General features: G+C 56.5%; 3 protein-coding genes across 14 annotated transcripts; 2 read left to right on the plus strand and 1 right to left on the minus strand.

Annotated features, from left to right (window-relative positions):
* Positions 1 to 7,148: 7,148 nt before the first annotated feature.
* Positions 7,149 to 21,914, plus strand: BGN (biglycan). Its single transcript, XM_019755164.2, has 8 exons — positions 7,149 to 7,282; positions 16,779 to 17,027; positions 17,380 to 17,492; positions 18,047 to 18,260; positions 18,749 to 18,859; positions 19,027 to 19,120; positions 19,209 to 19,347; positions 20,710 to 21,914. The coding sequence occupies exons 2-8, from the start codon at positions 16,781 to 16,783 to the stop codon at positions 20,905 to 20,907; spliced, it is 1,116 nt and encodes a 371-aa protein (XP_019610723.1). The 5' UTR covers positions 7,149 to 7,282; positions 16,779 to 16,780; the 3' UTR covers positions 20,908 to 21,914.
* A 7,185-nt stretch (positions 21,915 to 29,099) lies between these two features.
* Positions 29,100 to 98,172, plus strand: ATP2B3 (ATPase plasma membrane Ca2+ transporting 3). Of its 11 annotated transcripts, none has more exons than XM_074323931.1 (23): positions 29,116 to 29,364; positions 48,031 to 48,236; positions 48,548 to 48,900; positions 53,311 to 53,508; positions 53,717 to 53,974; positions 54,389 to 54,514; positions 55,186 to 55,311; positions 58,596 to 58,637; positions 60,314 to 60,478; positions 60,818 to 61,032; positions 61,751 to 61,993; positions 62,361 to 62,602; positions 65,147 to 65,381; positions 70,033 to 70,212; positions 70,356 to 70,443; positions 71,101 to 71,207; positions 72,261 to 72,452; positions 74,059 to 74,272; positions 75,629 to 75,840; positions 76,856 to 76,963; positions 78,628 to 78,810; positions 84,260 to 84,346; positions 95,126 to 98,172. In XM_074323931.1, the coding sequence occupies exons 3-23, from the start codon at positions 48,693 to 48,695 to the stop codon at positions 95,444 to 95,446; spliced, it is 3,750 nt and encodes a 1,249-aa protein (XP_074180032.1). In that variant the 5' UTR covers positions 29,116 to 29,364; positions 48,031 to 48,236; positions 48,548 to 48,692; the 3' UTR covers positions 95,447 to 98,172. The 11 variants fall into 11 exon arrangements, with proteins under 11 accessions (XP_074180040.1, XP_074180041.1, XP_074180032.1 ...); XM_074323937.1 differs by having other exon boundaries at positions 48,031 to 48,223; positions 84,260 to 84,413; XM_074323930.1 differs by having other exon boundaries at positions 48,031 to 48,223.
* A 4,399-nt stretch (positions 98,173 to 102,571) lies between these two features.
* Positions 102,572 to 114,165, minus strand: CCNQ (cyclin Q). 2 transcript variants are annotated; one of them, XM_019755169.2, is made up of 5 exons: positions 113,913 to 114,165; positions 111,125 to 111,308; positions 109,256 to 109,388; positions 107,031 to 107,258; positions 102,572 to 103,099 (listed from the first exon to the last, which is right to left on the minus strand). In XM_019755169.2, exons 1-5 carry the CDS (start codon positions 114,028 to 114,030, stop codon positions 103,010 to 103,012), a joined length of 753 nt encoding a protein of 250 aa, XP_019610728.1. In that variant the 5' UTR covers positions 114,031 to 114,165; the 3' UTR covers positions 102,572 to 103,009. The 2 variants fall into 2 exon arrangements, with proteins under 2 accessions (XP_019610728.1, XP_019610729.1); XM_019755170.2 differs by having other exon boundaries at positions 102,572 to 103,039; positions 113,913 to 114,164.
* Between the last annotated feature and the right edge of the window lie 3,879 nt (positions 114,166 to 118,044).

Consider the following 118,044-nt stretch of genomic DNA (forward strand, 5'->3'; position numbering starts at 1 on the left):
GAATTTCTGTCTAGGCGAATCCCCTCCTTCCCCGCTGTTCTTACCTCTACTTAGCAGATGAGGCCAGAGAGCCTAGAGAAGGGCAGGGTAACATGGCTGCCTGGTGGGGGTACAAAGTACAGGAGGGCAGGGGACAGAGGAGCAGCCAGCCGGGTGAATTCCCCTTCTGAGACAGGAAGTCGTCACACCCTTGGGGCTGCTGTCAGGTGGGCTGAGCCCAGGCCCAGAGGCCAATCCTTTTGTGACTGCCCAGAGGGGAGCTGGGCCCCAGGCAGCACACATATGCAGAGCCCCTAGTGGGTGCCTGCCACTGGAGTCCTGAGGAGCCAGCAGGTGAGGTGAGGATTAGTACGTAGAAATTTTACTGGGAGGTTCTTGGGGTCACCACCTGGGGGAGGGAAGGACAGGAGGAGCAGGAATGGATCCAGGGAGAAGCTGGGCCTGCAACCAATGAGGCAGGCCCAGCCAAGCTCCCTACATGCTCTGGAGCTGAGCTGGTCCTGAGTTGGGGCAAGGGAAGCGGTCCCTTATATATCCACCTACCATCGTTAGGTGGGGCTGCCAAGCAAAGAGGACGTGGCTGGGGTGAGAGCTCTCTCTTCAGCCCAGACAGTTCCCCAAGAGGGCCAGGAGGTCAGGGCTGGGGAGGCCAACAGCTGGAGGCTTCAGTCGTAGCAGGGAAGTGGTCATGGCAGCACGGTGTGCCCCCAGTGAGAGGGGCTGGTCAGCCCCCCAAGCCAGGGACGTCCCAGACAGAGCCCCAGCCAGGAGAGCAAGTACAGGGCAGCAGATATCGGGTGGCAGTACCGAGCCTGCCCGTCACCTTGTGCGTGCCTCCTCTTCACCCCGTATCCTCCACTCACTCATGCCTGCACGATGCTGGGTACTGTGCTTCCCTTCAGGGCAGGTGCTGGCTCCATCGGAGGGCATCTGGGGCACACTGTAGCAGTCATTGTGATGGTGGTGACAACAAAGCAGCGATGACTGGGGTCAGGTGGCAAGAAAGGAGGCACTCTTTGGTCCCCAGATTGAGACAGGAATAGGAGGTGCTAGGGGTGGGACTCAGGGTAAGGACAGCGGGACAGTGCGGACAGAGAGTGGGACACATAAGCTAGCAAGTGTGAGGGGCAGAGAATGGGGGCAGGGGGCAGTAGTGCATTCCCGGGGCTGGACTGTCTCCTCTTGGGGACCTTGGTGAAATCTTGCACTTCTGACCCCACACCTCCAGCCACAGACCCGGAGCCCTACCCATCAGCCTCCAAATTCTTCTCTAACCTGCCTACTCCTCTCTGTCCCCAGCGCCCCAACTTGAGAGTCAGCCACCTGCTCCTTCACCAGCCTCTCTGCCTAGCCTCCTGCACATGCAGCCCCATGTCTTCCTCCTGCCTCATACCCCACATCCTGGCAAGCTTGGTTCCAGCCCCCCAATCCAAGAGAAACAGGCCCAGGAGGGAGCATGGGAGCAGAGGAAGGCAAAGGATGTGTCTAGCCTGGTATGCCCTGTGTCATGCCTCCACCACCATGGTGGCCACCCAGGGCCAGGCCAGGAGGCACTAGCTGCCCGGCCCCCCTCTACCCACCCTCACCCACTGCCCCTACCAGAGCCTCCTGACCCTGCAGGCAGCTGGCAGATTGGAGCTTTGCTCCTGGGGCCTGGCCTCCCCCCAGTGGAAGACCATGGGGGCCCTGGGGTACCTCACGGCCTCTCTCTGTCTCACAGGTTTTGCAGGCGGCCCGTAGATGCCTCACCATGGCACAGCCCCCTGTCCACCTTCCCTCGTCTGGCCACACCCCAGACCGTGCCTCTCTAAAGATAGCTAGTCACAGGCCGGCCTCCACAGAGCCCCCTTCGGACCCTGAAATTACAGCCCTGGCAGCCCAGGGCGGAGAGCTGCTGTGTGATTATGTCCTCAGGGGAAGGTCAAAAAAAGCTCTGGCATAGAGAGTGCCAGCTTTCACCAGCCACACCTCGGCCATCGGCACTGGGAAGCTTCCAGATAATGGAGTCTCAGCCCACTCAGCAACAGCTTGGCTCCCTCTGGGGCCTATTAGCATGAGCCTCGTGGGAAATGGTCCCTGGCCCCCTGCACCCAGAGGGTCCTCCTGAGCACAAGTTATGCGTGCCACCTTGGGGTTCCAGGATGTCCCAACTCTGGCCTCTAGAGGCTTGGGAGGGGGGCAGGACTGCCCCTGGTGACTGTGGGCCTGGTTCTCACCCTCCCCTGCCCAGCCCCCGAGGGTGAGGAGATTGGGGATGGATGAGGCCCACACAAGGCTGTGGACTTGGGGGCACCAGCTTGGGTTCAGGCGCTGCAGTGCCCAGGAGCCTTGAGCGCCCTCTCAGAGATCTGAGCTGAGTTCCAGGCAAGGTCACTTGCTCAAGAAATGACCTCGATGTATGTGTAAGGTGTCCCTGCTTTGGGATTTGTCCTGGAGGCTGGAGTATAGGGGGCAACATTCCTTTCACGGGGCTGGCTTTGCCCCAGGTTGGGACTAGAAGGCAGCCCCTGTGCACTGCTGGAGAACCACCTCCTCCTAGAAGCCCTCCCTGTGCCCCCATCCCACACCAGCACATAGGCCTTCGCTATTTCCTTCTGAGCACTCATCACATTTGGTCACCATCATGATTCTGCACACATGTCCTTGTTTGGTCCAGCAGCACACACACTCCCGGGGGTGGGGAACAGTGGAAGTCAAGGCTGACTGACTCAGTGCCCAGGGATGGCACAGAGAGGCAGAGGAGAGACCCGAAAAAGCAGTGGGAAGCCAGAAAGCACAGACAGAGGGAGCAATGTGAGGAAGCAGGAGCGACCAGGGAGCTAGCAGGCACAGCAGGGCAGGGAGGCCAGGAAGGCCCCAGAAGGAGGCTGGCACAAGTCCCCTGAAACTCAGGGCTGGCTGCTCTTTCTAGGCCCCAGAGGCTCATGGGGCCAGCAGCTGGGTGGGCTGGAGCTCAGGGGGAACTCTCATTGCTGTGCCCTCTGTAAGGGCCCCCCTTTGAGCCCCTTTGAGCCCCTGGGAGCCCTGCCCATTAGGCCACCTCCCAGGCTTCCAGGCTCTTCCCTCCAGGGCCTCCCACCAAAGGTGGGCTTTTGTGCCTAAAGGGGGCCAGCAGCTTGAAGCCTGCCCTCTGTATGCCCCGCTTCTCTCCCGGGTCTCCCCCTCTAGCTTTGAAGCCAGGTCATGAACAGCTGTAAGCCAGCTGTGGAGGGACGGCCAGGCTGCAGCTGACTCCAGGCCCTTTTCCACACACAGGCCTACAGGCTTAGATTGCCCTGCCAGGGATACCCCCACAGCTGCTCACCAGCCCTGCCTCCCCCTGAATCTCAGCTCCCTGCCTTTACTCCCCAATACCCCACCCCACCCACTACCTTCAAGCACCTGTCCTGCTCTCTGGGGCCCCAGGCTGGGGCAGCAGTGACCCAATGAGGGCTAGGTGAAGGGGGGCTGCCCTGAGCCAGCAGCCAGCCAGCAGTGTGGCCTGGGGGTTTTCCCCGGAAGCCTGACCCAGCCTCGGGGCTCCTTCTCAGGTCAAGTTCTTGGCTCCATCTGGCAGGAGAAGGGTTTTCTGCAGAGGGGCCTGTGGGACATGCTAGGCTGAGGGACAGGCCGGTGCCAGCAGTATCACTCAGGTCTCTGCAGCCCTTTGGGGAAAGTGTTCAGGCTGGGACTTTGGGGGCCTGTTCGGTGGTGTTCCAGAAGTGCAGGGCATGCTGGGAGAGGGCTCTTGTCACCCTCGGGCTCATGCTGATGGGAGTGGGTTCTTTCTCCCATAACCCCCACACCCCCCATGAGTCGGCCATGGCTGTCCTGCCACTCATTCTTGTGGAGCTCAGACAGCTGTGTACCGGCCTCCTCCTCCTCTGGAGCCTGGGGCCTCAGGAAATGCCTTCTCTTCCTTCCTGCCTTGCCCCCCATGCCTGCCCTCCCCTGCCTCCCGCTGCCTCCTCCCAGCCCTGGGAGGCCAGAGGGCAGGAGGCCGCTGCCTCCTGCTAGCCGGCAAGGACGTGCTGTTCCCAGCGCACTTCAGCTGGGGTCCAGGTTCTTCCTGTGCTGCAGAGATTGCCGAAGCCTGGGGAGAGGAAGAGGGAGGGGCGGGGGAGCAGAAGCCCAGGACTGAGGTGCTGCCTGGCTGGGCTGGGAGTGGCCCCCAAATTAGAGGGCCAGGCCAAGTGACTCAGTGGGCCTTGGGCCGGGCGTGCAGTTATGGCTTATTGCAGACTACAAACCACAGACACAAGAGCCTTCCAGGCACAAGAACCGTATTTACAGAAATATTGCCCCAGACGCATCCCCCGAATACGGGGAAGAGCTCCAAGGTGCGTATGTGCCTCATGCAGGGTGTTGCTTCATGGCCACCCCCAAGATCCTTCCATGAACATGCCAGGCTAACAGCCAAGGGTGAGCACCATGCAGAGAAGACAGGCTGGCCCAGCGCTGGGACTCCCCACCTAATTGCAGTGCCCCTCTCCTCGCTGCTCCCCACACCCTCCACACCTTGCTGTGTGCCCTTCCTTCTACCGCCAACGTCCTTCTTCCCTACTCCTCTGCTCCAAGTCACCTCCTCCAGGAAGCCTTCCCGAGCCTCTGGCACTGTGTGGGGCCCTGGAGAGGCAAGAAACAAGAGTGCCCCAGTTCCCTCCCCACAGAGCTCAGAGCCCATCCCAGGGAGCCCCCAGAGTAGGCTTTCCCCAGCAAAGCCCTGACCACTGTATCAGTGCTCTTTTCACCCCCACTGGGAGTCCTGAAGGTCAAGGCCCTGAGTGATGGCTCCTGGGGTCCCAGCCATCAGAGCATTTCAGGGTGCAGTGGAGGGCTGGGTGGTGGCACAAGGCCAGGTGGGGCTCCTTGGGCAAGGGGCATACCTTTTGTATGTGTGTTTTGTTTTGTTTTCATTTCTTAAACAGCTTTATTGAAACATGATTCATATACCATACAATTCACCTATTTAAAACATACAACTCAATGGTTTTTAGTTAGTGTATTCACAGAATATGCAACTCCACCACAGTCCATTTTAGAACATTTTCATCACCTCAAAAAAACAAAACAAAACAAAACAAAAAAACCTCCTATCTTTAGCTGTCACCCCTCCATTCCCCCATTCCCCTCTCCCTAAGAGACCACTCATGCACTTTCTGTTCCTATGGCTATGGCTGTTCCGGATGTTTCACGGGGAATCATGCAATCGGTGGTCTTTTGTGACAGGCTTCTTTCATGGAACACAACGTTTTCTACATCTGTTGGACCCTCTTTCTCCTCCTACTGGCTGTGACTGGGGATGGTGAGGCTACGTGGGCCTCGTGATATTAGTCTTTCTACGATCAGAGACGTTGAAATGTCTCCAATAAACAGGAAAAAAACACAAGCAAACAAGCAGACACACTGACTCCCCTTGTCTGGAAGGGCATGCGTTCTCTCCAGTCTCCTGGTCCCAACCATTTGCAACATCCTTGCCCACAAAAAACAAGAGAGCCAGAGCTCTGAAACTGGCCCTTGCTTTTCCCATGTCTCCCTTATCCGTGGCCTAGCCTGGAAGCTTCTTGCAGGCAGGCACCACAACTCGGTCAGGCTACCATGTGTTCCCACTCCTGCCTGAGAGCCTTGAACTGATGCTGTTGCACAGTAAGGGGGCCCGGGTCCAGGCAGAACTTTCTAGACCCCACCTGCCTGCCGGCCCTGGGGGGAACACTGAATGACTGAACGACAGCTGGCTGGATAGGCAGGACACTCAGACCTCACCCCTGTTCTCCACCCATTGGACCCACCTCTCCCTGGCCTCCCCTGGGCCTCGGCCTGCTGAGCTTTCCCTCTCTCTATGTAGTTTTCTCTTTTGGTCTTAGCGGAGTTCTGTTCTGTCTTAAGTCACCTGCTTTAGTGTCTTCACTCTCAGTCTCCTGTTCTCTTGTGCAGACCTCAGACCTCAGGTTCTTGCTCCCTCTAAATCCTCACCTTTGTCTCCCTGAAGCTCCTCTTGCGGGAAACTCCTTCAGCTCATGATCAAGGATGGCTCCGTTCTGGCCCCAATGCACAATGGATACACGGACCAGGGGAGGAGTGGGACCCCACTGGACAGGGAGGCCCTGGGCTATGTATGTGGAGTTGGGCTTGCCTGGGCCCTCAGAAAGTGGCCAAGCTTCCAGTGATCACATGGGTGTCATGGGTGCTATGGTTGATGACCGTCTCTTCCTGGGATGCTTGGCAGCCTGGCCCAGTTAGTAAGTTGCCAGCACAGAGCTCAGCCCTGAGGAGGGGCCCACCCACAGTGCAGTTATAGCATCCTAGGGGACCTGCACAGATTGAGCAAGGAGGATGACTCGCTAGGTTCCTCATCTCTGAATCAGCTTTCCCACTCAGCTGCTCTGAGCTCCAGGGCAGGCAAGCTGGGGAGGTCCACCAGAATTGGGGCTGCCCTCCTGCCATCCCCCAACTGAGTCCCATCCTGAGATCACACAGACAGGATGTGTGTGATCTGAAAAAGGAACCAGGGGAGGTTCCTTTTTCAGGGGATAAAGAAAGTCTGGGAGGTGGGGGGGGGGACTTCCAGAATGCCTAGGAGCCTAGATCAAGCCCTTCCAGAAATCCACAACCGTTGCCTCCCTGATCCTAGAGAACTACCTCCTTGTTCAGGCCTAGGTTGCCACAGGCTCTGGGCGGGTTCAGGACAGTCTTTCAGGGGCCACTCACTGGACTAGCAACCAGAGGCCACCTCTCCCTCCTCTCCCTTCCGTTTCTGCCCTCTTGCCTTCCTCTGACCAGGCTCGGTGCCAGAAAGCCCGTTCCTGCCTGTCCCTGAGCCTCAGTGTCCCTATCTGGGCAGCGGAAAGTTTGACTGTCTGAGGCTGTGCCTGCGCACAGACGCCAAGGGTCCCTGTGTGAGTGAGAGCGTGTGTCCCTTTGCTATGTGCCCAGCGCAGGGGGAGGGGGTGCTGGGGGCGTGAGGAGGAGCGGGTGCAGCTAGCCCAGCCGTCTACAAGAAAATTGCTCCCTTTGAAGCTGCCAGGGGGGCCGGGAAGCCTGCCCCCTCCTTCCCTTCCTCCCTCCCTCCTTCCCTCCCTCTCCGCCCCACCAGCCCCCTCCCTCTTTTCCTCCCTCCCCGCCCCCTCCCCGTCGGACCGCCCGCCCAGCCTTTAGCCTCCCTCCCACCGCCTCTGTCTCCCTCTCTCCACGAACTGCCCAGGAGTGAGCAGCTGCTCTGGACGCCCGACAGACAGACTCACGGACTGCCCGACACCCAAGCCTGCCAACTAGCCAGCCTGCACCCAGCGATTCCCCTTCCCAGGTAGGGCCCCCATGCCAACCACTTGCTGTCCCTGCTGTCCCCATGCCGGCCTTGAGCTGCCTCCACATCTCATCCCTGACTTCGTTGCCCCCTCACTGTTCTCAAGACATCCCCGATCCTGACCTTGCTGCCCTTGTGCCACCCCTCCATGTCCCTATTCTAGTCCCCACTGCCCCCTTCCCGCCCTGTCCTGCTCCCAGGCTGCCTGCGGATTCCCATGGCACTGCTGCAGGCTCCTGGTCCATGCCCCTTAGTCGCCACCCTGTGGTCCCCTTGGTTCTTGTACTGTTTCTGCCTCTATTCCCCTCCCTCTTCCAGGCGCCTTCTCTGCCCTCCTTCCCTCTCCCCTCTGACCTCGCTCAGCTCAGCTCCAAGTCTACCCTCTCTGCCTCCCCCTTGGGGTTCTTCCCCTTGGCTGCCACCCCACAACATCACCAAAGCATGACTGGGTGGCTGGCACCCCAGCTCTGCCAATGGCCCTCTCTCTTCGCTGGAAGGCCCCAGGCGTGCCCTGCACTCCCACCGGCCTCTCTCTGCATTCTGCTTCGGCACCTCCTCACTTGGGGGGGGGGTTTGCCTGGCCCAGGTCAGGAGGACCTCTGGGCACCCCCGAGCCCAGGCTAGGGAGCAGTCCCCACTTCCCGGGCCGATCCTTGGCGGGGGCTCAGAGACTTGGTTTTCTAGGCACACCCCAGGCATCCTGCCCAGATATTCCTCGCTTACCCACAGGCTAATGCCCTGCCTCTACATCCTTCTAGGCGAGGTGTGGGTCCATGGAGCCCTGGTTGTCAGGGTCCTGGGTGGGGCTGCCTGGGTGGCTCAACCCCAGCTCTCCAGAACCCCGTTAGATTGGGACTCAGAATTGGGGGGCGGGAGCAGAGAGAAACTCAGGTAACTGTGCCATATCACCCTGGGCAGGCCTGGCTTGGGACCCCGTAGGGCTTCTGGGGACCGTGGGCAAATGTGAGGCCACAGGTCCACTTACAAGCTGGGACACCATCACCCCAGGAGGAACGTCTTTAGGGATGGGTGAGCTTCAAGAACTCCCTGACTAGATGCCGTGTCCCTCAAAGGCAGCCTGGCCACTGGCGCATGGAGCATCTTTGGAATGGAGAGAGAACCAGGTCTGAAGCAAAGTGTAGCTGCGAAGTTGCCTCCAGGGCCCTTCGGGAGGGGAAGAGTGGCTCCTGCTGGTTCAACCCCCACCCCAGCTGTTGTACAGAGGGGCAGGAAGTGGGGTCAGGACCCAGAGCTTCTGACTAACAAAGTCTGGCTATGGACCCCATACCACCCAGGGAACCCTCAAAGTCACTTGAGTGTTGATGATGATGGCCTGTGGTCAACTGCACTGTGTGACATTCAGAGTGGGAGGTGGCAGGGCGCCTGGCCTCCCAAGATGGCTGGCATGTGGAGGGGCCTGTCAAGGGACCCAGGAGAGGATCAAGGCAGAATGGAGCTCTCTGGGTGTGCCCCTGAGCGCTCTGGAAGGTTGGGGGTTGGGAGCACACCCCTGGCTGCACCATGGGTGGGTTTGGGGGCTGGGCACAGGTTAGTGAGGGCTGCTGAGCGGAGCAGGAGGCCCAGGATCCTCCAGGACACGGTGGTGGGTGGCGTCCGGTGGGGCAGACCTCACTCAGGCCAGGGCGATTGCTCTCGAACAGTCTTCAGAAAGGCTGCTCAGGTTGCAGATGCGGCCAGTCCCATCTGTCCTCAGGGGGCTTCTGCCTCTGTGCTCTCAACCCTCCCTGGCCTGCCAGCTCTCTGCCCTGCAGGGCCTGATTGGGATGGAGACGAGCTGGGGATGCTCGGGCCTCCCTCCATGCCAGAAAGGGAGGTTTCTGGGAATCTGTATCCAGGTGTGCGGACTCATTGAGTGAGTGTATGCATGTGCAGGCGAGCGCCTCCTGGTGACATGTCTCTGCCTGTGCCACACACACCGTGGGAGAGCTGGTGCTGGTGCAGACACTTTCACGTGGAGCCTGCCCATGACTGGCTACCGTGGGCCAGCGTGGAGGAGCCTGTGAGGGCAGGATTGTGTGGGTGCCTCTGAAAGGAAGGCACGGGGCCGCCTCCACACCCTGGGGCCAGAGAGCAGGAACAGGCTGAGAGCCAGGGAGCAGAGAGAGCTCCTGTAGTGAGCCAGCTATTGAGTGGCTGCCCTGGCCCCGCCTCCCCCCCCCCCCCCCCGCCCACTGGCCCACCTTCAAGCCCCAAGGACCCAGGTGCCAGTGGGCATTAACCATCCCACTGCTTTTTTGCTCTGCCTGCCCTGGAGCAGGGACTGGGCTTCCTGTTGTGTAGGTGGGGAGTCTGAGGTCCAGCCCCTTTACCAAAGGTCTGGTGGCAGTTCTGTGTTCACCCATTTTAGGGGGCCCAGCAAGTAGGGGTGCCGACCCTCTGACCGTGGCGTGGAATGACTTCCAAGCATCGGCCTGAATTTCTCCCCAGTCCCACTGGCAGCCCTGGGCCGTTGGAGGAGGTTGAACAGAGGATAAGAGGAAAGGGGGTGTTGTAAGACAAGAAAGTTTCCTTTCCTCAGCAACATTCTGCAGTCACTCAAACAAGACCATAGAGTGTCCCATCCAGCACCATCGGCAAGTCCCCAGAGGAGGCTGTCGTGAGCCCATATGTGAGGGTCTGCATGCTGAGCCTTCCAAGGGATCTTCCCTTTCCTCCCATCACCACCCGGCCTCTGAAGTCCTACCTGTTGGGCCAGTGGGCACACGCCCTGCGGGTGGATGTCTGGGGCTCCTCAGCGTCCTTGCTCATCTGCCATTATCCCTGGTTATTAAAGAGGTCTTTCCAGGCCCATGAGACTTCCTTTCTCCTCCTATCCAGTACCCCAGAGTAGGAGGGCTTGGTCCCTGCCCCGAGCTGCCCCACCCCACACCTGACACACCAACCCAAGGGCTTTCCTCAAATTGAGGCATGGGGGGATGACAGTGGCTTTCTGGGGGACCCTCCTGTGAGCTGTGTCGTGGGGATTGAGCACAGGCTCCCTCTGAAGACAGGCAGACCCAGGTCCTGCCCGCTCCGCCCCCTCCCCTCCGTCCTGTCCTCTTCTGCTCACATACTGGTCCACCCACAGACCCCTTCCTGTAAATCCCATCTTCGAGCCAATGGGGAATGAGCAGAGGGAGGTGTGCTGGGGGGTGCGGTGGGGAGGATGTCTGCTCAGTCCTGTCCCAGGCCTAAGGTCCGCTGAGGGAACTGGCTCGCCCCACGGCCAGGCCCTTCTCCTGTCTTCCACATCAGCTTCCCAGATCTCCCTGGGGCTGTGGTCCATCTCTCCACCTTCCAAACGGGAAGTCCTGGGGTGAAAGCCCTTCACCCACCTGGAGCCCACAGCCTGAGGATCCCCAGGTCCCCCACCACACACCTGGGACTCCAGGCTCTTGGGAGCCACCCCAGCCCTACCCGCTTTAGCCTCTCCCTCCACCCTCTTTGCTTTAGGTCGGGATTAGCTCCTGGGGTGCGTGCGGAGGGTGCCTTCTTGCGCAGAGCCCACCAGCCTCAGCTCTTTCCGATGCTGCTCAGCTCCCATCACAGCCCCCAGCCCACAGAGCAGCACCAGCCGTCACTGACATTCCTGAGCCCAGGGAAGGTGCTGGGACGCACATGACTCACATGACTCACTTCTTCCCTCTCCCTGTGGTGACAAATCTCTCCAGTTTCGGGTATGGTGGGCTAGGAGAGGTCCCAGACTCTGTGATTCTCAACTCACCCTTGCTTCTCTCCTCTGGCGGGTAGGAGGGCCAGCGGGGACACAGCAATCAGAATGCCGAGGGGCCGCAGGATTGGAGATTGGGGTACTAGGAGTTGAACTTGAAGGAGAGGGGCAGAGGGCAGAGAGATGCTGGCTCTGGCAGCCTTGTCCCCGGAGACAGGGGAGACAAGGGAAGTCTAGGAGGTCAAGGCAGTGGGACTTTGATCCTCTCGGCAGTCAGGAGTCCCAGCGGGGCCTTCATTATGGTCTGCTGGGTCTTAGAGACCGCCTAGCTGCAAAGAGGCTGGCAGTGCAGGAGTCCCGCGAGGGGCTGAAGATGCACAGGTCCCAGAGCCTCGGCTGGCTGCAGAGGACTGGGTCCCACCCCAGCCAGAGCCCCTGGCAGAGAGCTGGGACCCCATGCAGGGAAGGGACTGTAGGAAATCCTGGGCCCAGGAAAGGAATGGGCTACGGGCCTCCCTTTGGGGTGCCTGGCAGCCCGTTCTCCTGCCCTGGGAGCCAGGCCAAACTCCCTTGCCTTGCGCTGGCTCAGTGAGAGAACTAGGCAGGCAGGGCTCTGGGAGCCAGGCTGAGAACATCGTCCTGGGGGGTCTGGCGCCTGCTGGGACCTAAAATGCTCAGGGGAACCTCTCTTGCTTGCCAGAGTGATGGCTTTTCCAGGCAACTTCCTTGCAGAGGCAGAGCTGGACTAGTGGGTGTGCTGGGGCCAAACTGCTGCCATCAGATCCATCAACAAAGGGGATGGGCCCCTCCGTCGGTGGGGAGCTATTGATAGTTGCAGCCAGAGAGAGGTGCCATGTTTCCAAAGGATTCATGATGCAAGCGAAGGGACACAGGACCTACAGCGCAAGGCCCTGCTTTCCAACAACCTCACTTCCCAGGCGGGATGAGAGAGCTGCCAGAGTCTTCTCCAGGGACCCGGGGCTGGTCCGGCCCCTGCAAAGCCCAGGGAGCGTGGGATCTGTGGCTTTGGAGCCTGCAACAAAGTCTGTGATTGTTGGCAGAGGGTGGAGTCATACACATGGGCAAGTAGACAGAGAGGGTCCCAGATCTACCATTTCCTCGTTGTGTAGCCTTGGGCAAGGGTTTTGGGCAAACTCTGAACGTCCGTTTACCCATTCATCAAGCGGTAAAAAATGGTGCTTTCTTCTTATGGTCATTGGGAAATCACTTGATTCCCCTGCCCCAACGCAGGAGATGCTAGCAACCTCCCTCTTCAAAGATTCTGGACCGAGGTGAGGGGGAGCTCAGGACTCCTAGAGTGAGTGGGAGGAGAAGGGAGGGCGCACAGCTCAGGAGGGGAAGGACCGGGAAACTGAGGACCCCCATCTGACTTGGGTCATCTGCGGCCTGACTCTTGGCACGGGAAAAGGCCAGCCGTTTGACCCTCCTGCTTTCCAGAGCTTTCCTGACAGGGTGGGAGCAGGCATGGATGGCTCTTCTCAACATTGTGGGGGGGGTCTGCCCCTGAAGACCCAGCTCTGTGCAGTCACCAAGGCCACAGCACGGAAGAGCTGAGGAAATGGTGGTGGGTTCGGGGCGGTTGGGGTGCAGACGCAGACAGGGTGGGGCTCAGGGTGCAGCCCCTCCCCCCTCCAGCCACCAGCCTCTCAAGCAGTCACCCCCATATGCACACACACATGTGGGCTTCAGCAGATCCATGCATGGCACACGTCCCCTCTTTCTGGGTGATAGCCAAGTGCAGATTACAGCTGACGAGAGGCTGGTGGGCTGGGGCCTGGGAAAGCGATAGGGGGCAGCCGGGTATCAGCCTGGGCAGCACCCTTGCCTCTGGCCTGCTGGTTGAAGCTGGGCCCTGAGACTTTGGTGAAGAAAGTGGGGTGGGGGGAGTAAGGGCACCCTGAATTGCTTGTTTCAGTTTCACCCCTCCCCACCTGCACAGTCCCAGGGATCTGGCAGGGCTGAGTGGAAGGTGGCACGCGTGTCAGAGTCCAGGTCGGGTGGCTCAATGGGGCCAGACACCTAGGGCTGAGGCCATGGGACAGGGCCCGGCGTCTACGACTTGGCAGCTGTGGGCCACACATCTGCCGGCGAGCTCCCAGGGCATGCCAGACCTCAAGTCCTGCTCCCGCCGCCCTTGGCCTGGTCTGAATGCCTGGCACGACCCATCCATGTTCTCAGAGGCTGCCAATGCATCTTGTTTGGCTGTGACCTGGAGCACTCCTGCTCAGAGGCCTGCGCTGACTTTCAGAGGGCCAGACAAAGCCGGGCCCTATTGGGTAGGAGGCACAGGCTCCAGGAAACCCAGCCTCTTCCCTCGTTCACACCTGTGGGCGCCAGGCCTGAAGCCTCACTGCCATTACAACGTTTTTCCTTTGCTCTGAGGAGGTGGGGTCCAGCGAGCTCAGAGCACACTTTGATGGAGCTCCAGGCCCTCCCTGAAGTCCTTGGGGACATTACCTGGGAGGCCAATAAAGGGAAACTGAGGCTCAGAGGCCCTGGGTAGTGGAGGGAGGTGGGGTCGGGGGGACTTGTCGTGGATCTCACAGTAGCTGTCCATGGGGACCTCCCACTTCCTGGGCTGCAGCCCTCCTGCCTCCTGCCTTCTTGCACGTGTGCACACGTAAGGGGTGAGGGGGGAGTGTGAGGTGGTAGGAAGGTAGGGCCAAGCTTAAAGTGGGGCGGCTGGGCCTGTCTACAGCCTTACAGCCCTCCACCCTGACCACTACCAGCCTTGAATTCTGCCCCCAGGCTCTCTGAACTGCCCATGCTGAGCCAGCCACCCAGAAACCCCCATCACCCCACGCTGTAATGAGGGGTGCCCCTGAGGCCTGAACAGTCAAGGCCTAGAGTTGCCCGAGCTGGACTCCAAGCCTCAGGCTGAGTGACTTGGGGAAAGTCTGTTCCTCTCTCTAGGCCTCAGTTTTCTCTTCCATAAAATGGAGATACTAATTGTGCTAGATGCTGGAGAGCCTTCCTTCTGGGCATCCCTTTGAGGGCCCTTCCTGGCTCCTTCGGGCTCTGTGGGGGTCTCTCGCCGCCTCCTGCAGGCTCTGTGTCCGGCAGGCCCCCTCGCTTCTACATAGTTCTGGCTGAGTCTTGTGCCAGTTCCTCGAGGGGAAATGAGGGCTGTACCGGGAAGCCCGCCTGGGCCCCACCCCGACAGCCTGCCCACTGCCTGGACCCAGCCAGGAACTGGGGAGAACCAGCCAAACCTTGTCCTCTGCCTCTGTCACGGGGCCCTGGTGTAGGGCCTCCAAGCCCTCAGCTTCCCTTCCCTTCGGAGTGAGCCTGCGCTGGAGCCAAGCTGGCCTCCAGAGGCAGTGACATCGGGCACGGCTGCTTTGCTCTGGTTCAACTCCTCTAGAGCCCCCGTCCTCCCAGGGCAGGTCCCGTGAGACCACTTGTTTGGCCTTCCTAGCACCTCTCCATCCTCTCCCCTGGTAGAGGGGCCAGACACCAGGGCAGAGGTTCCCTGTGGAGACCCCCAGCCCTTTCCAGCCCCAGCAGGCTGGACAGCGCCTGTCTGTACCTGCCTCTCCCCACAGTCTCCCCTGGGCCTGGCTAGACCACTCCACCCCACCCCCACCTGTCCAGGTGGACTGTGGATCCCAAAGCTTTCCAAGGCTCCCACTGCTGGGCATTCTAGCCCTGACTCATCCCCCTCTGTGAGGTAGCAGCTTTGGCAGGGGTGCCAGACAACGGGGGAGCAGTCTCCTCCCTCTCTCCCATTCCATCTTGCTCTCCTGCCTTCATCCTCCCCTTCCTGTTCTCTTTCACTGATCGTCCTCCTCCCAGCCCTGGGCATCCAGTAGCACCTGAGCAAGGGCCCCTTGAGGTGGCAACAAGCACGAGAGGCCTAGGCCCGCCCTGCTCTGCCCTGGGAGTTGAAAGCTCAGGGGAAGAAGGAGGGACACGCTGTCCAGGTAGGCAAGCCTGGGGCCTTCTCCTTACTCTGTGGCAAGGCCTTCTGGGGGTCCCCTGGATCCTGCCTGGCCAGCCTGGGGCTGGTGGGACCTGGGGTGTGACCAAAGGAGCCAGGGAGGCTGGGTACTCCCCCAGCGTGGGGGACACTCCCTTTGCTGTGTGACCTGGGGTAGGCAGGGAGCTTCTCTGAACCTGTCACTGGGGGCCATGCACTCAGGAGGGCTGGCGGGACCTGCTGGGGCCGTTCCGGAGCTGACTGTACAGCGTAGTCTACTGAACCATGTCCTGGGCCCTCGGAGCCGCCTGCCCTGGCTGCCAGAAGGGTTCCTCCATTCCCTCCCACCTCTGTGTCCTCAGGGATGGTCAGAGCCTGAGCAGGGGGGCAGGCCATGTGACCTGCTCAGGGGGTTCAGGAGGAGTGCAGGAGGGGGTGGGATGGATGGGAATCTGAGAGGCAGAGCAGTGTGTCCAGCCCCGGACATGGCCCTAAGCCCCAGTAGCCAGCCCAGCCCCACATTGACTGGGCCTGCCCAGGAAAGCAGCAGGCAGGGCCACGCTGCTCCGAAGGCGCTGGTCTAGAGTGGGCAGAGCCCTCCACCCCCAGGGCCTCTGATGCCCTAAACAACCCCTCCCCTGGCCAAGATGGGACCCAAGTGAGGGCCTTCCTGGGATGGGCCAATTCAGACCTGCAGGAGGCCCTGGCGACCAATTGGCTGGGCTCCCTGCCCATAGATGCACCCAGAGAAGCCCCATCCAACCCCTCAGCCTGGGAGGCAAGCGAGGCAGGTACTCATACTCCTGTTTAACAGATAAGGGAAATGATGCTGGGATTTTCTCAGGAAATCCTTGTAGGTGGGGGGGGGGGTGGAAGAGGCAGGGGCTCCAGCTTTTTCCTGTACAGAGCCTTCTGGCAGAGGGGCCTCTGGCTGGGGGACAGCCTCTGCTGGAGGAGGAAGGAGGCAGGCAAATGTGGGTGCCAGGGGCAGGCACGGGCAGGGAAACTCCCCCTCACCCCCACCTCGCTGCCCGGCCTGGGGGGCCTCCCGACAAGTCTGACCCTGCCTGCCACCCTGGCAACAATCTGCTCCCCTGGGGGGCCTCTCCCGGGAGCTGGGCCATGGGCAGAAGGAAGGGAAGGGTGGGGGCAGATGTGGGAGCCCCGGGGCTCTGTGGGCTAAGCCAGGAGAAGGCTTCTGGGCCAGGGTAAGAAGTCAAAGCCCTGGGCAGCAGTGGGGTAGTAGGTGGGGGCCATGTCCCCTCCACCTTGGCAATTTCGTTCATGCCCTGGGAGGACGCCCCTTTCTTGGTGTCTTCGCCTCTTGACTTTCTGAGGAAAATGTACTTTGCAAGGTGGGGGGCTCAGGCAGAAAAGGAAGCGACTCATAATCCCCAAACCCAACCCTGGCTGCACCCACATTACCCTGAGCATGTGGGATTGGCCTGGGCCACAGGAGATGCTTCAAAGCGTGGGGGTAGGCAAATGGTTGGGTTTCTCTCCCCTCCTGCTCCGCTCGCCTCACTGATCCTCAGGCAGCTGCCAGTTGACTCAATGGTGTGTGTGTGTCGGGGGAGGGGGGCGGTTGGCTGCAGACTCTGTAATTGGGGAGACACTGCATTGCCCACTGAAACCAAGTCCTACCTGGGAGCAGAGGGGAGCAGAAAGAGGTGCCGTCATCTTTCCAGGTGCTACCCATGGCCCATCCCTCTGCTGCTCGGGGCCCCAGGGTCTGACTATCACAAGTGATGGATGGGGGACATGGTACCAACACATGCAGAACCGCAGGCCCTGGTATTGGGAGGGTGGCCAGGAAAGGGCCCAGAGTATGGGCGTGGGTACAGTCTGGGCCCTCCTGACGGCCCCTCCTCACCCTGGCCTCCTAGGCATGCCCACCATGTGGCCCCTCTGGCTCCTCACGTCCCTGCTGGCCCTGAGCCAGGCCCTGCCCTTTGAACAGAAGGGCTTCTGGGACTTCACCCTGGATGATGGGCTGCCCATGCTGAACGACGAGGAGGCTTCGGGTGCTGACACCTCAGGCGTCCCAGACCTGGACTCCCTCACGCCCACCTTCAGCGCCATGTGTCCTTTCGGCTGCCACTGCCACCTGCGAGTTGTTCAGTGCTCTGACCTGGGTCAGTCCTGGGGCTGGGTCGGGAGGGGTGCGTGGTGGCACAGGCCCAGCCTGAGTACTCCTGACAAGGGGACACATGTCTGTCCTGTGGTATGCATGTGGATGGATGGGAGCAGAGATAGGTGACCCCGAGCAGGATTGGGGATGCTCATTTCAGCGTGGGAGGGGGTCCAGTTTTCTGGGTGCGAGTGAGTGGAGAGTGAGAAGAGGCTCTGTCTGCCAGCTCTGGAGCTTCTGCCTGTTTGTGGCGGAGTACCCAGGTGTGTGTCTGTGTGTATGTGTGTCCCTGTGCTCTGAGCCACTCTGGGGCCATGGCCGGGGCTCATACTGGTGACGGTGGCGCCCGCCCCCAGGTCTGAAGGCTGTACCCAAGGAGATCTCGCCTGACACCACACTGCTGGATCTGCAGAACAACGACATCACTGAGCTCCGGAAGGACGATTTCAAAGGCCTCCAGCACCTCTACGTAAGCCTGCCCGGGGCATTTTCCAGGGGCTGCGAGGAGGTGGGCAATCTGCAGCTGCGGGGTTGCGCCTAGATGAGTGTGTGCATATACCTGTGGAGTGCAAGAGGGGACCAGGGACCCATGGAGTCCTGAGAGAAGTCTGGAGGTGGGGCCTGGTGAGAGCGCCTGGGGTCAGCGTCACCTGTGTGTCACACTTATGGGTGTCAGCAACCATAAGGGCAGGACAGGATCATTCAGCCCAACTCTCTTCTCGGCTCAAAACTTGTTCATCGTATTGGTTCTTCCCAGGAACACAGGAACAACAGATTTCATTGTAGCCAGGGTGCAAGTGGGGAAACTGAGGCTTGGAGAAGTAGTGGCATTGCCAGGCCTAAGTGCTGACTCCCCGCTCTGCACTCCGCCCGTGAGCACAGATGGATATCCTTGAGACTGGGACTCAGACATCTGTGAGGTCCCAATAATCGTCAGCTCAGGTGGCAGGGGAGGGAGGGAGAGGAGAGGCCAGGGTGCGCTGGAGAGTTGGTGCCTTCACCTCCAACGTCCACCCGCCTCAGGCCCTCGTCCTGGTGAACAACAAGATCTCCAAGATTCACGAGAAGGCCTTCAGTCCCCTGAGGAAGCTGCAGAAGCTCTACATTTCCAAGAACCACCTGGTGGAGATCCCTCCCAACCTGCCCAGCTCCCTGGTGGAGCTCCGCATCCATGACAACCGAATCCGCAAGGTGCCGAAGGGCGTGTTCAATGGGCTGCGCAACATGAACTGCATTGGTGAGTGTGGCACTGGCCCAGGACAGTCCTCACCCCGGTGGATGGCAGGAAGGGTCAAGGAGAGGGGCCTCTTCCAGCCAGAATGGGTCTCATAGAACATTCTGGAGGCTCGCCTAGGGCCATACTCCAGAGCTGCCAAAGCCAGGTGATGAGAAACCAGGGGACTGTAGAGAGAGGGAAGGGAAAGGGCCAGTGGCACCAGCCAGCTGACGGAGGCCTGCCAGGGGCCCTCCCTTTCCTCCTGCTCCCCCTGGACCCTGAGGCCAATGCCAGATCCAGTGCCCTTGGGGGCTAGTGATCTTGAACAGCTAGGAATGTGCAACTTTCCTGGTAAATTAGTGGAACTGCTTTTGGGGGTGGGGGGTGATAGGGGCGTGGGTTATTAGCGGGGCCCATCAGGCCAGCCCCAGCCAGGAAGCTGACAGGCCCCAAGGTGTGAGGGCAGTTGCTCAGTACTGGCTCCAGGACTGAGGGGGCCTCTCTCCTAGAGATGGGCGGGAATCCTCTGGAGAACAGTGGCTTTGAACCTGGAGCCTTCGATGGCCTGAAGCTCAACTACCTGCGTATCTCCGAGGCCAAGCTCACCGGCATCCCCAAAGGTAGGAAGTCAGCCTTTCCTTCCCATGCTGGGCAGAGCCCGGGTCCTGGCGCCTTCTAGAGCCACCAGGGTCTCCTCAGGGAGGGCTTTGGCTGCCCTCCCCCATACACACAGCACCAGTGCACACCTGCCTGCATTCATCTCAGAGCATCCATTTTTCCCCGGCAGACCTCCCCGAGACCCTGAACGAACTCCACCTAGACCACAACAAAATCCAGGCTATCGAGCTGGAAGATCTGCTCCGCTATTCCAAGCTATACAGGTGGGCTGGGGGGCGCCGAGGGGGCTGCCCTGCCCCATACTCTTCTTCTCCTCTGGCCTCTCAATACATCTCCTCTACCCCTTCACAGGCTGGGCCTGGGCCACAACCAGATCCGTATGATTGAGAATGGGAGCCTGAGTTTTCTGCCCACCCTGAGGGAGCTGCACTTGGATAACAACAAGCTGTCCAGGGTGCCCACTGGCCTTCCGGATCTCAAGCTCCTCCAGGTGAGAGCTGGAGTGGGGGGGGCAACCCCCAGTGCCAAGTTCTCTAAGACTGGGGGAAGGGAGCAGCCCATGCCCCCAGGGTGGTTCTTCGGCCCCCTGCCCCTCCTCTCACAGGCCCAGCACGTGTGGGGCCCAGGTACTGAGCAGAACGGGACCTCGCTATGCAAGTGGCACTTACTCCTGCTCTCTCCACCTCCTCCTCCTCATCTGGAAAGGAGCAGTCACAGGGACCCCTCCCTCAGCACCAATGGTCTGTGCTGAGGAAGAGGAGGAGAGCTGGACAGCAATGGGGAGGGCGCAGATGGCCTTTGTGAGGGATGAGCAGGAGGTGGCCTAGTAGATATTGGAGCTGGTCCCCCAAGTGGGTGGGACACAAGAAAGGTGTGGCAGGGCCTGGGAGGTCAGGGAACAGTGAGAGCATGGGGGTGCAGATAGGTGCCACGACTGGGACAGCCCAGGACAGGAAGTGGGCTGATAGGGGGCAGTACTTAGCCTTGTCTCAGGTTCTCTCAGGGGCTTCACTCATCCCTGGCTTGGTTTCCAGTCACACGGGTGAACTTGGCCTTGCTCAGCCCTGTTCTGGCCCTCGGTCTCTTCCTAAGCGCCATTCACTGCCATTCCTTGAGGCTGTCCAGCCAGAGCCGAGACCTGCTGAACCCTGCCTGGGTCGGAGGCAGCTCTGCTGCAACCGCAGCAGCAGCAGTAGTGCCGGGCTGAGCGCGCCCTCTAGCGGCCGGTTGCTCTCCACCTCCAGAGGGCGCTGCTGCAGACGGAGCACCTCCTACCATCACTGGGCTCCTTACTCACCCCACCTCCTGTCCCCTCTGCCCCTCCCCTAGACAAGGGCTACAGGGAGTTGAAGGAGGCTGGTAGAGGGCTAGTGGCCCTGAGAACCAAGAGAAAAAGGAGGTCACTCTGCAGGCTCTTTCTCCTCTCGTGGCCCCTGGTCCCTAGCGTGAGAAGCTGCTCCCCTGGGTGCCGGCCAGGAGCCCAGAGAACCCAGATGGAAGGGCAGGGGCCCTCTGTGAGCCCAAGGTGTCTGTCATCTTTCCTGCATGGACACCCCCACCCGATCCCTTGCCCCCCATGTTCCCCTCACCTGCCACCCAACACCCAACACCCACCACACAGCCCACCTGAGCCTCTCATCATGGCCCCTGGTCACACACACACCTGACCACAATACTTAAGCCTCGGTGTGGTCCTTCCTACGGTGGGAGAACCACATCCAGGCCCGCAAAGGGCTATGCAGATGCAATGCAACGAAATGATGGCTGCGTGGTGGCCCGGCCAGACTCGGGGGAGGTGGTTGGGGTGCCTGGGCCACTGGCACTGAGACTAGGCCACTCCCCTCTGTCCCAGGTGGTCTACCTTCATACCAACAACATCACCAAGGTGGGCGTCAACGATTTCTGCCCTGTGGGCTTCGGGGTGAAACGGGCCTACTACAACGGCATCAGCCTCTTCAACAACCCAGTGCCCTACTGGGAGGTACAGCCAGCCACCTTCCGCTGCGTCACCGACCGCCTGGCCATCCAATTTGGCAACTACAAAAAGTAGAGGCAGCGGCGGCCTTGCGGTGGCCTGGGCGGGGTCTCTGGGGAGCACAGCGGATGTCCCGAAGGGGGAGGCAGAGCAAGGGAGCAAGGCCAGTGCCCAGCTGTATCCAACCCAGCCCAACCCCTGATCCCCAACCCCCACTCGCCACCCCCTGACACCCTCATCCTGGCTCCCAAGTGTGCAGGTGGGGCACAAGGCCCAGACCCCATTACATGTTCCCTTGGCTTCAGAGCTGCCCCTGCCCCGCTCCCTTCATAGCCACTCAGAGGTGCCCCACCAAGTTTTCTTCCATTTCACCCTGAAACCAAATTGTCAGGCTCCAATTCAGGGAAATGTCCCTGGGTCTGTGGGGCAGGAGGGGACGAGCACGGATGGAGACAGCAAACCCCAGCGAACCCACCACGCCTGCCTGGTGCACATCCCTCCTCCTCATGAACTTCCAGCTCTCCTTGGCCCAGTCTGTTACTCTTGGCCTCCCATAGCCCCCCACCTTTATGCAAGTTCATAGTCCATCCGTCCAAGCCTCCTTGCTCTACCGACCCCTGGACCGGTCCTCTCCCTCTGTCTGTCTCTCCCTTCCTCCCTCTCCTCTTTCACATCCTTGGACACGTTTGGTCTCTGTCACATTAGGCCTCTGCCTAGCTCCTACCCAGGCAAGCTGGGAGTGGAGGGCAGCTGCCTCCCACCTGCCCTGCCCAGGCCTTGCACCCAAGCCTAGATGGTCCTGGAAGCAGTGGAGATGCTGCACCCCGCACATGCTCCAGTCAAGAGAGGAAGCACTGGGCTCAGTCAGTCCAGGGGAGTCTGGCCTCCCCTGGGAGGGGCCCAGCATCCCACTGGAGTCCCAAGCACGCTTTTCATTGTCCCCCTTCCCACATGATGGCTAGGTCTCCCATCTCCTCGCTTCCGGCCCTTGGTGTGGGGTTTTGAGAAATCACACCCAGCTTGACGAGGGGCTGCTTCTGAGGTTGATTGTTGTCTTTCAATTAAAGAAACACTGTGCAATATGTCTCTACGTGTCGCTACTCTCGGGGTGGCACTGGCAACCAAGCAGAAAGGGGAACCATGAGCGGCTGCCTCTGGCCAGCTCCCAGGCTCTGCCTCTCTGTGACCCCCTCCAAGCTTGAGATTTCGTCCTTGCTGCTTTCCCTCCCTCAGGCGAAGGTCCTCGGTACCCCCAAGTCTGGGGCTGGACATGGAGGCTCAGGTGACCAGGCAGAAGGCCCTGGCCTGGCCCCTTCCCCTCCCTTTTAGGCACTTCTGTTGCCCCAGTTGTCGTAAGACTGGGCTCCTGAAGCAGGCCCACTGAGGTAGCATCTGCCCTCCCAGAGTGAAGCGTTTGCTGAGCGCCTGCAGTCTGCAGAGCACCGAGCTCTGCAGGGGAGCTGGGAAATCCGAGGAGGCCCTGAATGCCCCTCTTGATAGATTCCTGTGTCAGCACCAGGGGGTGTACCCCCAGGCAGGGAGTCTGCTGTGTGTGTCCGCCTGTGCTGGCCTGGCCTGGATTCCCCGCACAGCCTCCACCCCGTAGGGTACATGGTGGGCCAGCAGAGCCAAGCCCAGGTTGCAGAGCGCTGGCACCAGCTTCTAAGAGAGGATCCAGAGCTGCACACTGGACAGCTTGCTCACCGGGGACACAGGTCTGCCCCAGAAAGGGCAGCGAGGGGGACAGTCCCCAGAGCAATGACCCCTTGGATGGCGTGCCAAGGGGGCTGAGATGGCGGTGGGATGTAGTCTGACTGCTCCTCCTTCATCCCACACGAGAACCCTCTGCCTCAGGGGGTAGGAGCCAGAACTCCCCTGGGCAGCCACAGGCCACCCACAAAAATAGAGCAGGAAAGAAGAAGCCCAAAGGCGCAGCACACTGGCTCCCCGCACATAGCTGTATGCCCTTCCGCCTGGCCTGGCACAGGGCGCCCGGCATTCCTGAGTTTCTCCTTTTGGGGCTGGGAGGTGCCACTCACTGTGGTGGCCCAGTGATAGAATGTCACTCGTCGGCATCATAGCACTATTCTGGGCCATGTGCTCCACGGCCCGGCAATCTCTGCTGAGCTGGGCAGGCTCAGGGCAAGGGCACTGGCCAGGGGCCAGGAGTCAGGGCCTGGGTCAAGTCCCCTCACTGGCCGGGAGGAGGGGCAGTCAGTACCCGGGTCTGGCAGAAACGGAAACATGGAGCCTTCAGGCCCTTTCTCTGTGGGCGGGTCTGGGGCACCTGACCAGTTGTGCAGTTCCAACGTAGCCCCCACCACCACCACCACCACCATCGTGGGTCTCTGTCTTTTCTCCCTGCCTCCCTTCTGGCCTTTTTGCCATTTCTTTCCTCTCTGCCTCCTTCTCATTAGGGACACAGGTGGCACGGCAAGCTAGTGGGATAGATATAATAATACTGGTAGGCGAAGAGGAGACCCCCCATGGCTGGGCCCCAGGAAAGGTGTCCCGTGGGCCTGGTGGGTAACCCCTCACCGTAGGGGACAGTGCCCTGAAGGCAGAGCCTGCACTCTGCCCAGATCAGTCGCACCCAGGAGACTGCTTGGGCCCCAAGGCAGGAGTACAGCGAGCTGAACAGGGCACACCCCGAAAGGGCTTAGGGGTCATGGGGAAGAGAGGGCTCCACACCCAGAGCAGTTGGTCAAAGATGAATTACTTATCCTCACTCTGCTGTTAAGTGTGTTGCAAACTATTAGATGATTAATAATAATAGGAAGAAGGAGAAGGGAAATATGAATACAAAAGTTGAGACTGATTGGTCTTTTAAAATACCCCATGGCAACATCAAGGTTACCCCTGCCAGCTGACAGCTCCCATGTAGTTTCACGTACTCTTCATGCCATGCAAGCTCAGGGTCCAGCTGCGGTCACAGTAAGCTCCAGGGTGGCAAAGCTGCAGAGGGCTGGGACGGCCACGCTGAGCTGTGGGGTTGATGGGGGCGTTGCAGAGGACCAGTTGGAAAGTGCAAGAACGGTGGAGGAGGGGCCAGGTTCCAGGCGGATTGTGGGAGCCCCTGGACTTAGGGACAGATTGTTTGTGGTGTGAGAGGAAGGGAGAGGGCAGGGTGGGAGTGTGGTGCCCCCACCGTCTGAGGCCCCTGGAGGAATGCCATCTGAGGGCTGGGAGCACCCCAGGAGTTGTGGGCCTGCACGTGCAGCTCAGAGGAGCGGTCTGAGCCAGAGGGCGAGTTAGGGCCAGAACATATGCGCGCACGTACACACACACACACACACACACACACACACACGGCAATGAAAGTCATGGGAACAGCTTGCTTGGGGAGGGCAGTCCCGTGAAAGGAAAGGCCGCCAAGGAGTGGACTCTGAGTGACATGGGGCTGGGGTGGGGGACATTTCCGAGTACTTATTGCTGGTCAGGTGCCTTCTGGATGTGGCAGAGCCCAGCTGGAGCCTGAGCTGAGTCCACTGCTTAGGTTTAGACAAGCTGGGGCTTGTCGGAGGGGGCAGCTAGCCAGGTGTCCGTAGGCCATGACCACGGATGGGGGCAGGGCACCTCAAAGCGACAACCCCTTCTTGAGGGGCCTGAAGAGCCAGTGGGGGGGGGCTGCTCTGAGAAATTGGGGAACGGTGTCCATCCACTGCTGGTCCCCCTGTGGTCTCCAGGCCCCACCCCTGTGGGCTCTGGGCTCCAGTCTTAGGCTCGACTCTGCCATGTGAGGCGGGACCCCATCACCAGGGGTGGCACAGAGCCACTGAAGGGCCCCAGTGCCCACTGCACACAGACTGCCAGGGCGGGACAGGAGTGCCTGGAAGCTGGAGCTGGTGTGGCAAGAGGAGTTGTACTGTAAGGACCACCTCCCTGTAGCCAGCCACGAGCTGCTGTCTTCCCAGACCTCTGGGGTAGAGCGTATTGAAACCCAGCATGTGGGATGCCCGAGGAGAGGTGTGCCATGGGTGAGGCTCTGTGGGCAGGGCCTTCTCCAGAGCCAGAGCTAGGCTGGTATGAGTTCCCCATAATAAAGGACCACAAGTGAGTGTCTTCAAACAGAGATTGATTCTTTCATAGTTCTGGAGGCCACAAGTCCAAAATCAAGGTGTTATCAGGGCCGTGCTCCCTCTGAAGGCTCTAGGGGAGGGCCCTTCCTGCCTCTCCCAACTTCTGGTGGCTCCAGGTGGCCCTTGGCTCATAGCTGCATCACTCCAGTCTCGGCCTCCATCTTCACATGACCTCCTGCTCTGTGTCTGTGTTTGTCCAACTTCTTTCTGCCTCCCTCTTGCAACGACACTTGTCACTCTACTTAGGGCCTTTTCGAATAATTCAGGATGATCACCTCATCTGAAGATCCTTAAGTTCATCACATGTGCAAAGTCATTATTTCCAAATAAGGTCCCAGTCAGGTTCCAGGGATCGGGATGTGCACATCTCACTGAGAACATTTCAGCCTGTGATCGCTGACCCAGGAGGCTCCAGCTCGCTGACGGCCCCCAAGGCGGGACGCTCTGTGATCTCAGCCAGGGAAAGAGTGTGCAGACAAAGAGAGGGGGCCCAGGGCCCAGCCAGAGTTTCCCTCGCTTCAGGGCTCTGCTGAGGAATTGCCTTCCCTAGAGGAGGCTGTGATGGCCACACCAGAAGTGGCAGGAGGGAAACCAGGCAAGGGAGGAGGGGTGGCAGCTGTGGACCCACAGAGAGGAGAGGCCTGGTGACAGGTGGTGGCTGAGGACCTGGGAAAGAAAGCATTCTGAGAGTGGAGGAGAAGAGTGAGGGCTGAAGAGGGCTGGAGGCAGGAGATAAGAGTGGGATGATGAGTCAATAGGAAAAGGGAGAATGGGGTCCTTTTGCAGAGTGTGGGGAGCAAAGGCTGAGGCTGGGCCTCTTTTTCTTGGTTTTGTTTCTTAGGCTGAGAGTGCCTGGGTGGGGGGGAGACAGTAGACAGGCAGCCACTAACAATGTAAGAGGGAGGTGCAGGAGGGGTCAATGGCACGCTGGGGACCCGGATGAGACAGGAGGAAAGGGACAGGGAAGGGCACAGGGAAGCAGGGCGGTCTGGGCCACTGGCCAAGCACCTTCTCCTGCACCACCCCCAGCCCAGCCATGGGCCTCCCTGAAGCTGCTCCCTAAGCATTTCCAGCGCAGAAGGTGGGGCTTGATGTAAGGAAGAACTTCCTAGAGAAGCTCTCCCCACCCATCTCTGTGCGGACGTAGAAGCCAAGAGTGGCTGGCTAATGAGCAAGGGCCACCAGTGACATACCAGAGGCTCCCTCACTCCCAAGCCTGGGGATGACTGACTCCAAGCACGGAAAGGGGGCCATCCTCTCTCCTGGCCCATTAGCTGCTTGGGGATTGTTGTTTGCTAGGGACTGAGGACTTGATGGCATCCTAAAGGGCTGTGACTGTCCCTTCAGCCCTCCTGAAGCCACAGACCCTGTTCCTTAGCCAGCTGACCGTGGCCTCGGTGGCCAACTCTGTCTTGGGCTAGCCCTGGGCAGTGCCCCTGGTCCAGGGGGAAGAGTCACAGGGACATCAGTGGATGATCCCTGCCTCAAACTTTCTCCCCCTCCCATCAAGAGAGGGCCTGTGTGCTGAACACAGGGAGAGGAGGCTGCACGTAACCGCCCAACACAGTAGCTGGCTCCAAGCTCTGGGAGCAGGATGGACTTCACATGCTGGTGCCAATGTTGCCATGTGGACAGCAGCCATCAGTAAAATGAACATGCTCCCAGGGTCAGTGGAGGATGGGGCTCTCACCTCTCCTAGCTCATTAGCTGCTTGGGTCTCCGAGGGAAGGCAGTGACACAGTCCCAAGGGGGTCTTCTCTCTTTTCTTCAGCCACTTCCAGACCTACATGTGTGGGTCTCTCCCCTCCCCTCTCAGCACCCATTTCTTCCCCGTGCCTGTCCTTCCAGAGCTGTCCACATATGCCTGCTAGGAGGCTGACTGATACCTGAGGTGTTGGCTATCAGCCAGGGCGCACCTCTTGCCCAAGAAAGCAGCCTGCCCATACCTCCTCTGGCTCTAGAGCCAGGGGCCTCAGGCCTGGGATGGAAGGGCATGCCCAAGAAGCCTGCCATACTGTGGGAGGCCAGAAAGGGGACCCGGCCGAATATGGCAGGGTGAAAGCCTAGCTTCAAAACTGGCTCCAGGTGAGGTCTGGTGACCCTCCAAGTGTGGGTGGCAAGAAGAGCAACTCAAAGGTGGCTGGCTCTCGCACAATGACATGAGACTCCACGGGCAGCACCGAGCACGTGAGAGGTGTTCAGGAAATCAGGGGCTGGCCGCAGCTTTTACCTTTCCTGTCTGGGCACAGTGGATCAGGCAGGCCCGGCCACTGTGGGGCCAAGAGGTGCCAAGGCCATGACAGCCGGACCGCTCCACTGGGGCACTCCCTCCTTGGCCCGCAGGACAGACAGCTGGCTTTCAAAGAGTGAACACCCAGGAAAAGTGGCTGGGGTTAGAGTGGAAGGGGAACAGGTGCATGAGTGAACGTGTGTGAGTGTGCATGAGAAAGAGAGAGTGTGAACTACCGTGTGAGTCTGTATGAGACTTATAAATGAGTGTGTGACAGAGTGGGACTGTGGGTGCATCACTGAGTAGGTGTGAGTGTGAACATATGTGAATAACTGTGTGTAAGTGTGAATGTGGGTGACGAGGTATGTGTGTGAATAACTGAGTGTGTCCAAGTGTGTGTATGTGAGAGCACGTGACTATGTGTGAATAATTGGGTGTGAGTGTGTCATAGTGTATGAATAACTCGTCATTATGAGTGTGCGTGAGTATGTGAATGTGCGTGAGTGAGCTATGTGAGTGTGTCTCAGCACGCATGCATGCGCGTGCGTGCGTGCGTGTGCATGTGACCTCTGCTTGCACTGACAATTGCCAGGTCTCAAAGGCTGTCCATGGAACCAGCTGTTTCCTGCAGGAGGGACTCCCTGGAAGCGGGACCCACAGTCCCACTCTGTCACGCACTCATTTATAAGTCTCATACAGACTCACACGGTAGTTCACACTACAGGGAGGTGTGACAGTCCCTTGGCCCAGGGAAGAGACCTCCTGCAGTGCCTTGTGTCCTTTTAGGTTTCTGTCTCCTCCAAGAAGCCTTCCCTGAGCTCTCAGCACCATCCTTCCTCTCCCCCAGTTGATGGTCTCCCTGGGCTCTTACCCCCCCATCCCCATGTCAGCTCCCTGTTTCGTGGTCCCTGCTGCATCCCCAGCACCCGGCCCGGGCCTGGCACACAGGTGGCCTTGGGGCCCTGTTTGTCCAAGGCGAGAAAGAATTTGTGGTTGTGTCCAGGCCTCTTCTATTTGCTACTGTCAGGCTCTGAGCCCTGCCTGCCCCAGGGTGGTGATGCTCACTGTGGAACTGTCTCTTCTCTTTCCTGCACACTCAGCCCCATTCCTGTGCCACCCCCACCCTTTGACCTTCTGCTCTCTGCTCACAGATGATGGCAAAGGCCTGATGTGGGTTTGGAGACACCTACTGTCTTTGGATCTGGGGATCTGGAGACTCTAAAAAGGAGTGGCATGAGCCGACCACGTCCCACCTGGCAGCTGGGCGTCCATGGGCACACACTTGGGTCTCTGTCCACAGATGTGCCTCTACATTTGTGAGTCTGGTCTTCTCTGCATTGGGGTTTGTCAGTGTGTCTGTCTCCACGTGTCCACGAATGTCTATGTCCCGGTCTGTGGTGTCTACCTGTGTGCAATGTCTCTGTGCCCTCTATAATGGGGTTTGTGTGATAACCTTTTGGGGTTACCTACTTTGAGAATCTGTCAGAAGTTCCAGCTTCCCTTCCAAAGACGCATGTAGATGTCGCACTCCCAACAGTTAGCAGGCAGTTTCAGGACGGTCACCAACCCCCACCCAAGGCAGGGGCCCATGGACCACATGCTACAAATCAGTAACCCAGCTCCACACTCCATTTGATTGTCAGAGAGACGGACCCAGAGGGCAGGGGTCTCCAGAGGGAGCAACAGCCTGGTAGCCCAGTCGCATGCTCCTAGCTCTTTCTCTGCACTCTCAGGTACCAGGGCCCCCAGTTTCCAGCCGCACCCACCCCACCTCGGGCCAGCGCCCTCCCGGGGCACGGCCAGACCGGGAAGGGCGGGCACCCCGCGCGTCCTGGGGGTCAGAAGGCGCGCACCGGGCTCATGGCTCTGGAGCCCCGCGGCCCCCAGCGCCGCGCGCCGCCCCCCGCGCCGGCTCCCTCCTCCCTCTTCCTCCTCCCCCCGCTCCCTCCCTCCTCCCCTCCCTCCTTCCCTCCCTCCCTCCGCGCTCAGAGCTGCGGCTGGAGCTGAGCGCGCCGCGTCGCCCGCTGCCGCCGGTGCGGAGCGTGGGGAGCACTCGGCCGCAACCCTCGCCCGCTGCGGAGGGTCGCGCCCGCGCCACCGGCCAGGCTGCCCTGTGCCGGGGCCTTTCCGTCCTTGGAGCGGATCGTTGCCCGCCGGGCGCCCGCCCGCAGTGACAGCGCCCGCCGGAGCCGAGGCCGCGATAGCGGCCGTGCCCATGACCGGGTAAGTGGTGCCCCGGGGCGCGCGGGCGCCGCCGGGGTGGGCGCGGGCGGGCGCGGGCGGGGCGAGAAGCCGGGCAAGTGGCAAGGCTGGCAGGTGGGGGAACGCGAGTCCCCGCCTGCGGCACCTGCACCCCGCGCCGGGCCTGCGTGTCCTTGCGGCGCCGCGGCCGCGCGTCACCCCGGGGCCCCAGCCGGCGGGCAGCGCCCCGCACCCAGATCCCTGCGCCCCGCATCCCGCGTGCACGCGCATCTGCGTCTAGGGAAAAATGCCTCCGGGGGCTGCGGGCGGGGTCCCGGGAGGGCACAACCGGGACGCGGGGCCTGGGCCAAGCTGACCGAGCGCACGCACCTCCAGAGCCTCGCTGTCCCCCCTCTCCCGTGCCCTCCCACTGTCATTCTCCCCAACACACGGTCTGAGAAACCCTCACACGTTCCCACACGTTCCCACTGTCCCCGCACGCCCACACAGACGTCTGCCCAGACGACCCTGCGCTGGTATGGGCAGTGCCCATGGCAAGCCGTCCCTGCCACACTTGGGTAACTCCTTCTGCATCCCTCCGTGCACAGCTGTCCTCCCCCTCCTCACCTGTGTGACCTTGGCCAGAAGGCTTTTCCTGTCCGGGCCTCAGTTTTCTCCAGGGCTTAGGATTCTGGCATTTGGAAGGCTGGGACAGCATCTCCCAGAGGAGGGAGCCCTGGATCTGCCCCTTGGGCAGCCATCCGGTTCTCTCTCTAGGACCTGGTCTCCTTCTTAATGCTGGCCTTGCAGGGCTTAGTGGCCAGGCCAGCTGAGGGTGGGTGGCAGGCAAGGTGGGGGCCTGGAGGGGATGTTGGGGAGCCCTGGGTGAGGGCCAGTTGAAGGGTTGGGAGAGAGTGGGGAAAGGCTTCCTCAAGGGTCAGGACAGGGCCAGCGTCCCTCAATTAGTCACTTGACACTCCCGGGGCCAGGTAGTGGGGCCACTCGGTTTTTCAAAGATGAGGCCACGGGGACTCAATCAAAAGTGGGTCCCTGATAGCTGCAAGGTTGACTCCAGCCTGACCCTGGCCATCCCAATCTCCCCTGGCTCCTTGCAAGGACTTGGGGGCCAGCCTGGCAGACATCACACTCATTTGCCCACTAGCTCTGTGCCCTCACCCCTGCTGTGCCCTCACCCACTGGTCTGTGAGCATCTTGAGTCAAGGACTGGTTCCTAATCTGTGCCAGCAGCTCAAGTGCCCACCATAGGCATGGCTCAGAGTGAGCACAGGTTTCCGTGTGGCACATTCATGACCTTGACTTCACTGAATCTGCAGAATCACCCGATGAGGGAGGCAAGGCCTGGATTTTCCCCCCATTTTTCAGATGAGAAAATTGAGGCCCCGAGAGGGGACGCTTGGCCCTGCATTGACTGAATGGGTGGATGACTGGGGCCATTCCCATGGGCCTGGCAGGGAGAGTGTCTCCCAGGTCCAGGTTCTAAGCTGGTTCCTGGACCCCTCAGCTGCGTCTCATCATCAACGCCAAGTGCGAGCCACTGGTTTCATCTCCCCCTTTCACAGCTGAGGAGACCAAGGCCACAAGGCTCATGAGAGAGGAGATGGGATGCAGACCTGGGCAGGGGGAACCCCAGCCTGAACTAGCCCACAGAGGGGAGATCTGGGGCCTGCCTGGGTCCCTGCCATGCTTCAGCTGAAACCTGGCAGAGGGTCCAAGGGTGTTGGAAGAGGCTGGGCAGCTGCTTTCCCAGGGTATTGATTGTCCCTGATGCTAGCCTCGGGAAGGAGGGCCAAGGACACAGCTAGTCTAGATCAGATCAACCCGGTCTATGCCCAGTGCTGCCAGGTGGTTTGAGCAAAGGGGCAGGCGGCTTTGGCACAGACATGTGGGGGGGGTGACGCAGGCAGATGGCACTAGGGTGGCGTGGGAGGGGGCTTTGTGTGGAGCCAGAAGGAGAGCCAGTCCTATGGGGAAGGAAGCCCCAAGCTATGAGCGCTGGGGCTGGGGAGAGAGCTATGACCATAGGCACAGAGGTGCTGCAACAGGCCCCTAAGGGGCAAAGAAGGCTTGGGGGAGCTCCTGGGTTTGCTGCCACCTCTGGGACTGATGGTTTTGTGACCTTGGCCAAGTCCCTTCCCTGCTCCAGGCCTGGAGAAGGTGGGGGGTGGACATCCGTGGACTCCGCTGACATTTCAGGATTCCCAGCTGGGGCTTTGGTGGTTGAATCATTTGCGAGCAAGCGGGGAGAGGCCCAGGCAGTGAGTCAGTGAACTCTCTCCATCCCAGAACGTGTTCTCCCAGGCTAGGAAGGCTGCTGAAGGGTTCTGGGGTCAGCTTAAGCCCCTCCCCCACACCTCTCTTGCCTTCCTGGTGGACAAGATGAGAGTGCCCTGGGCCCCTGGGGGCTTTGAGAGCTGACCTTCAGCTGGGACTCTTGAAGCCAGCGAAGTCAGGCCCAGCTTCCTTCCTCCCACCTTACAAAGTGAGTTGTCAGCACATTTGTGGGCTATGCCCATTGCACTCCCTTCCGATTTTAAACTGAGGGTTGTGTGTCTTTAACTGATGGCTGCTGTCTCTGTCAGAGGTTATCAGCACATCAAATAATGTCGGTCATGACAGTGATAATAATAATGCCAGTCATCTTGGGACAGACATGGTTCTCGGTGCTTCAGACATCCCTTCACTTCAGTGAAACAACAACCAAGTGTAGCAAGGGCTGTTACTATCCCCATTTTGCGTATGAGGAGACTGAGGCCCAGAGAGGTTAGGCAACTTGCCCAAGGTCACACAGCCAGTGGATGATAAAACCAGGATTGGCAGGCAAGCCATCAGGCTCCTGAGTCTGGTGTGTGCATGTAGCCACTAGCTCCATAGTCTCTAGAAGTCTGTGCTGAACTCAGCGGAATGGAGTGTTGTACATGTGAGCCGATTGTCAAGGACGCTTCCAGGCCTGAGAAGACCTTGCAGCTCAGAAGCTGAGCCACCTGTGCCCTCTATCTACCCACTGAGAAAAATGGACAAACCAAGGATTTATATCAATCTGAAGCAAGTTGGGGAACAATTTGCAGTTCAGTAAGTCTTCTGCATGGCCCCTCCAGTGCACCTCTACGAAGGGGCAGTCTCAGTGTGTGTAAACGGGACCTGGGCTGTGGCACCAAAGGCAGATGCTTCCATCTAACTGAGGGCTCACTGCTCCAGAACCTCGCCAGTGCCATCTCTGAGATGGGCCCAGGTGCTGGGCCCTGGCTGTGACTTTGCTGGGCATGGCAGGCAGAGACCTGGAATGTGCAGATGTCTTCACGCTGCCCCCCATCATTTCCTAGCCCTGGCTGAGCTGGCAGAAGCCAGGCCAAGTGGTGCCCGGCTGGAAAGCCCTCCCCTGCCTGTGCACCTTCTGTTGGGTGGGAGGTGCTGGAAGTGGGCCTGGGAGTGCCGCCTGGAGAGCAGAATCTGAGCCCACACGTCACCAGAACAGAGGGAAAGAGGCTCTTAGATGCAGGAGCGAAGGCCAGGCATCTTAGACTGCCCAAGGTTGGGAAGGGGACGAGGCCAAGGTCATATGGCTGAGTAGATGACAGAACCCAAACCAGAGCCACAGGCTGAGGTGGGAGGAAAGGACTAGACGTCTGTCCTGAGTCCCACCTCAAGAACTGGCAGGGGACTCAGGGCACAAGAGATTTCTAGAGATTTGGGTCCAAACCAGAGCTATGCAAAGGGGATGCTATGGTCAGTGTCTTTGGGGAGCGCTTTATTTAAAGGGGTTCTGAGCCTGATTCAGTGTTCTGTACATGGGTCCCTCAGTAAAAGGGAACCTTTTTATTCAAATGAGAAATTCTTTCCTACAGCCACAGTCTCGAGGCACTTTCTAAAGCTGCACAGTCCGATGCAGTAGCCAGTAACCACAAGTGGTAATTGAAGTACAATTTAAAATTCAGTGCCTCAGCCAAACTAGCCACATTTCAAGGTGGCTGCTGTATCAGACAGGGCAGCTAGAGAACACTTCCATCACAGCCAATGCAGACCCAATTCCTCACACAGACCCTGAGGCCACTCTCATGCCTACTCCCCCATGGCCCCTTGAAAGGGAGTGGGTCAAGCAGATGTGGGCGCCTCAGGGCAGCTGATCTGCCCCCTGGAGAATCTGGGGGCCTTTGCCACACTCGCCAAGGCTGGCCCAGGTGCCTCCACACGCATGGGGGAGGGAGGCACAAGCAGCCCACCACAAGGTGGAGATACCCAGCCTGGTCCAGCAGCGCACTGATTCCAGTGGCCTGGCATGCCAGCTTGGGGCAAACCCGGATCTGGCCCTGTTCCACGCTGATGAGGCCCCTTCCTTGTGCTCAGGCTGGCTCACAGGGGCATCCTGGTGGCAACTGGGCAGCTCTGGGTTTTTTTAAAAAAATAACACATTTCTTTCCATTTACAAATAATGCTGTTAACATGTATGCTCTTTATAGAAAATCCATGAAACACAAAGAAGTAGAAGGCATAGGAAGCCCCCTCCATCCTATTATCAAAATGCAAGCCAGTGCTTCCATTTTATTGGACGCGTTTCCACTCCGTTTTCTTTGCATAGACTATTTATTTTCACATTACTGTAATTATACCATGGGCATAATTGTGTAATCTATTTTTTACTTCACATAAGCATTTTCTTTATTAATATAATCCCTTCCTAAATGAATTTTTTTCAAAATGGATATAGTTTAATTTTTTTAAGATTATGAAAGCAGTAAGTGCTTATTGCAAAAATAAAGGACGAACTTGAATGATGCAAAGAAGGAACTACAAATGCTCATTCACTCATTCGACAGCTACTTATCAAGCACCCAGGACTGTATCAGGGCCGTCCTCAGGGCTGTAATTACAATTTTTAATGGATGAATAATATTCTCTCAAGAGAGTGTCATTCGCTTAATTATTTGGCTATTTGTGGAAATCCATGCAGTCGGATTTGTGTCGCTCTCATATGTGGGGCTCTGGCTGAGCACCTTCATGGGATAATGCTCACCCTGTCCGAAGGAAAGTGCGCAGACAGAAGCTCATTCTGCTAAATTGTTCTCCAGAAGGGCTTTGCAGCGTGCCCCAAGGCTTTTCCACCACAGCTTTGCCAGTGTATCGTCATCAAACAACATGGCATAAATACCTTGGTCCAAAATATCTGCTTTAGTTTCTGTTTCTTTAATTGCTCGTGAAGGTGAGCATTTCCCCACATGTTTATTAATTGTATGTCTTTTTTTTTTTAGTGATTTGTCTTTTCCCCACCTTTATTTATTGAATTCGTAGTGTTTCTCTTGTGTGTTTAAATAAACTTTATACATGAAAGGTAGTGACAATTTTGCATGCTCGTTGCAAATAATTTTTAAAACTTATTTTTTCTTTGCCTTTTCATTTTTTCATGCAAAAGGTAAGCACTTTCTGTCTCACAATTTTTTGTAATTGTTTTCCATCGCTTCTAAGTTACAAAATGCCTAACAGAAATCTGAGAATTATTCACATGTGAGTGTGTGTGTGTGTGTGTGTGTGTGTGTGTATTTTTAACATGTTTAACTCTTTAATCCGGGGGCAGGTAAACTTTTTCTGCGAAAGGTCCATTAATAAATATTTTCCACTTTGCGGGCCACACGGTCTCTGTCCCGACTGCTCAACACTGCGTGGAAGCACAAATGCAGACAGGACAGAAAAGAATGGGCGTGGCTGCGTGCCAATAAAACTTTATTCACAAGAACACTTGGCTGCCAGATTTGGCCCTCAGGCCTTGTTCACCAAACCCTGTTTAATCCAAAGGGAATTTGTCTGGAGGAATAATATGAGGTGAGGCTCAAAGGTACATCGTTTTCCATAGTTACATCCTCCCCATTTCTTCTATCAGAGCCTTTGTCCCTTGGCTAGTGTGTGACGACTCCTTCAGCACCGTCTCTGATGTGCAGTGGGGAAGACCTATTTCTGGGCTGTCTGCCCCGTCCCGTGGACCCATCTGTGTGCTCCAACGCCGGTAATGAGTGTTTACTTCTCACACCTTGTATCTTTTAATACCTGACCTGCAGGTCTCAGCTCAGTAATCTTAAAGCAAAACAAAACTCCTTTGCCCATTGTCCATTGAACTTTAGAACCATTTGGCAAGTTCCTTTCCTCTCTCCCCCTAAATCAAGCATCAGGACACACAGTCTCTGGACGTCTTTCGAGTTCTGAGCAGTGGGTGCTTCCCTACGGACTCGGTGGCGTCTGTTTCTCCGCAGACTGCGGGTTTTTCTTCTGGAGATACGCAGGGAGGCGGGTGTGGGCAGGAGATTGCGATCAGAAGCAAAGGCCCACAGCTGAGGATGGCCAGACGGCCCAGGATCACCAGACCCTCCTGATTAGGAAACAGGAAAACAAAGCTGGCAACCGAGGAAAGGACAGGGAGACACGGACTCACCGCTGGCCGGCTCCATTCCGGCTGCTGAGGACTCAGAAGACAGGGCTTTGCTCGTCGGCTTCCCTTTGGAAGTCATGGCTCTGGCTTGGCCCGAATGAAGGCACATTCAAAAGAGCCACCGTGGTCACCTTTCTTTGCCTGGCCCGGGAATGTCATCAGTCCCTGGACTTTGCCAATACTGGGCATCCTGCACGCCCATGTTTTGATGCAAAGCCTGAACCGGGGTGGAGGCCCATATGGCAGCTAGCTCTCTGCTGAACCACTGTCCACATGATCGCTGGCACAGCCCAGGATGGTGGCATGGGGAGTAACCTCGCAGGGAGGGCCCTTCTCCACACTGGACCAGCCTGGCTGAAAGTGCTCGGCGCTCCTGTGCCCCGTGTGGACAATGGTGCCTGCTTCTGGGGCCACATTTGGGCCTCTACCTGCCACACCAGGTCCCGGAGACCTTCCCTGACGCCCCCAACCACAGACCTCAGCTCTGTTCCTCCTGGGAGAACCTGGGTGAAAGGTCCTATCTTGGTTTGGAGCCGCAAGCCTGGGAGGGTGCACGGGGCCCAGGGCCTGGTGGTCTGGGCTCCTCGGGCTGCTGGGGTCCCTGAGCACTGCCCTGGGAGGGGGTGGCCCCTGCGGTCAGATGGAGGGTCCCACTATGCTGTGTCCCAGCACCTACAGCAGGACAGACAGGAGGAAGGGGCGCAAGGCACAGGCCCATCCTGGACACCCCCCACCCCACCTGCTCTCTCCTGTGGCCCTTGGCTCGATGGCCTTGATGTCCCCCAGAGAAGCCCGTGGGGTGGCAGGAGGCAGCCCGCTCATGAAAGGGGGTGCCAGCCCCCCCAGGATCTACCATCAGGCTCGCCCCCAAGGGAGGAGCACAGGGGTGGGCTTGCAGGGCAGGACTCCCTGGCTTCACCAGCCCGGTCCAGCCCCGCTCCCCTCATCTCTTCCTCAGCCATCCCCCACCCCCTTCCTGGCCCCCGGCCTGGCCTCCATGATATTTGGCCGTGGACAGAGGGGTCAGGGGCTTCTGTGGTTACACGCTGAGGGGTGAACTGAGACCCCATGTTGTTGCCATTGAGGTGTCCTGACATGCACGCACCCCCCCACACACACACTCCCTCTTGGGACCCCTGGCCCTGCAGGAGCTCTGTGGTGTCCTCGTAGGAGCTTTGCTGGAAATGCTTCTGGGTTTTCATACTGTTGTCCTCTGTTAGAACCAGCCTTTCAGGCCCCAGCAGGGCTCCGTCTCTGTGATTCAGATGGCAGCCAGGGCCTTGGTGACTTTCAGGTTGTGACGTCGCTGCCTGTTGGGGTTAGTAAGGATCCTGGAGTCGGAGCTGGAAGCCTTGCAGTTGCCCCCCATGGGCGGTAGCTTCTGAGGTGTCTTCTGGGATGGCACTGTTGGCCACTCTCTCCTCTGTCAGTGCATTTGGCAGTAGGTGTCCCTCCGGGGTCAGCCTGGAAAGGTGGCATGAGTGCTTTGGTGTGCTAGTTCTTTTTGTCTGGGTCACAGAAGGCCAGCTAGACTCAACTCCCGTCTTTAGTCTGTATACATCTTCTCTGCTCCTACCAGCATCCTTGCCCAAGGCCAAGGTCTTTACTAAGTGCTCAGAGTGGCCTGTGCCCAGGGTCTCTGCATGGTGACAATCCTCATCAGCTCTTTCTCCACACTGAGTTGGCTCTAACCTCCAGCCAAGCCGTGTCCTACGAGGCCCAAGGAGGCCTACTTTGCCAACAATCAGAGACCCCTGGGTGGAGCCCAAGTTAGCCCACCACATATCTCCCATCCCCCATTTGGGGCCTGACCTTCCAGACTCTTTTATTGGCCACAGAGAAGTGGGTCTCCTTCCCTGACAGTCCTCCTGGCCCCCGACCTTGACCCAATGAGTCCCCTTACGCTATCTTCTCAAAGACTTCAGCCTGTTTCCAGAAACCAGATCCTCTCCCCACCAAGACCCACCATGGAGCCCCCATGGAGTCTGTCCCCAGGAGGATATATGTGTGCCCTGGCAGTCTCCTTATCTAGTCACCCCTGGTCTTGCAGTGTCCTGGGGCCACCAGCTGTCATTTCCTTAATTACCTGTTTAGGCCTTGGCTGCCTCCGGTGGCTTGGAGCGGGCTTTGGGGATCAGAAGCTGGCAGGGCAAGCAGCCTGGTACCATGGACAGAGCTGGGGAGACCTGGGGGAGGATTGGGACCGGGCACCCTTATTCTGTCCATGTGTTTGTTCTCTGGCTATGAAGGCCTGAGTACAGGGACCCACTATCTCCCAGCCCCCAGATGTGTGTTCTCTGCCCTTTGCAGGCTGGAGGCATGCCCCAGAGGCCAGGCACGGCATTTCTGGGTCCCCCCACCCCGCCACTCCAGAGACCACAAGCCAGGCCATGTTCTGCTGGGTGGGCCTGGGACCTCACTGCCCACCAACTGCTCACAGACTAAAGCAGGAGGGGCGTGGGCCAGAGTGGGCCAGACTGTGAGTGTGGGAAGGGGACGGCTGGCTCCAGCTCCCTGCTGCAATGCAGCTCTCTCGGCCACAGCTGCTGTAATTGGATAATTAGTGTCATTATGCTTCCTGCCCATCGCTTCTCGCTCTCCTGCTCTCTCCAGCTCTCCTTTTCTAGCTCTCTTCCCTTCGCTGGCAGGAAATAAATGACTGCCCCACCCCAGGGTAGAGTCATGAGCCCCTTAATGACACTTCAAGGCTCTAGCCAGAAAGGGGTTTCCAACTTCCCTCTGGGACCCAGGGGCACCGGCTGCCGTGAGGGCCACCATATGAGAGTGTGGGCTTCCAGAAGCATTCTGGGGAGCCAGTTATCCTCGAAGTGCCCAGAGCTCTGCAGGAGGGATTCAGTGCCAGGCCAGGTCGAGGACGACCCCAGCAACAGGGAAGCGTGCGAGAGGCGTATGGGGTCAGCCCCTGGCCAAGCGGAATGTTCTGGCCTCACTAGTGGAGCCTGGTACTGACCTATGAATTCTGGGGTCCAGATGGGCTCAGAGAGAGCTCAGGGCTTCAGGGAAGACCGAGGGTGGGCGGGTGTGGCAGCCAGACTGACTCAATAAGAAGCATTTCCATCTCTCATCTTCCTGGAGAAGAAATCTTCCAGGGAAATGGGCTCCCTGGGGACACTTCTATGTATGTGTGTGTGGTGGCACCCCTGTCCTAGGAGCTCACACCAACCCCAGCAGGAGGAACCAGGACCCATTTCCCAGATTCAAAAGTGGAGATCCAGAGAGGTTGAGTAACTTATGCCAGCTCACACAGCCATTCCTGACTCCAGCACCTGCATTCCCAAGCCCTGAGCTTTACAGGGACAGAATTCCTGTCTTGTCACTTTGTTGAACTCTTCATTGGTTGTAATCGTGTTCGTTGCTTTCCTGGGGTTTTCTGGGCAGTCACTTGGCAGAGGAACAATGTCGAATTCTCTGGAACCAGACCACCTCAGTTCATGTTGGCCTCTGCTCCTTGCTGGCTGTATGACCTTGAGTGAGCTTCATTTTTTTTTCATGTATGCAAAGTGCAGTTTTTAAAAACAAAGCAACAAAAACAGAGAAGAGGCCATCGCCTCTTGAGTGAGCTGTTTAACCTCTCTGTGCCTCAGCAGCTTCAGCTGTAAAGTGGGGATAATCCGTCTTCTGCTTTAAAGGCTTAGCACAGAGGGAATGTATCGTTCCACCAAAGCATGGAGAAGAGCATTGGCAGTGCCTATGACCAGATTGGTATTCTGTCTCTCTCTTCAGTACTCTCATGGCTGTCTCCTCCTGCTTTGGCTAGAACTTCTAGGACAATGTCAAATGGCACAGGTGAGAGCTCCGGATCGTCACACGTCCCAGGGAGTCCATGGAAGGATGAGGGTTTGGTAGGTCATGGAGACTTCAGGGTGACCTCCTGGCTCTCCTAGAACCAGGGCTGGCTTTGGGCGCTGAGGGAAGGTAGGCATGGTACCTGGTGATGGAGGCTGGGTTCCTCCCCACACACCTGAATTGCCTAGGAGATGGGCTTGACCTCTTTAATGGAGACCCAGCTTAATGGAGGCATAGACGAGATAGGAATTCATTTCTTTCACACGTAAAAGTCTAGGTAGGCAACCTAGGGCTGGTCTGAGCATTGGAGACCCGGGCTGGTTTGATGGTGTTGCTCTCCCAAACACACAGTGAGCCAGGTAGAGTAAGATAGCTGCTTCTGCTCCGGTCTTCACATCAGCATTCCAGCTGGCAGGGAAGATCACATTCCTTTCCTTTAAGGACACAACTCTGAAGTTGGCCTTATCCCTCTTTTTACCCATGCACTAAGAACCCTTAGTGCTGTCCATGAGTAAGGTGTGTCACTGTCCTTTTTGCTGAAATCTCATTGGCCAGGACATAGTCACATGATCATACATAGCTACACCAGAGTAGGGGGATATAGTCATTAGCTGGATGACAAGACACCTGGCTAAAAATTAAAATACAACATAGGAAGAGGGAAATAGAAATCGGGGAATGTCTAGCAAGTCTCTGCCACAATCTCCTGGGGGTTTGTTAGCATCTCCTAAAGCCATATTGTATCAACAGAACCTGCAATCTGGAGGCCAGGACTACCCCTTCTGGTCCCTTCTGAAGACAGGTTGGTCAGCGCCTCTGAGGAAATTCATATCAGCAGCAATGAGAGAGAGAGAGAGAGAGAGAGAGAGAGAGAGAGAGAGAGAGAGAGAGAGGCCACACTTCTACCAGGGAGGAGGGAAGACTGCTGGCAATGGCCACCAGCAAGCCTCGCCTCTCTGCTCATCTGCTTCTCTGCCACCTAATAGGCAACCAGACAGCTGAGGCAGGATGTGGATGGTGCCAAAGTTCACTGTGATTGAAGGGTGGTGTAGGACACATACGGAAGGGTCTTCTTAGGTTCCCATTTCAGGTAGGGGGTGCTCCTGAAAGTTCAAATCCACATGGGCAGAATCATCTGTTGATCGGTGCTTGAGGCAGTGGGACTCCTGCCATCACTGTGCGGCCCAGGGCATCATGGGAGGTTACTTCTGGACTGGTGGCACCTGTTTGGTTTTTGAATTGCAGTAACATACACATAGCATGGAATTTACCGTCTTAACTATTTTTAAGTGTACAGTTCCGTGGCATTAAGTGCGTTCACAGTGTTGTGCAACAATTGTCACCATCCATCTTCAGAATTTTCCATCATCCCAAGCTGAAACTCTGTCCACATTAAACACTAACTCTCCATCCCCCTCCCCCAGTCCCTGGTAAACAGCTTTCTGCTTTCTGTTCCTATGAATTTGCATACTCTAAGGACCTCGTACAAGTGGTATCATACACTATTTACCCTTTTGTGACTGGCTTCTTTCACTTAGCATAATGTCCCCAAGCTTCATCCGTATTGTAGCGTGTGTCAGAATTTCCTTCCTTTTTGAGGCTGAATAATATTCTACTGCATGGAGAGACCACGTTTTGTTCATTCCTCTGTCCATGGACACTTGGGTTGCTTCCACCTTTTGGCTTTTGTGAGTACTGCTGCTCTGAACATGAGTGTATAAATCTCTCAAAGACATTGCTTCCATTCTTGGGGTAGATATCCATATGTAAGATTGCTGGACCCTATTGTAATTCTATGTTTAATTTTTTGAGAAACTGCCATACTGTTTTATATAGTGGCTGCACCATTTTACATTCTCTGTTGGTGCTTGTCTTAACTGGATAATTCTGGTCGCTTCCTGGAGCCTCTGGAAGCAGGTAAATATGTGGTGTCAACCTTTGCTGGGCCTCAGGATCCCCTGAGGGAGGCTTCACAGAGTCTCGGTGCCACCTCCCTTCCGACTGTTAAAGTCCGGCTGGGACAGAGCATTTTTAAAGTCCCCCTCCAGGTCTGGCGTCTGCCGCTCTAGATTAGACTAAAGCATCGGGCCACCAGTTCTCGACGGGTGCTGTAGAGGTTCACCAACCCAGGTCCCTGCCACCCCCAGGAATCTAGACTTGGGAGCTTTCTCTGGGTTCCAGAATCCTCCCTGGCTGGACTCTGTGCATATCTGTCTTTCTGTTGGCCTGAGACAGTCCTTCGAGTCTGGACTGGGCTCTGGGTGGGAAGCCACCTTTGGCCTTGCTGGCAGCCCCCAGTGTGTTCCTGAGGTGGTCCTGGTGCCCTGGTCACAATGTAACAGGCCCTCCCCTAGGGGCAGTCTTGCAGGGACAGAAGCAGGAGGGTATGTACGTGAGTTTGGGGAGAGGGTGCCTTGATGGTGATTGACCCTTTTCTGCTGTTATTGTTTTTGCCCAAAGCTGCTCCCTGGGAGAGCCATTTGATGTGTGCACATATTGTACCAGGAACAAGGAGGAGGAAGGAACGGAGGGGGGGCTGTCCCTTTAAATCTGTTTTCTCTGTTTTATTTCCTTCTCTTTTCCCATCCTCCTCCCTCCACTAGCACAAGTGGTGGGGCTGTGAGGGCCTAGGAGCTGCAGTGACGGTGCCTCTGAAATATTAATGAGGCTGTTCTCTGCCTCAGCTCCTTCCCCCGCTCCCTCCCTCCCTCCCTGACTGAATGCAGGCCTCGTCCTTGGAGCCCTCCTTTCCCTTACTGGGTGGTCACCAAGGTGCATCAAGCAGAGGGGCTGGTCCAGGGGGCCTGGCAGGAGGGCTAGTGGCCAGGCTGGGGAGTGGGGTTCATGGGAAGTCAAGGGTTAAAGGGGCACCTTGGGCCACTGTCTTCACCTTCCTGGATCAAACCAGTCCCAGAAGAGGGCAGGGCAAGTAGGGTCCCCCTAGGGCTTCTGCCTGCTCCCCACCTGCTGCCAGCAGGCTTGACCAAGCCCCACCAGTACAGTAGTTGTGCAGGAGGCCCTGGCTGGCCTTTGGGGCCTCCTGCTCTTGGTTCTATGGGGTCTGGCCTGGGTTCCAGGGACCTGGCCCAGGTTCCACATGCCTGGAGGTAAAGAGAGGAGGGGACTGTTATTTCAAGGAATCCCCACAATGAGTCACATTGCTGAGCCATGGGTCATTCTGGAAAGTGAGGCCCTGCTCAGTGGATCTGTGGGGAGATGCTAAAGGGCAGTGTGCCTCAAGGAGGGCAGCAGTGGAAGGCACATGGGGGGTGGGGGGCCGGCTTCGCCTCAGGCCTGCATCTCTTGCCCTCTGACCCTGCCTCAGATGACCTTGGACTTGGCTGTGCTGGGTTATGCTCCTTTCTTGCCCCGAGGCATGGCATCTCCTGTGGAAGCCCCCAGGTGGCAGGACCCAGCCCTTTCCCTCAGGCATCAGTCCATTGGACTCACTTAGTGACTTGGGAATGACACCAGGAACTGAGACAGCCTGGCTTCTAGCTTGTACTGCCAGCTGGGCTCCATCCACCCTGGGAAGGCAGCAAATGCCACACCATCAACATGGGGACAGACGCCCACTCTGACCCCAGCAACTGCAGACTGCTGGAGGACAGGGGCTGCAATGGGACTGTGTTTCCACAATTGAGAATGGGGTGCATTCTAATGCATTGCAACCTCTGACTTGGAGGACAGCAGTGGGATTCCGTCCTCCATTCCTTGCCCCCTCCGTAAAGGTGAGGCTGGGCAGCCCCACACAGAGCTGAGGAAGCAGAAGGCTCCAGGGGCTGAGCTCCAGGCATCGTGACGTGGCCAGGATGTCTGATCATTGAACCTCCCTCAGCCCTCACTGGGTGTTTGTGAGGCTGCAATGACAGAAGCACCTGGCGCAGGGGTCCCAAGAGAGGGGACCCTGAGAACACAGGTGCCCCCATGTCGTTCAGGAAGCTCCAGGGCCAGGGGGAAGGGTTTCAAGGAGGCGAAGTGGGGGATCCAGGCAAATTAAGTCAGAGGGGCTGGGAGAGCCCCAAAAACCTGAACAGACCTAGCCAAAAAGGGCCAGGGAGGAAGAGAGGATTCCTGGGTTTCTAGTCCGGTGGACATGAGTCACTGGGCTTAGGGGCAGGAGATGTCAGGATGTCCAGGCCCTGCTGGAGAGAAATGTCCAGAAGGCAGCTGGGGGGCTGGGGGCAGGCATGAACTTAGGTGATCTCTTGCAGTGCTCTGGCAACCCCCTGAGGTAGCGGCCTGTTGAAAGTGACAGAGCGCGGATGAGGCGGGCCAGGGAACCACCACAGGTCTCTGCTCTTGCCACCCCACCATGCTGGCCAATTTATGCCAGAATGGAGCAAATGCCAGAAGGTCCCAGTCCCCCTCTGTGGAGTTTCTCAATTCAATTAAGCCAATTAAGGTCTGAAAGATGAAAGGGTACAGAAACGGTACATTCCCTGCCCTTTGGGTTTCTACAAGCCGTTCTAGGCAGCCAGCCCATGGCCAGAACGTCTCTGTCAGGCCTGTAGAACGGATAGGACTGGTCACTTCTGTTCTTGGCCGTTTTCGTGGTAGCTGCTGTCCTTATTCGGACTGAGGAAGGCCATTGCCCAGACTTACAGAGAACCCAGGAAAAAACAGTATGTGCTGTTTGGTCTCCATCGTGGCCAACAGTCACTCAAGACAGACGGTTTACCTGACGGCCCCTGTCTGCCTTAGGGCCTGTGGAGTTAATGAAGGTGAGGAAGGTTAGCACAAGCACAGTTTTCAACTTGAGGAAACCCCAGAACTGAAGCAGGGCCTCTGAGCACTCAGAGAGTCACCTGCTGGGGTTCCTGGGCTTCTCTGCTGCCCTTCATCCCTGTACCCCACCCTTGTGTTCTCCACGATGGTGATTCCCCCCTCCCAAGGCTCCCAGCTCCTCCTTGGCTGGCCAGGCCCCTGCTCACTCACTTCCCCAGGTTTCCGTCCTCACCCAGGCTTGACCACGCAATGGACTTCACGCCAAGTCAATAACTACATGTCTCAAAGAGCTTTCGACCCCCAGGCGGGAAAGACATGCTCACAGGTAGTTGCGATGCCAAGCAGAGCGAAATAGGAACAGTCATGGGAATCTAGACTCAGCAGCAATCAATTTTGGCAGATACTTTCTGTAGAACGTTCCACTTCAATTACTGCTCGAATTCATTGGATGTCATCAGGTGGAGAGGGGACAGAAGGTGTGCAGGGCAGGGCACATGGAGTGCTCAGCACTGGCAAGGCCGTGCGCTGGAGCAGGGTGAGCGGTGCAGTGAGCAGACCAGTGTGGGGCACGACTGAACAGGCTGGAGCAGGAGAGGAACCGGAAGGTCCTTTGAAGGAAGCAAAGGTGCTTGATGGGTGGGGAGTGGGGGAATTGAAACAGAGGGTGTGGCTTTCTGGAGGCCTGTGCAGCTTAGAGGCAGAGTGACAGTACCTGAAGCAGGGAAGGTGGTGTCCCAGAGCAGGGTGGTGACGAGCCGCTCCACTGAAGGGAGACCTGTTAGGTGGTAGACTGCACGTGGGGCCTGCTTGGTGGGGAATGAGGGAGAAGGATGGGGCCACAGCTGCAGGCAGGGTGCCAAGGAATACTGCAGTGAGGAGGGCCGCGGGGCCATCCAAGAGGCCGTAGTAAGGGGTAAAATTGCTTTGTACCCCACCCAGTCTCCTTATCATGAATCACTTTGGGTCCAGTTGGCCACAGCAATGACAGCTCACCAGTTAGGAGCAGCTCAAGGACCCATCGTGACTCTGTCTGGGCTGCTGTTGCTTAACCCAAGGAAGGGCCACCCTGGGGGGCAGGGGCAGGAGTGTGAGGAGAAGGAGAGAGCTGGCCTGGGTGAGTCCTGGTGGAGGTGGGTAGGGACGCTGTGCTGCCAGCCTGAAATGGGCATTTCTGTCAAGCCACTGGGATCAGCCCATCCAACTATGCACCATGCACTCTGTCACACCCTGGAGCCCACCAGTGCCCTGGGGCAGAAGCCAGGCACCTTCCAACCAAGTCTTCTCCAAGTGGGTATGGAGGCCAACAAGATAAAAGGTTCCAAAGGAACAAAAGCATCCATCTACTTCCCTTTTAGAAAGAGCCCCTATGGAGTCCCTAGGTGGCTCAGTGGGGACCACAGGCACACAGCTGGCCTCATGCAGAAGGTCTCAGAATGCAGGCCAATGTCCTGCCTGCCAAGGCCTGCCAAGGCCTGCCAAGGGCATCAGAGTCTGGGGCGAGTGCCCACCACTCCCGTCCGTCTGGGAGGGAAGCCTACTGCGAGAGCTGCTGTGTCCTGGGGACTCACGTTTATGCTGGATGTCCCCACCCCCTGGCCTCTACACTCATAGCACCCCTTGGTTGGTCCTCTCCTAGTAGCCCTGCCTGCCTGGGGCCTGGAAGACAGCTGAGCCCAGGAAATTGATTCGGGGGGGGGGGTTGTGGGCCCAATGCTGGCTGAAGCCGGTGTCTACATAGGTGACCCAGACCCTGACCGTGTCCCTCCCCTCCAGCAGCCAACAGGCTAAACAAAGGTCCAGAGAGGGGAAGGAAACTTGGTGGGGGGGAAGGCATGGGTGGAGGCACCCAGCAGGGCTGTCTGGAGAGGACCGAGGAGTGCAGGTGACAGGTGAAATCTGCCATTGCTGTCTCCAGCGGTTCTTGAAATGGCCCATGGAGGCCTGTGGTCAGTAGCAGGAGACCTGGGTGTCCTCATAGCTCTGCCACTTCACCTGGCTAAGTCTTGGTTTTTTGCACAGGCAAATAGGAGAGTAATTCCTGCCGCACCCACCTGGGTGGGTGGGGTGCATTCACATAGCACCCCAGAAGGAGCCTACCCTGCCTCTCACACCACGAAAGCTTTGCTTCCTTCAAGTCCCGGCGCTCTGCTGCCCCACACATCCCTGAGTTCAGGGCTCACCCCTATTGCCCCAGCCCTCACCCAGTCAGGCAGAATGACTGGACTGCAGCCCCTGCCCTCATCTCCTGGCTTCTGTCCTCACCCAGTAGCCCTCCGCTTGGTGGTGGCCCATGTCACTTGTGGCCCCATGGAAACTGGCCCCATGGAATCCGTACCTGCCTTCCCCCACCGACCTGTCCTATTACCTGCCTTCTTCCCAATGTCAGAACATTCTTCCCTCCAGAAGAAAGGCTCACTCCTCTACCTTGTTCTGGTCTTTTCTCAAATGTGCCCCTTCAGAGAGGCCTTGCCTGCCCCTGCCCCGCACTGAAACCACGCTCCCACTGGTCTGATGTTGGTTTCTCACCAGCAGGCCCTGCTTGATACCCATCTCCCAGCCAGACAGAAAGCGCAGGAATCCATTCAGTCCTGTGCGCCCGTCTGGCTGCAGTGCGGGCAAGTGGTAGACACTCAGTAAAGATTTGTCAGGTGGTGAACTGGAAGGGTGGGCAGTGGGGAGGTGCGTGCGTGGGGGAGAAAACAGCACCTTTGTGGGTCTGCCACTCGGTTCCCTCATCTTCTGGCAATGAAAGCAGCTCTGTGTGGAAGGTGTCTAGGGAGGTAACACTGGTGGCCATTTTCTGAGGCACCTCTCTGCCTCCCAGACTTCACGGGCAAGGACTGCTCTAGGTACACATGCTTTTTCTTGACAGTGTGGGGCCAGTGTCCATCCAGAGGAACTGAGGTCCCCACCACGTTCTGAGCCCACTGAGGGCTGTGGTGTACCCCTACTCCCGGCATTCAGCATTCACTGGGCTCTGAGTGACAGGCAGGGGGGCTCTCCTGAGAGTAGCAGGCCACTGGGCTCTGGCTTATTGTTTCCATGGGCAGTTCTACGTAGATCAGAAGTCTGGATTGGTGGCTGAATTTGCCTCCAAGAAGATCCTTCTAAGCCAGGAGCCTCCCCAGAGGCGGGGGATCAGGGCCAACTAAGCCATGTTGCCAGGAGCCCTCTTTGCTGGTGTGAAGGCCAAGGCCATGTGCACTGAGCATAGTTCAGTCCTAGGAGCTTAGCGCATAGCCTTGGGGGATGCTTCCACTCATGCACAGGCCACAGGCCTGCAAAGAGAGGTGGGGAAAGAACAGCAGGAGAAGCTAGGAGCCTGGGACCGGTGCACCAAGCAGGCCCCCCGTGGTCTGCACCGCCTGACCCTGTTGGACGCTGGGGGCAGGGCAGCCCAGGTCGCAGAGGTATCTTGGGCAGGTATGGACAGTGGTGGTGGGGTGTGGGGACAGTGAAAGGGATGACAGCTTCATTGCTCTGCAGAGGAGTGAAGGTGGTGTGGCTCAGGAGTCAGCTGACTGCTCTCAGTGTGGGGGTGGCAGCAGCACAGTGGGGCAGGGCAACAGAGAAGTCAAGTCGCCAGTGACCTGTGGCTGCTTTCCCATTTCTCCTGTGTGCCCCCTCCTCCACCCGTCCCCTTACACTCCCTTTATCCCCGTCCTTCCCTCTCTCCCTCCTTCCCTCCCTCTCCCTCCCCCCTTTCTCTGGGCCTCCTCCCATTTTTGCCCCCACCCCAGGTACCCTCAGGGCAGCAGAGACACTCTGACCTGGCGCCCAGCTGGCCCTGTCCATGGCTTGGCCCGCTCCCTGGACCCCTGCGCAGCACCGGGCCTGAAACTGTGAGCTCTGAGCAGCAGAGGCCGAGCCAGAAGACCGCCTAGCCGCCCAGGATTTATAGCATGCCGGCCTCACAGGGCGAGTCTTAATCAGGCAAGAGGCTGAGGTGATGAAGCTGGAGGAGGGGCACGGCCAGGGGAGCACAGGGGCACAGCTAAGCCACCCATACCAGGGCAAGACCTTCACTAATCAATTCCCGCCCTACAGGCTTGGGCGCTCACGGTGGGCAGGACTAGGGGGTGGCCTGGCAGGTGGGCCTGGCAGGACACAAGGGCCACTGGCACAGCCTGGGAGGTGAATTTTGCATTCAGTGAGTCATGACTTGGACTAAGTGCACATTTGTAGACAATGTGCTAGAAGAGTGGACCTCGGTTTTGCCTCAGCTGTGCCCCTGGCTTCTTCTCATCTTCTCCCCAGGTGTCTGCACTTGGCCACTTCCCTGCTGTCACCACCTCCGCTACCCCTCCCCCAGGCACTAGGACCTCAGGTGGCCACCTGCTCCCAGCTGAGGCTGCGCCTGTGAGAAGGCCCAGCACCCTCTCCTCCCAGAGCAACAGGAAAGATGGGTGACATGGCCAACAGTTCCATCGAGTTCCACCCCAAGCCCCAGCAGCAGCGGGAAGCCCCCCATGCAGGCGGCTTTGGGTGCACACTGGCTGAGCTGCGCTCCCTCATGGAGCTCCGAGGGGCCGAGGCACTGCAGAAGGTCCAGGAAGCCTATGGGGATGTCAGCGGGCTCTGCAGAAGGCTGAAGACCTCACCCACAGAAGGTAAGTCTGCCAGCGGAGTCCCAGCATGGCCACATGTGCACAGGGGCCTCAGGGTCATGTGCCATCTGACTCTCCTCCTGGCCATCGAGGGACATCCTGAAGATGTTCCCTACCCCCAGGGCAGACCCGGTCAAGGGCTGTGTGGCGCCACTGTAGCAGCTTCCTCGAGGCACACTTGACCCTGACCGTGCCCTCTCTGGGCGGCCACTTCCCTCTGAGCAGGAGATGGTCTGCATGGGGTGAGGAGGTCACTCTTTGGGAAACCTGCAGTCCTCAAGGAGCTGTGGCCTGACCACTGCACCCAGGCCTCCATAATCAGCAGCTCCATGCTCACCTCTCTTCTTTGGGGTCAATAGAAATCAAGCCACAGAGAAGAGGAAGCGTGTGCAGGCAGCATGGCCCATCTGAGTGTTCTGGGTACCCTGTGTGCTCAGCCCTGTGTCAAGAGGGATGGGAAGAGGAGGAAGGGGGGCAGCGTGTGGTCCCTCCAAGGGCTTGGGTTGCAGGAGGCTTCTCCCTGGCAAGGGGGGTGGGGTGGTGCCCAGAGTGCCGAGTGAAGGTGGCACTGGTGGCAGGCTGTCCCAAAGAGGCGCAAGCCTGAGGCACTGTAGATATGCGCAGACCTGCTTCAGGGAGCCTCTAAGGGGCCTGGGGAGCGTCCTCTAGAAAATTCTAGGAGTGTAAGCCAAACTACCATCTTGGGTCTCTGCCTCTGCCCTGTGGCCCTTTCCCGCTGATCCGAAGGCAAACCTCTGCCCTGCCCTACACCAACCTTCCCAGTCCTGCCTGCCAGGTCTGCTGGGAGGCTGGGACCACCACGAGCCAGGCTGGGCCCCAGATTCCAGAAGCTGGAGTGTTTTCTGGTCCAGCTGGCACCTCCCTGGCAGGGCTGCTGGGGCTGTCCCAGTCTGGTGCCAGGCCTGTCCTGGGCCAGGGCTTGTTGATCTCATAGCTCCGGTCTGAGCTATCACACCTTCACCCACCCAGGGCCCTGGCCATCATCCTTGTCTCTTGCTCCCTGGCCCTGTCTGTTTGCGGGTGACTCATGGGTTGCAGCAGGGAATAGAGATGGCCCACTCAGGAGGAGCTGGGCCTGAGGGCCAGGTGAGAGGGTCCCCACCTAGCCACATCAGGAACTCCGAAGTGCGTGGCCTGCCCTGCGCTTCCTGGGTCTCTCTTGCTTTGCACTCTAAAGGGACCCAGCCTGATAAGGTGTGTCATGGGGGCAGATGGTTTGGCTTGGGGCCAAAGGATCTCTCCCCTTCCCTCTCCCTTGCCCTCCCCCATAATTTGGGGCCATTTAGCCACAAGAGCTCTGGCCTCCCCCAGATAAAAGGAAGCAGATGGGCTTCAGCTGGCAGCTCTTTCCTCTGCCTGTCAGGCCTTGTTAAATATTTAAAATGTCAAGGCCCCTGGGAACCTGCCCGATTCTGCCACAGCAGCTCTGGAGTGTGCCCGGTGCCTGTGGAGGGCCAGGCATGGAGAAGGGCAGGTTCCCAGGTGGGTGGCCCGGCCCCAACAGAGGGAGCCAGCCAGGCCTGGTCTGCATCCCGAAGAATGAACAGTGCGAGGTCCACCCCTCCCCTCTCCGACTCCGGGAGACCTCTCGGTCTGGACACCAGAAGTGGGTTACTGTGGCCTCCCCAGAAAATGTGGGATCCTCGCACACCTGCTGACTTGGTTCCAGAGTTCTCACTCAGACACTCACACACACACACACACACACACACACACACTCACTCCTGCTCAGACACAGTGGCCTGAGCTCATGGGAGGAGCCAGTTTAGCTGTGTCCCAGGCCCTACATCAAGCCCCTGGCAAGGTAGGTAGACTGGGGGTGCCTTGGGAAGGGTGGAGAGCTGCGTGGTATATTGGGGGAGGGGACTTTGTACCAATCCAAGAGGATTCCAGAAGCCAGGGAACCTGAGTCTTATGCCAAGCTCAGTGGTAGGCCCGCTTGGGGGACCTGGGCCCCTGTCTGGCCTTCAGCAGCAGTCATGGAAAGGAGGGGGCGGATTAGCCAGGAGCCACACAATGTGGTCCTAATTCAATTCCAATGGCATCTGGCCTCTGCTCTGGGCAGGGCGCCCATCTGTGTCCATGCCAACCGATGGCCCCTGCCCCCACACCCTGGACCTAGGCTGCCCTTTGGTAGCCTGCTGGGCCAGTGCATGCATGCTCAGAACCAGAGGGGCTGCAGCTGCTTCTTCCCCCCACAAGTGAGTGCTTCAGTGGCGGCAGCTGTCAGGACTCCTGAGTCCACAGGAAGGCCAAGGCCTGGAGCTGGTCTAGGGCAAGGGAGAGAGAAGCATTGCTGCAGCATCAAGGGCAAACCAAGGCCAAGGGACAGGCTGATGGAGGGAGGGAGGAGGAAGGGAGGGAAGGAAGGAGGGAGGGAGGGAGCAAACTCCTGGTGAGGAGGCCCCCTGAGGGCCCAGCTTCCCTTGAGAACAAGCTGGGTATTCCCAGGCTGGGCAGCAGGCAGGATGCAGATTCACGTGAGCTCTGGGGGTGAGGGGGGAGCAGGGCTGTCCCCCTTGCGGGCTCAAGATCAGTGCCTTTTCCCAGGGCAGAGGGAGGGGAGACTCTGGGTGTCTGGGAGACCCGGGTTCAGTTCAAGTGCCTCCCTAATCCTGATCACACCTTCCCTATGTCCTGTAGCTCAAGGACACAGGCCCCAGTCAGGAGTAGGACACAAGCCCCCAGCCCTTAGAAGCTGAGGTCCTGAACTTCTCCCAGACACCAAACTAGAAAGCTGCAGACTCCAGAAATTTGAGCCCCAGTCGGCTGGCACGATAAGGCCAGGGGGAGAAGGGCAGGGACAGCTGCTGCTCTGCTGGGTGGGGAGGAGAGCGTATGGTCATCGCCTAGCTCGGGGGACGCGCCAAGGCTGTGCTGTCTGTGGGCTTTTACTCTTGTCAGTCCCTCCACCTCGGACGGCCCCACCCTGCCCCTCCCCAGAAGCCATCTTTCCCTGTCCATTGCACACCCGCCCTCCTTCCTCCTGACTCCTGCACCACACTTAGCACTTTCTTGTTCTGGCGTCCTCTGAGGCCAGGTCTTGTGTGCCTTCCCAAGCTGGCTGAGAGCACCCAATAGGCTGTAACCTGGGCCCTTTTGGTGGCCGCCTGTCCTGGAAGGAGGCTGTGGGAGTGGCAGCTACTCAGGCCTGGGAACTGCAAGTTGCCATCGGTCCACCAGGTGTCAGTGTGGGGCTGGGCACTTGGGGGCAAAGAAGCAAGAAAGGCTGGGGGACAATGGCAGCACCAACTAGCGTGGTGGACAGATGTACCTGGAAGGAAGCAGAATCCTGAGAGCTGAGGGTGGGACCAGGGGACTGCATTGTCCCATCTGCCTGCCTCCGGGGAAGGTGGCCAAGTGGGTGTTGGGCCTGGGAGGCACTGGCTGGGATGCTGCGCCCACATGGAAGGAAACCTTCAGTACTTTCAAGCATGAGCCTCAGGAGACTCATGCTCTAGAGGCAAAGACCCGGAGGCTTTGGCACAGGCCTGGGTGGGAAGTGGGCTGTTCCCAGAAGAGAAGTAAGGGCCCTGCTTCCAAGTCCCCCTTTGTGGCTATTGATTCTCAGCCCCTATGTGGACCAGACCCGCCCTTCCTCCCAGCCCACACACAGCAGCTTGCCTGGGATATGGAGGGGCCTCCCGGGGCTCTATAGCCATTGGGTCAGGCCCCTCTCAGCCCCTCAGCCCCACATCACAGTGCCTCATCTGCTGAGGCCACAGGGGCTTCCCCACTGGGACTGGTTTCCCCAGGCGTCATCCTCCTTGTCCTCTGCTTGGTGGCCTGAGGACACCGTGGCGTGAACATGAACCATTGACAATCCCATTAGCCTTACAGACAATTGCCTCTTGTGCAGTGGCTGGGGGGGGGCCTGTGGGCAGGGTGAGGAGCCCATGTCCCGTCGCACCCTTCGCCATGACCCCCAGCTCAGGGATGGAGGTTGGGGTCTGGGGAACGCATTAGGAAGGAGGAAGCTGTCTCCTCTCCGGAGGGTTGGCCATGAAAGCACGGGGCTGAGGGCGTCATGAGTTTCCAAGCCCTTGCTCGATGGAGTTAGAAGACTGACAACATCCCTTCAGAGGGACCCACTGTAGTCCCTAGGCCTCCCTGGGAGCATCAGGGGGATGGTCCAGCCCTTCCTCATGCGAGGGGCTCCGAGTTCTCTTGTGATTATGTACCTGCGCTATCCAGGAAGCTGGAGGGGCCACATAGACACTCCCACATACATGCCCCCAGCGTTGGCCAGGCCAGTGCAGTTCCCACCTTCTGGATACTTTCAGTCCACAAGGACAGACAGACATGCTCGGGAGAAGGGGAGGAAGGAGCAGAGTTGTGGGCTGCCTTTCTCATCATCTCTATGCCTCTGCTCCTCATCCGGGCGCCCTGCAGGCCTGGCCGACAATGCCAATGACTTGGAGAAGCGCAGGCAGATCTATGGGCAGAACTTCATCCCTCCCAAGCAGCCCAAGACCTTCCTGCAGCTGGTTTGGGAAGCCCTGCAGGACGTAACCCTCATCATCCTGGAAGTGGCCGCCATCGTCTCCCTGGGCCTCTCATTCTATGCGCCGCCTGGAGAGGAGAGCGAAGGTGAGGGGCAGGGCCCAGAGGGCTCGTGAGGGAGGACCTGGCAGGAAGGGGCAGAACAAGGGCAGCAGCACAGTTGGGCTGCCAGGAGGGGAGGAATGGAACCCGCAGTGAGGGAGGGTCACAGGATGTCCCTACCCCAGTGGCAGGAAGGAGCCAGCTGGAGTGACTCCTCTACCACTTCTGTACTTCCTTTTGTCGTCGGGTGCAGCGTGCGGGAATGTGTCAGCTGGGGCAGAAGATGAAGGGGAAGCCGAGGCTGGCTGGATCGAGGGGGCAGCCATCCTGCTATCTGTCATCTGCGTGGTGCTGGTCACAGCCTTCAATGACTGGAGCAAGGAGAAGCAGTTCCGAGGCCTGCAGAGCCGAATTGAGCAGGAGCAGAAGTTCACAGTCATACGGAATGGGCAGCTCCTCCAGGTCCCAGTGGCGGCTCTGGTAGTGGGGGACATCGCCCAGGTCAAGTATGGTGAGTGTGCCTGTCACCACCCCCTCTGTGAAGGAAGCTCAGCTCCCATTCTGGGGAGAGTGTGCGCTGGTGGAGACGCCACCCCCACCCCCAGGGCAGGCCTTCTCCCTAGGATCATGCGTGCCCTCACCTGTGGGAGGCTGGAGGTTGGGAGCGTGGGCAGAAGGCCCCAGGAAACGGACTGTCCCCACGGCCTGTCCAGGGCTTTCCCAGCACTGCAGGATGCTTCTGCTGTCCCCACTCTGTGGCAGCTGGACCACAAGTCTAGGGGTGGGTGGATCTCTCCAGAAAGGAGGAGACCGAAGGAAGAGGGCCCTACATCCGATGGGACCTCCCCTGGGTGAGGCAGGAGGCAGCGGGGAGGAAGGTGCCTGGACCCATATCTTGTGGTTCTGGCTGCCTGGCCGGCCTTAGGAGACCTGCTGCCTGCGGACGGCGTGCTCATCCAGGGCAATGACCTCAAGATTGATGAGAGCTCCCTGACAGGAGAGTCGGACCATGTGCGCAAGTCTGCCGACAAAGACCCCATGCTGCTCTCAGGTGAGGCCTCAGGGCACTGGCCCATCCCGTGGGGAGGCCAGGATGCGGCTGGCTACATCCTCTGGACCAGCCCAGCACCCTTGGAAGCCATTTGGCCCAGCAACCCCCTCCACCAGAGCCATCCCAAGTAGTCCTTCAGGTTAGGGAGTCTGAAGACTTTACCCTCTACAAGGCCAGAGCAGCCTGTGGGAGGCATGGTGGTGGCCGCTCCAGTCTCAGGGCAGGACCTGGGCCCTCCCACCCCTGGAGGGCCCCTGGTTTCCTGAGTAAAGCCCTTAAAAATGGGGGCTGGCTCTGAATCAGCATAGTGCCATGCTCCTCCGCAGTCCAGACCCTCGAGAAAAGCCAATGAGAACAGTGTTTCCTTTCCGGAAGGTTCTGGCGTAGCCCAGTGTTTATCCCAATGACAAATGCAGTGTAAAACAGGACAGAGAGGCTGGAGGCCCCAGGTGTGCCCTGGGAACTGCTCACCCCATGCTTCTGGGCAAGTAGCTGCTCCAGGCCAAGGATGAGGCTTCGGCCTAGACTTGGGGTCAACACAGCCTCCAGGGGCCTCCAGACGCTGAGTCCCTGCTTCTGGGATTCCTGGGACAGAACCTGTAGATGCTGAGCATGTCTCCTACCTGGCGGTGTGAATCTCTGTCTCGGTCTCTCTGTATTGGCTGTGCCAGGCACTCATGTCATGGAAGGTTCTGGAAGAATGGTGGTGACAGCCGTTGGTGTGAACTCCCAGACAGGCATTATCTTTACCTTGCTTGGAGCTGGTGGAGAGGAAGAGGAGAAGAAGGATAAGAAAGGTAAGGCCACTCTGACCTCCAGTTCCCGGCGCCCATGAGGGGTGGCCCCCCTTCTACGCAGCTCACTCCTTCTTCTTTGCCTACCTGCTGGCAGTCCCCTGCTGGCCCACGCCCTGGTCCCGCTCTGGCTCTGGCTCTGGCTCTGGCTCTGGAAAAGCCAGTCCTCGGGGGCTGGGAGGACATACCTTTTTTCTGATTCCTTTCAGGGATCCCTGTTCTGGGGTCTTTGCCCCAGGCAGCAGGTCAGTGGTCCCCCAGTTCTGTGTAAGGATAGCTTCCGTCAGATGGCTGTTTCCCAAAGGCTTTGGGACATTTTTACCAGGATGGGGGGAGTGCCCTGCCTCGCTCAGTAGGAATGGGATCAGATGGCCTGGGGCCAGCTACCCTAGCTTAGGAGAATGCTGCTGGGGGCGGGGGTTGTGCCCACCCTAAGGGGTGCTCAACTGCCACGCTGAAGGGCTGAGGGTTCCAGGCCAACATAGCAGCCAGAGAATGCAGGTCATACAGCCAGAGGTAGAGGGATCTCAAGCAGAAGGGACCCCAAAGGACGTCCAGGGCCAGAGGAAGCTGGGATGGGCAGGGTCCCTCACTCCAAGGAAAAGCAGTATTGAGGGAAAAATGTATTCTGAGAACCCAGCTCTGTAGCCACCCTGGCCTCCTCCTGCCTCTGCTCTGAGCCCCAGCCATAGCCATGTCTCCTCCAGTCCTCAGAAGTGCCCTCAGCATACACACCCCCGTCCCGGTCCCTCAGGTCAGGACCCCATTCTCTTCTGTGACGCAAGCCTGCACCTGCTCACGACTCACCTTGCTCTGACCCGGGTCTCCCCTCAGGCTGCTCCTGTCGTCAAACTAGGTGGGGAGCAGAGTCTGCTAGATGTGTGCCTCACCTCTGAGAGCATCCACCAGGGTGCACTAGAAGTACAAAGGAACTGCATACATGTACAGAGAACATGTGCCGGACCTGCAGCCAGGGCCCCTAGAATCAGCGAGATGCCGGGGCTGGTGAGCTGGACAGGGGACAGAGGAGTGCCTGTCACCGGCCCCACCTCAGTCAGTCAAGGTCACTGGGCCTGAAGAGCAGGAGGCATCAGTCTGCCCAGCCCCAGCAACACGGGGACAGGTCAGCATGAGGAAGGACATACTAGTTTTCCCAGCCCTGGACCACCCTGCTCCTGGAGGTGTTAAGGGAGGAGATAGATGAGCTGCTGTTGCCTAGAAGCTTCTGTGCGTACCTTCCAGCTCCTAGCTGGCCAGGCCCACCCCTTACAGCCAACCGGCATGTGGATGAACCCTCATCTACCTTTGCCACACCCAGCCCCCGCTCCCTGCAGGACTTGGCCCAGTGTCTCTCCACAGTAAGCACCCTGGGGTCCACAGGTGGGTGAGTGGGTGGGTAGACATGCCCTGGGCCTCATCTGGGCTGGGTTGGAGTCCCCATGCCTCTCTCTGGGGAAGCCTAGCTGACTGCCTGCTGGTCCTCCATCGACACCCTCATGGCTAGTTGGCAGGGCACCCCTTCCACACTCCTTCCTAGGCCCCTCCTCTTCGACCTTGATAAAACCCCTGCAGCCCGCACCCAGGTCCTTCCCTGCCTCAGATCCTCTCCCCACTCATCCTTCTCCAGCGCCCCAGGCTGGGCTACTTAGGAGTCAGCTTCCTGGAGGAGGGAAACCCTAAGCGGGCCTTGGAGAGGGAGCAGAGCTGGCTAGACTCAAGGGAGGGGGCAGCAGCACCCATGAGCCCTTGCTGAGGTCTCAGCCCAAGGCCCTGGACCACTGTGGAGACAGGAATATGGTGACAATCAGTGCCTTGCCCTCACTGCCTCCTGACCCCATCTATTGGCACACAATCCCTGTCCACCTGCTTCCCGCTCATGTGTTTATTGCCTTATGACCTTGATTCCCAGTCACCCTTCTCCTTGGGGTATCCTGCTTCCCCTCCCGTGGCTCCTGTCCCTCTCCAGGGGGGCGCCGTCCTCCTCTTCCTGTAGTGTTCATCCCAAACCTCCCTCCCTCCTCTGCAGGCCTCCCGCAGCCCTGTCTACAGCCTAGGTCCTCTGGATGTGTCCTTCTTCTGGGCCTCCGCAGCCCCAGGGCTTCTAGCAACAACCCTTCATTTTGCTGTACTGTCACCATGTGTCTACAGGTGTCTCCTCTCCCCCCAGAATTCTCCTTCACCTCTGAACCTCCCTGCAACACCCCCCAGGGGTCCTGGGCAAAGAGGACCTAACCCACACCCCTCAGAGGGCCCCTCCCTCTTCCCTGGGGCCCTCAGACCAAGACCAGACCCCACAGCCCGGAAGCCACCTGGCATCCTGTCTGTGTTCGTGGATCCCCAGTAACGTGAGCTATTGAGTGGTAGCTGACAGGTCAGCCCACAAGCCCCTCCTGCCCCCAGGTTGGTCATCTCTGGATTCAGCTGCCTCACATGTGGCCCCCAGGAGGAACTGGGGTACAGAGCCGGGCCCCAAACATAGCTCCCAGCTCCCTGCCTCAGTCACCTCACCGGTCAGGTCTCCTGGGCCCTTCCAGAGTTGTAGTCCTTCCTGCCCTTGGAAACCAGGGGCTTGACCAACAGTTTACGTTGGCCTTGGGAAGTTTGAGTAACACTTGTTGGCTGCAGGAGCAATGGAGGAGGCAGGCTAGGTCCTTGCCCTCAGATGCACCCACCCTTGAGCCCCCAACCCATCCCATATTCCTGCTTCTCCCTCCAGCTCTCGGTGCTCAGCATCCTGCCAGGCATCCAGAGCCTGACAAATTCCTAGAGTCTCTCGCCTTTGTCCCTTTAAAATATACATAGATCTAACTGCAGGCCATGCTATAGAGAAAGCTGATCTCTAGACCAGAAGAGAACCATCTAGGTAAACTCTTCGTGCTGGTTTGGGGGTGCGGTTGGGGGCACTGCTCAAGGTGGTAGAGCTGGGATGACACCTGGCAGCTCTCACTCCCTGTGGTGATGGCCCTTCCAGAAATCTCCCACTGACAGTCACATGCAACCCAGGGTCCATCCAGGGCTGGCTTTGGGAGTTCACTGGAGGGCTGGGGTCAAGGCCCAATGGGGAGCCCTGGCTAGGGGTCTCGCTCAGGAAACCCAAGTGCTCGTGGCGCCCATGAGCCGGTGAGAGGGCATCAGCATGAGCCTGGGACAGGGCCATCCTCCCCTCTCTCCCACCTATCCCCTGTGCTCACTGCTGCGCTGTCTGTGACCTGCTGTCCCGTGTGCATGTGTCAAGGCCATGTGGATGTTCTCAAGTCTCCGTGTCTGTCGTTCCTTTTCCATTGTAGGCAAGCAGCAGGATGGGGCGATGGAGAGTAGCCAGACCAAAGGTAATGCAAGCCCCGTACTCGGGGTGGGGTGGGAGGGGGGTGGTGGCAGACGGAGGGTGAGGCATGGGGTGGGGGTCCGCCTGCCTCATTTGTAGGAGCAGCACTAGAGACCAGGTGAGTGGGGCAGGGTGACCTCTCTGCAGACCCCGCCAGGAGTGTGTAAAGATCACCCTTCAATAGGCATCCTGGGGAGGAAACTGAGGCTCAGAGAGGATGACTTGCCCAAAGACTAACCAAGTCTTTGGGTTTCCAAGTTCAGCTGCCTTTCTGTGGGGCAGCCATCCAAGGGGCCAAGGCCTGCTGTCCTCTCAGCCCCAGTGCCTGCTGGGAGCCAAGCCTCTGTGGCTGGAATGAAGGCTCGTCAGTCGTAGGCACTGGGAATGCAAAGGTAGCTAAAGCACTGTCCCATCCCTCAGGAAGATTACAGTCCAGAGAGACGGACCTGGGGGCAGTACTCAAGTACAGCGTGGGACCCAGGGACCAAAGAAAGGGTCAGACAAGAAAACCGGAATTCAGAGCATAGCTGGGTTTGGGAAGGCATTTAGGGCAGGGTGACAGTCTGATGGCTGGGGCCCTGGGCTGGGACAAGGAGTGACAGTCAGTGGGACACAAGGCTAAAGTGACCCAGCTGAGCGGACCCTTGAGTGTCTCTGAGGCTATGGGCTGTGGCCTGAGGCCCTTGTAGTATCAGGCAGCCAAGGGGAGAAGGGATGGGTGGGAAGACTGGCAGCAAGAGGGCGCAGACAACACAGCAAGGGGGCAGAAAGCATGCAGAGATAGTGTCAGGGGCACCAAGAGCCCCATTGGGTAAGGACAAGAGCAGTGAGGCAGAAAGATGAGTGGCAGGGTCGGGTGTCCCCCATCCTGGTGGGAGAGGGACAGGATCACACGGGGCAGTGCAATTGGACACCCACAGGCCACAGTGTGTGTGAGGTGACAGAGGTGATGGAGGCAGGGTGGGAGACACACCACCACCACCACCTTATCAGGAGCACAGGGCAACTGGGGAAGCCATGAGGGGGCTGCCTGTTCCAGAGAGGAGGCAGGGAGGTGGCTGGAAGTGAGTATGGAAGGAGTAGTTCCAAGAGGAGAGAGCGGTACAAAGCTTGCCCGGGACAGCTCGCTCAGTTAATAGCCTCCAGCGACCAAAGAGCAGGCTGAGGAGACCACTGGTGGTGAGGTGGGGCCCTGATGGAAGTCAAGAGACTGGCAGGAAATAGCCTGAGCAGGAAGCAGGAGAGGAGTGTGCAGGGAGCCTCTCGGAGGGAAGCAAGGAGGTGGCTTGGCCACCAGTGGGCCAATATGTCAGTCAGCTCAGAGTTCTGGAATGTTCCTTGGGCTCCAGGCCTCTGCTCTCAGGTATTGAAATTTGGGGCATTCCAGGACTGGCCACCCTGTCTGTGTGCCTAAGTTACTCGTGCTTGTGTTTGTCTTCCCTTCCCCTGTGCGGCCCCGAGAGAACCATTTCCATCCCTCCCAGGAGGGTCTGGGCCACCAAGGAGAGAGGAGGGAGAGGAGGTAGCCCCTGTGCTGTGTGGCACTCAGAAATCAGAGACACCCCCTGAACCCTATGTCCTCTCGTATGGTGAGGCATGTCTTTCCCTATGAAAGCCCCATGTAGCTGTCACCCCAGCTACTGGGCCCTAAACTTGGCTGTGGCGTTCCTCTGTGTGCAGCTAAGAAGCAAGATGGGGCAGTTGCCATGGAAATGCAGCCCCTGAAGAGTGCGGAGGGTGGGGAGATGGAAGAGCGGGAGAAGAAGAAAGCCAATGTGCCCAAGAAGGAGAAGTCGGTCCTGCAGGGCAAGCTCACCAAACTGGCTGTGCAGATCGGGAAAGCAGGTGAGAGCTGCAGAGGGGCAGACCAGCGCCCCCGGTCAGGAGAGGACACTGGGTCTCCTGGACATGAGGCTGGGCCATGGAGAACAAGTGGGAAATGGATGTGCCAGGTGGTGTGGGCCAGGCAGCAAGGGGACAGGCCAGGGGTGGGCAATGGCCATCAGGGTGGGCATGGATTCTAAACCCTCCATAAGGCCTGGGACAGGGAGCGTCTCCCTGGACTCAGCTCAAGCTGGTGCCAGCTGCAGCGTCCCTTACTTCACCCTCTTGCTTTCTCCCTTTCTTGCCCCTGCCGACCCCCCTTCCTCCCCCACCCGCTGTGGCCTCTGTTGTGGTTGGCAGGGCTGGTGATGTCAGCCATCACGGTCATCATCCTGGTCCTGTACTTTGTGATTGAGACCTTCGTCATCGAGGGCCGGGTGTGGCTGGCAGAGTGCACGCCGGTCTACGTGCAGTACTTTGTGAAGTTCTTCATCATCGGTGTCACTGTGCTGGTTGTGGCTGTCCCAGAGGGCCTGCCTCTGGCTGTCACCATCTCCTTAGCTTACTCTGTGAAGGTAATAATCCGACATACAGTAGTACTGAGAATCCGTGACACCAGGATACAGACCCCAAAACTGGGGTGTGAAGGCAGTAGGCACCTTGGAAGCAGTGAGGACCGGAGGAAGTTTGGAGTCCAGTGCTCCGGGGAAGAGCAGGGAGGCTGAGCTGGGACCCAAAGCTGAACTTGGCCAATCCTTCCCCACCCGGCTTCCTGGGCACAGTGAGATGAGCCAGGAAGCCGGCGGGCAGTGGAATATATCTGGCATCTATAGGATGAGGGCAAGGGGCACAGGGGGGCCAGCCAGGGAATTGAGGGAGTGGGTGACGCTTACAGAGGTGGGGGCAGCAGGGAGGGTGATCAGCAGAGATCCCACTGGGAGACAGTGGGCAGAGCATGGTAGAGATTGGGGCACCGCAGGGCCAGCAGGTGACCTGAGAGGGCACCATGGGTAGGGGAGTGTTTCTGGGCAGCAGGGAGGCCCAGGGTGAGCTCTGAGGAGCGTGGCCTCCCAGAGTTGGCCACTCGGCCTGTCTGATGAGAGTCTTTATGCCTTACAGGCCTGCTGCCTAGGTTTGACCACCACCCTGCAGCCACTCCAAGCTGTGGCTTTGGGCACCGCTGTCAGCCCGGTGCTGAGGGTGCCTGCTGCCGGAGGCCCCCCAGACTATTAGTGCCACATGGAAAGCTGGTTGGGCACAGCAGATCATACATGCCCCCTGTGCCCTTTACAGAAAATGATGAGGGACAACAACCTGGTCCGCCACCTGGACGCCTGTGAGACAATGGGCAATGCCACAGCCATCTGCTCAGACAAGACGGGCACGCTCACAACCAACCGTATGACCGTGGTGCAGTCCTACCTCGGGGACACCCACTACAAAGAGATTCCGGCCCCCAGTGCCCTAACCCCCAAGATCCTTGACCTCCTGGTCCACGCCATCTCCATCAACAGTGCCTACACCACCAAAATTCTAGTGAGCCAAGAGTGGGGCTGGGGCGAGGGAAGGGGCCCGGCCGGGGGTGCAGCGGGAGCTGTCGCCAGGGGCTCACTAGGCTCTCTTAAGAACTTCTGACCAGAGCTATAATGGTCCCTGGGGTGCTGGTCACCCTCCCCTCGTTCCTGGCCCTAGTACCCCCACCCTGGCTGCTGGTTCTGGAAGCCCCTTCCAAGCCCAGTGAATGGTGGGAAACCTGCCTGTCTAGTCCACACTGGAGGCCCTCCTCAGCTCTCTGCCACCACCCCCTAGGGATGTGGTGATCGTGGTGAGGCTGGGGCCTCAGGGGTAGCAAGGAGGGTGGATTTGGGCCCCCAGCTCCATGCTGGTCCGCCTCACCTCACAGCCTCCAGAGAAGGAAGGTGCTCTCCGGCGCCAAGTGGGCAATAAGACGGAGTGCGCTCTGCTGGGCTTCGTCCTGGACCTGAAGCAGGACTTCCAGCCTGTGCGGGAGCAGATTCCAGAAGATAAGCTTTACAAAGTGTACACCTTCAACTCGGTCCGCAAGTCCATGAGCACGGTTATCCGCATGCCTGACGGCGGCTTCCGCCTCTTCAGCAAGGGTGCCTCGGAGATCCTGCTAAAAAAGTGAGTGAGTAGGTCACAGGAGACAGCCCAGGGCTGGGGACGCCAGGGGCTAGCGGCTAGCTGAAGGACTCAGGCCTTCTGGTATCACTATTGTGCTAAAATAGACACAACGTAAAATTGGCCTTTTTCATTACTTGCAAGTGTGTAGTTCAGTGGCATTAAGTGCATTCACACTTGTGTACCATTATTACCATCCATCTACAGAACGCTATCCTCGCCCCCAAAAGAAACCCTGTACCCAAGTTTTTTTGTGTCTGGCTTCTTTCACTCAGCATAACGTTTTCAAGGTTCATCCATGTCGTAACGTGAATCAGTGCTTTATTCCTTTTCCTGGCCAAATAATATTCCACTGCATGGCTAAACCACAGTTGTCTACTGACAGACACTTGGGTTGTTTCCACCTTTTGGCTACTATGAATCATGCTGCTAGGAACATTCCTATGCACATTTTTGTTTGAACACTTGTTTTCAGTTCTCTTGGACATACAGAGAGTGCCAAAACAATGTATACACATTTTAAGAAAGAAAAAAAACTATCAAAATTGTAATACTCAATATATGCTGATAACAGCAGATGAAAACAAGGGGCCGGCCCGGTGGCTCAGGCGGTTGGAGCTCCATGCTCCTAACTCCGAAAGCTGCCGGTTCGATTCCCACATGGGCCAGTGGGCTCTCAACCACAAGGTTGCCAGTTCGACTCCTGCAAGGGATGGTGGGCTGTGCCCCCTGCAACTAGAAAACGGCAACTAGACCTGGAGCTGAGCTGCGCCTTCCACAACTAAGACTGAAAGGACAAAAACTTGACTTGGGGGGGAAAAAAAAAGTCCTGGAGGTACACACTGTTCCCCAATAAAGTCCTGTTCCCCTTCCCCAATAAAATCTTTAAAAAGAAAAAAAAAAAGAGATGAATACAAGTCACGTTTGATTTCTGCAATGACAAGAGGTGCTCAAAGTGGTTACCGTTAGTGTCCAGACACTTCTGATTATGGCAAACTACTGCTTGAGCAACGCTGACCAAAGTGTCCACTTGTATACATTTTTTTGGCACCCCCGGCATTCCTAGGAGTGGAATTGCTGGGTCATGTGGTAATTCTGTGAATAGCTTATTGAGGAGCCGCCATAGTGTTTTCCACAGCAGCTGCACCCACCAGCAATGCATGATGGTTCCAGCTTCTCCTCATGCTCCTTTGCCCATATTTCATTTGATCTGAAAATGCTGTAAAGTTGACTGTGGTGATTCACGGTTGCACAACTCTGTGACTACACTAAAAGCCACTGAATTGTACATTTTTAAAGGCTGAATTGTGTGGTGTGGGAATTACATGTCAACAAAACTGTCAGAAAAATGGAGGGGAAAGCGTGCAGCTCTGCCTCTAAGCAGGATCAGCCTCCATACCTCCCCTTGGCTCTGGCCTCTCTTCCCCAGTATTGCAGCAGCTCCAGCCATCCGCCCCTCCCCACCTGGCCAATCACTTACTATAGAGCCATTGTCTAAGACCTGACCTGATTGTGCCTCCACATTCATAGCCAACCTTCTGGGCCCTCCAGGATGGAGTCCTAAGGAGGATATATACAAGGCTCCCGGCATCCCCAGGACCACGGCGTATGCTCCCCACTGGCCATGTCCTGGTCCCCGCCCAGAATGCTCTCCGTGAAACTTTGCCCATGGACAGCCTCCTGACCATGGTGCAAAGGCCACCTCTTCCCTGAAGCCATCCCTAATGGGTCCCAGTGGGTGTGGCAGCTGGACTTGGAGAAGCACGGAACAGGGCTGTAGTTGGGCACTGGGCTGGATTCCAACTCTGGCTTCGCTCTTTACTGGCTGTGTGAATATGAGCAAGTTCCTCCCCCGCCCCGGGCCTCACTTCCCCCTGTAACATGGAGATAGCAGGAATACTTACCTACCGCAAGTGTTGTGAGAATTACACAAGTAAATCCATGCCAGCTTTTACTGTGATCACGGTTCCCCCTCGCCTCCACAACCAGCTCCTCTTTCCTTCTTCACTCCTCCAGCATGCCTGCTTCTGGAGCCCTTGGCTCCTGGGCTCCTTCCTCTTCCATACCTGAATCCTGCCAGCCCTCCCCATTCCGGCCCTTCTGTGAAGCTTCCAGGGTCACCAGAGCTTGTGCTGTAGTTGCTGCCTTGTTGTGACCGGCTCAGCAGCATCCAGTTTTTTCCAGTGTGTCACACTCTTGTACTAAAGCCCAGCAGGGCAAGAGTGATATACCCCAACTCCCTACAGCAGCCTATGAGTTTCCGGCTCCTGGGGCTGCCAGAACAAAGGACCAGAAACCTGATGGTTTAAAACTACAGAGATTTATTCTTTCCCAGTTCTGCAGGCCAGAAGTCCAAGGTCGAGGTGTGGGCAGGGTTGCACTCCCTCCAAAGCCTCCAGGAATTGGTGGGGAACAGACTACTTGGTCCCACACAAACAGAGTGCCTCCCTCCTTGGAGAAGCCTCTGCCATGTCAGATGGTGGCTCAGACCCAAGGCCGTACACACTCTCAGCTAGCTGGGCTCCCCTTGCTCTGTGCCCTCCCCAGGTGCACCAACATCTTAAACAGCAATGGCGAACTGCGCAACTTCCGCCCTCGGGACCGGGATGATATGGTGAAGAAGATCATTGAGCCAATGGCTTGTGATGGCCTCCGCACCATCTGCATTGCCTACCGGGACTTCTCTGCCACCCAGGAGCCTGACTGGGACAACGAGACCGAAGTTGTGGGTGACCTCACCTGCATAGCTGTCGTGGGCATCGAGGACCCTGTGCGGCCCGAGGTAGCCACCCACTCCTCTGGGAGCAGCCTGGGTTGTCAGGATGGAAGGAGGGGCAGCCTTTCTTTACATCTGGGCTCCACAGTGTGGCCTTTGGACTTAAATGCAAGGAGAGAACTGCCCTGTTCTCCTGCCTTCCCGGCTGGCACACCACTTCCTGCCAGAGTTATAGATAGAGCAAACTGGCCATGTACAGGAGTCTGAAAAGCTGGGCAATGGCAGAGCCTCAGGTCTTCCAGGGGTCATGGCCACCACACCCCAGATCAGACCCTCTTCCCCTTGCACTCACATGGAGGCTCTGTCCTGCCCGCTGGAATGCCCCCTCCTGGTTGGCCTCCAGGCCTGCCTCAGGCTCTGCCTCCACCAAGTGAGAGAGAGTGGCAGTTAGAACTTCGACAGCTGTGACCTGAACAGGACTGATGGAGGGAGAGGGAGGAACCGGCACAAATCCCGGGGCTCTGGTTTGGAGAAGTGAGTGGATGGCGCTGCCATCCCAGGGCTGAGAAGTCTAAGGGGACACAGGTTTGGGGAACAAAGCAGGGTAGTTGTCAGTTGAGTGTTTGATTGGGGCCAAGTGGGGTTCAGGACATCCCTATAGAGATGTCAAGTAGGTAGGTGGCTGTTGGCATGGAGAGCTCAAAGTAATGGTCCTGGCATGAGAGATTCCAAAAACATCTGTTGTTTGGACATATGACATATGAGCGATGTCTTGGGGAAGGTGTGCAGCTAGAGCATCGGCAGGAGGAAACTTCAAAGGAGACTGAAAGGAAGGGGTTAAGCAGGGAGTGGAAATTGTGAGAGCCATGTGGTCGAAGGAAGAAGGCCGTGGAGCACAGTCACAGTAAAAGTGGGCCCTTGACGTTGGGGGGTCATTGGAGACCTAGACTTGAGCAGGTTCTGTGGGATGGCGAGGCAGGGAGCCAGCACATGCAGACAACGTTCCTGAGACCTTTTCAGAAAAGAAACAGGGCAGAAGCTGAACACAGTGGAGACTGAAGGACTGATAGGGAGGGTGGTGGGTCCTTAAAGATGGGAGATCTTGCAGGGAGGGAGATGCTGCCAGGGCTGGTCCTGGAGTGGAGCGCCAGTGGCCGCTGTAGCACACCAGGCCCCGGAGGGAGTGTGTAAGGCACAGGAGGTGCAGGTTGCCAGAGGCAGGGAGGGACCCTCTCTCTCCTCCCAGGGCTTCTCCAGTGGCACCTACCTCATGTCAGAAGCAGGGCCACCTTGACCCTGCTGATGAGACTGAGCATGTGCATGTTTACCAGCGGCCCTTAGTGGTGCTGAGACGAGGGAGGAGAAGCTTCTGGGCTATCCTTCAGGAGATAGGCACTCACACACTAGATCACATACGAAAGACCCACAATTCAGAAGGCTGTGCTTGCCTGTCACAGGTCATCAGCGATGACATGTCCCAAGATTCCAAGGAGACTGGGACCACTATGTGCAGAGAGGGAACACCTGGAGTCTGGCCGGGGAGGAAGCAGATGGCTGAGGGGAGGGGCGAGACTTCCAGACAGAGCAACATGCTCAGGAAAGGGGGCAGTGGGAAGAGCAGCCTGGGAGAGCAGGGGGAGAGGGTGCTGCTGAGGATGGCAGGACCACCTCCGGGGACACGAGAGCCAGGCCTTTCCCTTCATTGGACCAGGGAGAAACTGAGGAACAGAGCAGAGGAGGGCTGTGTCCACACAGCGAAGCTCGGTCGTAGAGCTGTGTTGCCCTTGCATAGACCTGAGGGCCGTCTCCTTCCAAATGGAACCATTCACACACACACCCGCCCCGTCATTACTGCTGGCCCCTGGCTGGTGTTCAGTGGTGCTCCGATGGTGCTGGGTGTCCCCTCCTTACTTCCTGGGAGGTGTCTACAGTGGCAGCTCTAGACTTTTCCACCCGGCTTGCTGGGACTGCATGACGCTGCCAGGAAGCTGGAGCTCCTTTGGATTGTGTCACAGACCAAGGAAGGTGACATTCCTGGACTCCCAGGCTGCTGGCCACGGCCATTTCCCCACCATCATAACCAGCCCGCCCTCCCCTTCCACCAAGCCACTTGCCTGGATGGAGGGGTGTAAAGCGTGAAGCAGTTCTTAGCAGCACAGCACAAGGAGCCATTCTGGCCTGATTCCCTGGGCCAAGGAGCCCTACAATCTGGTAGCAATATTTGTTGAACGAACCAAAGCTGAGTCATACATGTAAGGCCTGGGGCCTTAGATGTATTATTTGTAGATGTTCTGGTCCAAGTCAGCTTATTTACAGAAGTGCCAATGAGGCCAGGCTGGGGGTGACGGGTGAAGATGGAACTATCCAGAACGGCTGCACATGGGTGCTTTGAGACCCAGCTGTTCTCCTGCTCAGTACTCTTCTCAGAGTGGGGTATTATTATTTGTGTAAGTTTTCATCTTAAAACATGTGCAACACAAGTACAAGTCCCTCAAAGGGTATAAGGAAGGCCCAGGGGCAGTGGCTGCCATCAGGCAGAAGCACGGGGCAGAGGAGGCCTGAGCCCCGTGATGGCTTCTTATTTAAAATCCAGAAATGGCTTTGGTGGCAGGGCCCAGGGAAAGGGTTTCAGAGTGGCCGAGTGAGAGTCTGCACAGCAGATGGCACAGACACTGCCAGGATGGGGAGGCTAGGCAGACCCCCACGGAGACCAGCCAGCTGGGTATGGGCCAAGGAGGAAGCAGCAAGGGCCCAGCTGAGTCCTGGGTGCTGATGCAGGCAGGAGGGTAGGTGAGGCTCTGTTGAACCTTGGAGGCCGGGATGGCTGCAGCCAGAGGAGGCCAAGGAGGTCTTGGCCCTGGGGGGCTGCAGGGGCCCTGGAGGCAGGCTATATGAATGGTGAGCAGGCTGGGCCAGGACTGGGCTACAGGGAGGCAAGTGAGAAGGGCAGTCGCTCCATGGAGAAGACGCCTGCGGTGGGAGGGGGGCTTCCTGCTGCCCACATGGAGGGGCAGGGCTCCCAGGCCTCAGGCTCATCGTGGCCACTTGGTGGCAGCAGAGGAGTGGCTTCCAGACGCTTCGGGGACTGGAGGGAGCTCCTTAGAAGGAGAGCCCCTCCCTGTAGAGCTCCTCCCTGATCATCCAAGAGCCCCAAAGCGCAGGCAGTGTCCTTGAGGCTGGGGTGCAGGAGGCAAGCCCCCTTCCTGGGTCTCAGCCTTCCAGGCCACATGGCAGTATTTGCTTCAGGGATCATCAGGTCACTCTGTCACAACCCTGAAATGGGGGCCCCTCTGACTGTGCTCCAGCCCCCCTCTTTCTCGTGCTCACTCTCTCCTTGGCTGAGATCAGAGCCACCACCCCCATGACCTCGGGGAACACCAGCGTGCATGACCTCCCAGGTTAACGTCCACCGGCACCCCTCCTGACCCCACCTTCTGCCCACGTCCCCTGGGGTCTCCTGGCTGCCCTGCACCATCCCCACTGCTTGGTGGCCCAGCTCACACCCCTGTCCCTGGGCTCCCAGGCCTGGCCACTGGGCCACACCCAGGACACCTGGGTGTGACCTCTCGCTCTCTCTTCTGGCTCAGACTGTCCCTAGTTCCACCGTCTCAGCTGGGAGCAGTGAGCACCCATCAGGTGGGCACGCTGGGCCCATCACACAGAACAGGGACCTGGGTCCCCAGGCTGCACCCCTTGCCAGGGCCGCATCTGGGCGTCTCACAGGCCTAGGCCTGACCTCCTTATCGAATTCCCCGAGCTCTGAGCCGGCCGCTCTTCCTCCTCCCCTTCTCGCTTCCCTGCAGCCTCCGGGCTCGAGAGCCCTACCTCTGCGTTGGTTTGGGAGCCCGAGCAGCTGCATATTCTGGGACTTTGCCACCACCTCCCCCTGGTTCAACGCCCTTCAGCCCGTTCTCCACTCAGCACTAGGGGGATCTATTGTTCTTCTCCTTTCCCAGCATCTAATATTATATTTGGAAAATGGAAATGTGTGCTATAAAACCAAGCAATGTTCCATTTCCCCTCATGAGTAGTGGGAATACCTTATCATGTAAAACCCATGGCTCTAAAGGTCCAGGTTTTATATCGTTTAAAAAAAAGAGACAAAAGAAAAGTAGGGAGAGACAACGGAGAGAGGTGCCCAGACCTTGGCCACAAGCCAGCTGATGCCTGGCAGCCTGCCCTGAGCCGGGCCCCAAAGGGACAGGCCCACAATGGGCCCTGCCGTCTGGCAGGGTGGCTGGGGACAGAGGTTCCTTTCTCATTCTTCCCGAGCTGACACAGCCGCTATGCCAGCTGGCCTGGTAACTGGGGCTGACCCTAGTTCAGCAGCTCTGGGTCACCATATTGCAATGGAAAATGAGGTTGGAGGAACTGGGGATTTCTACAGTCACCTTTCCAGGCATGACTCAAACAGTGGTCCCTCCACACAATAATATTTCTAGTGGCTTCTCCCAGCCTTGCTTGTGGTGTCAGGGCCAGGGTCTGAATCCCTAGGGCCCAGTAAAGAGAAGGGGGCACCTTGGGGACATGGGGGCTGAGGGACTGGTGGGGGAGGGACCCTGCTCATCGCAGGCTAAGCTGATGGGTGGCAGAGCAGACAAGCCATTCTCCCGGCCTCATCCAGAACCACGGGAGTGGTGGGGGTGCTGCAGATCTGGTCGGAGAAAAGGCTACATCTTGTCACGATGGCCTCATCCATCTGTATGGTCTCTTCCAGGTCCCTGAAGCTATCCGAAAATGCCAGCGTGCTGGCATTACAGTCCGCATGGTGACCGGGGACAACATTAACACTGCCCGGGCCATTGCGGCCAAGTGCGGCATCATCCAGCCTGGGGAGGACTTCCTCTGCCTAGAGGGGAAGGAGTTCAACCGGAGGATCCGCAATGAGAAAGGCGAGGTACTTTCCAGCCCATCTGCCCTCCCGCAATGGGCTGCCTGGTTCTGTCCAGGGTTCCAGCTTTTTCTCCATGCCCACCCCAACCTCTGCTCAGCCGTGCCTGCCAGCCTGGCTCTGCAGTGGCTGTGTGCTTCTCCCCTCAGATAGAACAGGAGCGTCTGGACAAGGTATGGCCCAAGCTGAGGGTTCTCGCCCGATCGTCTCCCACGGACAAGCACACTCTGGTTAAAGGTAATGGAGTGAACTCATTCCTGCTCGCCCCTGCCCCTGCCCCTTCCAGATGTGGCATGGCGCTGGCTGGATGTGAACATCACAGCGGCGTGTTTCCTGCTCCCAGATACCCAAAGCAGAGCTCCCAAATGGGTCTTCAGGGCCGGCCTAACAACTGGGGCCCTCGGATCTAGACCTGTTGCTGCTGGAGAGAATGGCTTGTGTCTCATAGCAAGTCTCTGGCCTTCCCTGAACCTCAGTTCACTCACTAGGAAAATGGGGATAATAATTGAGATTCCCCCCGTCAAAGGGCTGACGTGCCAGAGCTCACCCCTCCATTTCTCGGGGCTAACAACATGAGTGGAAGATGCTGGTAGAGCTTGGCTTCTCATCCTAACAGATGGAGAAACTGAGGCCCAAGAGAGGGAGACATGTATCAAAGTCACACAGTGCTGGGCCTCTGCCTTCTACCAAATCATGCCATTCTATATCATCTCACTGACTGATGGACCTGGGCAGGAAGAGGCTATCAAGGCTCAGGCTCTTGATCCCAGAGAGGATGGGGAGCACAGAGGATTGGGGGCAATAGTCACAGTCAAAATCCCACAGGGTGTCCAGAGCCAATCGGCCCCCCACAACCCCAGGGCTGGTCACACAGGGCCCTACTCTGTGTTGCAGGGATCATTGACAGCACTACTGGTGAGCAGCGGCAGGTAGTGGCTGTGACCGGGGATGGCACCAACGATGGGCCAGCCCTCAAGAAGGCGGATGTGGGCTTTGCCATGGTAAGCTGCCCAGGGCCAGGCTGGCTCACCATGCCAGGCAGGGCCTGGTGTCTCGAGGACATTAGGTTTGTGCAGGAAGCTGGGAGCCAGTGTTAAGGCAAGTTGCAAAGTGCTGGAAGTTTCTGTCACATCCTGGCCACTTGGGCCTCCACAGGCTCTGACAGTGAAGGGACATGTGTGATTTGTTTAAAGGTATTTGGTGTGGTGATGCCCGAGGTGACAATGAGGATTGGTCACATGCCGAAAGGCTGGGGGAGGGTTGTCAATTGTGGACCCGCTTCACCCACTCCTGGTCCTGTCTAAGTGGACCTCTAGTGTAATCAGCAGAGTCCCCAGGCAAGCTTTCCCTCTGTGCTTCTCTTCTGTTGCTTATATGGAGCTTGTTCTTTCTGTAAAACCCTGACCCCGCTGAGTAGAGTGACCTGACGGGCACTGCCCTGGTGGCTGGCCCTGGCATCATGGCCTTCTGCAAGGAACTGTGCTTGGCCGCCGAAGGCAGAACCCCAACAAGCCCTTTTCCCCACCCTACTGAGAAGGAATGCCCTTCACTCTGACACATTCAGTGTGGCCCACTGTGGGCAGGCACCAGGGGTGCAGGCCAGTCCTTCCCAGAACCCGAGACACAGAGGGGGACCAAGCCCCAGCCCCTGGCCACTGCAAGAACCAAGCTGTCCCTGCTTCAGACCCTTGGAGCAGCAATACCTGGGGTCCTTCCCCAAACACCTCTGTGTGCGCCAGGAGGACAAGTCCTCGCTCTGCCAAAGGCGTCCCAGTCCGGGACTCAGGAGCTCCTTATGTAGCTACTCTAACATGCTAAGACCAGACAGAAGATCCATCGGTGGCCATGTGGTGCCGACACCCTCTTTGTTTATGAGCAAAACCATGAGCCAACCTGCCCTTTGTAGTGCAAGTATGCATTCGATGAAATGAGAGCTACTCCCAGCTGGTGGGGAGCCCCATTTGGAAGGAAAGGCAGGGAGTCAGCCCAGGTGGGCTGGGTGGTCGAGGGGAGGTGGGGCAGGGGCCCATAGACACTGTGTATGTGCTCCCCAGGGCATCGCAGGGACTGACGTAGCCAAGGAGGCCTCAGACATCATCCTGACCGATGACAACTTCACCAGCATCGTCAAAGCGGTCATGTGGGGCCGCAATGTCTACGACAGCATCTCCAAGTTCCTGCAATTCCAGCTGACGGTCAACGTGGTGGCCGTGATCGTGGCCTTCACGGGCGCCTGCATTACTCAGGTGGGCACTGGGGCCACCTTGCCTGCGGAAAACCCTGGGTTCTCCTTCCCACAACCCATGGGGTCTGCAGGAAGCAGCTGGCTCCCCAGGCCCGGCCTGCCCCATACATCTGAAACCCAGTGCCAAGAGCAATCCCAGGGGACCCTGCTGGCAGGAATGTGTGGGCTGAAGAGCATCCACCTAAGGGCACAGTTGGGAGAGACTGATGCTTTCTTTGCTGCAGATCTTTTTTATTGTGATAAAATTCACATACCAGAAAAATCACCATTTCAGAGGGTACAATTCAGTGGCACTTAGTATAGTCACAGTGTTGTGCAAATATCACCTCTATCTAGTTTCAGAAAATGTTTATCACCCCAAAAGGAAACCCCATCCCCATTAGTGGGCACTCCCAATTCCCCCTCTCCCAGCCCCTGGCAACCACCAATCTGCCTTCTTTCTCTACAGACTTGCCTATTCTGGACATTTCACATAAATGGAATTAAATAACATGTGGTTGTTTGTGGCCGGCTCCTTTCACTTAGCACGATGTTTTGAGGTCCATCCATGTTACAGCATGGATTGATACTTCATTCCTTTGATGGTGGAATAATGTTCCCTTGTGTATGGCTACAGCACATGTGTGTCTGTTCCTCCATCCGTGGGCATTCGGGCCGTTTGCACCTTTTGGCTACTGTGAAAAATGCTGCTGTGTACATGCACGGATGAGGCTTTGTGTGGGCCGATGTTTCCATTTCTCCTGGGTCTAGACCTACGAGTGGAAGTGCTGGGTTCACTGGGAACTCCATATTGAACCTTTGAAGGCGCTTCTTCCCCTTTTCCAATAGTCCAGTTCTCCCCATTAGTGAGTATCCAGAATTTGTCCCCCTTTCAAAGGTGTTTTTTTTTTTTTTATGGAGATAAAATTCACGTAGCATAAACTGTACCATTATAGCCGTTTTTACCATTTCTGTGGGTTGTAGTGCATTCACAATGTTGTGCAACTACCACATCTCACGGCAGAACTTTTTCATCACCCCTGTACCCACTGAGCAATCCCTTGTCCCCCTTGTCCCCTTCTACAGACCCTGGAACCACTCATCTGCTTTCTATCTCTGTGGATCTGTCAGTTCTGGAAGTTTCATAGGAATGGAATCATACAGTATGTGGTTCTTGGTGTCTGGCTTCTGTGAGTCTGATTTTTAACCAATGACTCAGAGGCAATGAGAAGGAAGGTCCAGGACAGAGTCTCTGCCTCTTCCTGCCCCTTGGGTGTGGGAGACCAGGAGGCCACCCCTGTCTTTCATAGTCTGGGACAACTGATGGGGGTTGTCAACCTCCTGCTAATAATTTGGACCACACCTTCTAGATCACTGCCACCAGGAGAGAGAAGAGGGGAGACTGGCAACATTTTCAGAGCAGGAATTGGAAAGCCCAGTGAAAACTCTCTGCTAACCTTAAGAAAAGATAGGGATGAGCTATCCCGTTTTATGGGAAGGTCGGATTTGTTGCATTTGCTCTTGAATGAAATTCCAGTGACATTGACCCTGAGCTGAGCTTCTTCACAGGAGCTGGGGGTCGGTGGGGTTTCCAGCCCCACGTTGGGGTGACTGCCTCCTCTCCACAGGATTCTCCTCTCAAAGCCGTGCAGATGTTGTGGGTGAACTTGATCATGGACACATTTGCTTCTCTGGCCCTGGCGACAGAGCCGCCCACTGAGTCGCTGCTGCTGCGGAAGCCGTATGGCCGGGACAAGCCCCTGATCTCCCGAACCATGATGAAAAACATCCTGGGCCACGCGGTCTACCAGCTCACCATCATCTTCACACTGCTGTTTGTGGGTAGGTTGGCCCCAGGACGCACCGCCCTGTTATTAGCTCTGCAGGCTGCGACCCTGTCTGGTGGTGGAAGGCAGAGATGAGCAGCCAGGGAGCCCATTTCCAGTGAGGACTCCTCGGCCCTCAGCTCCCTGCTGTCCCTCTCTGGGTATGCCCCACCTGGTGTCACAGGCCCCTGAGCTGCTGAGAAACTGTCCGCTGCTACACAGAGCAGGCAGCATGTGTCATCATAAACTGAGACCCAGATCATTCATCCACCCGTCTGTCCACTCACCCCATGACTATTTGTCCAGAGGACAATGACTAGAGCACTGTGATAGAAGTTGTGGGAGCAGGAGGACCAGCAGAGAAAGGGGAGAGAAGAGGGGGGATTAGAGGAGGGGAGGCAGAGAGGCAGAGGGAGGGGGAAGAGAGGGGAGGGAAAAGAGGAAGAGAAGGGAGAAGTGGGAAAGAAGGAGCAAGGAGAGAAAGGGTAGGGAGGAGGAGGGAGAGCAGAAGGGAGAGGGGAGGAGGGAAAAGGAGGAGGGGGAGGTGAGGGGAAAGAGTGGGGTCAGGAAGCAAGAAGGGGGGAAGGCAGAGGCAGGAGTGTGGACAGCAGAGGGAAGGACTGGTGGGGAGAGGCTGGGCCAAGGGCACTCAGAGAGAAAACTGCAGGGCCCCCAGACACGGAAGGCACCGAGGCCTCCAGCACACCGGCTGCTTCTTGGAAGCCCAGCGCCAGTGGCAGCTCACCTGTCCTTTTTGGAGCTTTCTGTGATATGGGGGTGGGGGTGGGGGGGTGGGGGGGGTTGTTTGTTTGTCTGTTTGTGGCCTCTCTCCCGTATACCAGGGCGCTCTCCTTGTATCTGCTGACCCTGGACCATGTGGTGGCCTGGGTCACTGTCACTGTCCTCCAGAGCCTGGTGAGGCTCAGTTTTCAGCACACATTCTTGGGAGCAGATTTAACGCTCAGTGTGCAGGCGTCCCAGTGCGGGGACCCCAAATGGCAGTATCTGGAGTTACTGTGAAGGAGCCTTTTCTGATTTCTTGGGAGCAAAGCCTGCCATGGTCTGCCTGAGGGACTAGCCCAGCTGCCCTGTCCTAGGGGCAGGGTGAAGAAGGGCTGGGCTACCCTGCACCCTGCAGCCTCGACTCCTCCCCGGCCCACCCCCAGCTCAACCCAGCAGGCAAATAACAGATGCACCATGGGTGTGTCTTCAGTTCTTCATTCCCGCCCTCAGATTCCGGTGCCAGTCCCTCAGCTCCCAGGTCCAGCCCTGGCCTTGGCTGGCACCCCGTGGGGTGAGGGACTCCTTCCTCTCCCCTTACAGTCATCACTGAGGTTCGGGCCTGTGCCCTCACATGCCCCTCGGCTTGCAGGGGAGCTCTTCTTTGACATCGACAGCGGGAGGAACGCGCCCCTGCACTCCCCGCCCTCGGAGCACTACACCATCATCTTCAACACCTTCGTCATGATGCAGCTGTTCAACGAGATCAACGCCCGCAAGATCCACGGCGAGCGCAACGTCTTTCACGGCATCTTTGGCAACCCCATCTTCTGCACCATCGTCCTGGGCACCTTCGCAATCCAGGTAGGAGGGGCAGATCCTCCCTTGGAAAAGGAGGAGGAGCAGGGGGCCATGGCCCCCCACTACTGGCCTCTGCGCGCATAAGAGCAGGCCTCAGCCTGGTTCCACCTGCTGGGGTGCAGAGGGGCTCCGTGGGCCTTCCTCAGAACTGACCTTCTCCCGGGTCCCTCCAGGTCTGCCACTGCCATTTCTAGCACTTGATTCCTTGGGGGGAGGCCACCATAACTCCAGAAGTTTGGAGATGCCGTGTTCCCAGGGCTGACACAGTGCTGTGGACAGGCTGGTCAGTCGGCTCTCCGGGAGGGGCTGAGCCTTTGAACACAGGTATATTAATAGAAAATGTAACATCTAGTGAGGCCCACAGACCAGAATACGTTGTTCCTCACAGTTTTCAAAGGAGGGGGCCTGCCACGCTATGGGGGACCATCTGGGGAAACACCTGGGTTAGTCAGGAGGCAGTGGGAGAGCAGGAAACGGTGGGCAAGAAAGAGCATTTACTGTAGTTTCTGGGGAAGGAACGATAGGTGAGGACTCGTCAGTGTGAGTGATTTCAGGGTGCTGGGGTGGAGGGCTGTCCCTGGTTGTCTGGAACCTGGCCCCAGGTAATTAGGGCAGGGGACAGTGGCCTGAAGTGTCAGAGCCCAGTAGCGGAGGTGGTTGGGCTATATTTCAAAAGCTCACCTCTGGGTAGAGGCTTTCCCTCAAGGAGGGGGCAATGAGGGAGCAGGAGGCCCAGGCAGGGTGACTCGGGCGTGTCACCAGGGTGTCCAGAACGAGGCAGGTCCAGCATATGGAGGATAGATATTAAAACATCAAGTTTACAGAAGCTGGAAATGTGGCTAATCTGCTGAGGCCCAGCCAGAGGCCCAACTGCCTGGGGGAACCAACAGCCCCTCTGAGTCTCTGAGCAGGGTGCTGGAGCCAGGCTGCAGGGCAGGGTGGGCTCCGACTGCTAGAGGACAGTGGCATCATTAGCTGTGCTGGCTGGACCTGCCTCCCTCCCGTCCCTCTCCTGCAGATTGTCATCGTCCAGTTTGGCGGAAAGCCCTTCAGCTGCTCCCCCCTGTCCACGGAGCAGTGGCTCTGGTGCCTGTTTGTTGGCGTTGGGGAGCTGGTCTGGGGACAGGTGAGTGTCTGCCCTGTCAGCCTTCCCAGTCCTGCCCCCTTCCCATCTACTCTGCAACAGCACCAGTGACAAGCACAGGCCAGGTAATCGTGGGTGGCCCCAGAACCCCTGCCCTGGCTCCCTGCTCTGGAGCCTCAGAGCCTGCACCTGGGAAAGCATGCTACACGTTCAGGTGGGTGGCGTCACACAGCAGGGCTCAGACCTGGGACGTGCCACCACCCCTGTGCAAGGCCACAAGCAACAGTGTCAGCAGAAAGAAGGCAAAGGGCCATGGCTGGGATGTCACAGGGCCTTGGCAAAACCACCCATCACTCCCCTTTCCAGGATAGGACCCAAAAATCATCCCTCAAAACTGGGTGCCTTGGAAAATCCCCACATATTTAAAAACAAACCACACCCTGCTAAATCCTCCAAGGGGCAAAAAGAAGATCTTGAGGGAAATGAGGAAATATTTAGAGCTGATAGAAAGTGACACTCTGACACCTTAAGTTCTGTGGGCTGCAGAGGGGACTTCACCGCACCTGGGGATTAAGTCAGGGAAACAGGTGGGGTGTTGGGGCTGCTCAGAGCCGGGCCAGCGAAGGGGGGGGGGCAGCCCAGGCTTCTGAAAGCATTCCTGCAGAGTTCTGGAACACTGGCGTAGGATGTTGAGTGCAGAATCCACTTTGTCCTGCGTCTTACTTGCCTCAGCCCACCACAACGAATGCCACAGCGTGGGCAGCTTAAGCAGCAGAGGTTATTCTCTCATAGCTCTAGAAGCTGGAAATCCAAGATCAAAAGTACTCAGGGCAGGTCCAGGAGACACCAGGCGAGAGCTCCCAGGTCCTCTGCCCGTGGTGTCATGAGGACAGCACAATGTCCCCAGCAACGGTGTTTGACAGCACGCACGGAGAGTTGCCACCACAGAAGCTCCCCTGAGCGGTGGTGTCCAGGGACTTCACTGGAGTCCTTCCTGTGGGCCTGGAGTGCCTACATGGCTGACCCTAGTCATCAGTGTCCGGCCCCTGGAGGGCAAGCTCTATATGCAGCCCACGCCCCCACCAGAAAGCCTGTGTCAGCATAGACTACCTGACACAACCCTCGGCCCAGGTAAACCAAGAGCTTCTCATCGAGCAGGACGTGCCAGGGGCCTAGAGGTCCCTTCCTAGGAACTGGGGGCCAAGGCGAGAGCTCCTTCTGGTAAGGCAAATCCCTTAGTGCACACACTATGTGGGAAGGTTGCACCAGCTGCTCCTCTGGCCCTCTGGCTGGCTGGGAGACAAGGAAGGAGGAGCCACAGTCATGCACGCTGGGGTGCTCCAGCCACCTCACTGCCCCCTCTCTGGGCAATCCTGCATGCCCAGCTCCCCAGGGACTGCTCTGGTTCTGCTCTCTTTCATTAAACATGGAAAACAATGCCCTCCAGAGGAGAAAGTCTGGCTCTCCCTCTGGAGGGTGGGATTTGGCACCAAAGATGGCCCAGGCATGCAGCCTCAGGGACAAGGAAGGGCTGTCCAGTCCTGGGGTCGGGGTAGGGGAAGGACACAGACACCAGCCTCTGCCAGTGTCAGAGGGAGGCGAGCAGTCTGGATCCCTTCCGGGCCCCAGCAGAGCTCCTGCCCTGAAAGGCCCAGTCCTACTCTGATGGCACTTCTGCCTGCCGTCCCTCATCTCTGGCCCTCCAGGTCATCGCCACCATCCCCACCAGCCAGCTCAAGTGCCTGAAGGAAGCAGGGCATGGGCCTGGGAAGGATGAGATGACCGATGAGGAGCTGGCCGAGGGGGAGGAAGAGATTGACCACGCTGAGCGGGAGCTCCGCAGAGGCCAGATCCTCTGGTTCCGGGGCCTCAACCGGATCCAGACACAGGTAAGCTGCCACGCCACTTGGCTGCTCGGCCTTTCCTGCCTCGAGAGGGTGGCAAGCAAGCAAGAGGCAGAGAGTGGGTGAGGTGAGCCCGAGACTGACAGGATGACCTTTGGTTCTTGCGGCCACCATCGCACAGGTAGTTACTGGTGTCCCTATGCTATCCCCAGACGTGCCTGCTGGCAGTTGTGGCACCAAGGTGGCCTGTCCCCGACACCCCCCTTAGAGCCCAGGTGGTCCTCCCCATAGTGGGAACAGATGTCAGCTACAGGTGTGTGCTGTGGCCCGTGGCTGTTTCTCTGGGGGATCTGAGGGGGATGCTGGGCCTCGGCTTATTTGTTGGGAACTGCCCCAGGTCACAGAAAAGTGATATTCTGGGGTTGAGCTAGATATGTATTTCAAGTGTCCTTAGCGAGCTACCGTTCATTGGGTTATGTTGTGTATTCTGTGGAAAGATGTCATGTGGGAAGTGGACTCTGGCCACCGAGTTGGTCCTTTCTGTTCACCCCACTCTCCAAATGTCAGTGCTGCAATTCTATATAAAGTCACGCAGCCATGATGACCGCCCAGCCGTAGGCACTTGCCGAGACTTCACAAGAGCTTGCTTGCCAGAGCCAGCCCTGCTGTCTATCCCCAACTATTCCTGGCTAGCCTTCTTGCCAGAATGTTCCATACTTGCTGTCTCTCCATGTTTTTCCCACACACTCACTTGTGATCCCATCACAGCCTAGCCTCTGCCCTCAGCGTCCCAGAGGTTCTCGCCAATGTCTGCAAGGCGTCCTCCTGGCTCCTGGGGTCAGGCTGTCCCTCCTTCCTTCCTGCTTCGAGGCTTCTTCCCAGCGCCCTTCTGGAAGTGCCATCAGCCCTGCTCTCCCTGGCGGCTTGCTGTCCCCTCTCCACCTCGCTCTCTGCTCCTCGTCCTCGCTTGCCTGGCACCCCTGCCTCCCGCTGAGACATCGGTCCACCCTGCTGTGGCCCTCACGTGTTGAAAAGCCCACGGACCCGGGGGCGCCGGACCTAGTAGGGAAGGAAGGAGGAGCGGGTGAGAGCTGCCCCACCTGTGGGGGATTCTGCCTGAGCCTCAGCCCTCCGCCCCGTAGGGTCACCTGCAGCACTGCGATCGGCTTCTCCTTTAGCCCCTGCCCACCCTCCCCACGAGGCCTTGTAGACGCTGGTCTCTTCTTGGCCAATTCCTAGTGCTCCTCACTCACCACCTCCTCCTCCGCCCGGAGTGCCGCACCCACACCAAGATGCCCCACAGGACCCATACTGGGCTTGGCCCAGACCACAGGCCCTGCTGCCCCGAGCCCACCTCCTCCAAACCCCTAGCTCCTGACCAATGGCTTAAAAGCCTCAGGGCCATCCCACATCCTCTTCCTGTCTCTCTGAACAACTGCTGCATCAACATCATTCATTGGCTTGGCTCTGCCTCCTCTAATGCACGTCCCCAATCCAGCCACCACATGCCCTGTCCTCTTGGCCCAGCCACCAGCCTCTCTCCCTGGACTGAAGCTCCCTGCTGCCCCCGCCCCCCCCCCCCAGCCTCCTCTCAGCATGGCCACCCAGTGACACCTGTCACTCCCTGCCCCTCCTATGCTTCCTACTGCCCCACCTCCAGTCCAGGACCCTCAACCCCACTGCCCCTGACCTAGCTCCAATTGCTTCTCTTCCTGGGGGTCCCACCGGAGGGAAGGACACCACTATGTACCTGCCCTGGCCCTTCTCCAGAGTCTGTTTAGGCAATTTCCTGCTGTGGGCCCCTCAGCCTGGGGCAGGACCTGAGACCGTACCTCTCCCTGGTGTCTGCCTCAGCCTGTCACATATCACCACAAGCTTGTCCCAGACTCTTCCATGCAATGCACCCAAAGTGCCCTCCCTTGGCAGCCCGCACCTACACCACCCAGGGCACACGGCTCATCAGCTGCTCCTGCACAGCCCCCGGGGAGCTCATGGGACTTGGCCTCAAGGCACCCCTCCTGTCTTCCCCAGACCCCAGCGTCAACTCTGGCCATGAACTCCCAGCCTCCTGCCCACTCTGCCAGCCTTTGTTCAGCTCGACCCTTCCAGCACCACTCTCTGCACTGTTGCTTATATAGCCTCTCTCCCTGTCCTTAGGGTGAAGTCCAGGGTCCAGACCATAGCCTTCAAACCCCTGCCTTTTGGCATCACTTCACACGCCCTGCACCCCTGTAACCTCCGCTGCCTTTCTAGACGTGTGCGCTGCTCACCCACGTCGCTGTGCCTCATGCTGGCCACTGTCTGGGCTCCAGGCCTCCCCAGCTCTTGCTGTGAAGCCTTCTCAGAGTCCACTCCCTTCCACCACCATGGACCCTCAGCCCTCACAGACCATAGCACACACAGTTATGGCACTTATTTCTCCCCATGGCCAGCCGTCTGTGCGCCCAGCCCAGAGCGCTGCAATCAGTGAGGAGCATAATGCCCCAGGGAACTTTCCAAAACTGCTGAGTCCAGGGCCACCCCGCAGAACTCGGGATCTTGTAGGGCTGGGGGAGGTGGCACCAAAGAACTCCATGTTTAAGGAACTCCCCAAGGGTCCAAGGGACTTCTGCAGTGGAGAGGCAGGAGGCCAGGTCTCTGGCTCATTCCTCTTGGCGTTCTGAGCACCTAAGCCAGCGTGGCCAGGGAAAAATATCTTAGATCTGAAAGAACACCGAACGCCCTATAGAAGAACAGGAGTAGCCTTTGTAGCCAGATGTCCAGGTCTGCCATTGCCTTCTGGCCATTCGGCTGTCCTGGCCCTGACAGGCTCTTGTCTGTCTGTCATGCAGAGCCTGAAGCCAACTTGAGCCTTGGCGGGGGTGGGGGGCATTGCAGCGCCTCCAGCCATTCTCCTAAGGTGGTGAGCCTAGCTTTTCTAGCTGCTGAGACAGCAGCCCTGCCCCGATCTGAGCTGTCTGGGGGGAGGTCAGTGGTGCCCCGGCCATCTATGTGTCTGTGTCTTCTGTGTGCCTATGGGCTCTTGGGCCTGCCACTGCTCCCTGACTAGTAGAGCAGGTCCCTGCAGTTGGAGTCTTAGAGTTCCAGAACTTCCATGGAGCTCCCGGCTGTTCCGACTATGTGTCTGTGTAGACACTGGCCAGTCAGGTGTCTGCTTTACACACGAGGAAATGGGGCCCAGAGAGAAGGGACTTACCCAAGGTCACCTAGTGAGGGTGTGGGCCAGCTGGGGCCCAAGGCTCCATCCCCTGACTGCCTAGTGCAGTCCATGTACCCTCCATACAGCCAATCATTTGTCCATGAGATCTTGACTTTGTCACTCCAAATTCACCATGCTGCTCAACAATGCTGAACCAGTTGGTTACTTGCACTCACCTTTTAACAGTGTCTGTTATTTTTTATTCAAAATACCTGCTTGGAAAACAGAAACAAAGCCTCCCCCTACCACCATGCTGTATGTGCACCCTAAGCCAAGAGAAACATTCTCTAGGCAGTTGGCCCTAGATGGATTTCTGGATTTTGCAAACCACAGAATTGCTCCCCAGACTTCAGAAGCCAGCACGACTTTGTACATTGTTAAGAGAAGGCATTTCTAACCTGCTACCTGCTCTCACCATTATTCCATACTAACATATGAACGCAACACACGGGTAGGATGTCATTCCACAATAAAAGAGAGTCCCTGAAACCCAGAAAATTGAGCTTTTCGAAGCGCTCATGACGCCATCTATTTCACATTTAAAACATGAGAAGCTTCAGCAGAGACTGGGCTTTCAGGGATGGGGGTTGGGTGACAATTTTGCAGTATTTTGACTGATACCATCGTCCCATCAGGACACTATATGGAGAGGCCAAATCAGAGGCAGGAAAGGCATCTTTCCCTTCCCTCATCACCTTTGGTGCAGTAAGAGTCCCCTGTTGAGACAGACCTTTCTCCATAGTTTTAGAAACATCCGCCCAATCTAGAGAGGAGACACCCCCTAAAGAGACAGCGACATATAATGGCATGCGTCATCTTCCTTCGGTGCGTTGAGGCACACTCAGCACTGTGCCAGCCCCCCCCCCCGTGGGTGCTCAGTATGCCTTACTCACAGGTCTCAGTCCTTGCTGTGAAGTCCCCCTGCTCACAAGTAGGGTATGCTGGTAAGAGGGGGTCTCAGCGGCCCAGTACATGACAATAAGTCTTTTCTGCACCACATCCAAAGGTTGAAATGACGGCCATATTCATTTTGGTTGGGGTAGAGGGAGTCTGAGCACTGAAGCTGCCTTCTTCCCAGAAGCCTGGCCCCGTGTCAGACACCCCTCTGAACCTGGTGGCCACCTTGTAGCCACTACAGGGCTTGGGGGTGGGGCAGGGCTCCTTGCCTTGGGCCCAAAGCAGGTAACCAGTGTGCCCTAGGCTCCAGAAATGCATACTTGCTTTGCTGCTCACATCATCCAATGAACTACAGAGCACTTTCCAGAAATCAGACCTATCTTCTAAGGCCAAAGATTCTACCCCCACACATTGAGGGCATTCCCAAAGAGGTGGCCAAAAGAGTGTCACACCAGGCTGGCCTCCCAGAATCTAGGCATGTGGTCTCACAATGGTGGGACATTCACTGTGGCCACTGAGCTGTGCTTCCTTGGGACCCAACGCCTGGGGCTGATCCACCCCCAGGCCCCCAGGCCCGTCCATGGTAGAGTCAGGAAATCCAAAAACACTGTGAATTTACCCACATGGTTCTCATTTCCCAAAGACCCATTTCCCTTTTGACTCCTAGGAAACTTAAAGGGTGGGGGACAAAGCAAAAGTCATATCTGCTCCCCCAGAGCCCAGGCTCTCTGCTCTCCCTTCTGCCATGCCTGTGCCCCCTCCCTCTCTTTTTAAATCCATTCTTCCACTGAGGTGTTCTCTGGGTGCCCCTTGATCACTGGGATGAGCCGCATAAGGAGAGTGATGGCCACACCTCCCAGCGAGGCAGGACAGGCTGGCAGCATGTGGTACAGTGTAAATGAAGCATAGGCCCAGGGAAGGGTCCCTGTGCCCATGCAGTGCCATCAAGGAGCCCTACCACAGGGAGCCTCATTTCTAATAGGAGCATGTCATATCCCTCAGGTGTGTTGGGGCGGAAAAAAAGGTTGAGAGCCACTGACCTAGGATAACAAAGTATTGCCAGATACAGGTATTTGTTGACGAGTGGCTTGCCATGAGCATACAATGAATGCAAATGACTCTAAATGTTTGCAGTGTGCCTGGTTGTTAACCGCCTGCCCTGAGTGCTAACCATTTGCTCGCAAACCCTCTCTTGGTGGATGACACGGAGGCCAGCCTGGGCCATGGCCACGGCCCTGTCAGAAGCACCGTCAGCTCCCAGGGAGCGGGGCGATCTAGATGAGGCTTTGCTAACAAGATGTGTGCTAAGTGTGGCCCCTGTCTTTGCCCAGCCCCACCCCCGTGCGGTAGCCGAGACAACAGTGCAAGCCAAACTTTATCTCATTTTCTCTCCCACAGATGGAGGTAGTGAGTACCTTCAAGAGAAGCGGTTCATTTCAGGGTGCCATGCGCCGGCGGTCTTCGGTCCTCAGCCAGCTCCATGACGTAACCAATCTTTCTGCCCCTACTCACGTAATTCTCTCTGCTGCCAATCCCACCAGTGCCGCTGGGAGTGAGTCTTGAGTCCCCTTTTCTCTCATAAATGGCATCTCTGGGGGAGAAAAAGCCTCCCCAACTCTTCCTTCTCTTTTTTCCAGTCTTGCATCCTCCGCTCACCGTGGCTTTTCCGTTCTTTCTTTATGGCCCTGTCCAGTCCTTCCCGCCCAGATGGTGTGTCTCTCCAAAGCCATATTCTCTTATGAAATGTACTGAATCCATGGCACTGCTGGACCTTCTGTCCTTTTCTTTGTTTGGTTTTGCTTTTCTTTTCCTTTCTTTCCTTTTTTTTTTTTTTTTTTTTTTTTTTTGGTTTTCATTTAGTGCTCCTTCTGTCATTGGTTTTCTTTTCTTGAACTTGTCTGCATTTGCCAATGGTTCTTCATGAACTTGGGCTGCTTCTGGTGGTGTCTAGTGTCAGGGCGGGGCATCAGTTGGTGTTTGGTGGGGCAGTGAAAGGGAGGCACGTGGACTCAGGGCCATTTTCGAGGGCTGGAGGGGAAGGCTAGTGCCTTTTCAGCATCATTTGCAGCGGGAGAATCCAGCCCACCTACTTGGGAAGTAAGTGACTGCATCCAGAACTGTCCTTGAGGCGGTTTCCAAAGGCAGTAGAGCTGATGTGAGCTTCAGGAGGCCGCTGTCACGTGTCCCCAGGTGGGCTCGGTGTTGGGCAGCTGCTCCTGCTCAGGTGCTACCTGCCCCATAGGCCCTTGACCCGAGCCACTGGGCCTTAGAGGTGTCCGAGGTGTCTCGCGAGCTGGAGCGCTACTCACACCCCGAGCCTGCACTCTGCTACATTTCCATTTGTTCCCAAAGCACCTTCGCTCTTTCCAAACAGGCCTTGGCATTGGAAGGTCTTAACCCAATCTCGTCCACCCTCTCTCCTCCTTTCTCCGAGAAGCTGGGAGAAATCAATTCCCTTCTGTATATTCCCATGAAAAGTTCCTGCCATGTTGGCCACATTTTAAAGAGAACCCAGGGGCTGTCCTAAAGAGGTAGAAACTTGCATAATTGCTCACATCTTTTCACAAAGACAAAAGGCAAGACACTAGACCATGAAATCCACCAGCCCAGGGAACGGTGTAGGCCTCCTGCTCTCACCCAGGGCAACCTGCTTCTGGTAACAAACTCGAGATTTCAAGAACCAAACAGTAAACCTTCGAGTATGAGCCCAGAGCCCCTGCCGGGATGGTTCGATGCTACTACCTCTTTCCTTTCCTTCCAGTGAGACCCGGCAGCTCTCACCTCCGTGAACACATCACTTCCCCCACAGACGGGAGTCGTTAATAACGGTGTTTCCCCTACCAGACCCTGGGACTTTCTTTTGCTTGATTTCTTCTCTTTTCCTTTCTTCTTTTGTCTTGTCTTGTCCTTTTTGCTTTTCTTTTCTTTTTTTTTTTTTTTAGGAACTGGTGAGAGGTCCCCGGTGGGGGGCATCCCTCCTCTTGCTTAAGCTGTCATTTCAGGCCACTCTGCCCTTTAAGGAAGGGATGTGACCTGCACCGGTCCCCGCCGAGCCACCTTTTCCCTTTCGGAAACAGCACACACACACCTTCTCCAAAGCACATGCCACACACACCTCCATCTCCCTGCATACTCACTGGGCCACCTGCCCAGGTCACAACTATTGGCCGACACATGTCACAGGTGGGCTGGAAAGCTCTAGCCTTGCCACCACTCCACCAGAGAGGTCTATAGGATGCTTAGCCACAGTCAGTTAGGGACAGAAATGGTGCACAGCCTCCCAGGTGCACCTCCGCCAGGGTCCAGCTGGGCAGCAGTACCTTCCTTCCTGGGAACAAAGGGACAAGAGGGGCTGTGGGTCTGCGTGAGAGGCACACCTGCTCCTGTCGCTCCCTCCTGGACTTCCTCCACGTGTTCCTTTGCCATTTCTCTCTGCACTTCCTATCTGTCCATCTGCCTGTCTATTGACTTGAGAAGAAGGCTGCCTACACAAACCCCACTCCAGATACCCCTCAGGCCTTCTCCATAACTCTGGTCTTGTTCCACTCCAGGGCCAACCCAGGCATGCCCTCTGTTCTCCTGGTTAGGTGTGCTGGCTCTTGGCTCCCTCCGAATTCCTCGCCTTTCTCCCTGGGGGCAGCTTCTCTCTCTCCTCTCTTCCTCAGCTCCTAGAATCTTCCTTCCTTCAGCAGCCATCTGCTCCCCACTTTCCCCACCTTCCCACTTCCAGCAGTGCCACCCCTCCCACTGGTCATGAGCCACTCCAGGGGGTCCTAACTAGTGCCTGGCCAGAAGAAGGGCCGCTGTCCCTTCCACATCACAGGCTGCTGGGCGAGGAGCAGGTGGCAGGGCCCGGGTGATAACTGAGCACCTTCTGTCTGAGGAGGGCACTGGTATGACAGCAAGGGGGGCCCAATGTCCTGACTCACAAGGGCCAGCCTAAAAGGCTCATCCCAGTTGAGTGGCAGCACCTCAGAAGGAACTCCTCTGTGGAAAAAAATGCTGGTTGGAGGATTGGGCAACACCGGGGGACATACCTGCTTCTGGAAGCCACCAACCAAACTGCTTGCTGCCATCATCATCATGGCAGATTGGTTTGGAACTCTGAATTGGCCCCCATTCCAAGCTGCGAGGGCCCCAAGAAATCACCAAGCCCAGCACCCTCATCAGGGGAAGGCCTAACAGAGTGGGAGGCTAGTGGGCTAACTCCAGGCTCTCACTTTCTCTTGGAACTTGCCAGAAGGAAGGCAGAAATCCGGCCATGACAGAGCTCCCACCCCAGCTGAGAGGCAGTATTGTAAGAGGTACAGTGGTCACAGGTCACAAGGTTTCCTAAGGAAAATCCCAGCTCTTACGGGAACATTCCTGTCCTCCTCGCCCACCTCTCAACCATTCTTCCCCTTATCCCACATGCTGGGGCAAGTCCTTCCAGCACACCAGGGCCACCGGGCAAAGGTCAATTCCAGTGAGAACCTCAGGCTCTCAGACGGAAGGCCCAGTGCAGGGTATGGACAGGAGCCTGAGGGCCAGAGTAATAGGTGACCTCGCTCACCAGGGCAGGCCCCAGCTTGTAGCACCAATGCCGGAAGTGTTCATAGAATGTCCTCGGAGCCAGAGGGAGAAGAGCAGCCCCTGGGGGAGTGACCAGGGGGAGCAAGAGAGGCCGTGATTTCACATCCACGCCTGCCCACTCTCTGTAGCCGACACCCCCCCCCCCAGGCATCCCCCCCCCACATGCATCTTTGCCACTTCGGGATTCAGGAGTACCAACACGGTCCCCACTCCCTCGGTCGCACACAATGACCTCCTAGCTGAAGGATGACCTCGAGTGCCTCCTCCTCACTCACTCAGCCATTTCTCCCCCCTGCCTGGCCTGGTGGCCACTCCCCGTCACGGCCATTTCATTCTCAATCCAGGGTGTAGTGCCTTCCCTTTCATGGTCGCCACCTCATTTCATGGGACCATAGCCATGGCCTTGAGGCCAGCCAGCCCATTGGAGTAGCTCAGGAAAGAGCATTCTTTAATAACCATTTTCGGTCTTTGCGAAACCAAGGGGGTGCAAAATCCTATCCCCTCTTCATATGTGAGTTGCCCCCATCCCTCCCCCAATCACACTCCCCGGCTGGGCCAGAGATGAGCAGCCTCCAGATTTGAGTGGAGACACACAGACACATCCCAGCCCTTCCTTAGCCACACATCCAAAGCCTTTCCCCGCCAGCTTGCCCTGATGGCCCTCCCATTCCAACAGGCAGCTGAGCCCAGCCCGACCCTTCCTGCGGCAACACTGGGCCTCTATACTCGAACGTTTACTGTAACAGTGGTTCACGAGAGGGCTCTGACCCAGCCCGCCAAAAGGGGCAGTGGCCAGCGGTGAGTTTGGTCAGATGTGGCCAGAAGGGCTCCCTCAGGCTGTTTGGTTCTGATTAACCGTGCAAGAATCAGATCATGGCAGTTGCTTTACTTCAATTGGCATTTGCAACATGAAAAACTTCTGTCCAACTTGGCACAGCCAGGCCAGATGAGCCCCTACGATTTCCTTAGACACATCCTTCTGGAGACCAGTGGGGGTAGGGCAGGGGACATCCTCATCCCTCACTCCCAAGGTTGCAACTCCCATCCTTAAGGCACTTCCATGGAGGAAGGAGCCCTGTAAAGTGAAAGCAGCCTTGTTTGCTCCTTTCTCAGGAAATTCATTGATTTAGAGCCCAGTTGCCCACTTGGGTTTCTGGGAATAGTGTACTTCCATTTTTTTCTCGACTATTTCATATTGTGCACACCGTGTCCACACTAGGAACAGTTATCAGCCCTGGCCTGGCTGAGCCTTCCTGCAACCACGGGCCCTACCACAGGGAAGGGCCGTCCAGGCAATTTCTACAGCACATGGCAGTTCAGCCTAGGGCAGAACCTAGAACCCTTGCTCCAAACCCTCACCAGTAGACTCTTGCAGGCCAACGCCCAGGGCTGGGAGCCAGGGCCCAGGGTGCTCAGGAGACTTATTTAAGGCCTTGCAGCTGGACACAGCCAGAAGGAGAGGCAAGGCCGACACCCTGAAAAGCCTGGGACTCGTCGTGCCTTGGTCAGCTCAGTGCGACGTCCTGTTGACGTCGGCAGCATGAGTCTGGGCTCTCCCGCTCCTGGGCACGCATGCCTGTACACAGGATAGGAGGCAATCTGCACAAAACTCACCAGCCATTAGCGTTTTGGCTTGCCAACATACACAAAGCTGTATCTTTAATTTGGTTTGGGTTCAATCCCTCAGTGAAAGGGCCAGCTCTGAAGTTTGCATTTTCACATTTCCTAATCCCATGGTGAGGAAAGGGAGCCTTCCCCTTCCTGCCCCTTGGATTGTGGGTACGTCATCCCTCACGTCTTGTGTCGCTTTCGAGTCGTGATTCACCTTCATGCCTATGGGAGGGTTTGGCATTTGGGAACCCCAAAGTTCCTGGTACACAGTTCCCATGGCTCTCCCTGGCTGCTGTGTCTAGAATGTGCTCTAAATGCAAAGCCTGGATGCCAGGGGAGGTGACAGGTCCCTTCCTCTCACAGAAGGTTCTGGATTAGTGGTTGGTACAGAGACAGGCATGTTCGTCAAGTGGTGGGATGGGGGCACTTTCAGGGAGCAGCAGAAGGGCAGGGCAGGAATCGGACAGAAGAATTCTGAGCTCTGTGAGCCTCAGAGACGGGTGGAGGGTGGACAGCATGACGAACCCCAGAGCCTGCTCGTCCCACAGTACAGGGGGAGAAAGACCAGAAAGGGTCAGGTACAGTTTCTGTTGTACTATCGTCCTCCTTATTCAGGAGCCTTTGCCTTTTTTTTTCTCTTCTTTTCTTTCCATCCCCTTTTTGCATTCCTTTACTGGGGTGGGTGTTCCCTCGGTCCTTGGCTTGCCTCCCTGCTTTCACACCCCTTCTCCACCCTCACTACCACCTGCATTGCAAACTCAAGTGATTAAAGGTCAAAAGCAAAGCGGGGCACATCCATTTTCAGCCGTGACCTTCACCCCCCTCTGCTTGAGCCCTAACCATCCAGCAGTAGCAGGGTCACATGGCAGAGTCTGACACAAGCATCCTTTTGCTTCAGCTTGGTGTGCCTGGGGTGGTCCTGTGAGTCTGGAGCGTCACCTCCCTGTCCCCACTCATGGAGTTACGGTTGATGTGAAGGCAGGCCAGGGCTTCCATGAAGAGACAGGAGGCAGGCAGCAAACACGAGCAGAGAAGCAAGCTTGCACTGAGGGCAGATGGTCACCAGCCTCTGAAAAGAAAGCGGAGCAAGAGAAATGTTAAGGAGTACTATTTTGGATAAAGGTTGTCCGGACAGCCTCTCCGAGGCTGGGTATGTGAGCTGAGTTCCAAATAAGGAGAAAAGGCCAGCATGGGCCGATCTGATGGAAGCACGGCGGAGGCAGGGGAACGGGCAGGTGTAGTGGCCCCAGGGGACACTCAGGCTAGCTGGTGAGAGCCAGGTGGGTGGAGAGACGCTGCTGGTCAGGTGAAGCCATCCTAGCAGACACATGCCAGGCCGTGTGGACCCACTTCTTTCAGCACTGAGCCCCTGTTGGGTGCTGGGGACATCAGGGGCCTTATATTCCGGTGAGAGGAGACAGAGGAGAGGACAATGTGATGCGTGGGGTGTTTGAAGGTGAACCATGTTGAGGAGAAAATGAAGCAGAAGAGGTGCAGGGATGCTGAGGGAGACGGGCGGTTTGCGACTATAAACAGAGAAGGCAGTGAGGGGGAGATAATCTGAGGCTCCCTGGGGAAGAGGAAACCACCAGTGCAAAGGCCCTGAGGCAGCAGTGTGCCTGGTGTGCTTGGGGAGGAGCCAGGAGGCCTAGAGAGCAAAGGAGGAAGAGGAAGAGATGGCCCGAGGCAGGCCCCAGCAGGACTTTGGGTTTTCTTTCCACAGAGATGCAGCTCTTAAAAGGTTTGGACTCGTGGAGGGTGTGGCGTGCTCTGGCTTCTGTTTGCAAGGATTGCTCAGACGGCCACACTGGGAATAGACTGTAGAGGTCACGGGCAGCATCTGGGACACCAGGGAGGAAGCGTGGGAGGAGGGCAGTGAAGTGGAAGAGGCAGGAGGAGCCCCGAGTCTGGAGCTAGAGATGGGGGACTGGTTAGCAGAGAGCTGCTAGTATTAAGGCCACAGCAGATAGGAGCACCTGGGAAATGCATGGATGGAGATGAAAAAGAGAAAAGGTCCAAAGAGGAGCCCTGGGGCCCTTGGATGGGAGAGGATAGGGAGAAGGAGGAGGACCTGGAGACCCGCGTCTGGCCAGAAAGGAGTGTGGTGTGGGGAGCACTGAGTACCCCGCAGGGAGGTCCCTGGGGAATGGGGGCAGGAGAAAACAGGGCAAAATAAAAGGGAAGCCGTGAATACCAACGACGCTCTTCAGGCTGTCGCCAGCAGCTAGAGGGAACTTTGGCATCAAGAGAGGGTCTCTTTCAAGATTGAGCAAATGAGTAACCTAGACAGGAGAGAGGGAGATGGCTGGGATGACGTCCTGAGTGGGTGTGGGGCCAGGATGGGCATCCAGGCAGTGAAGGAGGAAGCAGCGGCATGGGAGGACATTGGGCCTCACTCAGGGTAGACGGGAAGCTACAGAAAGCCCCCCAGCCCCAGCCTGACCTGCTCCTCCTTGGCCATCACCCTAGGAGTCATGTTTACTTAAGGGTGTTTTTCATGTCTCTTTTAAATTATCCCGCTGGAATGTCTGGCGTCCCCACCAGCAAGGTTGGGGAGGGCAGGGCCTGACTCAATAGTCAGAGAGAAGGGACCCCAGGGATGTCTGCCACATAAGGAGCTGGTAGAAAGATCGAGGGTCTCTCTGCCCGCAGGGTCTGTGGGTCCCAAGGGGCCTCCACGGCCTCCCAGCAGACACAACAGCAGCAGTGGAGCGGGGAAGGGTTCCACAGCACACACTCTTGCATGACCATGGGGTCAGGGGCTGAGGCGCCTCTGAGGTTCGGCTGGAGCCCTGTGCTGGGATGGGAAGACTGGGTGAGGACCAGCGTTGGCAGGAGCACGGCTGAGGGGGTTTCTTGGCCTTCTTCTATGGCCCATTAGCCATCCGAGGGGAGATGAAGAAGCAGCAGGGGCGTAAGCCTAGCATGCCAGGAAGGGTGGGCCCTGGCTGCAGACACAGATGGAAGTGGCACAGAGGGTGTATATGGTACCAAGGCAGTCTGTGGACTGTAGGCGGCACTGCCAGCCTGAGGGTGGTGAGGTCCCTTTAGGGTGGTGGTGGTAGAGGTGGAGAGGTGGCCTGAGGAGCCCGCCCTGGGCCTCTGGGACCATCTCAGGCCAGGAGAGGAGCCTGAGGAGGCAGTAAGGGCTGTGTGTTGGGGAAGGGTGTTGGTTCTACCCAGCCTTGGTCATGCTTTGGCTGGGACACACTAAAGTCCACCATGGGGACGTCCCTGGGCTGTGTGCAACCTTGGGCCTCCAGGGAGGGTGTCTCTTAGAAATGTTTGCTGCTTCTCACTGAGGTAGTGCCCTTCAGCATTGAGTGCCTGAAAACACCCCATCATAAGACCAAAGCCAAGCCCTTTGTTAATAGCCCAAGATCTGAATGCAGGGAAATGGAACCTGGAGGAACGCTGACTCACTGTCAGCTGTAAGAGACTCTCAGGATGGCGCAAGCCCAAATGAAAACCCCGACCAGCGGAATGTTTGAGCAAGCGGCCCCGGCATCTCCTGTTGGTGATTGAGCAATTGCTCTGTGCCAGATTCTGTCGATAGGTAGCAAATAAGCAGACAATCCCTCCCTGGAAGTCAGTGAGAAGACCGACATTAAAGTGAGTCTTTGATTGCACCTGGCAGGAGCACCCGGAAGCAACCTTCCAAGGCAGAGCTGCAGAAACTGGGGAGAGGACTGACTGCCCTTTTTGGACAAAGACTTTGGAATTCAGCCAGGTGCAGGGAAACCATGAGGATGGGTTTGAGCAGGGGCCTGACCTGATCACGAGACCCAGGTCCAAGTGAGGGGACCAACTCAGCCAGGAGAAGGGGTGTAGCCAGAGTCACTGGATCATTGCTGACAAAAGCACCACAAAGGCCCCCATGGTCAAGGGCAGCAACAGGGTACTTACTCTCATTTCTGTGACTTCAGGGGTATAGCCAACAACTGGAATAGGTATTCTCCCACCACTCCGTTCCCACAGAGATATCCTGGTGGCTCCCCAATTCTGGCAGCAGGAAAAGCCCAAATAACGGAGCCATACCTGCAATGGCTACAGAAAGTGCATTCTGTTTGTTTTCATTAAAAATGGCACACCGTTCTCCATTGTTGTATTACCCCTGTCTCCTAAGCCAGTCTGGGGGAATTAAAGTCCTGAGTGCAAATAGTTGGCCATCTGCAATCTGGAAAATGTGGCTTCACCAAATTCAGAGAAAATCCTAACTGTATTTAAGATATGGAGGTAGAAAATTCCAATTTGATGGTGCTCTTTGGCTCACTTTTTTGCACTTGAAAGGCTGTGAAGTTCGCCTGGTTTAAACTGACCTAAGAGCACTAAGTTTGGCTGAGCAGTGCCTGGGGTCCAGACGCTGCAGAGTTGAAATGGACTCATTGTCAACAGTGTGATTCATGGTGTAAATTAGGGGGCAAACCCACGTAAGAAGGGCTTTGCAGGCCAGATCTCTGTCCCAAGTACACAGCTCTGCCCCTGGATCTTCAAGACAGCCATAGACAATGCAGAAATGAAGGGGCATAGCTATGTGCTGATAAAACTTTATTTACAAAACCTGGCTGAGGGCCAGAGTTAGCCCTTGGGCCACAGTTTGCCACCACCTTGTCTAAATCAAGAAAACCAAATCCTAGAGCCTGGGACCTGGAATGACTTTGGAACTCTGTGGTGTCCACCCACTCACATAGGGAGGGGCTTGCTTCCCCATCTCAGCATGAGGCCAACTGGCTCCAGTGGGACCCAGCCAAGGCCTTCCTATTGACTCTGGCTTCTAGAAGCAAGAGGCAGTCCAGGCTGGGGGGGCCAGGGAGTGAGCAAAAGGAGGCAGCAACTCTGGCTTAGAAGCCCAATGAGACTTCAGCACACGCGTAAGTGAAGGTGGAGCAGGCAGTGGAGGGAGGGATCACAGAGACTGAGGGGCTAATTCCGGGAGCAGGGTCTCGCAGGAGGTGCAGGGGTCAGAGGGCTGCCATGGCTGGGGAGGAGGGCTTTGTGGGAAGCTCTTCCCTGTGGGGAGTTATGCTGATCTGAGGTTTACAGATGCTAGTGGGGTGGCCATGGAACAAGGTGTAGAAAAGCCTGATGGAGGGACTGAAAGAAGTTGTCTGGTTTGGAGAGTGAAGAGGAGGAGGGGAGCACAGCATGGAAAGGCAGGAGGGGCAGGTAGCACCAGATTACAAAGGGCCTCTGGTAGTAGGAGACACACCGATGGAAGGGTCTTTGGAGGGGAATAACGACCCAATCAGATGCACCCAGCTGGGAGCCAGGGGGTGTAAAGCGACATGAGGAACCATTGCAGTGGATCAGGGCATATGATCAGAACAGGCTTGGTGGGTGCCGATAAAAAGTGGGGCCAGGAGAAGTTTCCAGAAAGAGGGGCAGTCAGCGGTGTTGAGAGCCCTGAGAGATCAAATAAGATGGAAACACATAAATGGCTGCTGGACTTAGCAGGGAGACTGACGGCCAGATGGGTGTGGGCATAGTGGGTGCTGGCTGTGGCTAGGAGAGCCGGGGGAGCAGAGGAGAGTTCCCTAGAGAAGCCAGGGAGGGAGGCCCAGTCATGAAAGGTTGGCAGTGTACCCATACTAGGCTGGGTACTTTCTCTTACCAAAGTTCTTCAGACTTGCTGGTAAGAGAAAATAGAGAGCCCACCCTCCAGCATTCTCCCTTTTTCAAATCATCTTTGTGTTCTAACAAATTGGAATTGAGATGTGGCCGAGAGCCCAGGGACCACCTAAGCCAGTCTTCCCAGAGTGCTCTCTTGAGTTCCAGAACATCTGCCCAGGTCAGCCTAGAGCAAACCACTACCACTTGTTCTACATATGGATGAGTTGACAAGACTGAGACCCAAAGCTGAAAACCCTTCGCACAGCCAGGCAGAGCCACCCCAACTGTTCCATTCCAATGGATGATCATTTGCCATGCAAGTGACCCCTGCCATTGATGTGGGTGGAACTTGCCAGCACCAGTCTGCCATTGATTGTCTCCTTTCTTTCTTCTTTCCTTCCTTCCTTCCTTCCTTCCTTGCTCCCTCCCTGCTCCCACCTCGGGCCTGTGTCCCTCCACCTCCCGCTCCAGATCCGGGTAGTGAAAGCATTCCGTAGCTCACTCTATGAAGGCCTGGAGAAACCAGAATCCAAGACCTCCATCCATAACTTCATGGCAACGCCCGACTTTCTGATCAATGACTACACCCACAACATCCCGCTCATAGATGACACGGACGTGGATGAGAACGAGGAGCGCCTGCGGGCTCCCCCACCCCCATCCCCCAACCAGAACAACAATGCCATAGACAGCGGCGTCTACCTGACCACGCACGGCACCAAGTCAGCTACCTCGTCAGTGTTTTCTTCCAGACCTGGGAGTCCAATCCACAGCATGGAGACGTCCCTCTAAGCAGAACTGCTCTTGGCACACGCACCCCTGCACACACGCGCACAGGACAGCAAGGAGGGCACGGCCAAGGCGCTTGAAGACATTGCTCGCAGGGCACTTGCAAGAAGCCAATCCATTCAAGGCTTCTGACCTGGGACGGAGGAGATGGAAGAGAAGGAGGAGGAGGGAGGAAAAACTAGAGAGCAAGAAGAGCTGTGTTCCCCCCATTTTTTCTATCGAAGCTTTTTTTTAATGAACACTACAATGCTACCAGACATTTGTCATTTGGGCTGCGCTGTGGGGCAGGGGGCTGGTTTCAGTTTATTGGGAGCTTTGTCGCACCCACGGAAGAGCAATTGGATCCACAGATTCATACAAAAAGAAAATAGGCAAGCACTGCTTTGCAGGGCTGGGAAGCACGCCCCCTGCCCAGACAGCCCACCCGCGGGAGCCACCTGCAAATGTACCCACACCGCCAAGCACCCCATCCCCAGGACACGTGCAGTCTCTGTGTGTGTGCGTGTGTGCGTGCGTATAGACATATACGTACATATATGACCAGATGCATATTTAAAGAATAAGGAACTATTTATCGGCATGATATTTCCATTCCTCTTATCAGGTGTTTTCATTTTGAAATTTTATTATTTATTGTGGCAGGTTTTTTTCTTTCAGGGAACGAGACTACAAGAATATCTTTTTGGTTGCTTGCCCTCTCCACACCCCACCCCACCCCCGCTGCTCCTTTTCCCTTCCCTCTGTCCTCCGTCCTCCTGGCACAGGTCCTGGCAATGTCACCATTGAGATTCCCAAGTAGAAATTCAGGGGAGTGGAGGGCAAGGTCGAAGTGGAAGCAGTTACAATCGAAACATTTGCACTTTGAGACCCCTGCCTATAGAGGAAAAAAATCCCTTTCGATGGAATTTCTTATTTAAAAGGAAAATACCAAAGTACTGATGAGAATGAGCCCCTCCAGTAGGTAGAAGCGAGAGTTTTGCTTTCAGTTTCCTTTGGTTTCAACGTCAATTCCAAATGCTGAATTCTGGCTGGTGGGCTTTCTTTGCTCATGCCCCAACTTCAAGAGCATGAAGCTCCACCCCCTGCCATGTCTGACCCCATGGGAGGACCCAGAATGGAGGGGTGGAGGGAGAAGAGTCAGACAGAAAGCAGTAGAGGAAGAGGTACCATCAAAACCCAAGAGGAGCTGATGCGGCCGCAGTACAGACCCCAGCCCCCTGGGCGCCTCCAACTGGACTCCCCCTCTTTGCCGAGAAGTTGTTGCTGAGATACCCATAAAGTAACTGGGAAAAGTTCTCAGTCAGCACCCGCCAAAGCACTCTTCCCACCCCAGTCTTCTCGTTCAAGGACAACTATGACCTGCAACAGCATGGGTTTGTGTCTGCAGCCACCTACGGCACCATCAGGGAAAACAGATGCTGAGGCAAAGCCCCTGGGAGCGATGCTCATGGCTGTTGCTCTAATTGCTCCTGTGGCTCTTTCTCATGAGTCTGGAAAGCTGAGGAGGTCAGCTTCACCACATCGGGTGAACACCTGGTCTGCAGGTGGGGAGAGCTGGGCCTGGGCTCCCCAGATGGTTCCCTCGGGAGCCTCTCCTTGCAGTGTGGGCACCCAGTGTGCCAAGCCTCAGTTTCCCTTGAATGCACCCTCGCCAGGGAGGAAAATGCAGAAAAAGCCGGGGTTCTTTTACCATCTGAATTCATCTGTCTCAAGTCTTACAGGGAGGCGGTTGGGATCCAACTACCCCTCGTCCATGTGCCTGTCTCTGGGGCTGAGCCACTGGGCGGGGGCAGCTGGGCGCTGAGGGACATAGGGTCAGAATGGAAACTGCATATGCAAATGGGCATGCTCAGCAGTTGAGCAGCAGCTGGACTGAAAGCAAGGCTGATCTGCCCATCACGCACTTGTCTTACCTCCACCTGCATCTGTGAGCATCCACGCTGGCAGCCAAAACATGCTCCACGCTTAACATGAGTGCCACGTCACCCCTGAGCAGGAGTAGTCAAATCTCGGGCAAAGGAATTTCGGTTAGAAAAGGAAATCCCACTTAAAATGCCAGCTACAGATAACTTAAAGCCATCCCTTTTTTCCAAAGGGCACATTGAGAATGTTATCCATTTGTAAATTGTTCCCTATGTCCTTGTTTAAATAGCCACAACAAAAAGGGCAACTCAATTTGTTGAGGGTCTGTCTGTTCCTAAACAAGAAATAAAATTGGAAATGTTTAAATTGAAGAAGACAAGCTGCATAATGCTACACTCATGGGCTTCTTTTCATTCTCTGTTGTAGACATTGATAGAACCAATGGTCCATATATATTAAAAAAAAAAAAAGAAAACCCTCGCTGCTGCTGTACAAAGTTGCCTACTGTACGTGTCGATTGTTTAGTCTCTAGGTTGCCTTTCCGCAAGGTGTGGGGTTCAGAAAAGGGGTGCCGTGACCTCGGATCGTTGCTCTGGTTTCTGTAGTCTTCAGGCCGAGGGACCTGTCTCATCAGGGAGCCCCTCTCTATAAAGCATTATATTATATGGAATGGCTTGGTCAACTGTGTTCAGTCTTTAAATATGTCTTACATTTTTATCTGCCTGTTATAAAGATGAACAAAAATATCTTAATGAGGAAGACCACAGATGCATAATAATTTAAAGTCTGTAGTTAAATTTCCTAATTTAAAGAATAGGCCAAAATTTCTGTGTATAAAAAAAAAATGAAAGGCTCCTACAATCCTGGTCTGGGTAATGTGTGTCATTTATTATTTGACGAATTCTCATCTGGAATGAAAGAGAGGTATCTTCATCTGCTTTGCCCAGCTGGGTCACTCCTTGGGAGTAGCAGTTTCCCTGAGCGTGCAGCCAGCCGCCTTTCCAAACTTTATGGAAAGAGGAAAGTGCTCGCCTGCCCTTTGGGGTCAGAGGCATTCCTGGAGGAGGTTTGCATGGTGGTCCTCTGTCTTGACGTGGAAGGGCCTGGGTACCTGGTGTGTCCTCTGAGAAGGGTGAGGGGGACCCAAGACGATGGCAACAATTCAATGCCAACACACCAACCCAAATGCCAGATCCCTGGCACACATGCAGACTCCCTCTTTTTTTTAATTGTGGTAAACTATACATAGCATAGAATTTACCATCGGAACCATTTTTAAGTGTCCAGTTCAGCGGCATTAAGTTCAGATCATTCACACTGTTGTGCGACCATCCCCTGTCCATCCGCAGAACTTTTCGTCTTCCCAGACTGAAATCTGTCCCCATTCGACACTAGCTCTGCATCTGCCAACCCCAGCCCCTGGCACCAACCACCCTACTTTCTGTCTCTATAAGTGTGACGCCTCCAGGGACCTCATGTAAGTGGAATCACACAGTATCTGTCCTTTTGTGACTGGCTTACTTCACTCAGCATAATGTCCCCAAGGTTCATCCGTGTTGAAAGATGTATCAGAATTTCCTTCCCTTTTTATTCCATGGCACGGCTAGACCTCATTTTGTTTATCTGTTCATCGGTCGATGGGCACCTGGGTTGCTTCCGCCTCTTGGCGACCGTGAGTAATGCTGCTGCGAACATGAGTGTGCACGTATCTGTTTGAGTCCCTGCCTTCCATTCCTGTGGGTCCACACCCAGAAGTGGAATTGCTGGGTCATATGCTAACGCTATGTTTATTTTTTTGAGGAACTGCCAAACTGTTTCCCACAGCAGCTGCACCATTTTATATCCCCCACCCCCACCCTGAGCAGTGCACAAGGGTTCCAATCAGAGATGTTCTCTTTCACCCAAAGCCATGCAAAGAAAAACCCACTATTTCACTCATTCACTTGCTCCATGGGCTACTCCCCCATTCATTCCTTCATTCACCAGGTGTCTTTGAACACCTGTGCACAGGGACATCTGTGCTGTGGTCCGCCCCCTCTGCTCCACCAGCATAGCCACAAAGGCAGCTGTGGCCCCAAAATTGTAAATGACTACTGCAGCAATGACGCCAAGACTCCGCATCTCGTTTCGTTGTATTTCTATTTCTCCACTCCACACATCACCCTTATAGACTTGGCAGTGCCAGAGGACGCATTTTCCAGGGGAGGTGCCAAGAAAGGAGAAAAATGGCTTCTCAGTTCCCTCCGTACCACTGCAGTCTATACTTCTAAAAAAGGCCAAAAGACAAATAGCTGAAAACAGCAGACAAATAACAAAGAGCACTTGCTTCTTCATTGATGTGCGAGTCCACCTTGAACCGTAAGGTTAAGGAAGCCTCGATTGGGCAAAATGCCATACCAAGATAGCCTCATGGAGAGATGCTGTGCTCCCCCAAAAGAATCATTCATGTTTGTCTGTGGATTCTCTTTTCCACTGACTCATACTCAAATATAACATGGTTTCCCATGGGAAAGAATTGGTACTTAGCCAAATGGCTCAGAGCAAGGGAACTACAACACCCATCCCTCCACTAAGCTGACACCATCTTCACCACTCAGAGTAAGAGTGCATGCCAGGAGTCTGGGGAAGGTCCATAGAGGAGTTTTGGGGGGCTGCTATAACAAAGCTCCACAAGTTGGGGGCTTCAAAAGACAGACATTTATCCTATCACAGTGCTGGAGACCAGATGTCTGAAATCGAGGATTGCACTGGGCCACGCTCCCTCCAAGGCTCTAGGTAAGGGTCTTTCCTTGTCTCTTCCAGTTTCTGGTGGTGGCTGGCATTCCTTGGCTAATAGCCGCATCACTCGTGTCTGCCTCCATGGTCACATGGCCTTCTCCTCATGTGTTTGTGTCTTCACATGGCCTTCTCCCTCTGTGCGTGTCTCCTGTTCTTCTAAGGACACCAGTCCTGTTGGATTAGGGCCCCCCACTCTTGTAGGTGTCCTATCATCCTGACGACATCTGCAAAGACCCTATTTCCAAATAAGTCCCATTCACAGGGAGTTAGGACATGGACATATCTGGGGGACACCATTCACTCCATCACAGCTGGAAAGGAAGAGATGGGCCGAGTCCCTCATAGGACCTGGTTGGCCCACCTCCTTCTATCAGGTTGACAGGCCAGGTAAGGCTCAGCCATTTATCACTTTACAGTAATTAAGACATGATCTGGACTAAAAAGCTTTTGGAAGCTTCAAGTTCTAGAAAATCTTCTCAATCTCTCATTGTTGACCTTTTTGAACCTAAAATAAAGGAGATGGGAGGTTGTATATTTTTAATCCCCGTTATTTTCTACAAAAAGTCTCAGTAACAGGAAGCCAAAACAAACGAACTAACAAAAACCATCCTGTACCACTAACCTTAATTTATACCCTATGGCCAAAGTGTCCTTACAAAGCAGGGCTGGTGTGTCCCATATTCCCAGATAGTGCCACATAGGTCCCAATACCTTTCCTTCATCTCAATTACAATGACAACACACACTGAAGGGGGAGTTTCCAGTCCCAGCTGCATCAGGAAAACACACAGGGTGACAAGCGCTGAGATGACAGGCCGAGGCCAGGACACAAAGCCAGTAAGTCTCTAGAGCAGTGTGACAGGCACACAGCAAGTCAAGGGATTTTAAAACAGCAATCACAGTCTGAGATGATTTGGTCTGACCTGTTCAATTTATAAGATGGGAAATTTAGTCCCATAGAGAGAAAGCCACTTGCCTGGTATTCAGTCATCAGGAAAGGAAAACTAGACCCACAAAATCTCCAGAGACTGTTAGCCCCAGTATCCCAGCGGTTTCCAGGCCGTGCTTTCTGGGTTCAGCACGGTTGCTGTCAGCCAGGGCTGGGGAAACTCACTGACTGCTTAGCGAGCTTTATCCAACCATCCCCACCTTATGTCTGTTCTGTCCTGTGGCGGGCAGGGTGTGGGGAGGAAACAGACTGGAACAGGTATGGTTGGAGAGCCCTCCGTCCAGAGGATTCTGCCTTGTGAGAGCTGAGAACACAGCCTCCCATCAAGTGCATGGGGCCAGCTGCCTCGCTGGATGCTGAACCTGAGGAGACCCCAAGAGATGGAAGCTTCTGTAGGAGTTTGTGATCTTGTCAGGGCAAAGACGACAGGGAAGCCAAAAGTGAAACATCTATCTTTTAGTTCCATTCACATCAACAATAAGCGGCGGTCACGGGCAGTGACCAGTCAGTGCAGGACAGAAAGGCCTGGGGCCCGGGAGTACCTGTGCCCGGTTTTTGGTGTGAGAAGAGGGGAGGTGCTTTTTAACCAGCAGACGGCAGAAAGGACTGGCGAGAGCACCAAAACTGCCCTCAGAGGCCTGCCCCACTGGGCCCCTCACCCGCCACCCTCCATACTCAGAGTCACAGCACCAGGTCCTAAGTCTGGGTGCCGACCCTGTCTTCCAAGGGCTCCCAATTGAGCTGAGTGTACGGATGTGGAAAGGACACAGTGGGAAAGGGGACATTTATTTGGATCCCTCACCCTGAAAACAAATAACAGTCTCTTCGTAAACTCCAGCACACACCCGTATGTGACCCCTCCCTGTTCACCCCACTAGGGATGAGACTCCAAAGCATCCTGGCGGACTCCAGGCATTCCAGCCATCCCCCACACCCATGGGTGCCATAGGACATGGTGGCCAGTATCCACAGCCCACGTGTCCATGGTAACAACCTGCCAAATGCAGGGAAGTGCCTGCGACACTTTTCCAGTCCCTATGCCATTGTGTTGACAGGATGGTCCCACCAGTATGCACTGAGCCCAGTGGGGAGTTCCAGAGAGAAGAACCCAGGCTGCTCAGTTTCTCTGACATGCCCAAGAGCAATCCCTCATGAAGAAGTGCCTTTTAGGTGGGAGTCAGGGTGGTACCTACCACAGCTCTGAGATTCTCCAGACTCTCCATCTAGACTCGGTATCTTCACATTAAAAAAAAAATCTATTACTTCCTACTTACATTTTGATCAGCTCTTGGTTTTTGGAACCCAAATGATACTCCCTCTTTCCAGAATTTATGGCCACTCACCAAGCAGCATGCTTGTCAAGCCCTGCCTGTAAATGTCCCCATGGAGCAGGAGTGAGACACCTGGGCTCCTTCAGAGCATGCTGCCATGACATAGGGACGTGCGGTGCCATCACGCCCTCAGGAAACCGAGTCTGGATGGCACCCATAAACTCCACAGGGCAGCTCGGGCTATAGAACAAAGAAACAGTGTCGCTGTTGATTTGTATGCTCTTTTATTATACAAAATAAATTTTCATCTATGTTACACATTCATAATTTCTATAAATCTGGCTTTTAAAAAAATCCCCAGGGCTACCTTCCCATCGTTCTTTTATTTTCCTTCCATGATTCTACTCCTTAACTATAGTCGGTGTCCTGTCAAAGGACAAAAGCAGACTCGGACGCCTCGGGGCCGCCCCACACAGCGCGCTCCTGCCCGCTGGAGGCACAGCCCCTGTCACCGTCTGGACCATGGCTGCCGGGGACAGTCAAAGCATGATAATCAAAGTGGCAGCATGTCAGTGCCTTCACCAGCCCGTCTCCAGCAGCACAAAACCAGTCCTCTGGGGACCGGCAGTCACGGCGATGTGGTGGTGCCGTCCCCTGGCAACCGAGCGTCCCAGGCTTCTCTTTGGGCAGGCCTGGACCAGGGCCTTAGGGGATCTCTGTGTCCATGGTATAAATCTGAATGAGATCAGACACAATGTTATCAATGATTGGCTTGGTAAGGTCGTCACTAAACACCTAGAAAGGAGAAGGAAAACAGGTTCCGATTAGACTCCCTCTGTGTGAAAACAAGGCACCTGCCACTAAGCGCAATTACATCACATGGGGTCAGGGGACGGCACGGGTACTTGGCTATTGGAATGGATGGCGGCTCTCTGTAAAGCCGGTTCAGTTCCAGCCTGCCAAGCAGAGAACATTCCAGATGGAAGAGGTCTGGGTGATCATCTGAGCCAGACAGGAGAGGGGACTTGCCCTGGGTTACACAGGAGTTGGTAACGGAGCTGAGCAGGGAGCACAGGCTCCTGCCTCCCACCCTCCCTCTCCAAGTGGGGGCGGGGCCTCTGGGAATCTTGGGACAGGAAAGGGAGGGGTTTCCAGAAATAGGCAGGCTAGATCACCTGGACCCCACCCCACCCTGGGCTGGTCCCTGGGGGAACACCTGGACCTGCTCTAGAGCCTGGACCAGACATCCTGGTGACTGTGCCAGAGAGCTCATTACATTGTAAGGTGAGGCCCCAGGGGCTCAAACCAAGAGGGGAGTGAAGCTCGGGACTAACCCTATACATTCGCCAGGAAGATCTGGCCCTTGCCTGGCTCCTGGGAGGGCACCTCTAGGCCCCTGGCACGTCCTGCCCGATGAGAAGCTCTTGGTTTACCTGGGCCGAGGGCCCCACCAGGTAGTCTATGCTGACACAGGCTTTCTGGTGGGGGCGTGGGCTGCATATAGAGCTTGCCCTCCAGGGGCCGGACACTGATGACTAGGGTCAGCCATGTAGGCACTCCAGGCCCGCAGGAAGGACTCCAGTGAAGTCCCTGGACACCACCGCTCAGGGGAGCTTCTGTGGTGGCAACTCTCCGTGCGTGCTGTCAAACACCGTTGCTGGGGACATTGCGCTGTCCTCATGACGCCATGGGCAGAGGACCTGGGAGCTCTCGCCTGGTGTCTCCTGGACCCGCCCCACATAGGCTCCTTTTTTTTTTTCTGATTTCAATCTGTATCCTTTCGGTGTAATTAACCATACAACCATGACCACAAGTATAATGGCTTTTCTGAGTTCTTTGAGTCTTCCTAGCCAAGCATTGAGCCTGAGGGTGCTCTTGGGGACCCCTGATGACATGGGAAGTAAAAAGCAGAACAAGGAGCCCTTGGTTGGATGCTGTGGCCCTCTGGATCACGGGGTTGCCGCCTAGAGAACCGAGGTGCCATGAGGGTCAGGCCTTTAGGCCAAGCCAGAACAAACTCTGGACCTGAGCATACCCCCTCCACGGCCCCCATAGGACCCTCCACAGGCTATCACCTCAGGAGGGAAACAGTGACCTGGAAACCTCCCCTCTTCCCAGACCCTGGCTCAGGAAGACTGGCCACCCATCTCGCCCTGGATTCTGGGTGGAAAACAAATACTTCAAAAATATGGGCTTGCTCATCAGAATCCACTACCTGTGTGCTCCTGGAGACCCCAAGCTGAGAAGTGACTGTTAAAAAGTAGTCGAGGGCCGAAGGGTGGAAGCAAGCTTGTGTCCCTCCATGGAAGGCCGGATAAACATGATGTGGTCCATCCAGACCATGGAATAGTATTCAGCCTTAAAGAGGACGGACACTCTGACACATGCTACAACATGCGATTGCTTTAGAGGCGGTGCTTCACGGACCCAGAGGCCCGACACAGCTTAGCACAAAGGCCTGCCATCACTAGCATGTTCGAGTGCGGGCAGGCTTCTGGCAGGGAAGTGCATCAAGCTCTGCTAAGTCTCCTGACCAGCGCAGCGAAGCCCCAGCCCACAGCAGACAAGTGACAAGAGAGGCGGTTGCTGCACAAAGTGGCGGCGGAGAGCATGCGAGCAGGAAAAGCGTTTCACAAATCAGACGCAAGTGTCCCAGGACATGCAGGCGGTGTGTCGTTGGGAGCCAGCCTCGCCGCTCACAAGCCCAAGGGGTGCTGGGATTCTGGATGCTCCCAGTGCACAAGGCCCGGAGCCATCCAGAAAAGCTGAAGAGGTGGGTGGACATGAGCATGCTGCCCCCAAAGAAGCCACTTCTTCACAGTCGTAACCATTACTGGGTAAGTCTGTGGTGCCCCGAAAACGGCTCATGGCAGAACTGCTTCCCAGCGCTCTTCTTTCATGAGGGCCGAGTGCGTGAAGGAGAGGCAGTGCGGTGGCGCCCAGTGAAGTTCAGGAGCAAGTGAAGTGAAAGGAGAGCAGAAAGGCAGACACATGGAGAAGAGCCGGCAGGGGCAAGGGGAAACCAGTGACATCACAGATCCAAGCAGCTGAGGGACTGGGGCTGCCATGCCCACCAGATGCCCTCAGAAAGCAGGGCCAGAAAGTGGCAGCCCCTTTGCCACCACCTGATTCCAACCGAGCAAGGACACTGTGGGTACATGATCTGGAACTCCCCGAGAAGCCCCAGCACGGAGCAGTATTTTCTGTCCACACAGACGCCTTTTCATCCCAACGCTGCTGCAGGGGTGCGTCTGGTCCAAGACCAGGTATGGATGCGTTTGTTCAGACACGTGAGCACCTACTATGCTGGGTCTAGGCACTGACACAGGTCAGCTGATAAAGCAGACAAGAACCCTGGCCTCCAGGTGCATACAGTGTTGGCGTGGGGGGAGGGGAATTAGACGGACTATAAAGGCCAGCAGAGCAAAGAGCAGGAAAAACTGTGATGTCCCATGGAGGGCAAGCAGGCTAGGGGGAGGCAGCGTCAGGAAAAGGGGAGGTATCGTTTAAGCCAAGAGCCGCAGGAGAGGAGTGAGAGTGAGGAGCAAGCCAGGAAGGCACCCAGGGGGCACCTTCTATTGGGGGAAACAGATGACACCTTTTAGAAGATTTCTGGCTACTGTGGGTTTGTGGGGGTGGCGTAGGTACTGCACAAAAAGGAGAAACCTGCAGTTACCTCCAACTCTGCTTACATAGAACCTCATTCTAGGACAAGGCCAGTCAATGAGGTGTTATGAAGAAAGGAACAGCAAACTTCAAGTATGGGAAAGGAAAACCCGAAAATGATCTCAACATTCCATTTTGAAACAGTGGGGTTACTGAGGGAAAATCAGACGGGACTGCAGAAGTACTTGAGCACAGCCCTTCCAATGGACAGATTTTAACTTGCTCTCTACAAACTACACTACAGATTTAGTAGGTCTGGGGTTGGCAGGGGAATACATCAGTCATCAGTTTCATCTCTGTCTCTATCTACCTACCTATCATCTAGCTAATCTACCATCCATCTAATCTATTCATCCATCCATCCATCTATCCATCTATTTGTCTCTCTATCTACCTATCTAATATCATCTACCTACCTATCCATCATCTATCTAATCTATCGATCCATCTATCCATCTACTATCTATCTACAAGCATCTATCTATCTATCCACCCACCCACCCATCTACCCACTCACCTACCTACCTATCTACCTGTCTCTACTATCTACCTATCTAGCATCCACTTATCTTTTTAGAGTACCTCCCTATACTTCTGATGTGAAGCCAGGTTTACTAACCTCTGATCTATGACAAGCTCCTGCTCAATTTAATAGAAGTGCTTGGCTGAGCTCAGTGGTTCCCAACTGGGGACAACCCCTACCCTGGCACACTTGGCAATGTCTGGAGACATTTTTAGTTGTCACGACTGGTATGGAAGGTGCCCCTGGCATTGAGTGGGAAGAGGGCAGAGATGCTGCTCAACATCCTACAGTACCCAGGACGCCCCACCACCGAGAATGACCCGGCCCAAATGCCCACAGTGCCAATGGGGAGAATCCCTGCCTTAGACTTAGACATGACAGGGTATTTTCAAGATTTAGTCATCCCAAGTGGCCCACATCTGCCCTCATGGAAAATTACTAGAAAGACACATGAACACCCAGGTACAGACAAAGTCCTGAAAGTCCTTAGGCAAAGGAAAGAGGGACCCATGCCAGTGCACTGAGCAGTCACCTCACCTGCCACCACGGCTTCTCGGCCTCGGCCTCCGCGGGTACCTCGACCCCATAGACCTGCAGGGCCAGGTGGAGCACTGCCGCGGCTATGTGCTGAGCCCGGAACCGGAGGCACAGCCCCCCATGGTAGCTGTCCCGTAGCAGGGCCCAGGCAGTGATGGAGATGGGGGTCCGCTGCCAGCTGTAACGATTCAGCCAGTTCTTGAGGGAAATCAGGTAGTGGAGCAGGTACTGTAAAGATACGCCAGTCAGCCAGTTGGCTTTCGGGGCTCTGGCCCCCAAGTCACCTGCCTCCTCACTGTGAGGCACTGTGGTCCCTCAGTCTGCCAGCCACTCTCCCTTAAGCTGTCTTGCTGTGTATAAAACAGATCGGAGCGAGACACCTTCCTGTCCAAATCCTCCAATGGCTCCCTGTGTCACTTAGAAAAAAGCCCCAGTGCCTTCCACTGGCCTCCAAGCCTGGTCTCCCTCTCGGCCTCTTCATCCGTACCCCACCTTCCCGCCAGATTTGACAGCACCAGGTGTGCTCCATGTCAGGGCTCTGGCGCTCCGCCCCCTCCACCTGAAATCATGCCCACCCACTCTCGTGCTCCAGGCACAGCTCCTGAAACCCACCTGGGTCACTCTTGATGGTCACCCCCACAGAAATCCCTCTTCACCACATGGCCCCGCTCCGGCCACTGTCAGCAATCACTCTGCCCAGCCCCTTGCCCCACTCAAACATAAGCTCCAGAAACAGCCCCCTTATCTGCAGAACAGAACGTGGCGCCCATGTGCCCAGCCTGAGGCTAGGGGCCAGCCGGTGACAGAAAACCTGCTTTCAGGAGGCTTAGAGAAGAGGTGACTGTGTTTTGCAGTCGTGCTGATGGCTATGAACTCTTTATGAATGACCTTCCAGCTCAGCTGTCTGTCAGCTCCAGCGCTCTGGGAAGACAGCTGCTTTTTTTTTCCTTTTTTTTTTTTTTTTTTTTGAATTTTTATAAGTGTTTTATTTGAGCCAAAACTGACGACAATTGTCAGGAAGCAAGATCTCAAATGCTCCGGAAGACAGCTGCTTTGCCTGCACCTCCCACTCTACCGAACACACTGCTGAGCCCACTCGACAGGCACGAACACACGTGTGTGGGGCTCCAGCACACCCAGAGGAGGGGACTTACCCACCACTTTATGCCCACCCTAAGCCGGATGGGAGGGGAAAGGCAAGGCTCACAGGTCACACGGGGCCCCACTCCTGGGGGCCGGCAAGAGCTGTTCTTCCCCAGACAAGGACCACGAAAACACAGCTGTTTAGAAATGGCCAGCAGGTGTCTCCAGGAGTAGGGAGGCGTTTGGAAGGGTGACATTGTAATACAGAGAGCAGCACGAAGGAGGAAGGACTCATTTGGTACCTGACTGGGGTGGTAGATACATGAAGGTACACAAGCGATACAAGTGTGTTGCACGGCACTAGTACACTACAAGTCAAGACCAAGGAGCACCAGGAAGCAGGGCGCTGCAGCGATGCCCACACCCTCGCTGCCATGTTGGGGAAGTTTCACAAACTGTTTCCATTCAGGGAAACTGGGCAATGTCTCCATCTCAGATGAGATCTCTGTTATTTCCTCCGACTGCTTGTAAATCTACACTTACCTCAATAAAAACTTCAATGAAAAACAAACAAAATCCTGGTACAGAGCCCACGTCACAACCTTTCCTCCCCTTCCCCACCCCCGCCTCCGCTCCCCTCTCTGTCTGCAAGCCACCCTTCCCAGTGCCCTAAGGGTTCCACGTGTCCCTTTTTCTGCTGTTTGAAACAGTTCTGTTGTGACTTCCTGTGTTCCCAGTGGTCAAAAGTGTGCTACTTAGCACAAGCGACTCAGCTTTTCTCGTGGGTTTCTAAGCACGACTGAGCTGGACGCAAGCTCCAACATAGGACAACACATCTCAGGGACAGGTCACAAAAGCAGCTCTGTTTTCCCATGGCTCACTGAGCACACAATCTAGATGGATCACAGAACCTGCAAGGGCTTCAGAGGGTCACACGGATCGGCTTGTGGCCACAGCCAAGGAAGCAGAAAGGCAGAACCTGAGAAAACCCCGAGAGTGGGACAGGAGAGGGTGCCTGAGCCAGTGACCGTGCAGTCGGGAGCCCCGGGGCCCAGCTGTGGCCCTGCTTTTCCTATGCCCCCCAAGTGCTGTCAAGGAGTAGATGGGTGCACTGTTGGTAGCAGGGACAAAGAGGTTCGTACCTTGTGTGGGTGTTGAAAGGAGACTTGGAAACGCAGTACCCTCAGCACAAGGAGCTCGCACTGCACAATGCTGTCCCGAAGCGCCCAGAAGTGGGAGTCCAGCTCCAAGGGCTCGCTGCCCGGGTGAAAGTACCTATGCCGACAAATGGCAACGCTTACGGTAGCCAAGGAAATGGCCCCGAGGAGCCCCTGCAGTCACATGCTGTCCAGATACAAATCCCAATGTCCTTCTGCCATAGGTTAACATAGTGTCATTCGCCTTCCATTTTGATAAATCACTCTTCATCTACATGTCTAGTGTACAGGATAAAAAGAGCCACCAATGGAGAAAAGACGCCAGCTTCTCGTTTTAGCCACAATGGGCTGTCCCATGTCACTCAGCAAGGCGTCAAGTGTAAAGATGGGCTCTCTGCCATTGCTCCAGAGGAACTGGAAGCTCTAGCAGGCCGAGGCGGCTTGGCTTCCTGTTATAGTCAGCCTGGCATCAGGGACAGCCTTTCCCACCTGGATGGCAATGCACAGGGCTCTCACTCTGGGCCCGAGGAAGGTCTTTACACATATCATGGGGGTGATGTATTCAGAAGAGTAAATGTACTTCAGCTTTCTATTTCCCACTGTTGTCTTGCCTTCTTCCCAGATCGTTCTGTCCTTATTTATGCCTTATACGCCCACAACACCCCCACCTATGCAGGTGAGAGAACAGGATTCACACTTAAGTAATCAAGACTCCCTGCTGGTGACTCACCCTTCTTAGTTCCTCACTCATTTTCCAATTTCCCACAGAACCCCACCCGGGGGGGCCACATCTAATTAGCGATCCATACAATTTCCTCTTCTGTCGGTCCTCCCTGCTGGGGACCTGGCAATTACAGATGGACTCCAGCTGCCCTTCCTCACTTCCCTCTCCTGTTTTTCTCTTAGTCTTTCGAGGTACACTGTGAACCTGCCATGCTTAGGGGGTGGGGAGTACTTTTTTTCCATTACCCGCTTATTGAAAGAGAAACAACACAAAATAGTTTTCTTTCCTAATGATTAGAGTTCCTGGAAAGGCTTTCATGCACCACTAGTCAGTAACTTTCCATAAATCACTTTTTCCTGGGCCCCACAGGCCTCCTCAGTGCAGCCAGCCCGGCGGGCTGGACCCCTGCATCCTTCCCCAACAGGAACACGGTACACGGCCGCTTGGGCCCTGGGGTGTCACGCACTGACCACCATGCCCACCCTGAGGCCAGAGATGCTGCTTAGCAACTGACTGGGTTTCTCTCAGCATCTAAATAAAATGATTGCCCAGCTGGGTCCACGCCCTTCCCTGTGTGATGGCTCGACCTACGGGGCCTACAGAACCCAACTGGTTCAATCCGTCCTGTCCAAGACACCAGACGAATCTCCTTCAACACATCTCTCCAAGCTCCCTCTGTTCCAGCCACGCCCTCCACAGTGACACCGGGGGCAACCTCATATCCACCCTCCTTCCACATTCCATCTGGCGTTTGGCCCCAGCGTCTTTCTCAAAGATTCCACCCCCAGGGATTTTGACGCCAGGCTCATTCCCATGAGCCTTTGCTGCTACCGTGTTTCCCCAAAACTAAGACCTAACTGGAAAGTAAGCCCCAGCATGATTTTTCAGGAGGACAGCCCCTGAACATAAGCCCTAATGCGTCTTTTGGAGCAAAAATTAATATAACACCCGGTCTTATTTTCGGGGAAATACGGTAGCGCTTCCAGCCCCAGTTCAAGGCCACCCAGGTGCTTCCTTCTGACCTTGACTGCTACCACCTGGAGGGCAGGGCCCAGTGGGACCTTCTCCACCCTCCCATTGGGGCAGACACCAGGAATTCCTCCCAAATGCCTGGACCCCAAAGCTGTTACCTGTTGGACACGTTGATGATGTCACGAGTACGCAGGTGCTGCTCTTCCACTTTGCCAGCCAAGTAAAGGGAAGACATGGCAACTAAGTAGGGGTCATAGGCGTCCACGTTGATCTCGCAGAAGAACTTATGGTAAATGGTACAGGCAGTGGCAATGGGAATGGACTGCATCCCTAGCTTGACACCTACCAAGAGAAAGTAGGCAAACACACAATGGGATTTATAGATGATGTAATACAGAATTGTACACCTGAAATCTATGTAACTTTACTAACAATTGTCACCCCAATAAATTAAAAAAATAAATTAAAAAAAAAAAGATACTTCAATCCAGCGCCCGCCCCCTGCTAAAGTGTGACGGGAACTGCTCAGATAAGAGGAAGAGCTTAGAGCTGAGCCAGTAGGCGCTGGTCTTTCATTGGTTCCTCCGCCTGAGGGGGTTAGAGCAAGGCTTCTCAGACTCTAATGGGCTAATAAGCCCCTAGGGCTTGTGCTCAAATGCTTCAATAGCTATGCAAATTCCACTCTTTTATCATGGCCCCAGGTCACACCTAAACTACTAATCTGCAAACCACACTGGGTAGAGCAGGGTTTCAGACTACTGCTCAGGTAGTACCTGGCCTTCCAGCTTCTGGACATCTTGGAAAGGACCACCTTAGCAAGCATTTACCTAGAGATCACCTCCATTCCCACAGCTCACCTAACCAAAATCCTGCCAAGATGACAGGAGCGAAAAAAGGTCTCTGAACATTCAACAGACCCCACAAGTCCTGAGGTTACAGTTAAAGATTATATTCAGCACTGGTTTTCCAGTCTGCAGGTTAGGAAAGGCAATAAGCAAGCAGGGTGACTGCCAAAGGTAATCGCAGGCAGAGCAGGAGAAAAGCAACATCTATGGCCACAGCCAGGCCCCAAAGATGAAGACCGACACACTGGAAAGGGAGGGAACAGAACTGAAAAACCAGAGTGTGGTCGTTTGATTTAGGGGTTAAGGCCCATCCCCCACTCCACCCCCAGACAGCTCCCAAGGAAATCACCACATTGGGTCCCAGAACCAAAACAAATTCACAATGACCAGGGTTAACAAGAGAAGATTAAATGACATGCAATGGCCCGAAAGAAGTAGGTAGAGAACAACCAACAATCAATCATTAAGATTACGTTCAACATCTACCTAAGAAGGCATATTAGTTCCCTAGGGCCACGTTAAAATATTACCATAAACTGGGTGGCTTAAAACAACACACATTTTTCCCCTTACAATCCTGGTGGTCAGAAGTCTGAAATGAGTCTTAGTGGGCTAAACTCAAGCTGCCAGCAGGGCTGGTTCCTTCTGGAGGCAGGGGAGGACCCTGTTTCCTTGCCCTTTCCAGCTTCTAGAGATACCTGCTTGCACTCTTTGGCCCATGGCCCCTTCCTCCATCTTTAAAGCCAGTGGTGCAGCGTCTTCTAAGTCTGCTTCCATCATCTTATAGCCTTCCCTTACTATCACTCCTCCTGCCTCTCTCTCTTTGAGGACGGGTGTGGTTCTATCAGGAGCACTGGATAATCTATGATAGTTCCCCCATATCAAGATGCTTAAGCCCATCTGCCAAATCTCTTTTGCTACATGAGGTAACAATCACAGGTTCCAGAGATGAGAATGGGGACATCTCTGGAAGACCAGTATTCAGCCTCGCAGAAGGCAAGGGCTTATGCAATACGTTGTGTAAAGAAGTCCTTGGAAAGTGATACTGAAAGAGCTTTTAGCATTTCAAGGTTTAAACTTCAGTTGCATCAACAGTTCCTACATGGGACCCCTCCTTCCCAGAGATGTCAATAAGGGGGTATTTACTGCTCATGAACCCCCAAGTCTTGTTTCACACAGCAAACCATCCAAGGGCAGCATGCTTCCCTGGTTTACATGGGCCCTCTGAGCACATGGATCTGAGGGGACACTGCCATCCTTCCTGATACGCTTTGCAACTCTTCTTAGAAATTAAACGTACAGCTCACTGGGATTTATGGTCCTGGATCATTTCCACAAACTCTGCCCATCTTGACTTGAAAGCAGGCTCATCCAACCCCTCTCCTATACACAATGTAACAAAGATAGGAAGTAACTGTCTGTCAGCTGAATAAGATACAATTGGCAGAGAAACAATGTTTCTACATAAATCGATTGGCTTCATTGTCTCGCCTTGGGAGCAGGGACCACAACACCACTGTGGGCAGCCTGGAAGGGTTCAAAATGCCAGCTGTACCCTGGGTCCTCCGTGTGACAGGACCTCTCCAACAAGGCTTGTCACGAGCCTCACCAAGCGCGTGCTCCAAGAGGCTCCGTGAGGCCAAGTGCCATACCGTGTCCCCGTATGGGGACAGGCATGGCTAAAGGTGCTCCCATGGCTAAAGGCGCTGTACACTCAACCGAACTGCGGGAGCCGGGCCTCGGCCACCTTCTAGCTGGGGCCTGTCCCTTTCCACACCCTCTCTTTGGGCCTGCGCGCCCGATCGTGATCGTGAAATGACAATGACTGCGTCTGCCTTGCGGCTCAGAGCGTAGTACACAGGGCGTGACGGAAAGGCATTGGCCCGTTTCAGGCCCGGTCTCTTCCCTTTGCCCACACTCGCCAGTTCCACGTCCTGCGAGTCCCCTCCTTCGAGAAGCGGGGCCCCACCACGCCGGCCACGGCCCACGGGCCGGACCCTCCCAGGGCCGGTCAGGGCCGCCACGGTGAAAGTGCAGCACCGTGGCCCTGGCTTCCACGTCCCGTCCGCGCAAGGCCTGCCCTCTTCCTGGCCAAGGTTACCTGCCTCCATGATGAACCTCGTCACTCGAAAGTGCACCCTTGCCTCGGGTGCCGGCCGCCACTCGGTGCCCCGCGCCGCGTCCCCTCCTCCGCAGCTGTCCTGGCCAACGGCCTCCATGAGGCCCCGGCCCCAGACCCCCGGCTGGAAGGACAAATGTCCCCAGCGCGCGGCGGCCGGCTCCCGGGGTCCTCGCGGCGGGCGCGGCCGCCCTGGCCCGCCAGGCGGCCCCACCTGCCCCACCCCGCCGGGGCCAGCCCGTACCCCCCTCGCCCCCCGCCCTCCCCGGCCCCCCTGGGGGTGAGCGCGCGGCGGCGCGCAGAAGGCGGGCCTGGGTGAGCGCGCAGGCGCAGGCCCAGGACCAGACGCAGGCGCAGAGACCGGTGCTGCCTGACGGCTGGCTGGCACCCGCCACCCCCCCCCCCACCCCATGCTCGCCACGGCGCTCTAGGACGCTTCATGCCCCGCCTTTGATAGCCGACGCCCCGCCCCTGGGAGGCCGGTGCCCTGCCACCGAAAGATGCACTCTCCGCTCTCAGGAGACTCACGCCTCAGCCTGGGACACAGATCGCCCTGCCCTCGGACGCCTCATGCCTCCCCCTTGGGAACGTCAAGCCCGGTACCTGGGAGCCTTACGCCCTGTCCCCGAAGACTATATGCCCCGTCTTAGGGCTTAGGGGGCTGCACGCCGTACTGTCCGGCAGCCAGAACCCTCTGGGCTACTCTGTAAGGGTGCAGAGAGGTCACGGGCTTAGGGCCGGGGCACCAGGACACCCCGGCCACCTGAGCTGGGGTCCGACTAAGGTGTCGCTCCAGGCTGGTGGCCCAGCGTAGTTTAGGACGGCAAGAACAGGTGGCGTCTGCCAAGCCCTGAGCGATGGGCACTTACAGAAGTTCACGCTGAGACGTCTCCGGCTCCCAACAGGAGATGGCGTGTGATCCATTGTGTGTGTCTGTTCGTAAAACCTGAATCCACGTTTGCTGTAGTGCCCAGATGTGCGGATGAACCCCGGAAATGCTGTGCACAGAATGAGGGCATATTTGGCTGGATTTTACAGCAGCCCTGCATCCCTTGGGGATCTGATTACTGCTCACCTTTCCAGCCTGGCACACAGTAGGAGCTTAATAAATGTTTGCTGGGTGAATGTTGTTGAATATCCGACTCCCAAGACCATCCCATGTTTCATTTGTGTCTTGCACAAACAGGAAATTGTGCACCGGGCTTTAGGGGTGTATGTAAAGCACCAAAGGGACTCCCAAGCTAGTGATGCACTCAGGTCATTCTGATACAGTCAGATAATGGCTATGATTTGAGAGAGCTGGGAAGTTGAGAGGAAAATGCCACTGCTCACCCAGGCCTGGGCGACTAGACCCCGATGAAGATCCCAATATCTCCACCTTCCCCACCAGCTCAGCCTTGATCTCTTTCCTCAGACCCCACCCAGCTCACCCCAGTCTCCTCTCCACACCAGCTGGGTTAGTTTCCTGTAACTGCTGAAACAAATGACTATAAGCTGGAGGGCTTCAAACAAGAGGAATTCATCCTCTCCCAGTGCTGGAGACCAGAAGTCTGAGATCAAAGTGCCTGCGGGGCCGGGCTCCCTCCCAGAAGCTCTAGGAGAGGAACCCTTCCTGCCCCTACCAGTTTCTGGTGGCCCCAGGCGTCCCTGGGCTTGTGGCTGTACCACTCCCATCCCAGCCTCCACCTTCACATGCCTTTCTCCCCTGTGTCTGTGTCTCTCTTCTGTCTCTTATAAGGACACTTGTCTGTATTTGGGGCCCACCAGGGTCATCCAGGAGGATCTCATCTCAACACCCTTAACTTCATCACATCTGCAAAGAGCCATTTGTCAAATAAGGTCATATTCACAGGTTCTAGGGATTAGAATGTGGACACATCTTTTTTTTGGGGGGGCACCATTTAACCCACAATATAAGCTGCCAGTATAGCTCCCTAAAATGTGAGGCTGAATGGGCCCTGCCCTGCTTAGCACCCTCCAGGGCCCCTTGACCTCAGGAGAAAGCTCGAGGCTTTGACCTGACGTGCCAGTCCTTGTGGAGTCACCCTGTCAACAGGCCATCTTCAGGTCTCACCACTTTGCCACTCATGGCCAGGGCCTTGGGCAGCTCCCCAAAGGTTATGGACTGCTCGGTCTTTGCATATGCTCTGCCCAGTGAAGGAATTCCTGCCCCACATCCTTCCCTCCAGCTCCCCCTATGCCAGGCAAGGCTCAGGCCCTCTGGGCTGACTACCTGTGTGTGTGTGGAAACGCACATGTGCACGTGTGAACTACATATGCACATGCATGGAAGGGCTAAGGGCTCCAGCCCCTGTGCTGTGGGCCCCTGTCATGCCTTGAGCACTCTGTCACTGGTGTCTGTCCCTGGGCCGTGAGCAGCGCCACCCTCTCCCCAGCCAGAGCACCTAGAACACCCACCTAAAGGGGCTGTGGGTCTTGGGGGATGGGGTCTCTGCCTCCCAGCTTCCCACACCCACACACACTGCACACACTCCCCATGACTCACACACAGACACATGCACACACCCAAATGGTATCCCTCTTGCCTCTGGCCCCTGCCTGTCCCCCCCTCACCCACTGGGTTTGCCAGTTAAACAGCACAACTTGGAGGCTTTCTCCCATGAGCCTTTTGTGGTGTGAAGAGTTTGGGCCCAGCAAGTAATAGGTGCCTGTGAATGTGAGTCAAGGGAATGACTCAATGAACACATTAATTTTTAAAGCCCTGGGTCACAGGCCGCCCTCCTGGCAGGGGGCCTGGTTGCAGTGGTTGATAAATGAATAATTCACTGGCCACCAATTGGAGTCAGCAAACCTCTAGGCAGCACCTCCTCTCCCACCGGCAAGGCACACCCACCGAGGGGGCCCTCCGTTCCCTGCCACCTGTCACCACTCCCAAATGTGTCATCCCCTCTCTTATCCCAGCCCCTGGAGCCCTGACCTTGCCCTGAGCATCACCTGCAGACTCAGTACAGAGAAGATGGTCAACAAAGGCGGGGCGGACAATCGCATCAGAAGAGGATTCTAGGGTATTTGCCACGCTTCCTTATCTAACCCTTCCTGCGTGCCTCTACACTGAGTAAGCCACCGCCTCTGCCTCAGATAGAGGGTGGGAGGGAGGGCCTCAAGCTGAAGCTCAAAGGAGGCAGACAAGTGGGGAGAAGCCTTCAGGGTGCAGAGGAAAGGCTGTACTCCAGCAGGGCCCCCAGGAAAGCCTGGGTGGTCTTCAAAGACAGGGAACTGTTTCCAAAGTGCTCCAGCTGCCCGCCTCCTCCCCAGCGGCCTTCAACCAAGGAGCAGTCAGTTAAAGAGCAGCCTCCTCCAACTCCAGTCCTGCCACTTGTCCTTGGAACCTTCTCGACACCTGGGAACCAAGCTCCACTGTCACCCCTTTTTTGCCACCTGCCCCCTCTCCACCAGCACCTTCTGGGGCGAGTGCGGGCAGCTGCTCAAGCCTCCCCTCTCCCACCATCAGCAAGCCCAGCGGCTTCACTCTAGGCCCCCCGCCTGCCCCTGCTGCCCTCCGCCTCCCATCCCTCTCAACTCCACATCTCTGAAGCCACTTGGGTCCCTGGACTCCATGGCCTCCTGCTTGCTCTGCCCTTGGCCCCCACATCCAGCCCCTGATACATGAGACTGCCCTCCCACCCTCATCTTAGTCTGTTGGGGCTGCTATAACAGAACACCACAGACTGGGTGGTTTATAAACAACAGACATTTATTTTCTCTCACAGTTCTGGAGGCTGGAAGTCCAAGATCAGGGTGCCAGCATGGCTGGGTTCTGGTGAGGGCCCTCGTCTGGGTTGCTGATAGCCATCTTCTCGTGTGTCCTCACATGGTGGAAGAGGTGACGAATCTCTCTGGGACTTCCTAATTCCATTCTTGAGGACTCTGCACTCATCACCTAATTTCTTCCCAAAGGCCCCACCTCCCAGAACCATCACCTTGGGGGTTAGGATTTCACCATATGACGGGCAGGGGGGATACACACATTCAGACCATAGTGCCTACCAGGGTTATGTGCCAACTCCCAACTGCCTCCTCGCAGCAGCACTCATGGTAATTGTCTGCTCTGTAATCGTCAGACTCTGAACTCGGATGTGTGAGGGCAGACAGC

This window comes from Rhinolophus sinicus, chromosome X, assembly GCF_036562045.2.
Source record: "Rhinolophus sinicus isolate RSC01 chromosome X, ASM3656204v1, whole genome shotgun sequence".
Classification (NCBI taxonomy): Eukaryota; Metazoa; Chordata; class Mammalia; order Chiroptera; family Rhinolophidae; genus Rhinolophus; species Rhinolophus sinicus.

Excerpts from the sequence above, each read along its gene's own strand:
- CCNQ (XM_019755169.2), bottom strand. The coding sequence starts at position 114,030 with ATGGAGGCCGTTGGCCAGGACAGCTGCGGAGGAGGGGACGCGGCGCGG. Across the intron at positions 111,309-113,912 it reads GAGGTTCATCATGGAGGCAG|GTGTCAAGCTAGGGATGCAG; the intron begins GTAACCTTGGCC and ends TTCTCTTGGTAG. Across the intron at positions 109,389-111,124 it reads ATCATCAACGTGTCCAACAG|GTACTTTCACCCGGGCAGCG; the intron begins GTAACAGCTTTG and ends TTGTCGGCATAG.
- BGN (XM_019755164.2), top strand. The coding sequence starts at position 16,781 with ATGCCCACCATGTGGCCCCTCTGGCTCCTCACGTCCCTGCTGGCCCTG. Across the intron at positions 17,028-17,379 it reads TGTTCAGTGCTCTGACCTGG|GTCTGAAGGCTGTACCCAAG; the intron begins GTCAGTCCTGGG and ends GCCCGCCCCCAG. Across the intron at positions 18,860-19,026 it reads GCTCACCGGCATCCCCAAAG|ACCTCCCCGAGACCCTGAAC; the intron begins GTAGGAAGTCAG and ends TTTCCCCGGCAG.
- ATP2B3 (XM_074323931.1), top strand. The coding sequence starts at position 48,693 with ATGGGTGACATGGCCAACAGTTCCATCGAGTTCCACCCCAAGCCCCAG. Across the intron at positions 62,603-65,146 it reads TCGGAGATCCTGCTAAAAAA|GTGCACCAACATCTTAAACA; the intron begins GTGAGTGAGTAG and ends TGCCCTCCCCAG. Across the intron at positions 74,273-75,628 it reads CTTCACACTGCTGTTTGTGG|GGGAGCTCTTCTTTGACATC; the intron begins GTAGGTTGGCCC and ends CTCGGCTTGCAG.